The sequence below is a fragment of the Echiichthys vipera genome, assembly GCF_963691815.1.
Source record: "Echiichthys vipera genome assembly, chromosome: 22".
In the NCBI taxonomy this organism is placed as follows: Eukaryota; Metazoa; Chordata; class Actinopteri; order Perciformes; family Trachinidae; genus Echiichthys; species Echiichthys vipera.
In genome coordinates, this window is record NC_139847.1 from 4,443,374 (window position 1) to 4,587,552 (window position 144,179).

The 144,179-nt window shown below is 43.6% G+C and overlaps 3 protein-coding genes across 3 annotated transcripts; 1 reads left to right on the top strand and 2 right to left on the bottom strand.

The window, feature by feature from the left end:
- Positions 1-3,928: 3,928 nt before the first annotated feature.
- tnfsf10l (TNF superfamily member 10, like) lies at positions 3,929-79,053 on the bottom strand. The gene is made up of 7 exons (XM_083937060.1): positions 78,596-79,053; positions 38,178-38,327; positions 7,881-7,917; positions 7,648-7,755; positions 5,526-5,689; positions 5,052-5,162; positions 3,929-4,334 (listed from the first exon to the last, which is right to left on the bottom strand). Exons 1-7 carry the CDS (start codon positions 78,818-78,820, stop codon positions 4,149-4,151), a joined length of 981 nt encoding a protein of 326 aa, XP_083793186.1. The 5' UTR covers positions 78,821-79,053; the 3' UTR covers positions 3,929-4,148.
- Positions 79,054-100,929: 21,876 nt separating this feature from the next.
- ccnb3 (cyclin B3) lies at positions 100,930-109,263 on the top strand. The gene is made up of 12 exons (XM_083936712.1): positions 100,930-101,050; positions 101,293-101,435; positions 101,641-101,724; positions 103,661-103,773; positions 103,894-104,047; positions 104,135-104,233; positions 104,331-104,423; positions 104,663-104,800; positions 105,882-106,037; positions 106,150-106,299; positions 108,454-108,584; positions 108,684-109,263. The coding sequence occupies exons 2-12, from the start codon at positions 101,352-101,354 to the stop codon at positions 108,751-108,753; spliced, it is 1,272 nt and encodes a 423-aa protein (XP_083792838.1). The 5' UTR covers positions 100,930-101,050; positions 101,293-101,351; the 3' UTR covers positions 108,754-109,263.
- A 28,053-nt stretch (positions 109,264-137,316) lies between these two features.
- On the bottom strand, positions 137,317-143,207 carry LOC310964386 (serine protease 27-like). Its single transcript, XM_083937498.1, has 6 exons — positions 143,107-143,207; positions 141,093-141,113; positions 140,705-140,864; positions 139,945-140,210; positions 139,720-139,853; positions 137,317-138,977 (listed from the first exon to the last, which is right to left on the bottom strand). Exons 1-6 carry the CDS (start codon positions 143,162-143,164, stop codon positions 138,315-138,317), a joined length of 1,302 nt encoding a protein of 433 aa, XP_083793624.1. The 5' UTR covers positions 143,165-143,207; the 3' UTR covers positions 137,317-138,314.
- Between the last annotated feature and the right edge of the window lie 972 nt (positions 143,208-144,179).

The following is a 144,179-nucleotide window of genomic DNA, read 5'->3' on the forward strand; positions in this document are numbered from 1 at the left end:
AATGTATTTAAATTTTTAATATATATTTATTAAAGTATTTTAAATTATTAGGACAATTTATACAAAGGCAAATGTGTAGAATAGGAAATTTATTCTCTACCTTTTTACGCATAAAAAGCAAAAATATAAAGATAAAGAAGCAAATTTAAACAGCAATATCAATTTATGTCACATTTTATCACTGAGTTACCGCCGACAATTACTTTAAATATGTTTAAATACATTTAAAGGTTTTTTTATATATTAATTTAATATTTATTGATTTATTGAATCATTAATTTTTTAAGTTTCGGCAGCTTTTTGCCTCCGTACTTAACAACAAAAAGAGCAAAGTTAGAGAAAAATTCGCCCACAAAGATTCAAATGTATTTGTTTGTTCTTGTTTCTTTTTCCATGAATCATCTTGTGACCCATCGGAGGGTCTGACTGACCTGGATCACATAAAAACAATGTTTAAGTGGACGAGTGGCTGTGAAAACTTCTTTGAAACAGTTAAAACTTATCTTATATCTAAAAAAAACACTAACTTTTAAACCAGTTGTACCACAGTTTGTCCCCAGGACCTTCTCCTCGCTCACCGCATCACCACATCACCACATCACCACACCGTAAATCTCCACACACACAGGGAAAGTTCAAATATTTGTTTATTTCCTCAGCAACAATGTGCTACACATGTTCACAGCTACAAAACTGTCCAGCACAAACACGCCTCAGACACATTCAACGCAAAAGATTTCCCAGCTGGCCCCCGGGGAGATCACGCCGCCGTAATAACGAGTGTGTACGCTGCATTCACGCCATCGCTCGACCTGTTTCAGTGATCTGTTTGTGTAGAGTCGGAGTGTGAGGAAGATAAACGCCGCGTGCTTGTTGAAGTTAACCCTGGATAATAAACGCACTTAGGCTCCGGTTTACAGGGAGAGGGCGAGCTCGGTGTGTGAGGTGACGGAGCGTCCGTGAGCCAACGGAAACGCGCCCAGGTGTGTGACACCCGACCGAAAAACACCAACAAACAAAAGCAGCTAAAGCAGCAATCAAACACAAAATGAAATTTGCCTCAATTTTGTGCTTTGCAAAGAAAAATAATCCGTATGTGTCGTTGTGTTTTCATAGCTTCCATAAAAACTGAGAGTATGAACGTAACCTCTCAGAGTTCAGACGCAGGTATGTGAGGAGGCGGTGGGCTCACCTTATTAAAAGTGTGTGTTAGTGTAAAATATCCTTTGTTTTTCTCAGGGAAAACAAATTCAAGGTACACAAAACAAAGAAATGTGTGTTATTTTGACCTCGTTTTATGAATTGTTCATGTGAATCGAGCCTTTTTGAACCAACATGAAAGGTTGAATATGCAGAATCTTTATTAAAAGCTATATTTTAAAACAAATAATACACCCACGGGGTGTTTTGAGCAGTACAGATTGAAATAAAAAATATATTTAGTCTGAATTGCTGGTTGCCAGGGTTGTCTGTTGTTGGGTGCAGCTACTGTAGGCTGGCACTGGGTGAGATGGTTATCCGTCCCAGCAGCTGAGTGAGCGGAGACGGGCAAAACTAGTCACTATAGGCCGAGCATTCACTCCATGGACTGAGAGAAAGGAGAGAAACGCCATTAAAACACACGCCCAAAGGGCTACGTTTCTCCTTGATTTGTACGCTAACTTTCATCTTTACTTAGCTGTAACGGCTAATGCTAACTGTCAGTCAAACTCCTCTGCAATACTTGTTTTTATGGTGCCATTTTGCCAGAGGGGATGGGTTCAAACATACTCAAAAAGAAAGTTAAAGTTTATTCTTGATTGATAACATCACTTTCATCTTTACTTAGCTGTAACTGCTAACGCTAGCGGCTAACGCTAACTGTCAGTCAAACTCCTCTAATCCTTGTTTTTATGGTGCCATTTTGCCAGAGGGGATGGGTTCAAACAGGCTCAAAAAGAAAGTTAAAGTTTCTTTTTGATTGGTAAGCTAACTCTCAGTCATTACTTAGCTCTAACGGCTAATGCTAACTGTCAGTCAAACGCCTCCGCAATACTTTTATGTTGCCATTTTGCCAGAGGGGATTGGCTCAAACAGGCGCAAAAAGAAAGTTAAAGTTTCTTCTCAGACAAGTTAGTTGTATGGTACGTATGTCCGGGCCGGGAAACTTCAAAATAAAGTCCCCCGACCCGGACAGCTGTTTTCTTCAAACACGTCATACCCGGAAGAAAACGGCAGCTCTGAGGAGTACATCCGAAACTGTCAGCTAAGAAAAGGTAAGAGGACGTCCTTACCTTATAACTAACCCGTGTGACAAGAAGAAACTTTAACTTTCAAAATGAATAAAGACGAAATTAGGAATACAATCGATCTAGACTCAAACAGACTCTGGTCTCCTGTTGGCTACTGGGCAACAAACCTGGCAACCCGACTGCTGGAATTATGTTTTGTTGTTGCGACTACGATCTCGAGACACTAGATGGCGGTGTTTTTCTCATTCGCCATATTCAACCTTTAAGTGCACACACTCCTTGCACGCCTCTGACTGTGTGTTATAGTGTGTGTCTTCACAACGTGACTGATGATGTGTGTGTGGTGATGTGTGTATCTCCTTCGTGTGCATGCCAGAAGAATAAAAGCATGGGGTTGAGTCTGTGTTGGTCGGTGTATGGTCTGTGAATATCTCTGTGTGCGCCCGTGTCTCACTTGTTTACTTAAATGTTTATTTTAGGGACTCTATGACACGCACTTTGGTCGTGCGGTAGTTTTTCCAGCTGCCGTATGGCATCAGAAGGGCGTCTGCGTGTGTTTTCATGATTTCAGGGGACAGTATTATACTGATGTTTTAAAAAATCATCCTTCTGCTCCGTCCAACAAGTTCAAACATGGCTCTAAAAATGCAGTGGCAACAAATATAACCTTACACCTTTTACTCTTTCTCTTTCATCTGAACCGTGCAGCTGTGTTTGGTGTTTCGTGTTTGTGCGACCAGCATGCGTCCGTCATCTCGTTCACACACACCGTGGTTGCTCTGTTGTGTTCTGGTTGGTTAACTGATCCTCATAATAGAAGTGAACGCAGCTTCACAGGGTAAACAAGAAAGACGACATACTTTTTATTTTTACAAGAAAAGAAAAAGAGATTTGCGCGGGAAAGCGAAAGAGAGACGGGAGAGATCAACAACACGGACTGGTCGGGCTGCATACCACCCTCAGCCTCTCAGTCTCTCTCTTTCCTTTGATCTTCTTCTTATTGGCCCTTTAAAGAAAGACGTATCCTCCCTGGTTTCACTCCTTTCCTTTCCTCCTTTGCTCCAAAAAAGGCACTTCTCACAGTCTTATTGCTGTATCCAGTACAAAGAAACAATCCTGATCCTCCTCCTCAAAAACGTCTTTGCGTAAAATCCACAGTTCTAGTGTTGTAGAAAGTCCACCGCAAAGTCCGAGTGGTTTTAAGTCCAGTCCAAAAATAACACAGGAATTAACTTTAAAAAATCACCACAGTTCGTCATTCATATGTACAGTACTCTCATGGCACGCTTTAACACAAAAAATCCTTTGGTTTGATCGTTTTGACTTGACTCCCATTGTCCTTCCTCACATCTTGGATGCAGAGGATTGAGTTTTTCTTATCGTGTGTACATTCTTCGGTCTTGGATGCAAAATCCAAGGGGGTCCGATTGCTTTCCCGGGGCTGGTGAAGTGTGAAATATACCGAGATGCATGTGTTGTTTGTGGGTGCAGGCACTAGGGCGGCTTAGCTCTTTGGGGCGGGGGTTATTTTATGTTTTGTCTTTGGTTAACTTCTGTTTTTGACATTTCCTTTTCCCCAGGAATCGACCAAAAAAGTCGATATCCTCACATTTTATTTTGGCGGGATTGCACATGTGTCTTTGTATATCTTGCTCCCCCCCTCCCCCCCCCCCCCACCCCCACCCCCGATGGTTAGGTTTCGCTCGACTGAGAGTAAGGAAGACAAATTCACTCTTTTCTTTCCCCTTTCCACTCAAGCGAAGACTTCAAATCCTTCAGTGTATCCGTCCGAGCAAACTTTTTCAAAGGATCCGAGATCCACGCCAACGTCCCGCGGCTCTGCCTAAATGACACTTTATCAACAGTCAGTTTATCCAGACGTTCTGGTTTATTCTCCCCGTCCGTCTTTTTCCCCTCTCAGAGGTCCAGGCGGAAGGCGCCGAAGTAGCTGGAGGAATCGTCCGCGTTGACCATGGTCGGGGAAGAGACGGAGACGAAGAGCTCGTCGCCGGCCCTCAGCTCAAACAGCCCTCCCTGGTAGACGGAGTGGAGGGCGTACTCGGCGTCGGGAGCCCAGCACTTCGTTCCCACCCCCTTCAGGAGCTGAGCACAAGGAACAACGAAGGTAAGAAAGATATTTGACAGTTGACACAAGCAACATGATCTCAAGTTAAAGTGTAATTACGGCGCAAAATCACCCCATGGTGTTTTTTCGTCACTTACATTCATCAAATAAGCCATCGAGACAGTTTTTTCGTGTAAAAACTAGTAACGGAGAAGTCTGGGAGAGTCACTAACAGCTGGACGTGGCTAACACTGATTAGCTCGGGGCAGTACGGTGAAGGCATTCAAAGGTCTTTTTTAACCACTAATGCTGCTGAAAATAACAGCAAACCTCTGCAGCAGCATGAGAAGAGTCCCTACACACAAAACAAAGCAGCAACAGCGTAGTTAGTGAAGCCAGAGTTTATTAAAGAGTGTTTTAAAGACTTACCTACTGGCCCCTGTACCAGCTCCTCTCATAGTAAAGTCCATTCTAGTGTATTACCAAAGTCAGTCCCAAAGGAAGGAGCCCATTGGTGCTTTGTTGTGTGTGTAGGGACTCTTCTCATGCTGCTGCAGAGGTTTGCTGTTATTTTCAGCAGCATTAGTGGTTAAAAAAGACCTTTGAATGCCTTCACCGTACTGCCACGAGCTAATCAGTGTTAGCCACGTCCGGCCGTTAGCGACTCTCCAAATAAGCCTGTCTCGATGGCTTATTTGATGTATGTAAGTGCCGAAAAAAGACCACTGAATTGCACTTTAAGAGGGGTGGTGTACCTGTATTGGGCTTGGGTAGGAGGTTTTCTTGTAGACGCACTGCACCAGCTGGTGGCTGACGCTGCGCTGGTCTCCGTCACTGGCTGCTGGGGACGGATAACGAAAATACACCTGGAGGCAGCAGAGAGAGTAGAGAAGGGAAAGATGATCAAAATAAAGAAAAAGTGTCCGGATTGTTCCACTCATTGTAATCACAAGAATGTGTCATCAACGGTAGTAGCAAGTTGGCAAGATGACTTTTTAATCAAAGTGCCGTAGGTCCACTTTTCCCTCAGATGCTGTCACATAAAAAAATAAACGCACAGGCATTTAAAATCATAATTTCTCCACTCAATACGATTTCCTGTTTATTTTATTGTGAAAATCGCTGCGTGGAAAGAGAAACAAGTTTGCACCAAATCAAGATAAAATAAAAAACAAACATGTACTTTGTTTCCTCTGAATTAAAAGGCACTGAAAGGACAGTGTGATCACCTGTGAGTACAGGTAGTACCGCCCATCCTGGGGCACTCGCAGCCTCCCGTTGGACAGGGTCATGTTGTGCAGGTGAGCTCCGAAGCTCTGATTGGCCCACGTGCGGACCACGTGGCGACAGGACTGGTGGAGACCCGGCGTGGGGATCGGGTAGGGAGGGAACCCTATGGAGGGGGGAAAAAAAACACACACACATTTGAAAGAAGATTGCGGAAAGGTCTCAGCAGCCAACAAGTCTTTGCACTTCCCTTCCGTATGCAACAAGCATCTTTTCCTGTCTCCCTATTGTGTGTGTGCGTCCATCATCCGTGTGCACGTTTGCGTGTTGTGGGAACTGTTGTTGGTGTTCCTGCTGCAGCACGGTAATGACTTGTACCACGGCAACACCTCTGCCATATGTGGGATTTGAAGGTGTGTGTGTGTGTGTGTGTGTGTGTGTGTGTGTGTGTGTGTGTGTGTGTGTGTGTGTGTGTGTGTGTGTGTGTGTGTGTGTGTGTGTGTGTGTGTGTGTGTGTGTGTGTGTGTGTGTGTGTGTGTGTGTGTGTGTGTGTGTGTTTCCTTTACATTCGTAAGATAATGAAAAAAACATCACGGGTCAAACCCCTCGATGTCTCATGCTGTTGCACTTCCTTATGAGAAATCCAGGCTGAATGTGTGAACCTCACCCTCTCTTCCTTCTTCCCTAGACACACACACACACACACACACACACACACACACACACACACACACACACACACACACAACACCATCCTCGCCCTTTGTCGGCCCAGTGGAAATAACATTAGTCGGCCTTTGCCAGATTGTCAACACCCTTCAGTTTGCACGGCAGGCTCAGATGAAACGATACGAAAGGTCTGGACAACACACACACACACACACACACACATTCTTATCTGTGACGTTATCCTGATAAAGGCCTGTTTTACTGCTGTGTTCATTGAAATACCTTCAGGCTAAATCAAGTTAATGAAAGCCTTTTTCTCTCTCTAGCAGACAGGAAGTGACATTTATTAGAAAAACACATAAATCTTTAAATGTACCGCAAAAACACGTCAGGTTTGAGGTTTAAGGTGGAATGTGCCAGGGAGGAATAACTTTAATGGGCAAAACAACAGATTTTTGGACGTTCAAGCTCTAATGTTACTTCGGCTCCTCATCTTCCCTCTTTTCAAAATGCTATTTTTGGGTCCAAACGAAACAAAAGACCATGGCTGAACATGTGAACCTTTATGTAAGACCACCTCCCTCTTCAGAGACACCTTTTCATCCATAGGAAAGCGGTAAAATGACAGATCTGTTCAAATGACGGGGACCGCAGCACCGAGCGGCACTGTAGAAATATGAGGCTTAGGGCGCACTCACACTGTCCTTCCGCACCGGGCCAAAACAGGTTTTTCGGGTCAAGCCTAGTGCGTTTGACCAGTGTGAGTGCAACCGCTCCGCGCATAACTGCGGCCAGCTGGCCGTCCACGGCCCGTCTGAGAGAGGTAGGCTTTTGTAGAGCGCGTTTGCACATGTACGAGTACGAGCACGAGGCCTACGGCGGTTCGGACTTCATTTATGTGCGCCTGTTCGGACATAGAAAAAAGAAGGAGGGACCATGCGCGGACATTTAACAACAACAACAATGGCGGCGAAAGGTTCACGTTGGTGTGATGCGGAGGTGGAGTGTTTACTGCAGCTTTGGTCGATGAAAAGATTCAAAAACAGTCGACAAGACGCACAAAAACTCCGAGGTCTACGGAAAGATTTGGAAACAAAGCCACGCATCGCCATGACGTCATCAATGCATGTGACGTGTTAAGGCGTGATGACGTATAGGCAGCAAGAAGCATTCTCCGAGGCCCAGGTAGTGTGAGTATAAAGGGGCGTGGGGGGAGAGGGAGGGGGGGACAAGTACCCTAAAGCCCGGGGGCGAGGTGCGGAAGGACAGTGTGAGTGCGCCCTAAGTCTTCCTGCTTCATATGAGACCAAGAACCGACCCACTGTGCAGATTCAAACATGTTTTCAATTCTCATAAACTTCTGTGTGTGATAATAACTGTCCTTTCCTGGCAGCCCTGAAACAAAAGTAACAACCCCTGACATCAACTCAGACGAAAAAGAAAACAGGGCCTCACCTTGAGAGCTGGTGTCTCTGAGGGTCAAGTGGGCCGACGGCCTCTGGGCCACCGAGGTCACGAACTTTGACCCAGAGTTGTTGAAAGAGCGAGGCATGGTTCTGGCCTCTGAGGGAGAGAGGAAATGAAAGAATGTCAGACATGTTGTTTGTTGCATTCTCTGTGTGTGTGTGTGTGTGTGTGTGTGTGTGTGTGTGTGTGTGTGTGTGTGCGTGTGCATGTGAGAGACTCACCTATGAAGGTTTGTTTGGAGATGATGTTCTCCGTCACCTGAAACAAAGTGTGAAAACACGCCGGTCAACAAAAATAGATGCAAAACCATGACGTAAAGATGTAAAATGACTAAAAATAGATCCGAAACCACCACAAAAAGATGCAAAACATCTAAAAATTGATCCGAAACCGCCACAAAAAGATGCAAAATGACTAAAAATAGATGCAAAACCATCATGAAATGATACAAAATGACTAAAAATAGATGCAAAACCAACACATAAAGATGCAAAACCACTACATAAAGATGCAAAATGACTAAAAATGTATGCAAAACCGCCACAAAAAGATGCAAAATGACTAAAAATAGATGCAAAACCATCATGAAATGATACAAAATGACTAAAAATAGATGCAAAACCAACACATAAAGATGCAAAACCACTACATAAAGATGCAAAATGACTAAAAATTTATGCAAAACCGCCACAAAAAGATGCAAAATGACTAAAAATAGATGCAAAACATCATGAAATGATACAAAATGACTTAAAATAGAGGCAAAACCACCACAAAAGATGCAAGATTACTGAGAATTGATGCAGAACTATCACAAAAAGATGCAAAAAGTCTAAAAATTGATGCAAAACCGCCACAAAAAGATGCAAAATGACTAAAAATAGATGCAAAACCACCACGAAAAGGTGCAAAATGACTCAAAATAGGTGCAAAACCACTACGAAAAGACGCAAAATAACTAAAAATAGATGCAAAACCCTCATCCTCCAAACAAGGACGTAATTAAGTTTTTAATTCTACGTCAGTCTGAAGTTAGAGGACGGACGACGTCATCTCCCCCTTCCTCCTTTCTCCTGCCTTCTTTCATCATCATCAGCCGTAATCCACTTAAAGCGTTCTTTGTGTTCTTCGCCGACAGCAGCGGAACAATACATCTCCTCTCCATCCTGTCTCTGTTTTATCTCCTCCTCCTCCTCCTCCTCCTCCTGTGTCATCCCTCGCTCTGTTTCATCTCGCCCAGATGTGGACGCCGCAGCCATGGAAGTATGGACACACACACACACACACACACACACACACACACACACACACACACACACACACACACACACACACACACACACACACACACACACACACACACACACATGCATTTCCTCGCTCTCACACACTCCATAATTCTCACATGTGGGTGCTGTTTTTGTCCTTCTCACTTTGTAAATCAAGTTTCCCTCGCCGCCCCCCTGCCCTCTTTTTAAAGTCTTTTCTTCTTTTATAACATCCTGTTTATTTTCTCGTCCTATTTGAAGCTTCATCACCCTTCAAACACACTCACTCTCTCTGCGTCCTGACTTTTTCTTTGTCTTATCCTCTCCTCTTCCTCCTCTACCTCTTCTCTCACTTCTGAAGCAAAAGGTCGCAGGTTTAATCACCTGTTTCCAGCCATGCTGCCCGTCTAGATCCCCCTTGGCAAGGCGCTGGACCCCCCCGTGGTATAAATATCCTCATTAATTCGCCAAAAAAACGCCAAAAAAATCCTGAATATGATTAATTTCACCCGTGTTTGTTTTTAATGGTCATCCAGCTCGAACCGGTGGTGTTATTCTTGGCAAGCAACCCCTGTTTTCTCCCGCATCCAACACTCAACCCAACCTGCAAATTGGACATGATCGCTGTGGGCTTTGGCGTGTGAGTATGTATGTGTGTGTGTGTGTGTGTGTGTGTGTGGGTGTGTGTGTGTGTGTGTGTGTACCCTATATACTCTAAGGGGGAACCCAATACATGCAGCACAGAGGCGTTCTAGCTCGTCTCGCTCGGCGTGTCGCGCCTCTGCCCTCGCGTTCCTCGAGTCCTAGAAGCAGAAAATTACCCGCTCGCATTCAAAACGAAAAGGGGAGAAAATTGCCAACAGATTGCGTCCGCACAGCGTGTCGCTGTAGTCGGACAAGAAAAGTGAAAAAGCATAACGTGGGCGGATCGTTCAGACACTTAGAGCCGCTGTGAGGCCCCGGCTGTTGGGGGGGGGGGGGGGGCAACACCACAGCAGCATGTTTTCAATATATAAGCTCAACATGTCTGCCGTGTTTAATTCTTAAACGCTCACATGGGAAACTATCGAATGGCTAAAGAGCGAAATCACCTGGAGACGCCTCATGCATAATTTATGTTCCGCGCAGCAGTGGAAGCTTTCTACGGCGTCTTCTGACCAGCTGTATGTTTAAAGGTGAACCACGCTGTCGGGCAGAGTTATAGTCCATTAACACTATGTTTTTTATTCACTCTTTGCATCTGGTTTGTATTTAACGCATTGTATGCCGTTGGATATTAATAGATTGAGAGTAAATGTTGTTAAAGTCTGCCTAGGGCACTTAACTTGAGAAAACCGAGACTTCATATCAAAAGAACGCAGTCACCCGCCGTGAAATTCAGATAAAACAGAAACCGCGCCTGTGCGAAATCTTTCCACGCCGATCCAGAACAAAACAAACGGCCTCTTCTGAAGGGTTAAAAATGGGTCCCGATGTCCCAAACACAACTTATGATCTGACGACACGCTCGTTAAAACGCTGAACACATTTTATCAGCAGCTCATGAATGATGATTCATTTCCCATCAGGTCGAATTATGTAGAAACGATCCAGAATCTCATTTTCAGTGAAATCCTTGAAGGTTCTTGGAACAGTAACAGCATTTTCTCGTGTTTTAATGACAGTTTTTGTTAATAGAAAATTGTCCACGCAATATAACATGACACCAATGTATTCTCTGTAGCTGTTGACGTAACGTAGCTCTAACATCCGTCAATGCGCGCTGTTTTGATGAACAGAGTTTGCATCTGATCTGCAGAAGTGTACATGTAATATTGTGGCTCTGGAGAGTATTTGAGGTACGGCATATTCTCTAAATGACCACAAAGAGATAAAAAATGACGAGAGGGATGCAGAACAACCACGAAGAGATGCTAAATGACTGAAGATAGACGCAAAAGGACCACATAGAGACAAAAAACAATGACAAAATGATTAAAAATAGATGTAAAATCACCAAACAGAGAAAGAAACGGCGACATAGAAATGTAAAACAATGCAAAATGTCTACAAAGAGATGCAAAATCACTGCAAAAAGATGCAAAATGACTATAAATAGATGCAAAACCACCGCAGAAAGATACAAAATGACTATAAATAGATGCAAAACCACCACAAAAAGGTGCAAAATGACTAAAAATAGATGCAAAACCACCGCAGAAAGATACAAAATGACTATAAATAGATGCAAAACCACCACAAAAAGGTGCAAAATGACCTAAAAAAGATGCAAAACCATCACAAAAAGATACAATATGACTACAAATAGATGCAAAACCACCGCAAAAAGATGCAAAACAACTATAAAATGATGCAAAACAACTATGAATAGATGAAAAGGCTTGTACGATCTCTTACGAAATGGCGAGCGGATGTTGTCTGTGTTGCTCAATGTCCATTCCAACGTAAAGGACGCATGCAAGCATTGTGAAAACATACGTCTCTATTTACACACGAAATGTGCCTTTAGGGCATGGTCACACATGCACGACATAAAAAGTCTGTGAAAAGTTTGTTTCCAAACACATGACACACGTCAGAAAACGCCGTCAACATGTGAGAAGAGTGTAATTCATGTAATGCTGAATTATGGAGCTGGAGGATTAAACAGTTTTTCAAACTTTTGAGGGGTTTGGGATTTTTTCTTTCCAACGCCAGAGCCTCTCTCTGCTCTTCAGCGAACACTTCCCCGTCTTAAAACCAAAAACCACGTAGACTCGAAACAGATTTCCGTGAAATGATATGAAATCTATCTGGTGCATTTCAGAAAAACAGAAAAGCAGAACAGAAGTAGTAGTCGTGGTTGTTTTGCATCAATTTTTAGACTTTTTGCATCCAAAAATCTTTTTTTGATAGTTTTGTATCTATTTTAGTCATTTTGCATCTTTTCGTGGTTGTTTTGCATCTATTTTTAGTCATTTTGCATCATTTTGTGGTGGTTTTGCATCTATTTTTAGTCATTTTGCATCTTTTTGTGGTGGTTTTGCATCTATTTTTAGTCATTTTGCATCTTTTTGTGGTGGTTTTGCATCTATTTTTAGTCCAGAATAGCCCTAATTATAGTGAAAGCACCTATGAATACACGCAAGACCAGCGTTAAATTAAGCGTAACCTTCTCTTTTTTCAACAAATATCTGTTCAACATTTGTTTTTTTATTGCGCTAAACGGTAGAAATAACCCGTTTCTGATCAATCAAACAAAAGAGTTAATTATAAGGTTATAATCTTGACATTGGCTTCTCTCAACGCATGCTGTTGTCATTAGCAAACTGCACCAAAGAGCAACAAGTTGAAGCCCTTATTATCTGGGATTATCCCGGGACGATTTAGGCCACAATTGACCTTTCGTTTAAAAAGGGCAGAGTAATGACTCCAAGCTGGGGTCGACCAAACAAAACAAGAGGTTAAAAAGAACCAGTAGGCTTCAAATTGTATCTCTCCAGTGTTGCCCCCGAGAGTTCTGGTACGTATCCGCGAGCTTGCAGGATACGTGCAGAAATACAGAGATCTACGCGGAGTACGGACGGAGCCTTCTGTCAGGCGTCCACAGGCAGCTCTGTGTTGCTGGAGACGCTTTTTTATGTTCAACAAATGTCCTTTTTCTTAAAAAATTGAAGTGAAATGTCATTTTTATGATGTAAATTAAAGGGCGACAAGTTGGTGTAGGGGTTAGCAATGTCGCCTCACAGCGCTGGGCCCCTTCTGTGTGGAGTTTGCGTGTTCTCCCCGTGTCTGCGTGGGTTTTCTTCGGGTTCTCCGGTTTCCTCCCACAGTCCAAAGACGTGCAGGTGTTCGGTTCATTGATGACTCTAAATCACCCGTAGGTGTGAATGGTTGTCTGTCTCTGTTGGTCTCTATGTGTCCTGCGATAGACTGGCGTCCTGTCCAGGGTGGACCCCGCCTCATGGGGGTTGGCTCAAGCGGGACAAGGGACAAGCGGTTGAAGATGAATGAATGCATGAATGATGTAAATTGAGGCAGCACGAGTAGTATCGTCTCAAGAAAACTGGGAGTCCGTATTGGTCATCGGCTAAGGCTGATGAAAAGAAATCTGTATCGGCCCTTAAAGATCCATATCTGTCGATCCCTAGTCCGTATGCGTAGCTCCCGTAGAGCATGAATGAGCCTTTAGAGTCCACAGCCATGCAAGCAGACATGCGTCTCTACTGTTCATCACATTTAAACTTGAGCATGTTAGCATGCTAAGACACACGATGTAAAGTCGAGGGATGATTCACAGATCGACGTGTCAAAGCAACAACTCTCTCTCTTCTTTACACCGGAGCTTTATGTGCGGTTGTTTTACGGGGAAGCCTGGCAGCTGTATACGTTTATGACTGGTTGTCGGACGTCTTAGATGTTTGGAGTACTTTTTTCCCCAATCAAATTCCTCTCCAACTATTCATTCAGGCGTCAGTGTGCTTCTTCCACACACTTCTCCCACCCTTGGGAAAAAGGATCTGTAAAAGCTTTATCTATCCTGTCTTTGCGGTGGACTTCCTTAAAAGAAAAAACAACAATAAACATCTGACTTTGCCCGAGGGGTTCATGTCGACGTGCTCCCACGAGGAGAGAAATGCTTCTGATCCTGTTTTCCTGCCACCAGGAAGTAAGTTATGTTTATGTGTTTTTGAGCCTTCGCCCCCTTAACGAGCATTTTAGCGAGTGTCACGCGGCGGTTATACTGTAAAAGACTTCACTCCTGCCCTCGTTAAGTGGGCCACTTCTCTTTCCAGTATATCAGCGTGCAGCCTCTGATGTGACAAGCCTCGGAGTTAAAGTTCACCGCCGGCGTGACCTTAATAATCACGCAGCGCGGAGGCTAGACAGACACCGGGGCGCTGTCAGCGTGTGCGTGTTCCTCTGTGCTCAGAGCAGCCCGTAATGCCACAGAGCCTTTCAAACGTCTCCAGCTGCAATAACAGCAACAACAAATAAAAAGCCTGAACTCTCCTCTTTCACCCCGTTTACAACAACAGACAGAGACAGAAATAATCGCATTTGCTCATGTCATGCTCCGTCTGGACCAAGGCTAAAATAAAGAAGGCAGGAATAAAAATAGATCCTGACGAGATAGATGGTGCGAGTGGAGCATTTTTTGGCAGGTGTTCCCTTACGTCCTAGTTCAAACTTTAAAATATCTTACAGAGCTATTTTTTTAGTCTGAGCCCAGAGTGAGATGTGAGACGGCAGTGCCAAAAATCAGAAGTCGGTGGGGGGGAAAGAGAGAGAACCAGAGAGCGAAAGATGATGGACAATTATGGGAAACGAGAGAAGAAGAGGAATGAGGGTTAGGGGAATCACAGAGGAGAGTCGGAGTGGACGAGTATGGAGGGGAAAAAAACGAGGACTGAAAGAAAGGATTGAGAAGAGGGACAAGTATGCACATGAAGGAGCGTTTCTCCTGCAGATTAGCAGTAGCTGCAACCCAATACTTTAATATGCTCCTCCAACCCTGACAGGCCTGGACTGGCTGTGTGTGTGCGCGGCTGTGTGTGTGTGTGTGTGTGTGTGTGTGTGTGTGTGTGTGTGTGTGTGTGTGTGCGCCAGTGCGTTATCAACCCTAATCTGCTCTAAGAGGCTGCCTCATTCCTCTCTGTGTGTTGTGCAGTTTTGGTGTGCGTGCAAAATGTGATTTTTTGGGAAACGTAGCGCAGGAAAGCCAGTCGATTACGAAATACCTGCATGTTTGTGCGTCTAATGGCGATGATGCTCCTTTTTCAAAGCCCGGGCGATGATTAATAAGTAACTCAGACTTTGTCTAAAGCCAGATCGGTATGTCGATTTGCAGGAGAAGGAACTCTGCGCTGTTCTTCCCTTTTAAGGCCGAGTCAAAGTGATTCCTGTTCGAGAGTAAAGCGGGAAACCGGTCCAGCGATAACACCACAAATTCAACATTCTACAGTCGTGTGTTTTTCAAAGCGTCCTTGCATATTTGGCTCAATTTAAACCAAACACCTCTCTGCGTCAGCCTTGTTTTTCTCCTTCACAATCTCTTTCCTCTCTCGAAATCTCCCCCCTCGAGCCGCACACGCACCAGTAATTGAAGCTTGACAGGGCGAGCCACGCACACGCCTGCACTGATAAAGTTTGCGGTGTTGAATCCGGGGAGCACAACAAGCCTCCAAAGCATGTTCAGAGTAAGGCTGAAACAAATGGTTTTTCAGTGAATGGCCATGCTTCTGAGCTTTGGAGCTGTTGTTTGTGTTTACACCCCGCTAACAGGGTTTTAAACATGGTGGTTGCCAGTGCTGCGTTAGCTCATGTGCAGGACCAAGCATTGTTTCTATGTGAAATGCAAGATGTATCCCATTACCTCGAGGCAAGGGTGTGCAACCTTTAAGGTATGTGTGGTATTCATTTTCTTGTTTAACAGTGTGCCAGTGTCCAAACCGATCAATGTCTTTAATCAGCGTCGGTGTGCTTTTCTGACGGTGTTGCACTTTGCAGGACATTGTCATCCAACTCATTTGCCTATGCTGCTTGGAAACCTGCAACATGAAGGACAATAAAAACGTGAATCGATAAAGAATCGCCATTGGTATCAATAAAATCTTTATCACTTCCAACCCAAAGTCTTCGCAGAATATGCGGATGGGGAAAAAGTCAATCAAACTACTTTGACTAACCAGGAAAGTGGTCATTTGACATGTGGATGAGCAGGCCCCAGAGCCTGAAATACTGCCGTTTCGTCAAAGCCCTCGGCACTGACGCACCAGGGTGCCTTGTGCATTTGCCTTGGAGCCAAACTCATCGGCGTTAAACCGCAAAATCACCCGTGGTAATAGCAGACGCTTAGAGTAAGTGCTCCATGATCAAGAGCGCCAAACTCTGGGTAAGGAGGCGGCAGGTTGGGCTGGTGACGGGTCAAACAAATGCTTTCACCCAGGAGACCGCGGTTCATGTCCTGTAAACGCATTTATTATAACCCCAACCCACGATCTCTTTCTAACCCGAACCAAGTGGGTTTGTCGCCTACACCTAACCACATAGTTTTAGGTGCGTTCACAATATAACCAATGTGTTCCCCGTGTTTAAAACAGCGACCAGGAGCCGCATGCATTGACGAGTGACGTCAAAGGGTCCTGACAAAACATCCGTGCGTGACAGGTTGGTGTGTAAACGTGTTTCTAAGATAGATCTCATATATTAGGCTTAGGGGAACAGTGCTGTGTATTTAGCACAGTCCTCTGACCAAGCGGCAGTCGCTCATTAGCGGTTTATCGTCGAGGAACAGCGATAAAGGTTTTTATGACGGGTAACGCACCAGTTGCTGACTGGATGCCGGGCGCTGATAACCGACCTGTTTGCTGTGGGAGTTTCCTGCCAGACGAATGTTGTGTGCAGCCGGGGCAGCACTCGGCTTCACACACACATAACACAGATTGATATCAACCCCTTTCACTGCTTTTCTGAGTTCAGTTTCACACGGATGAGACTTTCCTCGACTTCGCCGTACGGGACAAAACACAACAAACAGCGCGTTATTGAGTTGGTTCTCACATTCACCTTCCTACGTGTGTTTGTTTGTGTTTCCGTCCGCATTGTTCTCTCCGGTTCCTCCGCAGGAAGACGCAAACGACTGTAAACCTGCAGTCGGAGGCAGTTTCTACATAACTGGCTGTTGCATTCATTCCCTTTCTTCCTCCTCCCTTCCTGCATCTCTTAATGTCTCTCAATATCTCCGTCTGTCAACCTTAATCTCTTTCACAACATGGCTTTTACTCCTTAGGACACAAACATAATGAAACTAGGCCAAAGGCGGGGTTGTTTTACAGCCTCGGCCTCCTGTTCTTTGGACTCTCTGTGTTTAAAGTTTCGTTTCACACCAGCAAACATTACTAACAATACAAATACCTGTATGGGTACGTCACATTAAAGACAAAGGTGTCTATAGACATGCCTTTATGCCAGATATGATGCAAACTTAGACGGTGAGATATTGAAGCTTGTTGGAGGAACATCTCGTCTTTTTATGGTTGCAGTTTCTATTCCAGACCTTTGTGTTCTTGTAGCAATAATCAAATATAATAGTTGGAAAACAGTATGATTTATGTTGATATGTGGAGTAAATCCCATGCTTAAACCCCCTTAAATCAAATCCGCACTGCAAAATGTGTATCTGCATTTCATATCAGTGCGTTGATACTCCCGCAAAGAAGTAGGTGATTGAGATATCACCTTGGACAAATAACACATACACTCTTCTTGATCTTGTTCCCATAAATATTTGAAACATTTCTGATTTGGCTGTGATAATGGTATAAAAACAAAACCATGTGAGATTCTTGCCTCAGCAGAACACATGCATGTGATCGTCGGCCTCTGTGATTTCCTCATATCCATCCAATCTTAATCTCTTTTTTATTGTTTCGGGAAAGTACTTTGACCTCATCGGTTGGTGCTGACACACCATAAGACAGGCAGCCGTTACAGGAATGTTGTGGGAAAGCAAAACTCTCTCTTTTCTTTTTTTTTACAGGCATGTAGTGCAGGACTTACGTGCTACTACAGCTGCACATGGAAAAGAATACATACACGTGTTGCATTTGCATCGACACGTCGACATGAGTGCCGCGATCGCAGCTGCAGAACCGATGATAAGCATCTTCAGCAATATTCATCTAGTGAGCAAATCAGGTGACAGTAACAGATTTTCCTACTTATTTATTTAAAATGCATTTAACCAGGAAAAAACACTCATTGAGATTAAAAATGTCCTTTACGAGAGTGTCCTGGGCCTCGAACATCAGACTCGGGTCATGTTTTCCTGGATCACATCGGGGAAAACGGCTCAATCGAGGCCTCGAAACAGATCTGAGCCGCTTTCGTACGTGGTCCTCACCGTCTTGTTGTGGCTCACGCTTAGTTACATCCAATCAGCACACAGGCTTCTCTCAGGGGAGAAAAACAGCCGTTCAAGGGGCCACTCGAGCCGCTCACATGCAAATTAGGGGCGTTTCGACCCTAATGGAAACACACCTCATGTGCTTCCCTGCGCTGTGACAGGAGGGTTTGAATGGAGCATTACGTTGCTCATTTACCGGCTAGCTAGCTCGCTGATCCACCGTGCTTTTAAGATGCACCCGTTACAGAAAATGAGCCGGACAGCAGGCTTTTAGTTCCTCCGCCTCCTTTGCTGTCAACGGCTGTTTGCCACTGTTGCTACAGCTGCCACATGCCTGTGACGTTTGTTGTTGTTGTACCAACCAGCAAGTGTGTGGCGTTATTGGTTTGCGCGTGGCGTTATTTAGGGCAGAGACACTTGGGTCACTTCAAACATGAATGTGAACAGCTCTGGGGACATAACCACTTACTCAAACTGAGCATGGAGCCCTGTAATGTGAGCGTAGCCTTCGTGTTTTGGAGGAGCTGATAAACTTGGCTGCTAAAGAGAAATTAGAGATAATTCAACAACGCTCGCCACTGCGGTGACACAGAGCTTGGTTTGAATCGGCGAAGTATCCCTTTAAGTCTTGTTTTTCTACAGTGTATCCGTGGTTTTTCTGCAAATTAACAAGATGAAAGTGATCCAACACAAGGAAAACAACAAAAAACACACTGACTCATCTGCACAGTACATCTCATAAACCTGTTTGAACTTTTTGTATTATCTAATGACTCCACCCATCTGCTGCATCTGGCCGCTCAAAAAAAAACCCTGCTAAAAATCCAGTTTGGCCCAGACCCGCCTGGCTGTGGTTTACACTACATCATCCCTAAAGACCGTGGCTTTCCTTTTTGAAAATAACCTATTTTCTATAAATCTGGAGTCTCTCTCAAAAGCCTACAAGGTGGCGAGCCTCAGGCGCTTATTGTTTAGACTGTCAAAACGAGCCCATTTATCACTGCGTGGTTAAATGACTTCATCGGAGTTATGTGTTTATTCTTTTATCTCAAAGTCGTGCTGATGCAAACTTTTCCATTTTATTTTTCATGCAGACAGCCGAGGCAGACTGGGGTACATGCAGGGAAGGGCTGCAAATAGAAGATAAACGCACCGAGCCAAGGACAGTGTGGTCAAGAGACGATGTTAGTTACCAACACAACTATTTGAGGAGTCACAGAAGCACATTGTGCGGTGAGTGTGTGTACTCTAGGCACTTTATTCACCCCCCAGAATAGAAAGCATTAAAATTCTGATCAACAAAAACATCCTTGATAATGGAAATGGGACCATGACTTCATCAGACGCAACCAAAATGTCCCATTTTCAAGGTTGTGAAAAAACAGGGACAATACGGGGCCTGTTTATCCCAATGGACCCACTGTTGAGTTTTTGATTGAAGCTAGAAGCCAAAATACCAAATGTACCAATATAACAATGTTTGGTCTCGGTTTTTACAGCCTTATAAAGGTTTGTCTGTGTGCCTGTTGAATGAAAGAGTGAAAGATTCTGTGGAAAAAAAACTTATAAAACAAGGTAACCATCTGTGTGTTATCACAGCACAGTTGTCACCTCATTTAGTCTCCACTCGCTAATCTCGTGGTGAAGTGTAAAGAGCGAGAAAGTCTGCGTAGGGAGGAGGACGGGGTGGAAACAGGGGTCAAACAAAGACCTCCACCCACAAAACTGTGTCCAAAGTGAAACCAAAAGTCAACGTTGACTTCTCGTGTACGTAACGAATACGTAAGACCTTTTTACTGAAAATAAGTCTGGAGTGCAGTGTCATAGGGCGCACACACACTGTCCGTCCGCACCGTGCCCCGTGGTTTAGGGTCCTTGTTCCCCCCCTCCAGGCCCGTTTGTACTCACACTACCTGGGCCTCGTGAATGCTTCTTGCTGCCTGTACGTCATCACGCCGTAACACATCACACGCATTGATGACGTCATGGCGATGCGTGGCTTTGTTTCCAGATCTTTCCGTAGACCTCGGAGTTTTTGTGCGTCTTGTCGACTGTTTTTGAATCTTTTCATCGACCAAATCTGCAGTAAACACTCCACCTCCGCATCACACCAACGTGAACCTTTCACCGCCATTGATTTAAATGTCCGTGCATGGTCCCTCCTTTTTTCTATGTCCCAACAGGTGCACAGGAAATGACGTCAGAACCGCCGTAGGCCTCGTGCTCGTACACGTGCGCACGCTCGTGCTGGTACATGTGCAAACGTGCTTTACAAAAGCCCACCTCTCCCAAACGGGCCATGGCCGGCAAGCGTGCTAGTTTCGGTTTGGTTGCACTCACACTGGTCCAAAGAACTAAACTTTAGCCGTGAAACCTGTTTGGGCACAGTACGGACGGACAGTGTGAATGCGCCCGTATTGGGCTACCAAGTGCGTTGAAAAGTGTCTGCAAGCGACCATGAATGGAGCGCGGACTGGTGACTGGAGAGGTGCCAGTTCATCTCCTGGGCACTGCCGAGGTGCTGTTGAGCAAGGCACCAACCCCCAACTGCTCAGGGCGACGGTCTCTTGCAGCCCCCTCGCTCTGACATCTCTCCATTAATTGCATGTATATAGGTCCTGTCTGTGCATGTGTGAGTATTTCGGGCCTGTGTGTGTGTAACATGATTAATAATAGAGTGAGAATTGAATTTCCCCATTGCGGGACTAATAAAGGAATTCTTCTTCTTCTTCTTCCTCTTCTTCTTGAACGCATCCTTGTTTGTGTTTTGACCAGACTTCTCTTACAGTGTGTTGATTGTTCTGAGATTAATAGAAATCGAATCGAATCTCCTTCACGAGGCGTCGCAAATGACAGATATGGTGAATATGACAAAAATAGCGGGTGGATCTAACAGCTGACAGAACCTTTTACATGCTTCTTCTTTGTGTAAACTTCCCTTCATGGTTACAGTTAACCCGTGGGTGTTTCTGTGTTTTTATCATGAGGGAGATCTTTTTTTAATCTCTCTTTTGAGATAGAAACACGGAGAAAACCCCCCCTGTGTGTTTTTAAATTCCTCTCTGACAGAGGAGGCTAAATAGAAGTGGATGGTGGTGCAACAGTGCGAATAAGCAACAACAGCTTGGTCCGTGTTTCCACTCTCTGGCTCTCCGCCCCACCATCAGCACTGTCGAGACAGCTTGGCCTCAAGGAAGTGTGAACTATGAAAGAATAGTAAACCTCTTAACACTCATCCATCACTACGTATGAAACAAAACCGAAGACCTTAAACCTGCACACCCTCAACCCCTGACTGTTTTTGGCACGCTCAGCTCTCTTTGTTGCATCTTTTTCTATCTACTCTTCATCTTATATGTTTTTCTTTTCTAGTGAAATGAATGTACTTATAAGTGCTTTGAGGGGAACGAAGGCAGAAAAGAAAGAAAAGTGAATACGGTCGACGAAAGGTGTAACAAATTTCAATGAAAATGCAAAGCTTTCAGGGCGACGCGGTGAGGTAGTGGTTAGCTCACAGCGAGAAGGTTCAAGGTTCGCGTCCCAGCTGGGGCCCTTCTGTGTGGAGTTTGCATGTTCTCCCCGTGTCTGCGTGGGTTTTCTCCGGGTTCTCCGGTTTCCTCCCACAGTCCAAAGACGTGCAGGTGTTCGGTTCATTGATGACTCTAAATCACCCGTAGGTGTGAATGGTTGTCTGTCTCTGTTTGTCTCTATGTGCCCTGTGATAGACTGGCGTCCTGTCCAGGGTGTACCCCGCCTCACGCCCGATGTCAGCTGGGATCAGCTCCAGCCCCCCCGCGACCCTGACAGGGACAAGCGGTTGAAGATGAATGATGAATGAATGGATGCAAAGCGTTCACGTGTTAAGGTAAGTGTGAATGCCGCGATAAGAACTTGAGAGAACCGAATAAATCCAGCATCTGGCTTCTGTTGGTGCGCTTCCATGTCTCCGGTGCTTTGAGTTGCCGGAGGGGGAGACGTGTTGATGTGTGAGACGCCACTTTGGGCTTTAAACGGGAGGTTAAGCCGTTAAAGATGCACAGGTGACGCAGGAATGCCATATGAGATTTATTGTAGGAGTTGCTTCGTCTGACGGGAGCTGTTCGCTTTGCAGAAATTCCCGACAGATTCCTCACAGATCATGAGTCTGGCATTTAATACGTGCATCGTGAGAACCCAGAAGCTTCTCGTCTTATATATTAAAGGATGCTTAAGGAGCTAAAGAAAGTATATTCGTGAAGGAATTGGGGAAGTGAGGATGGAGACGTAGACGTAGAGTGGTGGTCGCGGGACAGGAACTCGGCCTGAGGAAGGAATGAGGAGAGGGAGGGTGGTCGACGCCGGGCACAGAGGGCTTTTGTGTTTGTGTATCAGCTGAAAATCACTAACAACACTACACCCCTTCACCCTGTGTGTGTGCGTGTGCGTGTGCGTGTGTGTATGACTGACATTTGCTTTTGAACTGTAGAGCAGAATAAGATAAGAAACTGCTTCTCAGAGTCCGACTTGTTTCTTCGGCATGCGCTGGTTACTCTAAATAACCGGTGACTTCATTGCGACGGCTCGCATCCCCTCATCAACGACCCCATCACACTTTTTGGCGTGGTCCTGCATGACGCTTCCTGCTGCTGATATATCACCTTAGCCGTGCTTGTTTCTACTATTCTGCTGTATTAACTGCCATAACATATAAGTCATATTCACATTACTATAGGTATTATTATAGTTACTGCATCTCTGGAAGTGTGTCTGTCTCTGTCTCTCTCTGTCCATCTGTCCGTCTTTTCTCTTTCTCTCCTTCTCTTCCTCTCTCCGGTGCAGACAGATGTCCGTCCTCCACAGAGCTGGGTCTGTCTGACGTTCCTGTCTGTTATAGTGAAGGTTTTCGTCTCCACCGTACTCTACGGGGGAATTGTTGGGTCTCTGTAAATCATGAATAAGTCATATAGAGTGTGGTCTTTACCTACTCTGTAAAGTGTCCTGAGATAACTGACTGACTAAATGTTTCACGCTTGAAGATAACCTGCAAGATCATGTCTACGTTGTTTAATTAGTCTCAAAGCCTGCTTACATTAAATACAGACGCGCGTTGTACGAGCCCAACGCTACGTGCTCCTCATGAGGGAGCATTTCTACCCCCTCATGCACAAAAGTGTCCCCACATCCACAGGGCCGTGACGAGCGCGAGCTCGGTTTTTATGCACCAGCTTCTGAGGCTAATAATTAAACGCCACCCTCGTGTCCCTGACGTTTGTATCGGATCTTTGTGAATTAACAATCTACACTTCAGTGTCTCTGTGTGTGTGTGCCGGGTCATTTCAGTACAAACCATTCGCTCTTCTTTAGTGTGGCAATAATCCTTTGAGTGGTTCATCAATAAAAGAACACTTTAGCATTGATCTATGAATAAAAAGGTCTTTCATATGACAAACAAGAGACAAGCGGAGCGAGAGATGTTAGGAACAGACAGTCCACTCAGATTCGTACTGCGTGACGGTGATGATGGCACAGAAACGACCTTCCTGACTCCGTTTATTACAGAGCCCAGAGTGCATCATTTTGGGTCCTAAAACAATCTAACCCCGAGTCGCATGGTGCACGGCCTTTCTTTAAAGCTTTGTTTATTTGTTTGCATCCCCGTTAACTACTGCTAAGGTAGCAACTACTCTTCCTGGGGTCCACACAAGTCAACATTATATCAGAACATAAAAGAAATATGCAATTAAAATGAATTCAGTTTTATTTATAGGTCCAAATCATAACCAAAGTTATTTCAGGTCACTTTACAGAGTAGGTAAAGACCACACTCTATGACTTAATCATGATTTACACAGACCCAACAATTCCTCCGTAGAGTACGGTGGCAACGAAAACCAGAATCAATTAATTAAAAATAAAAACAAGCAAACTACACAAACGTATCCACACATTATCCAAGCTCCAAAATAGTAAAAACAGCATATATATTACAGTGATTGAGAAAAATATTATAATTATCATAGATATTATGTATGGGTGGACTGTGGCCCAGTGAGAGAGTGGGTCGTCCTCCATTCGAAAGATTGGCGGTTCGATCCCCGCCTACCCCTAGTCCACATGTCGAAGTGTCCTTGGGTAAGACACTGAACCCTGAATTGCTCCCTGTGCTGCGCATGGGTTTGTAAATGTGGTGTGAATGGTTAGATTAGATGGTATGTAGATGTCCACTGCCATCAGTGTGAATGTCTGTGTGAACGGGTGAATGTGACAAACACTGTGAAAGCGCCTTGAGTAGTCAGAAGACTAGAAAGGCGCTCTTCAAGTACAAGTCCATTTACCATGTAGAAAAACGTGGTATTTGGAGAGGTACTTTTTAAAAGGAACTCGGAGTAGAGCCGCTGCTCCTTAGCGTTGAAAGGAGCCAGTTGAGGTGGTTCAGGATCATCTGGTAAGGATGAACCCTGGGCGCCTCCCTAGGGAGGTGTTCCAGGCACGTCCAGCTGGGAGGAGGCCTCGGGGAAGACCCAGGACCAGGTGGAGAGATTGGATCTCCACACTGGCCTGGGAACGCCTCAGGATCCCCCAGTTAGAGCTGGTTAATGTGGCCCGGGAAAGGGAAGTTTGGGGTCCCCTGCTAAAGCTGCTGCCCCCACGACCCGACCCCGGATAAGAGGCTGAAGATGAGATGAGATGAGATGATTTTTAAAGCCACTTCTACTTGTTAAATGTGTCGTGTCTGATGGTTGCATTGCATTAGTTTTTGAAACAGGAAGTAAATGCATGTCTAGTATTTCCGTTCTGATCATTCTCAATCTTCACCAGTGACCGACCCAAATGTTATGTGCACCCTGATGCCCTTAGCTCTGCTGTGATGTCTAACTGTAGTTTTTCCAAGTCTTTATTAGTCGCACTTGACCACACAGCTGCACGGTAATCCAACTGAGTAAGCACCAATGCATGTCTGCCCACACCCCCTACTGTACCAGTGACGTCAAAACAGCTGCTTTGAATCAGCAGGCAAGAGCCAAATACTTTCTATGACATCACCGCTTCGACACGGAGCCGATCTGGAGATATGGCCGACCCTTAAAACAGCTGTGTGAGACAAAAGGGAGGCCCCTGGAGCTTTGAAGAAAGTGACCCATGGCAGGTCGTCATGCTGCAGGATTGTAGGATTCTCCTTAATGAGCTTATTGAGTTGATCATCCAAGTTGTGTTTTTCTCTTTCAACCGTATCACTTGGTCCAAAAACAAGTGGCCAGAGCGTGTTGAGGACAAGATCCAGACCGTGAGGGACTGAAACCAAGTCAAGACCGATTCTTTGCGAGTCCAACACGGCATGACACACATGTTATGACGGTTAAGTTTAAGCAAATGAAGCAAATGGTGATGGTTAAGTTTAGGCACTAAAACGACCTGGGTCAGATTAGAAAATAGGTTGTGGTTTGGCTTTGGCCTTCACCTGACCCATCCCCCAGCCCGACCCTGCGCGCATTACTTTTCGTATATGTACAAACAACGGATGAGAACAGCCTGCACACAAAGTCCTCTTTTGCTGCGTTTACACAGGAGGGCTGCAACCCCTATGTTGGGAAACCTGGACTGTGTCTGGCTGTTCACATTACGTCTTTAAATGTGAACAGCTCACGCTCCTGAAGTGACCCGCATGCGTTAGTTGATCATTGATGACGCCACGCCACAGCAGTGTTTTACGGAAGCAAACATGGCAACGGCAACCGGTATTGTATAGTATGGCTCACCATTCACTCTCCCTCCTCTGGCCGCCATCATTCATCTACAAAACAGTGCAGCGGGTGAAGAATGACGCATTAAATGCAACCTGGCTGTTCAGATTGCGGCCGCACATCCGATACGTATCTGAGTCAGTAGCACATTTAGACGTGGCCTGATTCTGATTCGAAAATGTCAGATTAGATGCGACTTTCGCTGTTCACACGGTAAAAAGCAAATCAGATATGGGTCACAGATGAGCGCTAACATCGGATTCAGGTCACTTGGAACTGCAGTGGGAACGGAGCCCAAGTCTGAGACCGAGTTAAGACAGAGTAGAAATGCAGTTGATTTAAGGTGGTAATATAACGTAACATAAGGTGGCATTGGTCGTCTGCTGGAGCAGCAGCATATCAGCAGCAGACAGGAGGAGACTTGATAAACTTATCAAGAAGGCCAGCTCCATCCTGGGACGCCCTGTGGACTCAGTGCAGGTGGTGGGAGAGAGCAGGATGATGGACAAGCTGTCATCCCTGCTGGTACAGGAGTCCCACCCCCTGCAGGTCACTCTCACAGCACTGGGCAGCTCCTTCAGCAACAGACTGATACACCCTAAGTGTGCGAAGGAGAGGTACCGCAGGTCCTTCCTTCCTGCTGCTGTCTGTCTGTCTCCTGCACTTCTGTTTTTTGCTCAATTTGTCTTATTTTCTCATATTTATTCACTCCATATTATATTATTACAAAACAAACAAAACAAGAACACCTGCACTACATCATGTGAATATGTACATATGTCTATTTCTATTTCTTCCCTTTTTAAATTTAACTTTATTGCTTATTTTTGCTATTTTTTACCTTATTTTGTCATATTCTGTTGCTGCTGTGACAAAAGAATTTCCTCATCTGCGGGACATTAAAGGTTTTCTGATTCTGATTCTTGAAAGCCAAGTCAAAGTATGTGAAAGTGTGTGTGTGTGTGTGTGTCCGTGTGAGAAACCGTTTTGGTCCACTTTCTTTCCCCTAAACTCTTCCAGTACTTCTCGTTCATGTTGGCTCGTGATGATGACGCCGAACAGCCTCTAAATGGACGTAAAGATGCGAGTCTTCTCGTTGTTTCTGAGGCCGGGAATGAACTTTTGAAACTCAGTTGTTCTCGGTTAAATGTTTATGACGTTCGATTGATGAAAGACAGACATTTCAGCATCCTGCAGTCGATCTAATGATCTGTTTTTCATTTTTACAAGACAGACAAGTCTTACTTAAGTCCGTCATGGATGTAAGAGTGGGAGTGGCTTTGGGTTTCAGCTGCTACTCCGAAGCCTCGTCTAAACCGGCCTCCATAAAACAAAAGGTAAATCCCTTTTTTTGACCTTTTGACCTAAACCGGAGGAAGGAAAGACATTCTTCTTCAAACTAAATTACTGCTGTTCACTGTAGCATCTAGCCATCTGAAAACGGGCACTTGTCTGCAGTACATGTGGTAAAATTAAAAAGAATCAAAGAAACTCTTGGACAACAATCAGAGCAGACTGACAGCCATCTCTGCCAAAAACAAGAAAATGTCCCTTCAGTCAGTTAGATACGCATGCACAGTTATTCGCCCATCTGCGTCGCCAGGTCATTAACTTATAATGAATCAGCTTTAATGGAGGGAAGCAACAAACAAAATCTACATCCTCCGACAGGTCTCTTAACTAACTGTGTGTGTGCGTGTGTGTGTGTGTGTGTGTGCGTGTGCGTGTGTGTGTGTGTGTGTCTGTGTGTGCATTTAGCTCCATACATCTTTAACAAGGCAAAAAGGTTGAAACCATGCAAAGGCACATTTGTGGTGGATCACATTTTTTAATATTGAATTTTTGAAGATTGATTTTTTTATCCTTTAATTTTTTACATTGATTTTATTAACGTTGGATTTTTTTAATTTAAATTTTTTGGTTATGAATTTTTTTTAACCTTAATTTTTGGATCATTGAAAAATAAATTGTTTAATTCAGAGTCAAAGCGTTCAAATTTATAGTGTGTGTGTGTGTGTGTGTGTGTGTGTGTGTGTGTGTGTGTGTGTGTGTGTGTGTGTGTGTGTGTGTGTGTGTGTGTGTGTGTGTGTGTGTGTGTGTGTGTGTGTGTGTGTGTGTGTGTGTGTGTGTGTGTGTGTGTGTGTGTGTAATATTGATTTTATTAACGTTATATTTTTTGATCATTGAAAAATAAATTGTTTAATTCAGAGTCAAAGCGTTCAAATATATAAATTCAACGCAGAAAAATTCTGTGCCAGAAATTCAACGGTGTGCGTGTGTGCGTTTTTAAAAAACAACGTATCGATGTCCGGGCTTAGCCATCCAATGTCCTCGAATCCTAGAACGGCCCCGGTTAAGACACACCGCAGCCGAGAGACCCAGGAGAGAACATTTGATCCGGCGATAATACAAATTCCTGCCGTGTGTGCGTTAAGCTGGACCCTTTCCCGGAGCGTCATCCATCACTCCCGTTGAGAAGCTGGGAGCTGATGTATCGCCAATTTGTCCCAGCAGGTGCAGATGTTACAGTGGCGTCTCTGAAACGGAGGGCAGCGGGGTAGAAGAAGGAATGCTACTCTGGTCTCCACAGGGGCTGAAAGCTCCAGCACCTGAGCTTTGTCTCGTTCTTTACCCTCCTCTGCGGCCCCATCTGCGTAAAAGCCAATGTGGACCGGACAAGTGTTCGCAAACATGCAGTAGTAGACGATCCAAAGCCCGCGGAGTCGAATTCTCCAGATGGTAACACAGAAGGAAACCTTTCTTTTCCTCTGCGCCCCATACTGGGGAGACTGTTAACTCTAAGTCATTCATACTTTACATTATTGCGGACTATTTTACAAACCCTATAAAGCATTTCCACCTAAAAAGGAAGTCACGAGTCTCATCTCATCTCATCTTCATCCGCTTATCGGTCGGGTCACGAGTGCAGCACGCAAACATGTACCGTATTATCCGCATTATAAGGCGCACCTTCAATCAACGTCTTATTTTGAAACTTTTTCCATATATAAGGCGCACCGCATTATAAGGAGCATAGAACAGACGCTACAGTCGAGGCTGGGGTTACGTTCTGCATCCATTAGATGAAGCTGCGCTAAAGGGAACGTCAACAAAACAGTCAGGGGAGGTCGTCTTGTTGCTTCCTCCACTTCGGCACCATTGATTGGTTCATGTTAAACTCTCTGGCTGCTGCTCTGTTCCCGTGTTCTCCTGCGTGACTAATGGCCTTGAGTGTAAACTCTGCGTCGTAAGCGTGTCTCTTAACAGGAGCCATTTTGGGCTCTTTACACAAACACACATGGAAATGAAACGGCACGCTTCACGCAGTCGTATATCTCAACATGCACCGCGCGTTACTTCTTCTACGGGGAAAATAGAGTCTGCGGCTGCTCACCGTAGTTGGAGACCTGTTGTGGCTCAATATTGGTCCATATATAAGGATCACCGGATTATAAGGAGCACTGTCGGCTTTTGAGACATTTGAAGGTTTTTAGGTGCAACTTATAGTGTGGGAAATACGGTAATTGCACAGATATTTACATTGTTTTCATGCAGGATGCTACTGAGGGCAGAAAACCTTCTGCACACATGGCGAACTTTACTTTCTGGTGCTGAATGTGATGCAAGAAAGCCTTTTTAAATGACGATGATTAAATGGACCTCGAGCAAAGGTTCAAGTGTCAAGTGGGAGTCGTTTATGCAATAATGAAATAAACTCAAACCATGTTTATGATCAGCAGGAGCTTTCACTCAAACCAGTGTGGTGCTTTTTTAATACTTAGGAAAGTCAGATGCTCGAGACGTTTGCTGGACAGTAAGTTAAATATTTCTTTTTTAACTAAGCCAGAACGTTTTTTGTCTTCCCTGTTTTGCCTCCTCACAATATTCGTATAATCAAAACCTCATTTAATGGTTTTTGCGGTCCCTATCTTGCAGCTCTTTTTTCTTTTCTTATCTCTACTCCGTCTCTGCTTCCTCTCTTTTCCACCATGTGTTTTATATCTCTTATTTTTGAGGCCACGTCAGTCAGCATGAAGGGTTTTTAGGGCTTTTTATTGCCTTTATGACAGAGCAGCTGGAGAATGACAGGAAGGGGGGGGGTGAAAGATAGAGTGGATGACACGCAGCAAAAGTTAGAAGACTCAAACCTGTGCCGCTGCCAAGGAATTGGCCGACATGGGGCGCACGTGCTACCGGGTGAGCTAGAGGACGCCCGCCAATCATGTGAGGTATCTTCTGGAGTCGCAGTGATTTTAGAACCACATCATTCCCTCATCTTTTTGGATAAACGCGTTGAGGTATGATGGTTTTAAGACAGACCCTCAAGAGTCCATCACACTGAACACTGTATGTCTGTTAAATATTATTTCCTATTTCCAAAATAATGAGGTTTGATGGTGTAAAAATAAGCAGAATAACTGATATACCCCAGATTTTCACACATTAAAGTGTAAGTCCGGCAAAAATGGACCCCAAGGTCTTTTTTACGCCATGAAAATACATCAAATAAGCCATGGAGACAGTTTCTTTCGTTGATCGACCACGTGTAGACGCTAAAATTACAGATAAGCTTGGGGTGGTGCGATGAACGAATCAAAACCACTAATACTGCTGAAAATAACACCAAACCTCTGCAGCAGCATGTGAAGAGTCCCTACACAGAAAACAAAGCACCAACAACGTAGTTAGAGAACCTGGAGTTTATTAAAAAAAGACTGTTTTAAGAGTCTGTTCCTTATCAGTAGGTCCATGTTGACAGGTAGATTATTGAATGCAATCCAAAAAGGAGGAGCCCACTGATGATTTGTTCCAGAAAACAGGTGAACTTTGTGGTTTGTGGCAGTTTGCAGATGGTAAAAAGTTTGGAAAAGTCCCAGACAGCAACTTTCTCTGCAGCACTGAAATGTCACGCGAGAGGGTGGGGACGTCTGTTACCGGACGGGGCTACAGGTAGCGGCGTTAGGTCAATATAAGTCAGTGGGGTTGCGTTAGTGTCCAAGCAAGATTGAACACTCAAACATAGGAACTTAAATGGCTGAGTCCAAAGATTTCAATAGGACCGGTAATCGACATGGACCTACTGGTAAGGCACAGACGTGTAAAACAGTCTTTTTCAATCAACTCCAGGTTATCTAACTACGTTGTTGGTGCTTTGTTTTATGTGTAGGGACTCTTCTCATGCTGCTGTAGAGGTTTGGATCTATTTTGATCATGTTAGCGGTTAAAAAATGCCGTTTTGGATGCGTTCACCGCCCTAAGCTAATCTGTGTTAGCCCTTTGGGGCTGTTAGCGTCTCTCCAGGAATCTCCATACATGGTCGATCAACGAAAAACTGTCTCCGTGGCTTATTTGATGTATTTTCATGCCGAAAAAAACACGGAGTCAGGACTTACACTTTAATGAAATGGTCTGAAACTAACGGGGAACAAAATCAGCCTGAGTGCTTATATGATTTGGAAGACACTTAGCAGGCTCAGTATATATGAGAATGTATATTTTGATTTATTAGTAATAAGCTAAAACAGGCGAAATGACCAGTTCAATTTAACGTGAACCTTTGGATATTTATTTGAGCATTTGCTTGGACCAGCCCGGCTTCAGCTCAGCCAATACACTGTTTTTCTTTCCCTTTCTCCACAGCGTTGTATAATTAAAACCTCCTTTCTTCTCCCGCACCACCTCTATTTTCCTCCACGTCTCTCATCTCCTTCTTTTCTATTTGTTCCTGTCCAGCTGGGCTTCTTTCCTTCTCTCTTTCCTCTTTCTTTCTTCTTCCCTCGCACACTGTTTTTACTCCCGTGACTCGGCTTTGTACTGCAAGCGTCTCTCAGTTCACTCCCATCAATCACTCCTGTCTGCATCCTCATCAGCGTCCCCATCATCTCGTGCCGACACCACAAAGATCCTCATTTTTCCCCCATCACCCTCTCACACACACATATTTGTCACATCATTATCGCTGTCACTCACTCACTCACTCACTCACTCACTCCCTCACTGATTAAGTACAGTTTGTGCCTCACAGAGGAATCTACATGCAGAGCCAACATACATTTGATAATAATTTCCAGGGACACAAACAGCCAAAAACTGCACTAACGCTCCTCCTTTTCTTCGTCCGTCTTCTACCGTTTGTCTGTTCTTTTCTCGTCCTCCCTCCCCCCCTCACACACACGCTGCTTGTCATTCCTCGAGGCTGAGCACGTCATTCAAAACCGCATAGTTTAAGTTTATCAGCGAACCAAATAGAAGCATCTGTTTTTGGACTTTGGTGGATGAATCGGATTTGTGCCAGAGCTTAAAGTCACGTACAGTTTGTGTGAGTGAACCCTCAAACTAATCCCTGTCAAGTTATGTACTTTTATTACATTTATGTGGTTAAACTTAATTTTTCACTTAGGACCGGTGATGCATCCATTTACAAACCAGTCCTCTGCAGGCCCTAGCCTCTCCATCCAGTCCCAACTTGTTTGCAAAAGAGCACTGCATCAAATGGCTCCCCGGCACCTGTTAGCTTCAACAGCTGGGACGTCTTACAGACACCCACAGGCTGCAGCAGCAGTGTCTTTGGTCTGACATGACCTATATTTGTCCTCGGGAATGTTGCTTCTGTCATCCGTGACCCTCTAAACTACGTTCTTTCAAACGGGCTTTCAAACAACGCTGATTGATTATCTTTGAGGGAAACCGACGGTTACATATGTGACCCAGTGTAAGTTAATACATGAGAGGCACAAACTGGGGGGCTAGCTAACACCACAGTGTTGTTTATACACTTGGGTTTTTGAATGGATTAACCACAGGACGTTAGCGAGCTTTAAACCCTATTCCCGCTAAAGTGAGACACATTCAACGTCACGGAAAACAGAGTTAACAGTAGAAAGCAGCATGGAGGCATCTGATACTTATTCGTCCTATTTAACGATGTTCAGGCGCTGTTAGCAATGGAACGTACAGAGTTTGTTGGCGATTGGCGTCCTAGCATCGCGCCGGAAAAGGAGCCAAAATTAGCAATTCCAACCAAGTGTCATGTTCCCACACCACTGCGGATCCGAGCTAGATGAACACCTGTGACTGCTGCAGGAATTTGTACCGGGAATGAAGGTCGATTGTAACCACTAAAGATAAAAGCCAGATGTCAGTGTTGTTGTTGTTGTTGACAGATGCCAACCAAGGAACCAGCTAAGTAATGCAAGTTTAAAGCCAGTAAAAAAGACCATTTGATTTACAAGGCTCAGTAAATGGATCATTTAGCATCCAGGAACCAATAAATCACATGATCTTACCAATAAATATACCACCAGCTGATCATTAGCTGGCTGCCCTCTTAGTGGTCAGATTTTGTAGTACGCTGACATCTTGACCTCCTTTTCAGACCTCACAGCTAGTTCTGTCCCATTGTGACTCAAAAATACAAAACAGGTTTCAGATGAGGCTTCTTCTTTCTTCTTTAATTTTGTACGTTTAGGAACATTTTAGTCTGTAAATGCTTTGCATCTGTTTCAGGATAAGGCTTTAGCAAGAGAAAACATCTGCCTTCTTATTTGTCTGCGGAGCTGCGAAGATTAATCGAGTAGTTTGAAACGATTATTTTGATCACCGAATCATCAGTTTGAAGGAAAAAAGTCTAATTTATCTAATTACAGTTTCTTTTCTTTGAGTTGTGGACAAAACAAAAACATTTGAGGATGTCATTTTGGGGCTTGTGGTTTGAGGAACTCGGAGTAGAGCCGCTGCTCCTTTGCGTTGTAAGGAGCCAGTTGAGGTGTTCCAGGCACGTCCAGCTGGGAGGAGGCCTCGGGGAAGACCCAGGACCAGGTGGAGAGATTAGATCTCCACACTGGCCTGGGAACGCCTCAGGATCCCCCAGTTAGAGCTGGTTAATGTGGCCCGGGAAAGGGAAGTTTGGGGTCCCCTGCTAAAGCTGCTGCCCCCGAGACCCGACCCCGGATCAGAGGCTGAAGATGAGATGAGATGAGATTTTGGGGCTTTAGGTGCTATTTTATTTATTTTTCTCTATTTTCTGATATTTTCTGACAATAAATAATCGCCACAGTAACCGGCAATAACAATAGTCGTTAGTTGCAGCACTGTTTGTCTGATAAATGAAAATGGACATAAAAGACAAATGTCCTGTGGCCCTGAATGCTACATAGGTTAAACACAGTTAATTCAAACTGTATAATTGCTTTTTCAGTCTTCATCCGTGTAAAATGTAAACTCTATATAGCTTGCTGCTCCAGTTTAAAATCTCGATCTCCAATAGTTTCAATGAAGCATTTTATAAGGAACGAGACGGCGCCTACTGCCTCTGCCAGCTCCGTCTAACCACCTCCAGTTCCTTTCTTTGAAAACAGTAATCCCCTGATGCAAGCTGAGGAAGAACACTAAATCAGCTTGGAGTGAATCACTAAAAGTGGCTTTTTAAGAAAACCACAATGTTGTTGACGCTCTACTGGCGCTGAAAGGGGTTAAATACCTTGCTCAAGGGTACTTTTAGGCCTTTCCCCCCAGTTAGAGTATCAGTTAGAGAAGGAAGAAAACATACAAAGTGCTGACATTGAAAAACATGGGGTTTGGATGAACCTCATGTGTGAATGTCTGGAGGAAAAACAAGTAATTGGATGTAAATTAGTTTGGACGGTGTGTCACCAGCATTTAGAAGAACTAGACATTCCTGTTCCCGTCCACTGAGGACCACAGGGGCATGCAGCAGCCCTCTCCGATTGTATCACGCAAGTAGAGCAGAGAAAGAGAGGAGGGTGAAGAGGTAAAGAGGCAAAAAGCCAGGAAGAGAGATAGACTTAAAGAAAAAAGGACGAGTGGCTTAAACAAAGACAGACGGTGTAAGCATCCAGACATTCAGACTAAGCGGGAAAAGTCCTCTTGGCTATGTCTGCAAGAAGATGACTTATATCAATGGAGTGTGTGTGTGTGTGTGTGTGTGTGTGTGTGTGTGTGTGTGTGTGTGTGTGTGTGTGTGTGTGTGTGTGTGTGTGTGTGTGTGTGTGTGTGTGTGTGTGTGTGTGTGTGTGTGTGTGTGTGTGTGTGTGTGTGTGTGTGTGTGTGTGTGTGTGTGGGTGGGTGGGTGGGTGGGTGTGTGTGTGTGGGTGTGTGAGAGGAAGACGGCTTCCAGGAGTCATCGGTATTTTCATGCTGATTCAACATATGCACCGAAGGGAGAGTGACCTTAATGTGTGTCGGTCTGTTACTGCAGTGTGTCATGGTAATGTGACTTGTGTTTAAATGTTTGTGTGTGTGTGTGTGTGTGTAAGCAATACGAGCTATGAGCAATAAGAGCCGTTTGTTTTTGTGCATAAATGCGTCTTTTTATGCAATATGGGATACAAATTCCTGTCTTGTCTGATCAGATCCCAGATATCGACGCCAAGTAATCCAAGGCGTTCATAAACCTCAACAGATGGAGAGGCGCCCCCCGGCTGAAGCGCCTCAGCACAAACATATAACATTCAAACTTTTAATGCAAACTGGGTGATGTTATTGTTCCCCAACATGCACACAATTGATTGCAAGCCGGGGGGGTTCAGTGTCTTTCTCAAGGACGCTGTGGTTGTAGTTTGGTTCACTGATTCGGCCCATGGAGCCGACACACAGCTCATGGAGGCAATTAAGGTACATCTGCTACAAAAGGTCACACTGAACGCTGATTTTAGGACTGGGTTCAGCGGCATGTTCAGGGTGACGGCGTACTTCAAGTAATACAATGTATTGTCATCAACAGGTTCGTAGGATATCGTACGAAATATGACGTTCTATTCAATGCTGGAAACGATTACGTTACGTTATGTTTTGTTACATTTACGAAAACAAAAGGTAACAGTTTAGGCAACAACACTACCCTTAAAGCAATTCTTCCCTTTCAGGCATTTTTACACCTTCTTTCGTCATCTATTCAGTCAGAATAAAACGATTTGCAGAGTTTCCTGCCTGTCATCCGTCGCTCTGTTTCACTTGCGCTGCTCATGCTGCTTTCAAGTGCCATCGGAAGTCCGAAGTTTCGGACCTCCAAATCCAGCAAAGTGCACTGTAATGCCTGTCAAAGTGGAACCTCCTACTAGAGAATTTGGGGTAGGTCGATCTCCCTCAAATTCACTAGTAGGAGGTTCACTTTGACAGGCATTCTAGTGCATTTTGCCAAATTCGGAGGTCCGAAAATCCGGACTTACCACGGCACTTGGAACACAGCATTTCTCTCTCAACATGTCAGGGGAGGAGGGACCTTCAGAGGTCAGGCAGGGGGAATAGGGTGGGACTTTGGAGGGAAGCGCTGAGTGCTCTATCTGAGACATGCAAGAAAGGTAAGAATTGTTTTTAGTGACTAAAGATGACGGTTACGGTTAGGCATCAAAGCGATTTGGTTAGGCTAGGCTACTACAGGGACTCTAACACTGGTGAGAACAGGCTGCGTAATCTCGAAACAGCCGTCCGAGCTTGTGCATGCTAACTAAGCTGACGACAGAGCGGAAAAGTACAACAGTATTTTAGATAAAAAACAAAAAATGTATCGTGTCAAGCTTGAAAACAGGACTTGGCACAACTGGTGGACTCAGTGGCATCTGTAAGAAGGGCTTTTTACCTTTATGAGAAGTGTTTTTGACTGAGGTCTGGCACAAGTTCAACAAGCATCAGTTTCCCAGATAAAGCCGGTAAAAGCCAAACAAAACACATTGCATGCATACAACAGCTTGCAAACACACACGCACCCTGAGGGTAAATGCAAATATCGGTCTGCGTGTGCTTCCATGTGCCTAAAGACAGCCAGGTGCACTAAAGTGTCCCGAGCCCAGACTCATGAAACGCACATAAATGCTCTGAGGTCAGCAGTTCTTATTGGTTATTGATTGGTTGTGTGATTTATATTGTTGATGGCCTGAAACAGAAAGTCGTGTTGATACTCGCACACACACACACACCCTCACACGCAGCAACTCAAAGGTCACTAACAGAGCCATAAACGCTTTTATCTCTGCACCATCACTACCAGTAACTACCTCTCAGACAGACACTAGAAATAGAGCGAATGACCCAAATATTTCACTAATGAGCTCTATAGCTAATCATGTTTAAGTCAGTCATTGTTAACGTTAAAGGTTTGTCTAAGTTCAGCAGCTGGTTGAGGCACAAGCTGAGAAAAATTATGTGTCTAATACTAATAATGTTTGTCTTCCACTCAATCCATCTTATATCACAGCTACACAGACTTATTAAGTGTTTTATTGTTGTTTTAAGGAGGCGCTTGCGCTCACGGCCAGATGACTGAGCAGATAAAACCCACCGTAAAGTTCAAACCGAAAGAGTGAGAAACATTATTACTAAGACTGAATACGTGACACCTGCTGTTTTTAATAATAAAATGATACTTTGGGCTGTGGCCGTCCAATTGTCCGCCCTCAGTTTGCTTTACTCCACACGTGTCCCGTGTGTGTGTATATTTATATGATGAGTGTTGCTGAAGGTTTTGCCGTTACGATGACAAATCGGCCCAGCTTGTCCCACCCCAGAGGTTCAGTTCTGCATCAGTCTCCGCACATGTTCCCCGGCTCCCTGTAACCAAGAGGCCTCCATCTGTTCTTTAACCCGGGGTCAGCAGAACCGGCCGCACACACTTCATTTAATACCAAAAATATATAATTTAGGGATTAAATATTATGGTCTGGATTTCGTCCGTTAGCACTGCCAAGATATGAAGTAGATAGTCCGGTGGGAGTGGTTCTTAACCTGGCAACGATGTATTTAGGTGAACTTCTTCCTTATGTGATGTACAAATATTTAACAGTTTGGTCAGGAAATGTTTCTTTTCTGCCAATTTTCCTTATGATATACTGTACTATGGACTGATTCGGATTGGGGATGGGCGTGAATAATTCCTCGATTCTTCGATTTCTCTCCGTTATGAGGATTTAATGAGGGAACTTCCTCTTTTTTCTTCTTTTTATAATGCAGGATTGTGCACAGACACGGGCCATTGACTTTTATTCTATTATGAGTTATTTATTCAACACCACCTCATTTCAAAACTTAAATAATAGTGTTGTTGGAGCTCAGCGTGTTCTCATCATCATTTACGTAATACGAAAACAACAACAACAGTACACATTGTGAGAGTCTGTTGGTGCATGGGAAATATTTTACGCCTGGCTCCACACATTCAGTGCATCTGAATCAATGTGGACAGAGAGCATTGCTTTCTAAGAATAGATTACCCCCTTTGAGGAAACAAGTTATTCATGCGATTACTGGATGTTGGAGAACATTACTCATGCCCATCCCTAATTCTGGGAGGATGTGCTTTGTTTGCTGCTTTCATTTCTTTACAAACGCCTTCATGCACTTACTGCTCTAACTAAATGCTCAACTAAATTGATTTAAAGGCTACAGTAAATCCTCTAAAGCATGTCCACCACTGGAAAACTATCCCAGTCTCCAGACCTACTTGCCTGGAGACTGGACTCATACCAATACAAATACCAATATTATAATATCGTAGAGGTTATGTATCATTAAAACCTATTTATTCTGCAAAACAATAATATTTCAGGGGATTGCATCAAAAATCAAATAGTGATCGGGTTTCTGTCTCCAAAACAAATATAGGAATGCAGAATGAAACTCTTTGCTTACCTTGGAGATGTATGCTTTGATGCCTTCGGCCAGTTTGATGCAGGGCTCTCCGAAGAGTTGGGCCAGCTGGTCGGGGATGTCCTGGTCCTTGTCCAGCGCATTCAGTAAACTCAGACACTTGAGCTCCTCTGTGACTCCCTGGCTACGCACCTACGGAACAAACAAACATGAAACAAAGATTTGTTTTAGTGCCTTGTAGCAAAAAAAATGGGGCCATATGTCTGCAAGATGTGAATGCGCGGAGCTCTCTGGCATCCAATAAAAGCATTTCGTAATCAAGTTTGCATTGTTACAGTGGGGTTGTTGACATGATCCCGTTTCGCCCAATTTGAGACAGCCCACACCAGAGTTTGATTCTGGCGTTCACACCAACCCAAACAAACTACACCAAGAAGTGTCAACTGGTGTATCAGCCTATCAACTCATTTTGCAGTTTCCTCTATTTTCTACGCTTTGTCTTCCAGCTTCCTTTTCATTTTGCACTTTTTCTGTTCATGTTTTTGCCATTTATTTCCCAAAAGGTACTTTCACCCCTTACAGGGGGGTCCAAGTGATCCAGTAAAGGGTCGCTGTGGCTGCAGGTTTTCATTCCAACCATGCAAAAACACACCTGATCCAACAAATCAACTGTGTGAAGACAATTCGGCTGATTGCATGACTCAACTGAGGTGTGTTTTTGCTTGGTTGGAATGAAAACCTGCAGCCACAGCGGCCCTTTACTGAATCACTTTGACACCCCTGCCTTAAGTGAACCCGTCCTTTTGTCTGATTCGTATAAAGGGAAGTGAAAGGATGAAAACACTCCTCAAACTAGGAGTGAAACAACCTGAGACCTAATGTAACCAAATAGTTTTTTGGCACATGGACGTCTGTCTCAGGCAGCTGTAAAACAACTCCTCATGTAACAACACTTGAGTGCATGCATGGTCTTACTGGAGAGCTCCTCTTGGACAAATAGTGCGTCCATATCGAGACATCTAATAAGAGACAATTAGATCAACAATTCCTCTGAGGCGAAGGGGAAATTGTTGCTTTTGCTACGCCTCCTGTTTGGCAGTGACTTCCATCTCAAATAAGACATGTTTTCATGTAATTTCGGGGGGCAGCACGGGTCGAATAAGACGAATAATCTTTGGGAACTGAAACGTAGAGGGAGGCCTTATGAAGCTCAGTTATGTGCTCCCCCTTCAGGGAGGTTGTAAGCGTCACGGTCTGAAAGCCCTGCTAATGACTCTATAACAAGCGCTGATGAGGAGAGGGAGATTACGGAGCTGCACTCCTTCACCCCTGTTCTTTGTTTTTTATTAGTTTCTGAGGCCTGTTTTCTGATGAAACCTGTTCCCTTTATCTCTTTCTCTGCCTTCCCTTTATTTTCTTTGTCCTGGCGATACTCATCATGTTGATGCATGAGTGGATTGCCCTGTTCTTGTTGAAGAGACCGGTGTGTATGTAAATGAGCTCTAACCAAGCAGAGCGGTCAAGGCGCTTACGGGAAAAACTGCGTTTCTTTACAAAAGATCAGGGTCACTCGCACAGTCCTGAAAAGGATGACTCATGTCTTGTATTTGGCTTCTTTATCCTTTCACAGACTAAATATGATGAGTCCAGTTGGATACATGTAATTGTTCTGTTGGTGCACATTCCCGTTACAAACTTGTATCCAGGTCAAGTTTGGGAGGCGTTTAATGTCAAATTAGGTCAAGCATACAAAGTGCCTGCACGAGAGGGAGGTTTTCCTGTCTGAACTTTACTTGCTCTTAAATCTAGAAAAACAATGTGACATGTCAGTACACGATCAAACGGCGTTTGAACGTTTCTTTCAAAACAGATGAGAGAAACAAAAGTCCATTTTTCTTACGGTCTTAACTTTTACATTAATTTCTTCCTGCTGGCAGAGATGTTTCTGCACCTGGGACCTTAAATTTAATTTGGGCGATCATTACAAAAACCTTGTGTGGATGAACCAATGTTCTTTGTCATATACAGAACCAGCAGTTCAAGGTAACTAATGAATTAATCAGCAACTATTTTGATAATAAGTCCTTCGTCCTTCTTCTTAAAGGTGAATTAGTTCTGTTTTATTTCCTCCTCTGTGACAGTGAACTGAAAATCTTTGAGTTGTGAACAAAGAAAGTCGTCATCTTTGGGAATTTGAGAAACAATAATCAACATTTTTCAACTTTTTCTGACATTTTATAGACCAAACAACTAATCAACAGATTAATCGACAATGAAAATGATCCTTAGTTGCTGCCCTCTTTTAATGCAAAAAAGAAAAAGTAGAAAAGTGCAATATTTCCCTTTGTTACTTTCACATCCATGTACTTTTCATTGGGTTAGATTCATTGTGGTCAGAGAAAAGGAGGAACAGTGGGTCATAATAGAACATCTGCATACAATCAGGACACTTCTCAACAAAAAAGTGCTGACGGTGGCGTCTGGGCAGAGACAGTTTGTCTATTGTGTCTATTGTGATGACAGCTACGACTGGCAGAAGTGTTGGGGAGGTGCACACACACACAAACACACACACACACACACACACACACACACACACACACACACACACACACACACACGGATGAGTGGTTCTGAGCCCGTTCACAGCAACAAATGGAGTGAAAGTAGGCTTCCCTTCTTCCCGGCGCCTCTGCCAAAACACACTCCCTGCTCGGTCGGTTCTGGTTGAAGGATTGATTGTAATTGAGGAGTGTCTTTGGTATATGTGGGAATAAAAGGTTAGAATTTATAGTGCATTCATGCGTGTGCGTGCGTGCGTGTGTGTCCATTAAGTTTTGACAGGGCAGTTTAAGACAGGGCCCGTAGTGAGTGTCTCCTCCACGTTAGTGAGGAGATAAAACCTGTGCACATCGCTGCTCTGTGCTAAAACCAGGATTAGGAGGCAACTTTCTTCTCCATTAGTATGTGGAGACGAGGCCAGAGGCTAAACTGAGCGGTGGCGTGAAACATTATCATCACACCGATATGCTTTCCTTTCACTGAGATGATTTAATTCCTGAAAGTTTTAAGTGGGTTTGTTGCTGCTCAGGACGCCTTTTCCTGCCAATGACAATAAATGTCCTTCAAACAAAGCCTTTAATTTCAATTAGGGCATGAGATGGTGTTGCTAAAAAAGCAAACGTATTTAGCAAATGTAGCAAATCCATAACCATTATTAAGCCAGAATGACGTTCAGAGAGCGCCTAAGCCAGTGGTGCCTTCACTCGCTCCACAGATCGCCCAATTTCCTGAGTTGGGAAGTCATTCTTCCAACGTGTTTGTGTTCATGAGCTTTAAGTTGTAATGTGGAGACAACATGAGTGTAAAGAAGATGTGTTTTGTTTTATTGCTTAGAGAGTTTCCAGCAAATGGAACTGTTCCGGTTGAGCCATGAGAATGATCAGGAACTACTTTTTCTGATGATTAAACACCACGTGAGAGCAGCACAAATCTCACAATGTTAACTCAAGTGAAAAAATAATAATTGTGTAACTGCCCCGTGATTTGGATCTACTCCAAAACGATAATGGCATATAATCCCTTTGCCCGTGCAACACTCTTCCACACGACAAGTGTCTGAAAATCCGGCCAGTAGTTTTTCCATCAACCTGCTGACAGACAGACAGATGGACAGACTAGAGCTGATGCAAACATGCTGGGAGTATGATCTTTACCATGTTTGCCACCGTAGATTAGCATTAGCATGCTAGCATTCTCTCATTTACACTAAACTCAAACTACAGCTGATGGAAATATCATCGGTGTTGCAGGTTTTTGGAAGAACTGGACCCAAATATTCAACTAACTGGAAAACAATTTGTTCTTTTGGGTTTCAAAACTGTAGAATAACAGTATCCTTAAAAAATAATGTCTTGAAAGACACGTGTTTCCATTTCAGCTCCATGTCCTCTCCTCACGCTGGGGCTGGGTGCACAGTCAACTAACGTGTTGCTCTGCTAGCAATGTTAGCTGCTCTGTTTCAACAATTTTAGGCTTAAAAAACGTGAATGCCGGCTAAACTTCACCGCGGGGTGCTTAGCAGAGGTCACTGAACTGTTCTTGAACATGTATCTTCAGCAAGACACCACACACACATAGTGGTTAGCTAGTTTAGCTGGTCTCTGTCTATATCTACCCTCCTATAGGTACAGTAAACACTGATGTAATGATACTATCGTAAGGAAAAACGAACACTGCACAATGTTATAAACATGACCTAATGCTAAGTTAGACTGGTGACAGAACTCGTACACATTTATGTATCTGGTACAATGACAAGTGGAAGCATCATTAACCATTTTAAATAAACACTGAAACACTGCAGCGGTGTGCCGTCCATCTCAGCCCAGAATGGAGAAATGTCCGGCTGAGTCAAGTTATAACCGAGCAGTCGACGCGTTTTGACGTCTGTGTGGTAAAACTGTAACAGCCTGCCGTCATTTTTTAGTGGATTTCATGAAGAAAACCCAGAAAAGATGTGTGTTTCTCTGCGTGTACCAGATTTGATGCTGTTCAATCAACAGTTGTTGAGATACTTCAGTCTAGATCAAAGTGACGTCTCTGAAGCCTGTTTGAGTTTTATCATACTGAACATATTTCAGAGGGTTTGGGCGCGCAGAAACACTTTTAATGTCAAAATGCATTTATTATAGTTTCTTCCCTCTGCAGTTATTTATTTATTCAACAGTAGGCTACTTTAAAACCGTCTGGTGTGTGGCTCTAACTGGAAGTCAGCACCACCACAGAGCCAAGATGGCTCTTCCCTTTTTCCACGTTTGCTCTCCCTGCAGGATCTTTTCCTTCATTTTTCATCTACATATCTAATCCTACCAAACCCTGAAAGTCAGCCTCATCTCATGGCTATTCTGTTGCGTCGTCCTGCCATTGAATTGCATCCAACAATATCCAATTCTCCTTTTCGAGGCCAAGGACCGGAGTGAAATTGAAGCGATTATATCAGTTATTTCCTTTGCTCATTGTGTTTTTGGTCCAGCGAAACGGTTGGAAAGCGGAGAGGAAAAAGTGAGAGATCCTGTAGGCCAGTGGAGACATGCAAAGCCTCCAGAGATGGGGGGCCATTATCATGCCCTGGGAGCATGCAACTGGAACTGCTCCACAGGTTTTAAACATGAACAGTGAAAAGACCCTCCCCCCTTCTCTCCCGAGTGCTCCTTCGACAGCAGGTTCTCTCTGCCAGATCCTGACTCCACTCCCCAGATTGCAAAACTGGCCTCTTTGACTATCAGTTCAGGAACAACTTACTTCTTGACTAATACTTTTAATTGTCTTACAAAGCTCTGTAGAGGAATCATAATCGTGCACTTCTCTCTTCACTTCATAAATCCGTTTATTTATCTCTGTCACTCGGTCCCTGAGCGGCGTATTTCCTCAGTGTGTTAACACCGATGACTTGTCCTTCCCTAGGCTCTTAAGCAACAAATCCAGCGGGGTTGGTTCGGCCGCCAAAAGCAGGCTAACACATGCTAAAAGCATTCAGCTTAGCACAAGATCTGATGTAACTCTCCGCTGTGTTGTTAATCGAGGTCGAATGCCAGATTTTGGCTCAGCTCTAAGAAGAAAGAAGGAGTGCGTCTGCAAATATGATTTTTAGTGGATTTCTATTTTCTGATTTACAGTTATTTCTTTTGATTCACTGACAGAAAAGCGGAACTTTCCAGTGATTTATTAGCCCACACTACGAGGCGGCCATGTCGGTGGTCTTTGGGGGGCGAAGCAGCTGGCTAAATGTACGTCTTAGCGGTCTACATCTGTCCTCATACCTGAACGACAAAACAGATTTATTTTCACTGTCTTCCACAACAACCGTACGACCCCTCCAAAGCCTAAACTACGTCTATAACCTGTACACGCTCCCTGGCCTGCTATTGTTAAGGTCAGGGACAGATCGCCTCCATGGTTAAAAGAAACCAGCTCTGGCTTTTGTTAGCAGGCATGACGTGAGCTTTGGTCGCCGTTGTGGAAGTCAAACACATACTAGAGTACACACAACCATATCTATCCTGCCATTAAAGGCTTTTGCGGTAGTCCAATGTTATGCTTGTCTGGGTGCAGACTTTTGAATCCCCCTACTCCACCGATTTGTCTGATGTGTCTGATTAGCTTGGCATCTCGACACAAAGCAGTGGTTTCTCGGTCGCAATAGCAAATTATAAGAACGAAAGATGATGATGGACTTCGTGAGGAAAGTCCACTGTGAGGTGTTTCTTGGGTAACAGACGAAACGCCACCGCTCCTCAAGTTGAAACTCTCTGTTCTTCAGAGAAACCCTTATTTTATGACCATTTAATTGAGCCACAGCTGCAGAAGTCTCACTTTTTCTATATAAACACACAAACATGTTCTGCTTCTTCAGGACAAAGCACACTAATCTCCATATCACCAATTTATTGTGAACACATTTCAAGGTCAACACACAGCGGCCCGGGTTCTACCCCGACCTGTATGTCATCCCCTCTTTCTCGCCCCCATTTCCTGTCAATCTTCAGCTGTACTAAAAAATAAAGGCATAAAAAGATAAAGCCACAAAACGACTAAAAGATAATCTTAAAAACAAAACGAAATTGATGTTTGATGTTATTTATAGGAGTGGGAATTTAACCAAAAATGTTTTAGTGCAGAACCAAATAATTTAGCATTAAAAACTCTGATTCTTGGTCTCTCTAAATCATAGTTAGTTGCTAATTTTACTGTTTCAGTTTTCTACATTATCATTTAGGCAATGTTCTTGTACTGCAACATACAGTAATTTAACGCATGCAATCTTATCACATGCTAAAACAGGGGAAGTAATGAAAACCACATTCATATTCTTCTAGTAGTTTAATATCAGACAAAAAAAAAGGAGTTTGGACACCACCCTTACACCAGACACGAGAGTATTTCTTGCCAGATTGGTGTGTGAGGAAACTGCAGAGCTGCGGAGGCCAAAAAAACAAAAAGATGTGGACACTTTCTTAAACTGACAGAATGTTATTTCTTGCCGTTGAACCTGAACTTTAATCATTCATATCTTATAACTACTGCTGTTAAATACAATAGCTCAGCTAGGATCGTCCCTGTTGGTCTGCTTTTTGGAAATCCTCACGCACACAGACACACACACACACACACACACACACACACACACACACACACACACACACACACACACACACACACACACTCTCCGTGCTGAGTTGGATGACTGGACTCCAGAAAGAGAGGAAGGGTCCAGGCTGACAGAGCTCCTGTGATCCTGATGCTCTCAGGAAGCGCTGAACAATGCTTCACTGTTCCCTCCCTGTGTGCGTGTGTGCGCGTGTGTGTGTGTGTGCATGCGTGCGGATAAGTATAACGTGTGTGTGGCCTACATGCAATAGTGTGTGTGTGTGTGTGTGTGTTTGGCTGGCCCTCACTGGACACCAAAGCCTGAAAAGAATATCTCAGAGGGCCACTTGGAAACCAGGCTACAGTGTGTGTGTCTGTGTGTGTGTGTGTGTCTGTGTGTGATTGTGTGTGTGTGTGTGTGGGGGGGGGGGGTTCTGGAAGTCCAAAACTCTCATTTGAAGGGATTAGGAAGAGGAGAAGGTGGCCACGTAACTCAAATCCAGCAGGCCAAAGGTTTACCGAGTGTGTGTGTGTGTGCGCAAGTGTGTGTGTGTGTGTGTGTGTGTGTGTATGTTGATAACAGTGAGCACAGAGGGGAAAGAGAGGGGGAAAGAGTTGGCTTCATTTCAATATACTTTCTCTCTGCTTTGTGATGAAACAGACAAGACAAGAAGAGCAGGAGTGAAATAACACAGTAGACCTCGCTGGCGGTGGCGTTGCATATAAATCGCCGTTACCCAAACACAGAGGCAGGGAGATACACCAGTGCAGATGTGTTATAAAACACACTAAGCGTACAGCACGGTGGAACCAGCTTCATCATGTTGAGCTACACCCTGCTGTATAACTCACATGCCAAACGTCTGGAGGAGGAAAGCAGCGAGGTAACAGAACGGTATCACAACCGTACTCACAGTCTGGAGTAAATGCTGTCCGGTAATGTGTGCGCTCTTGGACACTCGAGCTACAGTAGGTGCACCGATCTGGTGTTTCCTCCCAAATGTAACGGGGCTCTTACTTTTACACCAACCAGAACCAGACTACCTAGCAACGCAGATCAGTTGATAAAAATTTGCTTTGTTCCCCTTTATTGAGCTTTGTTGCACGCACATCCAAACTAAAGAGGTTGAGAGTTTTTAAAACAACCTCCAGAAGGAAAAAGTGCAGAAAATCACAAAATCTTTGAAAAGGCTACTTCCTTATCTCTGACTTATTAAGGGATTTAAATGGCCCTGGTGCTGTGCTTGTTGATGGATGTTTCACCTGGGTAGAGAAATAACCGACCCTTCAGTTGTTGGAGAAAGAGCGAGATAGAAAAATGGCGCCCAGCATGGATGAGATGGATGAACGAAGCTGTACAGATTGTTGCAAGTCGATATTTATTCGATCGTTGTGACAAAAGTTGACTTCATTAAAGTGTAATCCCGGCGTAAAATCATCCCAAGGTCTTTTTTAGCAATTACATACATCAAATAAGCCATTGAGACTCTTTTTTTTTTTATCATCTATAAACCATTAACGGAGAAATCCGGTAGAGTCGCTAACAGTGGCTAACCGTGATTAGCTTGGGGCAGCACGGTGAAGGCATTAAAACGTCTTTTTTAACCACTAATACTGCTGAAAATAACAACAAACCTCTGCAGCAGCATGAGAAGAGTCCCTACACACACAACAAAGCACCAATGGGCTCCTTCCTTTGGGATTGACTTTGGTAATCCACTTGAATGGACTTTACTATGAGAGGAGCTGGTACAGGGTCCGGTTGGTAAGTCTTCAAAACACTCTTTTAATAAACTCTGGGTTCTCTAACTACGTTGGTGGTGCTTTGTTTTCTGTGTAGGGACTCTTCTCATGCTGCTGCAGAGGTTTGCTGTTATTTTGAGCAGTATTAGTGGTTAAAAAAGACCTTTGAATGCCTTCACCGTACTGCCACGAGCTAACCATTGTTCCAACGGCTCTTGCCATTTGTCCATCAACCCTGGGATATTTTCAGGATAGCGCTCTTTTGGACAAATGCCTTTTTTCAGCTCAAAATGGGACGATTTTTGGACTATCAGGGCTTGAGAACAATGTCCAGTCCCTGTCCCCAAATAGGGCCCACTCCCACACAGTGATCAGTTAACATAAACATGCTGTCAGGGTGTAGTCACATGAGTTATTCAGTCCCATCATTAAGCTCAAAACCATGCAAAAAACAATAAATGCACCACATGTTGCAACTGTAGGTTTTACTAACATGTCGGGGTAGCAATAAGCAATTATGTTTCTGCATGTTATGAGACTTAGTGAAGGTCTTAAAGAGTCATAAACACAGGCACACTGTGTTTATGATAAGGTGGAGGGTGTGCTGATGACTTATGATTTAAGCCGTTTGGCGAATGGTTGCATGAACATACAAGCTTCTGCTAATTGTGTGGTGAGAACTAGTCCATTTAAGTTTTTATTTGACGATGCATGTGCGTCGTTATGTTCTTGTTTTTGCTACATGGGGGTTTTCTGTCCATGATTTGTTCAGGTATTTAATGCAAATGCATGTGTGCCTTTCAAAGTTTATCATCCCTCCAGGGCTTCAGTGTGTCTGGCATGCTGCCAGCGTGGTGCCAACATTGATTTATTTGTTCAAGCTGTCGGATTCATCCCCGCTATACATTTAATGACCAACAGCTTTCTCAGCAATCCATCACATTAAAGAGCGATCGGGCTGGGAGATTTTTGATTGCCAACCATACACAAAGGTATTTACGCGGAAAAAGACGTTTTTTTCTTCACGCAGAGTGGATAAGCTGCGAGTTTCTACCTACTTTAAGGGTGTAAGCCAAGTTTTTGTCTGCAGTGAAAAGACAGAAACTCCCCCGCAGAGGACCTGCCAGAGCCCAGCACATACAGAACAGGGGAGTAGTTTTGAAAAAGCTGAGCCAAAGGCACAACCATTAGAGGATTGGGGGAACAGAAACCACTGTTTTTGACATGTGTTCATGAAACCACATGCGTCCTGGCCTGGCCTCACATGCCAGCATCAGTTTGCTTCAAGGAACCACACTGTAGACGAAGACTGAGACATTATCACATGAAAAATGTGTATTCAGCGAACTACTGTAACGACAGACTATGCTGCAGCTCTTTTTTCTTGATACTCCTCATTATTGATTGCTTGTGACCATGGTTTGGGGAATACAAGCAACAGGATGACGTATTTAAAGACAACATAACTGTAATCTGTTACAGTTTAAATTGGTGGACTGCTTGAAGGGATTACCAAGGAGGTTCAGTTGATTTGTTTGTCTGTCTGTGAGTCAGCTTGATTATACAATAACTACTGGCCTGGCTTTCATGAAACTGGGTGGAAGAATGTAGCATTGGCCACAGATGAACCTGATAAAATGTTGGGGTGGACACAAATATTTTTTCCTCTTTCATCAGCGTTGCAAGAGGACATGGGCCTTGGTGGAGGTCTGTTCTCTGAGTACCCTTCTAGTTTGTTTTCGTTGTATTTGCTCTGACAAAGTGCAAACAGAGTAAATGTGCAAAACATCAACACAGGACAATGCAGTAAACACAGTTAACATCACAAATACGACAAAATTTAGCCCCGTTTTTCTCTAGGGTGGGCCGCAGCAACCTGCCGCGCCGCTATCTTGGTGATGAAGCGCCGTATCTGACGATGGCCGATGGTTCTGAGACTGCATGACAGCCAGTGCGTTGCGCCTCTTTTGCGTGTTCAACTGCATGCAACCGAAGCCCGCTCAAACATGAATGGTGAATACTAGAGTCTCCATTCATGTGCAGAATCTGTTTGTAGAGTTTATCATTTGAGTTATCTGATGAATACGTAAGAAATTTGATTTAAGGGCATGAGTTCAATGACCTGTAGTGAAATACGGTACTGCTTAAATGCAGTCTGTTGTTCTGGAGAGTAAAAATGGATGTATAAAAAATTGTCACTGAATTAAAGGCAGCTTCGGAAATGTATCCTCCCATCGCCGTTCATCGTGAAACATGAGAAGGTCACGGCGCCGGCCCAAAGGTGATTAAAAACCACCAAAACTTCCAGACGTCTTCTTCCCCCTTCTCAATGGCTCACTTGTCTTTCCTTAAAAACACCAGTCATCTGCGGTAATGTCTGTTTGGTCTTTAAAAAAAGGCACCTGCTGCTGTTATCTGGGCAATTTTACAAAGTCTAGAGTTTTCTTTGTCAAGGTCAGGACAACACTTCCAAAGAAACAGTCTTCTGAGTTAAAAGTGCAGTTTGCGTCCGACCTCTTTAGTCTTTTCTGCTTACGTGTCTGCGTGACCGAGCCCCAAAGCCGCCTACGACACAAGACGAGGGGATGGTTGAGATTATGTGATCGCCATGAAATTTACATCACACTGTTGCCAGAAACTTAAACAGATTCTGGGTGTCCTCAGTCCAAAATCTGCCTCTTTGAACTCTGATTTCTGCTCTTTTAACTCAAATAATGACACAACATTCAAAGAGCTGCTCTGATTGCAGCTCTGAAGGTCATTTTAAAATGTCTTTTAATCACCAGACACAATCAAAGAAACACAGATTTTCGTCTCTGTGGAACAAAAACACTGTATAGGAGAGACAGACATGCACAGCAGACAGACAGTGCCTCCTTATGTCTCTTTGCATTTTAAAAAACAGCGTTTTTGTTGCCGCACATTGAAGCAGTTGTTGAATTTGTAGCCGGAGAAGAGCCCTCGTTGGGGGAGTTGTTTGAACTCGTCAGTGTCAAAAAAGAGATGTTCCCTACTGAGTCAACAAAGAACCACTTCAGAACTGAACACATGTTCAGAGATCCTGACCCAGATCTTATCAGCCTGCAGTAAAAAATAAAGATATAGAGAAGAGCAGTATCTAAAATTCAGATACAGACCAACTGAAACCAGAAACACAAACTAAAACCAGAAGGTGCTGCAACAATGAATAGGCTAATCAGTGAGTCGTTCAACAGAAAAACACCAATTATTTTCATGATCGATTCATCATTAAAGTTGTTTTTCATGCAGAAAAGGCAGAAAATGCTCTTTTCAGCCTCCAAAATACATGGATTTCCTGCTATTTTCTCCGTTTCATATCATATTAAACTGAATATTTTTGGGTTTTGGTAAAAACAACACATTTAATAATAGTGAAATGCAGTATTTTTGGATAGGGAAAGTGCACATTAATGAACATTTAAACATCTCTGTAAACATGCCGGATTGTAGCAAAGCTGCTTATCAGCACCTGTATTCCCTAATAAACAAATAAATAAATAGAAAAAATACAAAAAGAATATCAAATACAAATAGAGACATCAATGGTGGACTCGGAGAAACTGGGACGGGAACAATTAATCAAGAAAATATTCAGCTGACTAACAGATCATGAAAATAATCATTAGTCAGCACCATGTACTCCCAAGGCCATGCCCTACTCCACAATGTTAAAGGAAGGGGCGACTGTGGCTCAGTGTGAGAGTGGGTCGTCCTCCATTTAAGAGATTGGCAGTTCGATCCCTTGTCCACATGTCGAAGTGTCCTTGGACAAGACACTGAACCACAAATTGCTCCTCGTGCTGTGCATTGGTGTGTGAATGTGGTGTGAATGGTTACATTAGATGGTCTGTAGATGTCCACTGCCATCAGTGTGAATGTGACAAACACTGTGAAAGAGCCTTTGAGTAGTCAGAAGACTAGAAAGGAGCTATACATGTACAAGTCCATTTACCAAGTAAAAAAAAACATTTGTGAATTTGGATCTAATGTAATGTTGACCAATGTTCCATTCTTGCACCAAGTTTCATGAAAATGGGGCCAACAATCAAACCAACAACATTATCTCCCATCATCCACTCAGAAGACTACACTTAAGTCAGAAGATTTCACAATACTGCGACTTATTGCTTCTTAACGTCTTCAAAGTTCCCCCCTGGAGCCGTAACTAAAGCTCATCTCATAGACATTAGAAAGTATTCAATAACAAGCTTCAGGTAACGATTCTTCTGTCCCAGAAATAGACTTTACATATGGTCCACACATGTGTTGCTTTTTCATCAGTCCAGATGATGCTTAGAGGCAATAATGTCATTACTGGCAAGCAATTACTTCCTCTTTGTCCCCGTTCAGTGTGTGTGTGTGTGTGTGTGTGTGTGTGTGTGTGTGTGTGTGTGTGTGTGTGTGTGTGTGTGTGTGTGTGTGTGTGTGTGTGTGTGTGTGTGTGTGTGTGTGTGTGTGTGTGTGTGTGTGTGTGTGTGTGTGTGTGTGTGTGTGTGTGTGTGTGTGTGTGTGTGTGTGTGTGTGTGTGTGTTAGCTTTCCTCCGTGGTGAGGAATGCTGTCAGTTATCTAACAAGCCTACGGGTTACTGATTCACCTGTGAGCTGAACTGCAAATCTGTGCATGCAACTTGTTTGTGTCGTGCATGATCGCGTTCATGCCCAAGTGTACAGTGCTAATGAGCGCGTACACAACCTCACAGCAAGACGGCAGAGCACCACTCCCTGCCTTCGCGTGTGGAGCTATGACCTCTCTTTGTCAATTTTGCTGTTTTGGACTCCATCCAGTTTAAATAAGGTTTAAAGACATACAAAAACAGGACGGACCTGCCTGCTGATATTCCGGTCATTTCTTTCTTTCTCTTTTACTTCCTCGTCCCGTAAAACAATTGAGCATGTTACTGTTGAGGTATAAAAGAATTAGAGTTGTTAAACTTATCTCGGAGTTTATTGTGACTCTGTTTACGGGAGTGTGAGCCGTGTTATCTGCGTTAGTGGCATTGAGAAATGACGAAACGCCATAAACTTTCGCTCTCGCTCCAAGGGTTAAGTTTCTGGTTCTTGTCATCTGGCTCAGAACGGGGAAAAGGAAAAAAGACAAGAGCAAGAAGAGGTCAGGACTTTCCAGTTTTTCTCAGTCACCTGTGCACACATACCAACAGAAAGGCCCGAGGCGACAGAGTTGATGTGATAGAGACAGAAAGCAAATGTAAAAGGAAGATAAATGAGCTGCGTTCAGAGGCTGGATCTTCGGGATTGTGCGGGCCATGAGAGTTAAGTCTCACCCGCTGAAAGCAAAACTAATGTTGCATTCAGGCGAGTCATTCATTTCAAGGTTTACCAAATGGCTCCCAAAATGTCTGCATCTACTTAGATTAAACACATCATGGACAACTGGCAAATCGCAGACAAAGTTAATCGTAAATACGCCAATATGACTTTATCTGTAACGCAAAGGTGAGCAAACGGTGGTGTTAACACCTCCGTGTTTAGAGCTGAAGGCTTTTCTTTGTGTCGTCCATGTGAAAGATTTACCAATGACTGATGACTGGAGCACAAATACCTGGTAAATATTAACCAGTCACATAATATTTCCCCGACTCTGCGAAGTGATGAGGATGCCATGAATTCTTGTCAACCCTCCAAACAGTATGCCAGTCACACTGTTAGGACTGATTCACATGTTGTGTCGGGCAAATTCAGACAGAAGAAAGCTGCATTTCTCGATCCATTTGGACCCGTTGGTGTGTTATCGTTGGTGATACCTGTCTACATGTTCACTTCTATGCCAAGCAAAAAGGGTTTCTGCAGGAATGAGTCCAAAAAACCTGGAAATTACACTCAGCGGCCACTTTATTAGGTGTACATGGTGCTTAATAAAGTGTCAGTCTGGTCTTCTGCTGCTGTTCCCTCTCTGCAAGAAAGTTGGTGGTGTGTGTTCACAGATGCTCTCCTGCATTCCTCTGTTGGAACCAGTGGATATTTGAGTTACTGTTGCCTTTCTATCAGCTCCAACCAGTCTGGTCATTCTCCTCCGACCTCTGGCATCAACATGTGCGCCCACAGAACTGACGCTCACTGGATCTTTCCTCTTTTTGGGACCATTCTCTGTAAAAACCCTAGAGATGGTTGTGGGTGGAAATCCCAGTAGATCAGCAGTTTGTGAAACACTCAGAGCTCCCGTCTGGCACCAACAACCACGCCACGTTCAAAGTCACTTCAATCACCTTTCTTTCCCGTTCTGATGCTGCTTTGAACTGCAGCACATCCTCTTCACCATGTCTACATGCCTTAATGCATTGAGTTGCTGCCGTGTGATTGGCTGATTAGAAATTTGGGTTAACGGGCAGTTGGACAGGTGCACCTAATAAAGTGGCCGGTGAGTGTACTTTTTCCATTCCAGCTCCTTCATCTTAAAGCCAACGGGTTTTTGATTCTAGGGGACATTAGGAAACCTTATGCCGCGTTCAAACCAGCAACAATGGATGCGTTAGAAGCAGCGCGATGACCTACAAAGTTAATCTACATACGTGATTTCAAGACAGGCGGCGTGTTACTTGCGCGACAAACTTGACAATCGATCTATATTCCCGTCCAACGCCTCCAACATGGGAGTTGAAAATTTTGAACTTTTCAGCCGGATCGCATGACGCTGTGGCACGTCAGTCAATCAGAAGGGTGAAGGTGGTGAGGAGGGGATGCGAGTGTTGTGATTCCCCCACCAGCAGAAGCACTACTTGTCAACGATGGAGGAGAAGATAATAGTACCCGGAGCTGTACGACCCAACGTGTTTATCTCAGCTATGGTTGATCAGAGAAAGGAAACAGTGGGTGAAAATGTTTCTATAGGCGGGATCATCATCGCATGAATGACGCAATTGGCACTTTTTGCGTGACGGTCCAAATATGGTGAAGCGGTACGTTACTCGCTTTTCTTGTGATTTCATCGCATCTATCGCATCCAGTCTTAATGCGCCATTAATGGTGGCAATGTAGAAGTAATGCAACATTACTCTTGTTGAGTTGTTCGTTTGTAAGTATCATAAACTTTCATAATCCAACATTTTTTTTGTTGGGGGAACCCAGCGCGTCGCTAACTTCCAGGTTCGCTCTCAAAAAAACAGCAAACAACATCATTTGAAGTCCTTTAACTTGAAACATCCTCAAATTATCTAGCTGTAGTTGTGGAAAACAACTGTTTACCTTCATCCAATGAAGCCACAAGTCTGCCTCATGCTAGAAATCTAAATTCAAGATTTTATTTTCCTCTACTGGATGATGGCATTTTGGGAAATTAAAGACCAAAGAGCTCATCGTTTAGGTCAGCATGCTGCTGTGGGGTCCTCTGGGTCCCTGTGGGTGGGCAGGTCCAGCATGGGTGGGCAAAAAGTGTCTGCAAATGTGTTTTTGTGTGCAGAGGTGGTGAGCAAGTATGACTCAAGTGGGGCCTTTACAAGTGTTATTGTACTGGCTCAGATTGTAGCTGAATCTCTGTTTTCTCTGGTGGGGTCCAGACGTCTCCACAAGAATAGAACCAAAAAAAGAGAGAGTTGGCATTTGAATGGCTGAAAACGTTATTTTCCAGACGAAGGTTAGATTTATTTTTAGGGTTATTGTTAGAAAAGTAAAAGCTGAACAAGAAGGGGAGTGAAAAGCCCAAACGCTCGCAGTGCATTCTTCTTTTCACATTATGCTCGACACAAAACCAGCAGCCGAGGGTTACAAGAAGAAAGCTTTCGTCTTCTTTAGTTTAGCGGTATGACCTTTTTAAGAAAAAGCTACTTATCTGGAGGTGAAATGACATCACTGCATGCATGATCGCCCATCTGTTATCGCAGATGAGGAGATGATGGTTTGACCTTTTACACAATAACACGCTGCTGACTTTAGTGAACGCTCTTGAAGCTCTTATATAAAGTGAAACAAGATGGGCACTCAGAGAGGGAAGACCTCCACCAAGGCCGCTCCGCTCCAAAATGTGTTGCGTTCTTCCTTGGCCCGTGCTACATCCTTCCACCAAGTTTCATGAGCAGTGGGATACTAGAAAACATAACCTCCTTTACAGAGTTAATAACAGTGTTATACATGTATACTGTAGCAAAATAAAGCCAAATATTTGCCCAAAAACAACCATTTAACGGCTATTTCCTCTCTATCATGAGAAGTTTTCTTTAACAAACCTATTATGAGGATAAATAACACTTATGAACCAGGCAGTTTACCTTCATAATACTCTATTTAATTATATTAATACTACATTTTAATACTACATTCATGTTACACTGCACAATAATTCATTTCCATTGTACATTGTAGCATACATATTTCAAATATTTCCTTCTGCTTGTCTAACATAGTAATATAATTGCATGTGCTTTAATGTTTAACTATTCCTTGCTTCTGTTTACATATACGTGTCGATATGCAGCAGAATGTACATATGCATTCATATTCAATTTTATTCATTATGTCAAACACAACACAAGTTATCTCAGGGCATTTTCCATATGGTCTAAACCCCATAATTTGATGCACAGACTCAACAATTCCCCCATGAGCATATTGTGAGTCATAACAGCATTGCAATGATTTATTCATTTTATTTATCCTTTATACATTTGTTCTGGAGAATGGAGCTATTGTAACAAACCAAACCCCCCTTTGGGGATCAATAAAGTATGTTTATTGTATTCTATGTTCTGCATAAGTAAGGCCATGACACTGGAAAAGAAATCCACCACTGCAGTTTAAACATTTCTTAGAGATATTGCAGACAACTTTCCAAAAACCGCACGAGTCACACGTTCCAACAAGACTTGATACAGAGGTGAAGGGTTATCCAGGGCTGTCTCTCTACCATCACGACTGATCACAATGCTTGAAATCTTCAAAATGGAAGCAGATTAAAGGTTCTGATTGTACCTGAGAACTGAGCTCAGAAAATACTTGTCTCGATGTGCTTATCTGCACGACGCAGAATCAAAACAATGCATTATGCAGAAAAGTAATTTCCTGATGACAGGAATCCAACACGTTTTCTGCAGAATTTAAATTTGCATCAATGTGTTACTCATTTCAGTCGTGACTTGAATCAATCAAGCCTCATTTGGCAAAACTAGATTTATTGCAATTCAAAGCCACGATTGCATAGCATTACATCGCGTAAAGACTTTTTCTGCTGCGGCTTTCTGTTGATCGTCTTTAAATTGAATCCATCATTGTGCATTTGTGTTGGAAAAACATCTTGAACGTCTCACAACAAGCCTCCAATGCTGCCAACTCACACATTTGCCAACTCTTAAAAGGCCAGAGAACCTGTTTGCCATCTAAACGGAGAGTATTCTTTGCCACCATTATGTCGTTTCACCTTTCCGAGAGTCTAAAGAAGGATGTCGAAGTTATTCTTACATCCTTCTTTGTTCTTACCGACATCTAACCTGCTCTTCAAGGTTGTGACTTTTGAGCTCATGGCTGAGAGAATGCTATGCTCTCAAGCATGATATTTTCAAAATACTGAAATAAGTTTGCCATGCTCTGAGGACGACAACAATGGGGTCGGTTGCTCCAACATTTTGGTTCAGACCAAAGAAAATCAGATGGATTACCGTGAAATTCGGTGCAGACGAAGATGAATCGTAATAACATTAACATGGCTGTAGACTGAAGCCTTTAATCCAAGAAATTGTCAGATCATTTGTTGTCTTTAAAAACATTTCAAGAAACACTGAAATGTTAAAGTCGCACTTCACTCAAGAATGTGCTTTTCTTCTGTTTCTGGCCTCTAAAATTTGTGTGCACATTAACACACATTCACTCAAGTCGTTTTCACATTCCTCTCCTGAATTCTGAGAATCAAACGTATTCCAGGCAAGTTTAAGTTGGTACGTCACTAATAAACATATGCTAGTAATGTTGCATTACTTCAACATTACCACCACTGACGGCGCATTAAGACTAGGTGCGATTGATGCGATGAAATCACAAGAAAAACGAGTAACGTACTGCTTCACCATATTTGACCACGCGCAAAAAGAGCCAATCGCGTCATTCATTCGATGGTGATCCCGCCTACACAACTTCTACACAACACCAGCAAAGAAACCAGGAACCTCTAGTGCAGAGAAGAAACATGCTGCCATCATAGTTACAAGCGAACAAGCCAAAAAACACCACAAAAATTAAAAGATGCTAACTACCCTTACCATTCTGATACGTCAGCTAGTCGACCATTTTGGGGGATTCCTAGTCTGAGTCTGGGTCTGACTGACGCCGGGTTCAGGATGCCGAAACTATAACTTATTTGCCCCAAAGCAATTTCAGTCTAAAGCAAATGGACTTGGTTATTTGTCTAGGAAGATGTTTCAGCTCTCATCCAAGAGGCTTCATCAGTTCATGTACGCATCTGACCAGGCTGGGACTGGACCAGGACCAGGACCAGGCTGGGACTGGACCAGGACCAGGACCAGGCTGGGACTGGACCAGGACCAGGACCAGGCTGGGACTGGTCCAACCAACTGATGTGGAGATCCAGGTATTTAACCTCTCACAAGGCCGATGATGTCACTGGAACCCTTTGTGCTCCAAGTGCCACTCTAACAACGGTCGTTTGGGAATAACGATGACCTGGACAAATGAGAACGTTCACAGGCTTATAACTTATTTGCCTATCTACCGGCCATATCGCGAGAAAGCCATTCACCCAAGCGATGTGTTCAGCCACTCTGACGGGTAGTTTGTGCGCCTGCCCGTCTAGGTCAAGTAGAAGCTAGAACGTAGTGTCTCAACATAGCACAAGCAGCGGTGGCAACATCCATAATTTCTTAGTGAGGGAGAAAGAGTAGATGTGCTTCCAAGCCCTTTTTTGAGTTGTTTTACTGTCTGTCTGGGAAAACCATGTTTAACAAAATATCAAACACAGCAGAGTAGCCTTTACATACTTTAAAGAGTGAAAACAAGATTATGATATGGAACGAAGTTAAAAAAGTGCGAGTAAAGGCTAAAAATAGCCTCTTCAACCCTTTAAAACCTCTCACAATCTGGATGTTTCTCAGCTGTCCCTTCCTTACCATAATATTTTGGAAGCAGCCAAGCCTGGGAAACGGACTCCTAGATAGGACACATGTTTTCACAACATCCATGGAAGATTTTTTTTTTTTTATCTCATCCAACAAGAGGCCAAGACATCCAAGTAGCTATTTGTGGCAACAGGACTTCTGTCTTTTTCGTGCAAATGAGTCCAGTGTGTTAGCATTTCTTTGCTGCATCTGGAAAGTCAATTTGATTTAGGCCCTTGCCAACGACAACCGAGCCATGTTTTAAAAGATTGAATTCAAGTCATCTAAGATATTAAGACAAACAAGAGCTGAAGATTGGCTTCGTTTTTAAAACCATGACTCATGCTGATGCAGATCTAAACATCATCAGCGCAACGTCTCGTTCGTCCAAAGTTGAATTTCCTCGAGAACTAAAATGAGGGCGCCGTAATCTAAGCGACCGAGCCAACTCTGAACAGTCAAAACTTCAACCAAATTAGTTAAAAGTCGGCGCCTGAAGGGAAGCTTGACAGGTTCCCGATTTCATCTCATTTCCCAGAGCTTTTTTCTTTGCAAGGTTTCCATTCAGCAGCCGCAGACAAAGCCAAATCATGCTCGGCGGTCGATCCGTCGATGGACGACCTGCGATCGCATATGTCCAAGAACAGAAAGCTCCTAACCAGACAGTGTTATGTTGTGAGACACCGAGCCAGAAATGAGCTGGAGGCTGGAGGTCAGTGGAAAGCTGAGGAAGCAGAACATCAGCGATAATGTTTTTATGGGAGTTTTTTTTTGATCTACCAAAAGAAATGAAAGGTTCAGATGTGCTTAGATTAGAAGTTAAAACCAGTCTTCGCAGTCAATGAGAGACAAAGGGACGGCCAACACCAAGGGTTATGGAGGAGGTTGTTGAAGGGGGACGTGAGTGGGCGGAAAGATAGAAAAGATAATTCGGGAGAGATTAGACGGCAGGGAAGAAAAGAGTTCGCCGGTTGTTTAATTGGTATAGAAATGAGAGCTGACAGGAGGGTCTTGTTACTGAGAGTTCAGAGTCAAAACGCTGATATCAGAGAGAGAACAAGTGTGTGTGTGTGTGTGTGTGTGTCTGAGGTAGGAAATCATTGGAGTAGACAGACTTTCAGCTGACACTAACAAGCCCTCCTTCCTGTGCCAGGACAGAGATGTCTGCCCATTCCCAGGGTTAGATCATGTTGGACCAACTCAGAACTTTCCTTCCAATCAACCACCGGCTAATCAGCTAACACACACACACACACACACACACACACACACACACACACACACACACACACACACACACACACACACACACACACACACACACACACACACACAGACATTCATGCATACACTTCATTTTAGGCCTCAGCAGTACACGACCACATGACTCACTTGAGCTTTTCTTTGTGTCCATTACAGTTTATCCCATAAGCTTTATTATTCAAAGCGCCGCCATGTCGCCAATGCCAATTTTGAAGTCTGAGTCTGAGCAGTGGGGATCAGGTGAGAGAGCCATATCATCCAAGTCCCGTCCATACACCGGTCCGACCAATCACGAGTCGATCACAGCTGTCAATCGTGACGTTTCACCGTATGTTTATAGCATCGTATAACTAATTAAAAACATCTGTGATAAAAAAATAACTATCTAAATGGCTAAATTGGGGTAAACTTGGATTTTGATTGGGGGACGTGGGACATGTACTGAAGCCAGCCACCAGGGGGCGATCCACGTGTTTTGGTTTCACCTTTTAGGCAGCTATCAGTGCAACCACCTTCATATACAGACTGTGGTTTCTAACCTTTACAATCAACACACACACACACATTATGCCTGCAAAAACACACACTCAGCACATTCAGGAGCTTTACAAAACACAACTGAGGTCATAAGGTCACAACTTTACCTCGTCAGTCTGCGCCCAAAATGACTGACAAATGACTGTATTTTTAATTATGGATTACACATTTTTTACTCTCCATTGAGCGATTGTTGCACTGTTTGGTCTTTACGATGTCAAATATAGTGAAAAGTCCAGAAAAAGAAGTCCAAAATCCAACGAGAGGAAATTTACTGTCACTTAAAAAGCAGCAAATCCTTTTTAAAGGAGAGGCTGGAACTTAACAGGATGGTTTGGATATTTAGAAAGTGGGGTTTTATGAGGTACTTATGAGTAATTTCACCTCACAGAACACAGGAGCTGCCAGTCTACCGCTGCCTTGATCGATTAGTTTGTATTATTGTGACTTTGGTGTTAATTCAGATTCACAAAGACTCCATTCCTCTCGAGCGAAAAAGACGCATGACGGACTTGACTTGCCCTCAGTGGAAATCTCATGGGCGGCGGGGCGTCGTCTGATGCAGGTTGTGCTCTAGTTAGTGTATGGGTGAGGGAGAGAGAGTCGGAGTGGTATGTGAAGGGGAGTGGGAGAGGCGAAAGGATACGCCTTTCGAAAGGATATAGAGGCAGCGGTAGACCGGCAACTCCCCGTTTTTTTTTTTGTGAGATCAAATTACTCCATTTGTTTTTAATGCAGTTTCAATATTCTATGCAAAATATTGACTTTTATTGATTATTTTAGTTACTTTTGGTCTTCAAAAGATAATGACTCAGCATGTTAAGATCACATGGCCCCATTTCCTGTGCTTCCCCTTTCAAATGTCTTAATTTCCCCTCTTTTTTCCCTTCTTGTCACCCCCCCCTGCCAAACTCAAAGTCTATCTTTGGTCCGGTTGGACACGTTCCAACTGGGCAACGCCGCTTCTTTTTCCGCCTCTCCTTTGATATGATACAGTACTTGTATAGAAAGTATGGAAAGGATTTGGTTTCCATATGATGGGAGCCATATGGGGCCCTTTACAGTGGAGATCGGAAATGAGGGAAGATTGATGAACGTGAGGAAGGACATTTCGTTGTAGGAGGTGAACCTCCATTCTCCAATTTATACACATCATATCTTTAACCATCTGTTTCCTAGTAACACCGTACATTATAACATCGTTCCTGGGGCCTTGTATTTACTCAAAGTGAATGATTCTGCACAGGCAAGACCTCACATGGGAGTGAAAGCTCATGCACAGTCTCCAAAGTCTTCATCATCGAACCAACACGTTATAAAAAGAAATTAGACTTTTAGCCAGAGCCAAAAAACTCAGTTTCAGGTACATAAAGACCACGTTAATGGGCATTTTCGTCTTTGGAGGAAGCATTTTAACAGCTATTTATTATTTGGATTCCTCCTGTCACGATTCTGGCGAAGTTGTTGAACTGATTTAATATCGTAAAGCTGATAGAATACATGCAAAAGGGATTCCTGACCATAAAACACCTCTAACTTCAAACTGTGACACTTTTAAAACTTCTTTCTTGTTTTGTTTTGTTTGATTTAGACGCTATTGTAAAACTGTCTTTGAGCATCTGGAAAAAATATGATAATGGTTATTATTATTCATTAATCTTCAACCGCTTGTCCCTGTCGGGGTCGCGGGGGGCTGGAGCCGATCCTAGCTGACATCGGGCGTGAGGCGGGGTCCACCCTGGACAGGACGCCAGTCTATCACAGGACACATAGAGACGAACAGAGACAGACAACCATTCACACCTACGGGTGATTTAGAGTCATCAATGAACCGAACACCTGCACGTCTTTGGACTGTGGGAGGAAACCGGAGAACCCGGAGAAAACCCACATGGACACGGGGAGAACATGCAAACTCCACACAGAAGGGCCTCAGCCGGGATTCGAATCAGGAACCCTCTCGTTGTGAGACGACAGTGCTAATCAACACACCACCGTGTCGCCTTTATTATTATCAATTATGCTTTTACTATATGTACAGCGAAATAAGTCATTTCCCTTTCTTTTCTCCTTTTCATGTCACCCTGGTATATTATTTCTTGCTTTTTGAAAGTAAAACTTTTTCTCTAGAGCTGAAAAAAAAATAGTCAAACAACTTATTGATTTATTTTTTAAGGTAAAACTGATCGTAAATAAGACATCTTTCAGATTTTGACTGTTCCTGAGAACCTTTTTCACTATTTCCAGACATTTTATCAATCAAGCAAGTGAAATATTATTTGCTTTCATGGAAAAGATTAAAGATTAAAAAAGGTTTAACTTTTCTCTTGCATAAGAAAAATCTTCTAAACAAAAAAACCCACATGCATTTAGAAGAAGAAGAAGAATTACTTTATTAGAAAATTAGAAAATTGAATTTTTTCGCTCTTATCATTAATCATGTTACACACAGGCCCGAAATACACACATGCACAGACAGGACCTATACATGCAATTAAGGAGAGATGTTAGAGCGAGGGGGCTGCCAGTGACCGGCGCCCCGAGCAGTTGGGAGTTCAGTGCCCTGCTCAACAGCACCTCTGCAGTGCCCAGGAGATGAACTGGCACCTCTCCAGCCACCATTCCACGCTCCATATATGGTCCACACAGGGACTCAAACCAGCAACCCTACGGTTCCCAGCCAAGTCAACTATGGACTGAGCTACTGCTGCCCCAGAAGCGAGCAGGTTCTGTACGACACGACATTCGAACCCTGAAGGGGTCGCTATAGCTTGTCCCTCTCGTTCCGCGGCTACTTACGAAAGAAATCAATCATTTGACTGTAAACAGGACTTTGCTACCAGGTCTAGAGAGGCAGATATCAGTGAGCAGATGTCTATTAGAGCCCTAAATCGTATTTATCAGCCCTTTATAGTCGTGTTGACGGAGCAAACAAAGTGATAATGCACAGCACCAGCTGTTGGCACACACACCGCAGCTGTAGCCACATCCTAATGAGCATTCCAACATGGGAACGCAAATATCCTGTTTTTACGCGTCGAGCTGTTAAACCAAGGTCGTGTGTGCTTTGTGTGCGGTGGGTCTGCGTATCTGTGCTTCATCAGATGACATAATACACAGCAGCAGACCCCTCCCCTGTTCTCTTTGACAGCACGAATGATCTCTCTCTCTCTCTCTCTCTCTCTCTCTCTCTCTCTCTCTCTCTCTCTCTCTCTCTCTCTCTCTCTCTCTCTCTCTCTCTCTCTCTCTCTCTCTCTCTCTCTCTCTCTCTCTCTCTCTCTCTCTCTCTCTCTCTCTCTCTCTCTCTCTCTCTTTGTATCCGCGCTCCATTTTTCATCGTGCTCAGCTTCACTACCGGATGATTTAAGCCACTTCTGAGAGATACTGCGGTGAGGAAACCTGACACGTTCCATAATGAATGAACTGCTTTTATTTGAGGGGTTTTTTATTTGCCGAGGTGTATATCTTGTCCCGGGGGTCCTGAAGTGAAGGTTTAAGAATGCTTTAAGGGGAGAAAAAGGAGAGATTGAGAGCAATGGTGATGAGCCAGAGGTGATAGATATGTCTCAAACACAGAGTAAAGTAACAGCTTTACTAAAAACATGTAAATACACGTATTTTCACTCACTGCTTCCACTTGGGTGTTGTGTGCAGTAGATTATATATTGCTAAAAAGAAGAAAATAACCTTTTTTCCTGAGGCCTGTCTTTTACTGTACTCCACAGATGCATCCTGGCATAAGTGGGAAAAACACTCTGACTTGTTTGCATTTCCTTTAAACCAAAAACAGTCGTCTTGGTTGTCATGCAGCGATGGTAGCTCTGCAAAATAGTGTCGGGAGGGGACTGAAAACTCCACAAAGATATGGAAAAGACCTGTGCTGAGAGTTGAGGCCCGTCCGTCTTCCTGTATCCGCACCACTTTAGTACCGTTTTGGCCGACCATCCACGCCGTTCTGAGCCTGAAAACGTATTTCTGCGTCAGAGTTACAGCGCCACATCCAGGCCTGGCATGTGTACCACAGTGTCTGGAGTCGGTTTCACTGGTCTCGTGTGGACACGTGGGTATTTCTGAACCGTGGCTGTGGGGCCGAAAAACATTTTTTGAGAACCACGGAGAATAAAATGAGTGTTTTTGACAATTTGATGGTCTGTGACCTGGTGACTTTAAGACGGTATAGGTCACAGAGGCTAAAGATGTTAAAAGATATGGCGAATCAACTCCGACTGAAGGTGGTCAGTGCCCGGTTTCACACAGATAGACTTCGGCTTGGATCTAACTGCTAGTCAGACTTTAGATAAACATCTAAATGTAGTTGATTATCTCCAAAGTTAGCTTGGAGGCAGGGTGGCTAACTTTGTGGGCTTAAAACACTATAAAATGTTGAGACTAATCCAGCAGCAAAATTGCTGTAAGACTGGTCTAACACCAAAGACCAGTCAGAAACCTCTTTGTGAAGCCGGCCACAGATGTTTTAGTCCTGAAACTGCAAACTCAACTCAAGTCAATTTACCAAATTCTAGGTTGGTAGCTCAGAGATTGGTGTTGGGTAAATCAGAGACAAAGGCTCGATCTCAGCGTTGTCCTTTCAGAGGCGGTTGTGGCTCAGTGATAGAGTGGGTCTTCCCCCAGTCGAGAGATTGGCAGTTCGTCCCCCAGCCTCCCGGACCACATGTCCAAGTTTCCTTGGGCAAGACACTGAATCCCGAATTGCTCCCCGTGCTGCGCATGGGTGTGTGAATGTGGTGTGAATGGTTAGATTAGATGGTATGTAGATGTCCACCACCATCAGTGTGAATGTGACAAGTAGTGTGAACGTGCCTTGAGTAGTCAGAAGACTAGAAAGGTGCTATAGAAGTCCATCCATTTACCTTTGAGCCAGACTAACTGTTACATCCACACAAAGAAGAGGATTTGCCTTCTTGTTGACACCACTACATTGACACACACTCAAGCTATACGGTTAGTATAAACATGAAACTACCTCCTAGTTTAGCTTAGCATAAACGGTGGAAACGAGGAAACAGCCACCCTGTCTCTTTCCGAAGAACCCACCTCTAAAGCTCACTGTTTAACACACCTTTATATCGCATATATTCTTTTAGTTTGTACAAAAACCAAAGTGTAAACAAACAAGTTGTGGTTTCAAAAACATCTTTTAATAAATTCAACACTGGCTGACACACACACATATATAACTTTTTATTGAAATTAAAATTTATTTGATTTCACACAGTTACACCAAATTGAACCTGACACATTTGTTTTTTTGTAGACTCGGGGGAACTTAGCTATAATTTGAAATATAGTACGGTTTGTGCAGCTGCACAGCAGGACTTTGTAAAGACGATTGTAGTTTTAAGACACTTCACCTCGGACTCACCATGTAAAGGGGCACTCAGTTTACGCTTGAGTTTCAATTTCAACATCCTCTGCTTGTGAAAAACGTTTGCGTTGTGTCTTATTTGGCTTTAAAAGGAGCTTTCCAAGGGTTTTAAAAGACAGAAATATGGGCTCCGGTTTAAGCATTAATCTAACTAAACAAACTCGTCTCCGTGAATCATTCTCATCATCATCATTCCTTCCTGTCGTCCCTCTTCTCATGCCCACTTTCCCCTCTTCCCTCTGTCTTTCCTGTCCTCCCTGCCTTCCTTTTCATCCTCTTCCAACGACCTGGCCGTAAAAACATTGAGCGTGCATCGTGTGTCTCATGAATATGTCTCCAAATGCACATTTCTGTGCCTGTGTGTCTGTGAACATACCCCATCCACGTCAAGTGAAATCAAATAAAGTGGGGTTATGGATTGCATGTATCCTGGATGATCATGGCATTGTCCTAAGACCAAGAAAGAGCCAACAGTTGACAGCTAAATGGCCAGAATGCGTGCGTACACTCGCCAAAACGACTGCTACTCAGCTGACATAATTTTGGCCCTGTCATTTCCATTGAGACATGAAGAGACAAGGGGAAAACACGAGGCCCAATCTGTCTTTTCACCTTCTTCCGTCTTCCATTTAAACCTCGTGAGTCCCCTTTCACGCATAAGATGCAAACCCGAGATTACAGAGACATTACACACAGGAGCGGACCCACTGGACCGGACATGGAACGGACTTTACCCACCCGGCTCCCGAGCAGAAAGTCCGCGTGATGTCGGAGTGAGGGTTAGTGAGCATTGAGCAGTGAGTATTTGCGGTGAGCCAGTGCGTTGATGGCGTTTCTTGCCCCGAAACCAGAAGTAAAAATGTTGATTTACACAAAGACAAGTAAAATGTCTAACCGGAGAGACGCCACGATACAAGAACTTCTGTCGGAAAGTGGCGAAATCATCGAGGAATCAGGGAAGAAAGGCGAAAGACTCGTTCTTTAATGCGTCCTGCACGCTCTTCCCCACCTCGCCTGAACCAAACATTGTATTTCCAGTAAGTGAGAACGCGTCTTGACACGGACGATCCCCTCTTGTTCGTATGGGAAAACAGCTTTGTTATCTCACTCTCCTGATTTTCCTTCTCGTGTGCTACACTCATATAAACACCTCAAGTCATTTTGGAGAAATGCCCAAGGCCTGTTTAGATGCACAGAACACACACACACACACACACACACACACACACACACACACACACACACACACACACTGCCAAAGAATCACTTAACTTCTCATTCCTGCCTCGTAAAAAGAAAAAAGAACTGCTTGTGTCACCCCTGAAAAATTCGTCCGTTCCCCCCTCGAGCCCTAAATCTGACTGTAACTTGATTCGGAGGACTTGAACCATAACACACAGAGACTGCAGGGGGGCAGGAGGTGAAGAGACAGACAGAGAGAGAGAGAGAGAGAGGGAGAGAGGGAAGGAAGGTGTGATAGACAGAGAGAGGGAGTGAGCTGTGTAGTTTGGCGGTGGAGCCTGGTGTGGGAGGTTTTTATTAGTATATTAGCTGCTTTGAATTAAATCCAAATATTTGCAGTGGCGGATTTCGATTGGGTTCTAAATTGGTTTGCGCGTGCACCTGTGTGTTTTCCTATGTGTACGGTCAAAGTTTGAATCTCTCTGCACACACGCACACACAAAAAAACACACACACACTCCCACTCAGTGACACCAAATCCCTTCTGTAACGCACACGTGTTGCACGATCTCTCTCCCTGTACACGCATCACTCACGCACACATTGGGCCGTTCTTGTCGGGGACGTCCATCGATCTTTCCAAAGTTAACCTTCACAAATAAAAACCCGATCCAGTGTGAGAAACTCTCGGAATAAATATACAACCGGCCCGTACTCGTTTTATACTGCGCCATAGGAGGTAGAGCGTCAGAAATGTCTTGGCAACAACAGCTGAGGCCACACAGCACGGCGGCACTGAGAGGTGTGTGTGTGTGTGTGTGTGTGTGTGTGTGTGTGTGTGTGTGTGTGTGTGTGTGTGTGTGTGTGTGTGTGTGTGTGTGTGTGTGTGTGTGTGTGTGTGTGTGTGTGTGTGTGTGTGTGTGTGTGTGTGTGTGTGTGTGTGTGTGTGTGTGTGTGTGTGTGTGGATGGATGGAAATGACTGCTCACACTATTCTCCACCATGTATTCCAGCCTGTGTGCGGTCAGTGAGCGGTTGAGTTCAGCAGCTGCCCTCCAGATCTCGTGGCTCACTTCCACTCACTTAAAGCTCCGTACACTCCTCCTGGCTACACGTTGCGTCACGTGGATTCGGCGGCCAACGGAAACACGTGGGCAGCGTCCCAAACCAGCTCAGGTGATGTCACGGCGACTGCAATTCAACTGTTCAGGATGCGGTTGAGGGCTCATGTCTCCTGTCTGGATCTTCATCTGTCACTGTTAAAGCTATTTTTATAAGTGATCAAATTTGTATTATCATGCATAAAATCCCCCACTTTCTTTATTTTGTATCTTATTTTATGTTATTTGTGTTGTTTTTCCACTATTATTGTGATGTAATGTTTTTGCAGACTTTCTGTTTTACTGCCCAGATGTTCGTGTACGTGTGTGCGAATAGTTGGTTTGTTAAAATGCTGTGTATTTTGTACTAAAATCAATAAAAACTTTGGTTCGATTAAATCAGTTTGAGTCATTTTTTTAAAGAAGAAAATGTCCGAATTCTCTGGTTCCAGCTTCTTAAATGTGAATATTTCCGTGGTTATTTCCTCCTCTGTGACAGTGAGCTGAGTATCTCTGAGGACGTCAAACTGGGCTTTGGGAAACACTTTATTTCACCACTTTCAAACATTTTTTATACGTTTAATGTAGGAAATAAATGACAGATTAGAAGACGATGAAAATATTCATTAGTTGAAGCTGTAGTCACGATCCAATAAAAGTTACCGGACAAAAGATTTCAGTAATGTTTGTTTACAGACATTATCGACATGGGTACAGGTTGGTTTTCTACTTTCAAATCAAGGTCTTTGTCCAGTAAAAAAGAGGAAACACACACATGTGTATATATATATATATATATATATATGTGTGTGTGTGTGTGTGTGTGTGTGTGTGTGTGTGTGTGTGTGTGTGCCCTGTCGGGGTCACTGGAGCCAATCCCAATTCACACCTACGGGCAATTTAGAGTCATCAATGAACCGAACACCTGCACGTCTTTGGACTGTGGGAGGAAACCGGAGAACCCGGAGAAAACCCACGCAGACACGGGGAGAACATGCAAACTCCACACAGAAGGGCCCCAGCCGGGATTCAAACCAGGAACCCTCTTGCTGTGAGGCGACAGTGCTAACCACCACACTACTGTGTAGCCCCAAACAATTTTATCGCCGTGTCATTCGGCTCCATTTATCGTTGCAGTTCGGCCTTTATCTTAGCTCGGCAGCGACAGTTGATCCAAACTAGGGCTGCAGGCGATAACTCGATGTGATGATTTATTCTCTTACAATAGAATTGTATCGCGATTAATCCACGTATTGTGATACATAATAACGTCGTCTTACTTAATAACAACCACAAATGTTTCAAGAAATCTTATGTGATAAATTTGTTATATTTTGCGGTAAAGTCGTTAATAAAAAGAGAAAACACTCGATATTTTACATTCAGATGTTGACAAAAACAGGTGTAATCGTGGTTATTTCACACAGACTATGTATTTATTGATTCACCAGAGAACGTGCATATATCGTGATTATATCGTGATATGAAACGATCTATTACAGGGTAGAGTTTTTTAATCCTAAACAGAAAACGGAGGGCATTAGCAGATGTACAACTCTCTGCTGAAAGAAAACTGATGATCAACGAGTTCAGTCCTGTTCGGCTTTGTAAATTGAAGTCTACGGTTGTCAGAGCCCTGAGGCCCTTAAATACGGCCGGTAGGAGGGAGCCGCATCACTCCGATGACCCTGATCCACTTCAAAGTGTTGTAACTTTGACCTTTAAACGACTGCATCCTGACTCTGGCAGCTAATCCCGCAGCAAATCTATGCCCTCTCGTCTGTAAGGAGGATTTTCCCCTCATCCTTCTGTGCTCGGAGGTCATCTGGTCATCACACATAAAACAGCATGAGATAATCTGCGTAAACACACACACTTAAATCACACACACACGGGTAGAAAAACCAGAAAAGTGGGGATGAACGGACCACACACACACACACACACACACACACATCTGCACGCACCCTAAAAAAAGCTCCATGTTAATCTACTAACTTCTTCTGTGAATTAGACCACACACACACACACGCATGCACGCACGCACACACACACACACACACACACACACATACACACCGGTTGCATTGTTGCATGTAAGGGTGAGTCAGAGCCTAGCAAGAACCCAAACAACAATAAAGTGGACCAGAGAAATGGGAGGAATGTAGTGCCACTCGTGCACGCACACGCACACACACACACACACACACACACACACACACACACACACACACAAACCCTGAAAATCCCCAAATTTCACACAAATCAAATTACTGTCATGAGAAACAAAAAAGTCTGACAGCCACACTTCCAAATGCACAAATGCAGACAACCACTGTACCTACAAACACACAGACTAGTGGCTTAATAGTTTGTGTGTGTGTGTGTGTGTGTGTGTTTGTGTGTGTGTGTGTGTTCTTGTGACATCAAAGGCTTGTACACAGATTATAGTTTTATATAAAACTAACTGTTACAGATCCGTGACCCTCACGTGACCCAGATCAAGGAAGAACATAAAACCCAGTTTAAGTGCAGACAAACCAAGAAGGCCGAGCTGCTGAACTCTTCTTCTACTTTATTCTATTTTTTCAGTCCATCTTTTAATCCACAGAGTTAGACGACAGATAACAGACTTAGAGAAGTGCTAAATAGGACTTCAACCTGTTGAGGTTTTCATTGATTTATCGATCCATTGTCTCGTCTATAAAATCTTAAAATGTGGCTAAACCCATGGTTTTATTTATGCCTCTAAGAAATACGTCTCCATTTCCAATCTGTCTGACATTCAAAGTGTATTCATGCCTAAAGTAAATGACCGGTTCGCACATTCAGCAGCAAATGACACAAAACCAGCATCAGAGGACATGAGGCTTCTGTGTTTACGTGTGTGTTTACGTGTGTGTGTGTGTGAATGCCGCAGCACTGAGGCAACACTGGAGGCTTCCTCATTGTGCTGCCGCTCTTTGTTCCCAGCGTCTTTTGTCTTAACCAGGCACGGGCACTGGGGTGTGACTCCTGCTGCTGATTCAAAGAGGGGCAGTGTTTCCAGATCAAAAATAGCTGGCCTTCGCATGAGAACCGGGGGATTCCCCACATACTCTACTGTGTTCGGTCCCTGTCCAGTGTCATCTCGAAACTATTTCAGTGTGTGATTTCCTGCCACCTCTGACGTGCTGCGAAAGAGGGTCTGGAGTCAACCCGGAGCCTTTTTAACACGGGGGGGCTGTAATGGTTCGTGTATTCGTTGATGTAGTTACCAGCTTTGTCCGTTTGCATTTGTGTGCTTGTGTGGACCATGTTTCAGGCGTAAGACAAGGACGGTGTGTCGCCATTTTAAAGTACACTGGAGATCAAAATTAGAGAACAAGTTTAATATTTGATTTATTCTGATTTGGATTAATGTTGAGAATTTGATAGATTATCCCCTGTGGCTATACCACAGCATGTTTTTCTCAAATAACCAAAGAACTTCAACAAGTTTGTGAAAGAAACCCCATAGAGAATCTCTGGAAAATCCTCAGCAACACGGTAATGTCTGAGAAACCCACTACAGTTACCGAAGAACGGACCGAGATCAAACCAGAGCAGTGTGAGAAACTAGTGATGTCCTGTGGGCGCAGATGTGCTGAAGTCATTCAAAGCTGTGGCCTCTACACTTCCTGTTCATCTTTGAATCCTAGAGAAGAAAACACTGTTGAAATCTTCTCTTCTGACACAATCAACACTGTTCTCTCATTTCGATCACTGATTTCCGGTTCCGGGTCGCTGCTCGTGTGGTCGACCGGACGGAGCACAGAGCAACTTTTAGCGTTATTTAGCATTTATTACGTTTTTCTACTATTTTATTTATACGTACTGTCACTTTTTAGTTTACCCTCTGCATGCCACACACGCCGAGTGTGTTTTTCCAACTTTTTAACTACGTTACAAAGACGTAGCGGACTTTTCCTTCCTGCCCGTCCCCTCGTGACGCTCTCTTTGTTTACCTTCCTGTTAACCCCGTGACTGCCGGACAACGCGGAAGTTATTCTCCTGTTTTTCTTTCCTTTTCACCCGGGACTTATTCTCCGCTCGGCATGGATATACCCGTGTTTTTCATGGCCATTCTTCACGTGTGGTTTCTCCTGGAGTTTGTGACGGCGAGCAGAAACAACGACCAGAAGAACACGTACTCCAGAGAGACCCTACTACAGCTCGGACTCCATCCTCTACACGCCTTCGCCGTAGACTCGCTACCGAAGGAATTACTGCGGAGTAACTCAACCAGCCATGACAAGTCCACACACAAGAACAATAAGGTAACCAGAAGGGGCAAGAGAAAGAGCGGAATCAGGGCCAGGCTCAAACGGGAGACTTGTAAACAACGGCCGCTTCCATCTATCGTCCTAGCTAATGTTAGATCCCTCCGGAACAAAACGGACGAGCTACAAGCTAACGTTAACCACATGCATGAGTACAGGACTGCCTCGGTTCTTGCTTTCACTGAGACGTGGTTAAATAAGAACGACGATGACCATGCCCTGCACGTTGATGGCTTCGGCCCCCCTCTAAGACTTGATCGAGACAGTAAGCTCACCGGTAAACAACATGGCGGCGGCGTGTGTCTGTATGTAAACACACGCTGGTGCTCAACGATCGTCGTGAGGGAGAAACTGTGCACCCCGGACATTGAGCTTCTGGCTGTCTCCCTTCGCCCTTTCTACCTACCCAGAGAGTTTCCTCAGCTCTTTGTCATCCTGGTTTACATCCACCCCAGAGCCAACGCAGTCACAGCCACTGAACACATCACAGACTCCTTAAACAAACTGGACCACATTTCACCGGACTCTCCCAAATTCATCTTGGGTGATTTCAACCACTGCTCCCTGGACAAATCATTAAAAGGTTATCAACAGTATATCACATGCCACACACGCCAGGAGAAGACACTGGACAAGTGCTATGGTTCAGTACCCGACGCATACAGATCTGTCGCCCTCCCCCCTCTGGGCTCTGCTGATCACCATGCCATCCTGCTTGCTCCGGCTTACATCTCTGTCATGAGAAGGGTGAAGAAAGTTGTCAAGAACATCAAGCAGTGGACCAACGAAAGCATCATCACACTCCAAGGATGCTTTGAATCCACTGACTGGGACAACCTCCTGGCCCCCTCTGATGACATTAATGAACATGTGGACACTGTGTCATCGTACATTTCCTTCTGTGTGGACAACATCATCCCCTCCAAAACGGTCACTATCTACCCCAACAACAAACCCTGGATCACCAAAGAGCTCAAGGAGATCCTCAACAAGAAGAAAAGGGTCTTCTTCACCGGCTCTGAAATGGAGAAAAAGGAGGTCAACAGAGAGGTCAAGCATGCTATAAAAACTGCCAAGCTGGAGTACAAGAACAAAGTGGAGGAGTGCTTCGCGCAGGGTAACCTCCGCTCAGCCTGGCAGGGACTTAAGAACATGGCTGCTGTGAACACTGCTGCCAGCAACACAAAAACCATCCAGGTTTCAGGCAGCAGCTCTTCATCTCTCCCCAATGACCTTAACTCTTTCTACACAAGGTTCGAGCAGGACAACACCACCCAGCTGGAAGAAGTGATGTCCAAGCTCAAGCCCAGTGACTCAGCAGCCTTCACCTTCAGTGAAGAGGACGTGGTGAAAGCCCTCAGGAAGACAAGGGAGAACAGCTCACCTGGCCCAGACAACATCAGCGGCCGCGTCCTGAAGCACTGTGCTGAGCAGCTAGGGGGCGTGTTTCAGACCCTGTTCCAAAGATCCATGGACAGCAGCATAGTCCCCCAGCAATGGAAACACTCAACAGTTATCCCCATCCCCAAGAAAAGCGCCGTTAAATGTCTGAATGACCTCCGGCCGGTGGCCCTCACCTCTCTTGTGATGAAGGCCATGGAGAGGATCATAAAACAACGCATCATCAGGGAAACCCACTCCCAGATGGACCCGCTCCAATTCGCCTATCGAGCTGGCAGGGGCGTCGATGATGCAAAAACATTCATTATAGACACTGTTCACAAACACCTGGAGCGCCCCAACACCGCAGCCAGACTCCTGTTTGCAGACTTCTCCTCTGCATTTAATACCATGCAGCCCCACATCCTGGCTGACAAACTCTCAGCCCTCTTTCACCTGGACCAACTGCTAATCCTGTGGATACTGGACTTCCTGACCAACCGTTCACAGAGAGTCCTGGTCAACAGCACCTTCTCCGACCTCCAACACACCTCAACCGGCTCCCCTCAGGGCTGTGTGCTCTCACCTCTGCTCTTCATCCTCTACACCGATGACTGCAGAACCACACAGCCTAACTGTCACCTGGTGAAGTACGCTGACGACACCGTCCTCCTGTCTCTGCTGTCAGGCCCATCTCTGCACCACGGACCAGCTCTTCAGGAGTTTGTGGAGTGGTGTGACAGCTCCTGCCTGGAACTGAATGTCAACAAAACCAAAGACATGGTGGTGACCTTCTCCAACAAGCAGAGGGAACTGGCTGCATCAGCAAACACTGTGATCCACGGGAAGCCTGTTGAAGCAGTTGAAGAGTACAGGTACCTGGGCACCATCTTCGACAGCCTGCTGAAATTCTCCTCCAACACAGAGGAGATTCTCAGGAAATGTCAGCAGCGGAAATACCTCCTTAGGAAGCTCAATTCCTTTGGAGTCAGCAAGAACATCCTCCTGACCTTTTACTACTCCTTCATCGAGAGCATCATCACGTTCTCCATCACATGCTGGTTCTACTCCACCAGCCTCCAGAACAGAAACCGCCTGCAGAGCGTCGCCACTGTCTGTTCTAAGATCATTGGACTTCCTGTTAGAACTCTATCGACCATCCACGAGCAGCAGACACTCAGGTTAGCTGGTCAGATCATGCAGGACCCCTCTCACGCTCTCTTCTCAGCGTTTGAGTGGCTCCCCTCAGGACGCCGTCTTCGCTGTCCCTGCTGCAGGACACAGAGGAGAAGAGCAACCTTCATCCCCAGGGCTGTCCAGCTCCTCAACTCCTGACCCCTCTGATCATCCCCCTCCCCACTCCTGACACCCTCCCCTGGACACTTCACCCCCCCCCCCCCCCACTCCAGACACCCTCCCTGGACACCGCACCCCCCTCTCCCCCCCGGACACCCCTCCCTTCACCCCTCCTCCTCCCCTCTCCAGACATCCTCCCTGGACACCATCACCATCACCCCCCCTCCCCACCCCTGACACCTTCCCTGGACACCTTCACCCCCTGGACACCCCCCCGGACACTCACCGGACATGTGAACTGGCTATCTACCTCCACTCCTGTCCTCATAGCTGTGAACTACTGGTTGATTCACAATTCCACTTATTCTGTTCACTCTGTTTATAATGATACTGGACTGTTGCACTACGCCACTTATTTATTCTGTTATTATGTTCACACTTATTCTGTTACTCTGTTCTTACTGGTCCACTTGATTGATTCTGTTAGTTATGTTAATTTATGGTATTAATGCACTGCTCCACTTTTTTGTGTTATCAGGTCTTATATTGTATCCATGACAGCACTATGGTCACTTTATTTTTCAGTATTCATCTGTTACACAGAGCTAGCATATACTTAGACTGCTGTTTTCCTGCCATGCACCACCATCACTTTATTATTCACTTTATTATTTAGCTTATAGTTATATATTATATTTATACTCTATTACTGCACTATAGTTCTGTTACGTCTGCTCATTACACACATGTATCATGTCTGACCTCATCTGGATCTGATCACTGTCCACTTATATCTTCTCTGCACTACAGTTCTGTTTATACCTGTTTCAACAGTCTACTGCATGTTTACATTGTTTACATCATAAACACCCGTTCACATGTCTGCTTACATCATATACACACATGTCTTTCTACATCTCACGCCGACGATGTTCTCTGTATCTAACCTGTACTAACACACTAACATCCTGACACTTATCCTACCTGTACTAACACACTAACATCCTGACACTTACTCTTCTTTTACACTTTATTCTTGTGTTAGGTTAAAATGTTTTTTGTATAATTGCACTGTCGTGATTTGCTGCTCTGTGTGCCTTGAATTGCCCCCCGGGGACAAATAAAGTTTTTTTGAATTGAATTGAATTGAATTGAATGTCTGAGAAACCCACTACAGTTACCGAAGAACGGACCGAGATCAAACCAGAGCAGTGTGAGAAACTAGTGATGTCCTGTGGGCGCAGATGTGCTGAAGTCATTCAAAGCTGTGGCCTCTACACTTCCTGTTCATCTTTGAATCCTAGAGAAGAAAACACTGTTGAAATCTTCTCTTCTGACACAATCAACACTGTTCTCTCATTTCGATCACTGCTTTTCTACCCCACAAAATCAGGGTTTTTATCAGAGTGTCTTGGTTATTTAAAAAAACATGCTAGCACAGCAGTGGTACAGCCACAGAGGATATTCTACAGCCTGTGAATGTTCTCATTTGTCCAGGTCATCGTTGTCCCCGAAGCAATTTCAGTCAAAAGCAACGAAGTCGAAACCAACTTCCCACCAACGACTGTCTCTCTAACAACGGTCGTTGGCACTTGGAGCACAAAGGGTTCCAGTGACATCATCGGCCTTGTGAGAGGTTAAATACCTGGATCTCCACACCAGTTAGTTGGACCAGTCCCAGCCTGGTCCTGGTCCTGGTCCAGTCCCAGCCTGGTGAGATGCGTACATGAACTGATGAAGCCTCTTGGATGAGAGGTGAAACGTCCAGTTGCTTTTGACTGAAATTGCTTCGGGGACACATATTCTACATAATAAAATGAACAATATTGTAAAGTCCGACCGGACGTCAGAAGAATGACAAGGAGTTGGTCTCACCTTTCTTTACTAACAGAACGCTACAGTTACTGTCGGTCGTAACTACGCCAAAACAGCGTTGAGCTTCTCTTACAGCGCTCGCTCCTTCACATGCAGTCACACACTCACTTCCTGCACTCACCCCGCCCCCTCGCTTACTCGTCCAACCACATACCTGTCTACCTTAAACATCACTGACAGTCAGAAATCACAGAACGCATTATAACAGTAACGTTACTGCAGGGTCGCTACAATACGTGTAATTTGTCCTCTATTCCTGACCCCCAGAGTGTGTGGATGGAAACACATCCAACATGTGAACACCAGTTTGAGGTTTAAAGCCTGTTGTGTGACGGTTCAGTGTTCGAAACGTCCTCATATTATTATGAAAATAGCAACGTTGCCAGTGGAGACGAGCTCTGTGTAGTCTTTGATACTTGCTCTCTACGGTCTGTTCCAATACCTCCTCAGATAAATGTATGTATTGACGTAATCAATAAAGTGTATGAAGACATTTCCACAGCTGACTCTGCTGACTCAGGACTTTTACGCCAGTGAGTGAATTGGAAGCAGACCCAGACGCGCTCTGATATATTTGCGTTTACATCATGTTCCTCTCGTGGCAGGAGGGGCGTAAATCATAAAGATCAAATGGTATCGAAATGAAAATCTGTACAATTTGTGCCGTTTTCCCCCCAGATGATCCAAGACAGGTGCTCTCCTGGTTATTGCTCAACTTCAAAAAGCAGCAAACGGACAAATCACTTCATTGGCAAAGGCGAAGCGTGTGTTTCAGTAATATATTTAAGACAGTGTGTCATAGTGTTTCCCTTGCCTGGGAATTCCCCATCTCCTTTTTTAACACTACAGCATCTATGCTGGAGCTTTTCAAACCCCATGATAACCACATCTGCACTGGCACACAGACACCTAGACTGGTGTTTCTCGTTTAACTCCACTCTCTGAACTCCTGACTCCGAATAATAGGAAAAAAAAAGCTGCCAAAGCGTTAAGAAAACACCACATCTTCCTCCTGATCCTCAGGAAATGTTGCGTTTCTGCAGCCAGAAAGTGTCAGGGAGACGCTCGCATGGAGGTGGATGCACAGTACGCCACCTAAAGCCTGTTTCCTCTCCCTGAGCCGTGGAGGAGTAGCGTTACAGTTTAAACCGACCTCTTGCTGGGATTCAGACATCACTTTCAAACTTCATCCCTGCAGATTTCTTTCAAAAGAACAATATATACTCTTCCCATGAAGTGTATCCGAAACCACATATGACACCTTTTGCAGCTGACCTCACCTGTGTGTGTGTGTGTGTGTGTGTGTGTGTGTGTGTGTGTGTGTGTGCGTGTGTGTGTGTGTCTTTAAAGCTGGGTTAACTACTCTTTATGTGCTTCCTCCTGCTGGGACTCACTGAACAACATCTCAGTGACTTTCTGGAGCCTTTCTATCCGCAGCCGCACTCACACAACCAATAATCACCCCTGCCCACTCTCCACTCACTGGGACTGGGACAGCAGCAGCTCTAATTGATTTCTGGAGTGAGGAACCCAAACCTCAGATGTGTAAATATTGCAGCAAATGCCTCTTAATTAAAAGATGGCAGGAATATTCCAACATTTAAACTCCCTGTTATAATTATAAGGGTAAAGCACAGTTGTATTGTCTGTTTATGATTATTCCAGGGGATAAAATGTCTTGAATGAAGCCTCAGGGGGTTGAGCCCACCTCCATCACTGACCTGCATATTTCACCTCTGCGCGCTCACATCTGTAACGCGCTTACGAGCAATCTCCAGCCTCTTAACCGGCACAAATGGCTCCAATGTGTTTATAAAAGCACGCAGTTTGACCCGTTCGCTTCCACAACCGCTGCCGGACATAAACACTCTTTATTCCCCTCTCTGCCTCGATTTCTTGTAAAATTCCAGATTGCATTGTTTAACAAGCCCAGTCAGGCAAAAGTCTGTTTAACGAGAGCGGGGGCGAACCTCGCCAAACCTCTTCCAGTAATCAATTACACCCCAAAACCAAAAGTTTCTCCCAATATTTCTGCTGTAATTTGCTGTTTTCCCCTCCAGCATCACTCCAAAAGTAAAAGTGCAACTCTTTTCATGCCAGATCGGTGCGCAACTGCGACTTTTGCGCAGTATTTCCAGCGTATTAGCTCTTAAAGGGAGTTGAAAACCAGCTCTTACCTGAGATATGGACATGTTCAGGTAGAGGAAGAGCCCCGTGGTGGAGGCAATCTGCAGCACAACCACCACTATCACCACCATGGCCACCCACATCTTGGACGGCGCTTCCCGGCGCCTCGTCCCGCTCGGCCCTCCGCCGGCCGGGACCATCATGTAGGTGGTGGACTCGCTGCTCACCGATCTGAAATAATCCTGGTGCTGCTGCTGTGCGCTCGGAGTGGCCATGGCATTCCCGACGCATGAGCAGACCACAAAAACCAAGGGAACAAGCAAAAACAAACAACAGCCTCCGACAACAACAACCTCCGCACAATGGACCCGAGCGAAAATTAGATCTCCATGCGTCCGCGGCCAATGGGGCTTCTCGTGCGGGAGAAGCGAGGGGAGGAGAGAGGCGAGCTGGGAGTTAAAGTTGGGCTCTTCCCGGGTTTGTTCAGCCGGCTGCTGCTGCTGCGTAAAAGGGGGACTGGAAGTGGTGGAGGAGGCAGCGGAGGACTGATGGGCTGCAACCGAAAATAGAGAGAGAGAGAGAGAGAGCAGCAAGGAGGGGGCTGGGTTAACCTTTTCATCACCCTGGAGCTGTGGAGGAATGCTCTCTCTCTCTCTCTCTCTCTCTCTCTCTCTCTCTCTCTCTCTCTCTCTCTCTCTCTCTCTCTCTCTCTCTCTCTCTCTCTCTCTCTCTCCAGGAACTGTGCATTTTAATAAACATTTGCAGGTAAATATGCACGACTGTAGCCAGTAGCTTCTTTCCACCTGAGTCCCTTTGGCAGGTTGGTGCTCAGTAAACTAGGTAAACACTTTATGACACAATCAATGAGAAAAACAGAACAGTTTAAATAAAAGAGAACCACAAACACAGTCAATCACTCAATCAATCAATAAGGAAATGAACAAAACTAAAAAACAAAACAAACAGTAAGAATAAAAATGGGAGAGTAACAATAAAAGAATATCACTCATTGGGCAACACAAGAGTCTCAGCTTTCCAGTTAAACCCAGATTGTGCAACTCAACACTGTTTATGGGCCCTGAAATATTCAAATATACCATTTTAGAAAAGGTCAGCGTAGCACATTTGTACTGCATGAGAAAAACTGCATGGTTATTGTCTCAATTCAATTCAATTCAATTTTATTTACAGTGTCAAATCATAACCAAAGTTATCTCAGGACACTTTACAGAGTAGGTAAAGACCACACTCTATGACTTATTTATGATTTACATAGACCCAACAATTCCCCCGTAGAGTACGGTGGCGTTGAAAACCTTCACTATAACAGACAGGAACGTCAGACAGACCCAGCTCTGTGGAGGACGCACATCTGTCTGCACCGGAGAGAGGAAGAGAAGGAGAGAGAGAGAGAGAGAAAAGACAGACAGATGGACAGAGAGAGACAAAGACAGACACACAGACAGAGACAGACACAGACACTTCCAGTAACTATAATAATATCTGTAGTAAAGTGAATATGACTCATTTGTTATGGTAGTTAATACAGCAGAACAGTAGAAACAAGCACAGCTAAGGTTATAAATTATAATAGTAGCAGGAAGCGTCACGCAGGACCACGGCAAAAACGAGCCATAGATTATTTTAGACTCTTTTAGGGGTATAATAACGACTTAATAATGCATCTTTAGGGGTGCTGAGATGCAACTTAGAGTCTGTAATCCCTTATGTATGGGACCCTAATGACATACATGCCCAAAGACACACAATAGCAGATAGACATGTTTAAATAAAGGCTACATTGTTTACTACAGTTTATAATTCACCCACATCACACTGGAAAGTGACTCAAATTTCTATATTTTGCAGATCATATCCGACTTTTTCTATTTATACTATTTTTTTGTTTGTTTTTAGAACAAGATATTTCACAACGTGTTGCATCTTTCCTTTCAAAATGAGTCAAAAGTTTAGAGCTCTTCTGTCTAAGTCTTCATTAAACTTCCTCCCCGTAGACGCCGATAATGTTCTCCTGTGCCTGGTTTGGTTGCGGTGGTTTGTTTCTTGTCCTGAGCTTCAGTTTCAGGACGAGCAGACAGAGGGCGCTCTCTGGTCTTTAAAGCAGAAAGGATGCAGATTCCCCCATTTTGGCTTCTTAAATTTGAATATTTATGTGTTTTCTTCGTCCTCAATAACAATAAAGTGACTTTTGTGGTATTGTATGGAAGCCCTGAGAGGCACAAGAGTCGAATATGGTGAATACCTGGAATGAGGCGGGTCTATCTCGCCGAAACGCCCCTGACTTGCATGAGAGTCACTCGTGTGGCTGTTTTTTGGACCTGTGGGAGAGCAGGTCCAAAACACAGCCACTCAAACCCCTGAGAGAAGCTTGATTGCTGATTGGCTGTAGCTCTCAGTGGGATGTGACACGTGGTCGTACAGAGGCCACAACAACAAGGTGAAGGAGAGTAGACACTTTTATCCAGTGTTGTAAAAGAACTCAGCACAGAAAATGATCTGTGCACAAGCTTGCGACAGACACACACACACACACAACCCGTACTGCAAGCAGGGTGCAAGCCTGAAAACAAACACTTTTACAGTGCAAATAATTTTAAGGTGGAGTGTTTTCTTTCATGTTACTTGTACATAAGTTGATGTTGTGAATCATACGGGCCACCTTAAAGCAAACTACAGCTATTCTGTATTTCTCACTTTGAGACTGATCACTGATCAGCTGATCACCGGCGATCGAAACCCATTCAGAGTGATACGTCCCCTCTGGAGTCTGGTAAATCCCTCTCGGGCCTTTTTTTTGTAATGGAAACACGGGGAGTGAACGGCCATTTCAGAGGGCGTGGCCTGAAACTTTCCAAGTGGCCACATTTTACCCTGATGGAAACACGCCTAATGCTGTGGATCCATTTTTCTCAATATGATCTTAATTGTTTTCTCTCCCATGGTGTCAATTCAAGAACAGGTGAAAAGAAATTGTGTGAAACAGGTGAAAAAAAAACTATTTTGCTAGGATTATTTTTCCAAGTTGCTTTGTTTTCATCCGTGGAAACCTCTTTTAATTGACGCTTGTGGCTGAAATAAGTATAAAATGATCAAAACATTTTGTTAAATGGCAAAAGATTATCCCGGAAAAACCTCTTTTTGTTCTTAAGACATAAACACAGGAGAGGAAACAAGTCAGATCAGAACTTAAAACTGGATTTCAGAATTTCTTTTTTCACGTGCATCTCATGGCTTCCACAGAATGGACTGGTAGTTGAGTAAAACCAGCAGTTGTCCCAGTTTTATGACATTTTATATCAAATATTAAAGAGATAGTTGTGTAGGGTTATCTGAGGTCCTTATACAGAATTCCCCCCTCTCTCTCTCTTCCAGCCGCTCAGTCTTTCTCTGTGAAAGTTCTTCTTCTGCTCATGAAGGGATCCTCTTGTCTGCACAGGAAACAGCACGTCTTTGCTGTTATCATTTTTAATTTTTTGTATTAGTTTATTCCATAAACTGCAGAATGTTTGACTCAAACAGCTTGTCTGCAGTGTAATACAGAGTCATTATAGTTACACTTAAATAGGTTAGGATAGGAATACCTCGAGAACATGTAGTGCCAAACTGTTTCTTTTCCAAGGTGACTAAAGTACGTTTTGCTGCAGCAGTAAAACCAAACTATCCCTTTAATGGGTTAAATAATAGCCAGATGAATCAACAGATTACCCATGTGTTGCAGCACTGGATCAAATATGTTTTTAATAATGGAAATAATGGCCAAAAAATCTCTTTCCAACCCTCGCTCTCTTTACTCTTTGTTGTCTGAGCTGCACCCTCCAGTGTGTGCGTGCATGTCTGTGGTCGAATTTACAGCTTCACACTGTTGGAGAGCAAATATTTGCCCAGTGCCCTCCAGTTCCACTTTATTTTTTATGAAACAAGTGGAGCCATAAATAAATATTCAATATTATATATTATTAAAGCTATAAGCTTTATATAAAAGGCCTCGAAAAGATGCACACGGGCAGACTTCATTGTGAGATGACGTAAGACATCATGGATCATCTAGATTTTACTGCTCCATAAAGCCTCCATCCTGTCTTATATCATAGAGCAGTTAGTCTTTGGACGCAGAATCATATTTCCCCAGGGAGGCTCTGCAGATTCAAGGGCAAACAAGCAAATCAAGAAAAGAGAAAGGTTGAAGCATAGACTGTAAAAAAAAATAGACGTAGCCTCTCTGTCGAGGTCCGTTCTCTCAACTTGATCCAATCGTCCTCTCCTACGGGAGTCGCCATCTTGTCAGACTTTGACTCCACCTCATTTCCTCTTACCAAAAATTGGTATGTATGTGACGTTGGGGGGAGGGAGATACGTCCATCTGGCTGACGTTTACCTCCGAGGAGAAGTGAGGGCCAGAGGCTAGCTGTCACTCAAGAGGCCACGCCCCTAATTATTCATAACCTTTAACCTCCAATAAAATAAAAACTAGCCTGGTACAAAAAAAATCCACCCCCCTCAGTGTTGTCATGGAGATTTGACCTAAACATACAGACTAGAATGTTTTTTGTACCAGGCCTTAAACGGGTTTAATGATGCTGTGAAAACCTGGCTTACATGGGGGTCAATGAGAAACTGCTCCATTATGAAACCTGCCCCTAGTGGACACTCGGACAACTGCAATTTTTGTCACTTCCTTATTGGATCAACCAGGAAGTTGCTGTGGTGGGGGCTTTGGTTGTAGCCATTTTTATAAAACTTCCAAGCAGGACTTTTGCGGCAGAACCCCACCTCAACCATGTCACTTTACGCATTTCCCATAAACAGCCACCTTACTGAACTAGTACAAATATGAGTAAGTCACCAATCAAGGTGGCGGTGCTTGGGGGGTATGACATATGCGCAGAAAAATCTCATCTGCAATTGCCATGATGCTCAATAGGTGGCAAACTATCATAGAAAGAGGACAGCGCTGCTCCAATTCCACTGCGCATGTGTCATACCCCCAAAGCACCTCCAGCTTTGATTGGTGTCCTTGCTTCTTTTCATAGCCTTGGTTCAGCCTCGGGTCCTGAGGGGGTTTCTCGCGCCCGGGTGCTACAGCCAATTCCCCGTCGAAGCTTCCCCACAACTCATTTGGCAACAAGCTGTTCAAGCTGCGCACACCAATATTGCTTTTTCTTTCAGAAATGATTAAACCCATCTTGTTGATGGGGTGGTCCTTGCTGGTGAATGGGACATGTGGTTGATGTAGGGAGAGCATCAACCGCAGGTCTGTCTGGCAGTTTCCTCTCTTGTTTTCATTAGTGATGTGATGTTGGCAAAGAAACGGTTCTTTTGAAACGGCTCTCATGGTGCGATCGAAGGGAACCAGGTTGTACTGTGCCCAAATTACACCGCCTCCTCTAGATCGACAGCTTGCACGAACCTCCTCCTGTAAACACACCAAACATGCTTATAATGACACTTTTATCCAACATACGTGACAGGCAAGCGTGCATACAATATTCATTATTGACATTTACGGATAAATAACCCTAACTCCTTAAAAAAGTACCTCAAAGAGAACTGCTCTAGGGTAGGAACAGACCCATGGGATTCAGCTCCGATCAAAGAGTCTTAATTCCCATCACTGGTTTCCATGTTTACCGTCGTTACATATGATGTCAGTTAACGAGGACCACCACAGTCTCCCATAAACACCCAACACCTTTCCATTCAGCCGTAAGCCGAGTTCTGTTGGGTCAGATTTTAGTTTGTTGATTGATTCACATTTTTAAAAACACACAGGAAATAAATATTTCTTGCTGTAGCACCCTTGGCCCATCCTCAAGGCACCCACTTTATGAACCACCGGGCCAAACAGCCTTTCCTTTGTTTCCCTTACATCACCACAAACAGCCGAAGAGTGCTCAGAGTGTGCGCAGCAGTCAGAGCTGTTCATCAAACCATGGTCCATGAGAGGACTTTTCTTCTGTACAGACTTCCCTGTTAGAAAGGATCAGATTCAAGACTGAGACGATGAGAAAACCAAGTCCAATTAATCAGAATAAGTGACACTTGATCGGTTTAAAACTTCTCTTTCTCTGAACCTGAGCCCACTTACCTTGAAAATCTCAAACCCTTTTTGATCCATTAAAGCTGTTGTCGTCCAGAATAATGGTCCTAGGCATACATCGATAAATTCCACCTGGGGCCGGCACCAGATATGAAAACCATCTGTTCCACCGACTGGGACTTGACGTGCCCCTGCTCATAATTCAGATCTTTGGGACCAGAAAGGTGGATGCAGTGGAGATGGGATTACATTTGGAGTGGAATAAGAATCAAGGTAGAATGACACCTGGAGAGAGCGGACCTCCCTCGAGGCCAAACGCCCTACCTCGTATTGTTAACAAACATAATCCGTATATCTACCACAGGATTGGGATCCATTCAAAAATTCTTCTTCTTCGTTGGCCTATGCTTTACCCCACCACCAAGGTTCATGATAATCAGACAATTAGTTTTTCCGTAGCTGAACCGCAAAACTTCCCTAGTGGAGGTAAAAACAGTTAAATCCACAGCAGGTGGAAGGAGAGTCAAATACTTTCCACTTGACAATATTTGGGGTTTGAAGTCAACTCCTTGAGGGCAGATTCTGCCACAACTGTGGAAGCTCTTTGTCTTGATGGTATTAACACCTCGAGGTCATAGCGCGCCAAATCTGTGACTTGCTGAGTTTACAAGATAATGATACTTAGCACCTGCGCTGATGCCTCAGGCCAAATGCTTGCATGTACAAGTATCCCAGGGAAGTAATTATTGTATTTGGTAATAAAGTGGTGAGGGCTTTTTTTCTCAGAGAAGAAACTGTTTCCTCACTTTTGTTAGAGAGAAGTTGACCACATGCAACATCCTCTGGGAAGACCTCCAAAACAGAGATGCCAATGCCAGAAAGGAGTTTTTCTGATTTAAATTTGGACTCCTTAAAATATTCATCTATTTAATTGTCTTTAAAGTTCCAATCTTAGTTAAAACAATGGTGACTGATCATATGACCCACTAATATGACATTTCTGTTCCCAACAGGATGAGTTCTAACGACTTTGGTGATGTTCTTATGCTCTCTCATCTAGCACCATCATCAGATCAAAAATCCAACTAGTCTAAAACTGAGGTCAATGACCAAATTTCCATCAGCCTCGGCTGTACTTTGTGTGCAGTGCTAATTAGCATGCTAACACAGTCTTTCCCAAAGTGAGGGTTTGGACCCAAAATAGGTCACAGACCCATTTTTATTGTGGTGCCAATCAGCAGAGGAATAATGCTTTGATATCTGAATTAATTTTCCTAATTAAAGTAGAAGAAGAGCGTTCTCTTTTGGTTCACTGGTCTGTTCAGCTCAGATGCTGTGTGGACGACTGTTTAACCCCCATTTCTCTGTCTTTCTCATGACCCTTGACCTGAAAAACGCTCTCTGGCTGAGCTCATGTTGAGAGTGTCTATCGACCGTTTGAGTTAATGTTGTATTTTTGTAAGTCCGGGTCCCGGGGAGAAGCCAAATTTCTCTTTTGGGTCTTGAGCTGAAAACAGTTAGTGGACTCTTGCCAACACTAAATTAGGACGGTAAAACTGATAAATATGGCTACTGCGAGCACACTGACTGCTTAGCTACTGTACGAATGCTACACATTCTGTAAAAGAACATATAATGATTCTTCTTTACTATCAGGGACCAAGGTAGAGAAATAAAGCACAGCCTCCTGTGGCTCATTCCTTAAATAAGACCTCTGCAGATGAGTTTATCCCGCCTCGGTCAGATTTATGAATTTAGAGCAAGTAGCCAATGGTAGCCTCATAAAATAGTCTGTCTGTTTCTTTGGCTCTTTTAATATGTATGAATATTTGGGCAACAACATATGTTTTTTTTCTGGCAGTATCTCCCTAAATATTCAAAACTGGAAGCTGCAATTGGACATGTTGGTAGAAGGCACAAGAGTACGGCAAGTTCAAAGATTGGCTCCATTTTTCCCAGACAGGTCGAAGCATTGTAGCTACAGGCCAATTTGTTTACTGCTACTCTGAGATCCCATCAATCACATAGTATCTCTTAAATGTTAAAACTCAGTGAACATCAATCTAACCCAGAGGCTATTCGTCAATCAAACTCATCTGAAAAAGTGATTGGAAACAAATGTTTTGAACCCAAAACTTTGTGTTGGCATGAAAAAGTACACATTCGCATGCCTGTGCGATCATGGCGCAGCACTGAGAGGCAGTCAGAGAATATACAGTGGTGAAAAATGGCCACAGACACCAGCAGCCCTTCAGTGATGCAAGAAATACTTCAATCCTCTGAGGGAACATTGTGAAAGTAAATGTCCTGCCATCAAAATGTGTTTGGTCTTTTTTTGGAGTGGAAAAATTCTTTAAAGCAGCTTGAATCAACATTTTTATTGTAGCAATGGATCAACAAAAAGGTTCACCTTAGCTCTTGGGATCAATTTTTAGCACTTTATGATGTTTAGTTTTTTGGTCCATAACTTTATCCCCAGGCCAGCACCAAGGCAGACTAGTTCATTCAATTCAATTCAATTCAATTCAGTTCAATCTAGTTTTTTGGTCCCCAGGCCCCTTTGTCCCCAGGCCAGCACCAAACAGCAGGCAGACTAGCCTCCTCTGTACCTCAGGTCTCGCTGCCCGGCCATGTCTCTGTAGTGACAGCTAGTGTTTGTGTAGGTGTGAGTGTGTGTGTCAGTGTGGCTGTGTGTGTTTGTGTGAATGTATGAATGAACATATATATATATATTTGTGTGGGTCTCTGTGCATGAAGGGTTGGGTTCTTTAAACTTTCTTCTCCTGATTTTATTTGATGTTTCTCTTTTTCTGTACTTCTCTGTGAGGCACTTTGCGATACGTTTCTATATGAAAAGCGCCGTATAAATAAAGGTTGATTTGATTTGATTTGATTAGTTAACTAGCCAACGTAGTGTAGCATTTAGCCGCTAAAGAGCCAGATATTCCCTCAGGAGTTGGTTGAGACCAAAACAAAGCAACAAGAAGCAGCACTTTTAGGAAATGCTAATATTGCTTTGTGTCATTATGCTAACAGCTTCACTTACAACACACAAAGTGGCCAAAAAACAAACAGATGAATGCATGAAGAATAAAACAAAGAGCTAATGAAAAGCTAAATCGTCATCAGACAAAACGCTACCCAAAAGGACCGTTTACATGCATGCAACCAATACTACTTGGACCAGTTGCAATATTTTGCAAACATGCATCCATGAATGAAAAGTTCGCTTCATATTTGGTGTTTATTTTCGAGGTTGAAGATAATGTTAGCATGTTAGCAGCTAACGGGGCTAGCTTCCATATAGACGGTGTTTTCAGCTGCTGAGGTCACTGATTCCGTATATGGTAACAACAATACTCCTTACTTCCTGTTTACGTGAATTTACCGTGCAGCGCGTTTGCAAAGGCAACACAAAGACGCAAATAGACGTCGACTTGTGTCTAAGCAAAACAAATTCCGCGACTTGAATATGCGAAATTTGTATCTTTGCGTGACGCTGTGGTGCAAAATCCTATTATCGGTACATGCCGTGAATAAGCATGTTGTTTGGATGCAGTCCCAGTTTTTGCTCCTATAAGATTGTATTTGTGCACCATAATTGAGTGAAAACTAAAAATGACTTTTAACTCGTGCAAACTGTAAAAAGAAAAGGTGTAATATCCAAATCCAAACGTGTACGGTGTAAATTTAGATATACGCTTTACTGTTTCCTGTGCATGAAAGGTGAATGCATACATCGAAGGGGCTCCTGGCAAATCTGGAAAACAGTTTCCCAGCTGTTGTGTTGTCCTGGAAAATGATTTAAACATTCTCCAATATTCTTTGAGCTGAGAATGAACTTCATGCCTATTTGGTGATGAGTCATGTTTAGGATCATATTAACGTTCAAATGGTAACGTTTAAGCTTATGGACAAGCATACTGTATTTTGAAGATGTTGTTGAGGAGGTTCAGGATCATCTAGTAAGGATGAACCCTGGGTGACTCCCTAGGGAGGTGTTCCAGGCACGTCCAGCTGGGAGGAGGCCTCGGGGAAGACCCAGGACCAGGTGGAGAGATTAGATCTCCACACTGGCCTGGGAACGCCTCAGGATCCCCCAGTTAGAGCTGGTTAATGTGGCCCGGGAAAGGGAAGTTTGGGGTCCCCTGCTAAAGCTGCTGCCCCCGCGACCCGACCCCGGATAAGAGGCTGAAGATGAGATGAGATGAGATGTTCTGTTGTGTAAAAGTGCTGTTGTTTGGGGGTAAACTGCCATTTTATCCAAGTGAAACTACTTTAAACTAAATGTTTTTCGGTGCTAAATTAGGTGTTATTGAATAGTTGCATAGATTTGTGTCTTCGCAGATGGCTGATCCTGCATTTAAGGCAACAGCTCCAGCCAAAACACACTGCTGCCGAACGGCGCGCATAAAAAGAAAGCTAGATTTTACTTTTACTGTTTTAGTAAGGCCTTAGCTACAGAGAAAGTCCTGGAAAAGTCCTGGAAAATGAAAAGAGTGGGAACCCTGACTAAAGCAGACAAAGAGATAAAGTACGGCTGACATTTATTTCCCGTTATAGTCTATAGAAACCCTTCTGCTATACATCCTCTGTGTGTCATCACGCCTCCTCCCTCAGTATCCCTCTCTTTCTGGCAGGCAACCACCTGACAACACAACAAGCATTTCTCCAGATGTGTGTGTGTGTGTGTGTGTGTGTGTATATCCCCTCTGACTCCGCAGCTGTCCACCCAGCCCTGCAGCTTATCTGGGTGCACGTGTGTGACTGCGTGCATGTGTGTGTGCGTCAGCCAGTTAGTGTCCTGTGGGGAGAAAAAATAATGGTGATCAGCGGTGGGAGTTAGAAGTTCAGACTGCAGCATTCCATGACATATTATGTATCACACACTGCAGCCAGGTCAGTGTGTGTGTGTGTGTGTGTGTGTGTGTGTGTGTGTGTGTGTGTGTGTGTGTGTGTGTGTGTGTGTGTGTGTGTGTGTGTGTGTGTGTGTGTGTGTGTGTGTGTGTGTGTGTGTGTGTGCATTTAGCTCCATAAATCTTTAAAAACTAACAAGGCAAAAAGGTTAAAACCATGCAAAGGCACATTTGTGGTGGATCACATTTTTTTAATATTGAATTTTTGAAGATTGATTTTTTTATCCTTGAATTTTTTTACATAGATTTAATGTTGGATTTTTTTTATTTTCATTTTTTAGACTTGAATTATTTAGCGTTGATTTTCTTTAACTTGAATTCTTTAACCTGGAATTTTTTTTACAATTAATGTTTTTTAAATTTGCATTTTTTGGCCTTTGAATTTTTTAACCTTAATTTTTGGATGATTGAAAAATAAATTGTTAAATTCAGAGTCAAAGCATTCAAATATATAATTTCAATGCATAAATATTCCGCTGGGAGGAGGCCTCGGGGAAGACCCAGGACCAGGTGGAGAGATTAGATCTCCACACTGGCCTGGGAACGCCTCAGGATCCCCCAGTTAGAGCTGGTTAATGTGGTCCGGGAAAGGGAAGTTTGGGGTCCCCTGCTAAAGCTGCTGCCCCCGCGACCCGACCCTGGATAAGAGGCTGAAGATGAGATGAAGATTTTGAATTTCAAAATCCGGTGACACAGGTTTACTTCCATACCCCCTGCATTGTTTACAGACCTCCTCCAATCAGAGTCAAGTTTTAAACCTTGTTGACACGTTTATATGGTGTTTTTATGTCGTATGATGAGTAAAAATGGGCCGTAAACACAACAACTGAGCATTTACGCCTTGAAACTGCAGTGCACCAAGTGACACGCTTCTATATTCCCATTAGCACTGAACACCAAATACAGCTGAGGACGATGAGAATGTCGTTAGCTTTGCAGGCATTTAGTCAGAAACCATCAATTTTTGATCCGCTTATGGAGCTGGATGCAAAGTCACCGACGTTATTACACATCATAAATGTCTGCGTCAGATTTACCAAGGCACTCCACCCTAGAGTCGTTGAGACATTTCACTTAAGAAACCACAAATGTGAACCTCGCGGTGGTTCTGGAGGAAAAGTTAAAGGGTCGCCAACGGCGGTGGGATTCATCGTCTCGGGACTTTGAATGTTTACATCAAATTTTTATGGATTTCCATTCAAAAGGATATGAGACGTTTTCAGTAAGGACCCAATTATCGGACCGTTCTTAGTCCATCATCGTAAATCTAAATGGAATGGGGCCTTTACGTGTTATTAATGCGTGCTGAAACTTCTTGCTGGTAATTTTCTGTCCCACCCAGATTAAGTTGTCAACGATAACACACACACACACACACACACACAGGCCTCCGCTGATGATACACTCTGATGTCGAAACACTAGTTTGCACCATTAAGGGCTGAAAATGAGTCAACGTGCTCCATTCCTCTCTTGTTTATGTGCACCTCCTGACCTACTCTTTTTTCCTCCCGCTCGTCCCATCTGTGTTGGCAAGTGATGGAAAAAAGTGTTGTTCATGCACACTTAAACGCGAGAGAGCCAATATTATTATCTGTGTTAACCCAGATTGTAAACACATTGTCTTCCATCTAAGTAGTGTGTGTGTGTGTGTGTGTGTGTGTGCAATAACGGATGACTAAGAACAATAAAAGGCTTTATTCAAAACTCCTTGTTCCTGGTGCCCTGAAGCCTTTCTTTCATTGAATTTGGCTTTCTCCGATTGTTATTTCAGTGGCAAACTTTAAGTGAATAAAAAAAAGAAAAGGGAGGAAAGTAAAAGGTCTTTTTTATTCTTCCGCAGGATCACGCCGCTGTTTTTGGTTAGGCACCATGGCCCCCGTCTTCTCCGGGATCTGACTTGAGTGAGTAAGTGAATATGAAAATGAGTTTCTTTGGAGCCAGACTTCCAATCCCCAAATGCCACTATTCAGCTCAGTCCAGGGGACGATGAATGAATCACTGCATCTTGAGAGATTTTTTTCACGGCTATTACAAGGGGAAATAACCCGGTGACTTCCCAGCAGTGCACTCGGTTATAAAGCGGTGTAGGGCACCAAATCCTTGTGGTGGGATAAAAGTTCGTCAGCCATTTACAATGCTATTGAATCCTTTTTATGACATTCTTATAAAGGTGATAGGGTGTAAGGTTTCACTCAGAGGAGCACATAGGTGAAGCGAATATCCAGAAATACAGTCTTCATTTTTACCAATATGGGTATTGATTATTAAAGCAAAATCAAGACAACAATGCACAAACAAAGCTTCAACAATCTGATGTATATTTATAGAATAATATCTTTTTTTTTACCCAAAATGGAAAAGTGATTCAATTCCAGTTGTAGTCAATCACGTTCACTTCACTGGCCTTCACTGCTTAAGGTGCTCATTGCTCCTGTGATGCCATCTACAGGTCATTTATGGTTATTGCAGTTGGATTCCAGTCAAAATTACATTCAAAGCCATTAGTTTTCCTGCCAATATACTTTTTTTTAAACCCACCTTGGACTAAAACCATTACCACAGGTTCACTGTTCAACATTCACAGGATATGGGTTTTCATTAAAAGTGCCAGATTTCGTTTTAACTTCGAGTGAACCATCTTTTTGTTGGATCACTGGTCTGCTGCAATAAATAGGTAATAATTCGGAATACAATTTTCATCTGGACGAGCTTGAACTGAACTTTATCGGGCGATAAACTGTCAAATATCTGCGTGTGATTACAGTGAAGCACATTTAAGTGAGAATGTCAGCCTGGAGGAGTTTATTTTGACATTTCAGTCATCACAAATATGCTTTATCCCATTAAGATACTACACAAGCATTTTAGCTTCATCAAGGGAGGAGGTGATGATGGTTTCAGCCAGTTGGTGGGCTAATAGGTGAAGATCTCTATCGTTGGCTACCTGCTCTCTGTTTTTATCATTTAAGACCCAGTCAATGATGTCACTTGAAAGAGCCTCCGCAAACGCCTCCGTCTTGGCTCCGTGGTGAGGTCCCACTTTGAAATAGTCTCGTGCCAAATCATGTGTGGACAACGAGTGCATCAGATGCTCCATGAACTCCGACCGGGGTTCGTTGTCAGCTTTGTACGAGTCGTCCTCTTTGTCCTTGGGTGTTGACGGAGGTGGTGAAGGCAGGAAAACCTTCGCCAAGCCTCCTTTTAGCTTCCTGGCGAAACTGTTTCTGCTCCTCTCGAGCTCAGGGAGGAGAGGCGTGGTTGGCGGGGCATCGGGATAGTCGAGAGACCCCACAACCGGGAGCCCGGACTGGGACAGAGGCGGGTGACAGGGCTGGGTGTCTTTGGAGGTCTTGACTTCTTTGCCTAGATCCATCCCTGCTGATCTTTCACTGTCAGATTCATCCGCAGAAAGCAGATTTCTAGCCTTTCCAACAGACTCCATCTTAACCCCAGCTGAACTTGGACCCTCAAGATGATCCTTAAAACTTTGACTTCTACACGCTTCCCTAAGAGCAATCTGTACCACTTCTGAGGCTATCTCTTCAGCTAACATCTCTTCGTCTTGATTAAATCTAGACGCCTGGCAGTCTACCTCAGGTTCCACCATTTCCATTTGGCTTATAAGTGACTGGATTATGTTCTCTGCCATATTTTGGGCGAACTCCTCAAGAACCCCAACGTTGAAGTGGCTTCTCTTGAGGCCTTCCGGTGTGGGCTCTGGCACCCTGGGATCTTCACTCAGTTCCTGCATTGGCTCCTGTGAAGATTAAAGCAATCATTTTGGTAAAAGTGAAGGAAATATTGCCTTTCCTGGAGCCTCCTTCTTTGCAACAAGAATATGGTCAAGGCCAGTACCAGGCACCAGCACAGAAAAGAGTCCAAAGATGGTTTGAACCGCTGCCTTGTTCCTATAATTAGTTCTTTTTTGTATTTTTATTAGAACGTTTCTTGCCAACATTCTGTTAAAGCCCAGAAGGACATAAATATTTCCCCTTCATGGTGCAACATTTCCCTTTTTATCCCTGCTCAACAACTATTCCTACATTCCTCGCCTGTTTAGCATTAGAGAATACATAGATAAGCTACAAACGCAAGGAATGTCGCTGTAAAGAAACAGCAAAGGAGAAAGTAATCATAACTGATGTAGAAAAAATAGGGGGAGAAAACACAGGCACAGCAGAACAGAAAGTACCCTCCGAAGCTTCAGATGGAAAGTAAGATTGAGGCCTCGACCACAGCCTGTCACCACATGAGCTGTCAGCCAGCTAGGATGTGACACGCAGGAAGTGCTCGGTATTAGATTCGCACACAAAACCGTACTGTTGCATCCACAGCAGCAACAGTAAACTCTTTTTGTATCGAGTAGGCTATTTGATATGACATAACATAGAAACTCATACTTCATTGCTCTCCAGGGCACGATTCACAAAGCTATATTTTACTGCTGTTTGAGTTCTTTTGAATAAAGTCCAGAAATAATGATTCAACATGTTGTATATTCTCTTCTTTGCCTCCTTGCTGGGAGTTGGATGAGAAGATCGATACCACTCTCCGGCCTTTGCGGTTAATATGACTAGCTTAGCATAGCACACTGAATGGAAACTGGGGGGGGGGGGGTGGGGGGGACTGGTTTCAGTAAAAAGAGAAAGGTTGTAGCAAAGTAAGATGTAGTTTAATTTACTGCATTGTAGTTCAACTTCTGCTAGCTTACAAGTTAAAGCACAGCTACATTTGGCTAACGTAAAAGGGGGTCATCCCTATGTTCCCTGGTCGCATAAGCCTATGCCTTTATTGATTTAATTCAGCATTTTGTTATGGTGAGGGGGATTGTCAGCCTATTTGCCGGGGAATTCGGCACTGCTTGTGGATAAAACAACAGACTGGGAATCATAGGACCTTTATTGGGAAAAGCAGGGAACATCTGTCCTTTTTTTTTCAAAAAAACAAAACAGGGTCCTATGTTCTCCGGTCACATACAAAGCAGTGAACATAGGCCCCGGGGAACATAGGTAAACTCCCAGTAATAGATGTTAGCACTACCTAATAACATTTCTAATGTTGACCTTTTTGTCTTCAAGGTTGCTCAAGTTGCAAAACTATGTCTAGCCAACAGACTAATGCATTAATGTCCTCGAATATATTTATTTAAACTACTGAAGTGCACACCCTCAGATTTGCTTAAAGACAGTTTTCTCAACTTTAGACATTGATATATGGCCGTTGCTAAACAGATTTTTATGTCCCCCTCTATTCGTCTTTTATAATTTGAACTGTGAGAATAGCCCTTAAAAATATCTCACACTGAGGACCCTGTGAACACTTAAATAACAGGTGCTAAGTATCCTGATGTCGATGAGCCGAACTGTGAGAAAGTAATTTGAAACTGAACTTAATGCCCATAAAAGCTTCCTTATCTTCTTTGGTTCTATTACAACAACTGTACAACTATCATTACTGCTGTTAACGGACTTGGAAGTACAGTATTTGATGGATATATGATATAAATTGAAAAACAGTACTTATCAAATCAGGTTGAGAACAGTTTTCTGGATGTACTCCATGTAACGGAGTCTCAGAGTTTCTATTTCCTCTCTATGCTCCTTCTTGGTGCAGCCTAAAGCCAAAGATATTTTGAGCGATACCAGAGGCCTAACTTTACCAAACGACTGTGGTCTCATGGTGTCCGTGATACGAACTTTACACCGTGTGTCACATTATTATCCTGCCATTACTCACACCGTGGACCACAGCCCAGTTGAATGTGGATAGAGCACAGAGAGGACAAGATAGAGAATGGAGTGCAGATGTGGAACAAATTACAGCTCAAACAAAGAATTTTTTTTTCTTGGCAGTCTGACCTCGACATCCTGATGGGCAAACTCTTGAGATGGGGATGCTACCGGGCGTCCTTTTGTTACAACCCTGTTTAAACAAAGTCTTCATCTCCATGCTGCTCACTGAAACCAGCACAAAGACCCTCTGTTTGTAATGCAATGCCTCTGTTGACCTGACTATGAAAATCTGGGTTTCTTCCAAACTAATTTTCATTGTTTTTATGTAAAAGAGAGAGCTCTCTTTAAGGGAGTGTTTAAAGCTTTAGAAACCACATTTGCTGATAAATTACCAAATCACACTGTTTTGTCTTTTGCTTCCAATGTTTCAAGTTAACCTTTGTTAGCCCAAGAAAAACTGTACAGATAAGACCTGAGATTGAGCACAATAAGTAGATAAAACAAGAAAATATTTCAGTATTCCGCCCAAAAGGAGGCAAATAAACTTTCTTTACTTGTTAAAACTTTAAGATGTCTTAAGTATCGCAGGTGAAAAGGGCAACTCCTGATTAACTGAGAAACTTGGCAAAGTGCAGATTGCATCTTGAGAGGCCGTTGAAGCCAAAAGTTACATAAATGTGCCACTTAACAATAAAACAGGAGTAGATACAGGAAACACCAGGCGGGCTATGCTGCCTGAAGACCAACTTACCAGTTAGAAACGAGGGGGATTGTTCGCTGTTTGGTGTCTCTGGTGCAAATGAGTTTACACGGAAATGATTTGACAAATGAGTCCCCAGGTTTCACCCACTTCCTGTGTATGTATGGGAGAGAGAGAGAGACTGTGTGTGAGTGTTGCAGAAATGTACCTCACTGACAACGTGGATAAATGACAAATGCATCGCAGTGTATGTACATCGTAATGCATTAGGTTTATAGAAGATCCTTCAGGGTCAGGGTCAGGTCTAGATGGTAACGCTAGATTTGTGAAAAGTCAGGAGACAATCTATACTTGCTATACATGCTATACTTAGACATTGACCTTGTTAGAAGATCAATGTCTAACCTCAACCATCTACCTTTAACCATTCAAGGCCAATGTCTAACCTCAACCATCTAACTTTAACCATTCAAGATCAATGCCCAACCTCAACCATCTAACGTTAACCATTCAAGGTCAATGTCTAACCTCAACCATCTTGGTTTCCATCTGGACAGGACCCCATTTGATTATTTTACTTTGTTCTTGAGATCAAAGTGAAGAAAAGATGATCACGAGATGAAGAAGAGGAGATCAACGGCTGAGGTAAGGAACTGATTCAGACCAGGAAGTATTGAACTGCTGTTCTTTTACTCCAGTTTGATGCACCACAGCCCGACAGTCGCACAAACTGATCATGTGCGTTTAATTTTCTGCCATGCATTACGTCCAAAACCCCACCCAACACAGATTTCATAATCCGAATTTTTAAAGCTATTCTTCGCAGCCCTGATGAAGACACGAGCAATCTGGACAGAAAACGCTCTCGTGTGAAAGTCTTTTTGTCTTGGATGACGATAACAGGGAGGGGAGATGAAATAAAAGCAGCGTTGTGAGATGATATCCCTCTGTGGACTTCATTAGACGCCAGATTGCACTGCGTGAACTGCAGGCCTTGAAGTGGCATCATTAAGAGTATCCCGTTCAAATGAAGTGAATGTGGGCTGAACAAATGGGTCGGGTCTAGGGACTTGTTTGGTTTTTGGTCGAACCTGTTCAACCTGAACCTGTGAAAAATAAGGGACTTTTGTTCATTTTGGAGTTTAATGAAACTCGATAGTGCGTTTAAAAGGCACGGTCAGAGATGACATAGCTGTATGTGGCATTAATAGTCGTGCTCTTCAGGGTCAGAAGAGGATAACAATGAATTCATCGATGGTTGGCTGCCAATGTCCATCATGGAGCTGCCCTCCGGGTGCACCAATGTGATGTTATGACCCTCTATTATCCAAACTGTTGCTGCAGTTACTGTGTTGTTTGACCACAATAGTCCCACTGCGTGCCGTTTCTGCTCCAATTCAGGAAATACTTATCAGTGTGTCAGTGAGCTCATTGCTCAACATGATCATTTATATAGATTTTAGGGGCCGTTTCGGTCTCGTTTGACTCCCTCAAGGGGGGATTATTAGGCTACATACCAGGCCGGCATTACTCAAGCACGTAAGAAACAATTCTGCATTTTTGTGAGGACTTTATGCCGCATTCATGTCATGTCTCATATATCTTCACTATGAGAGGGGAGAACGGTTCATATCAAACCATCAGTGCTAACTAAAATAGGACGCCGACTGTGGAATTCACAAATAATCACAAGATGGGTATGAGTGTATTTAAATCCTGTATTGTGGAGGTTGTTAATGCAAATTAGCAAATGTCACCATGCAGCAATAAGAAATAAAGAGTACAACAGTAATGCAATCAAGTTAAATGAGATATAATTTTGTAAAAACTGCTTTGGGAAAATCTTGCCCAAAGGTTAATTTACTAGCTCTTTTGCAGTTTCATGGTCTTTAGATGTAATCGTTCGACTCATGAGTCATGACTGATGAATATCATGTTTTAAATAGCGGTAAACCCCCACATTTTTGCGCTCAAGGCAGTATAAGACCTTAAGTTTAGATACAATCATTTCAGTTATTTTTCAAATTAATGATATTGGCAAATGGACCGAACCTTTTATGGTTTCTTTTGAATTACTAAATACCTTTCTATCCGGCTCTTAAGTCTGATGTAACACCCTTTCAAAATACGATTTCCGGGTCCAAACGCTCCGTTGAAACAAAACAGACACAACGGCCTAACATGTGAACAGTTACGATCACCTCTTTCATCAGTTAAACATCTTTCTCATCGATAACAAAGAGGTAAAATGGCGATTACGTTGTTTTTTAAAACCTACGATCTGTTCAAACAACGGGGAACACGGCACCCCGGCGTTGTAGAAATACACGAAGTTCAGACCCCGAAAGCCTTTTTTGAAAGGGTGTTAGGTCACGTCTTAAAAGCCGGATAATCTATGACATGATCCATTGCCATGCTCTAATTGGAGTATGATTTCTTGATTTTGTATGTAATTGATGTTTGTTTTTCGTCCCATTTTTAAAAAAATGAAATCTTGTTAATTTCTTTGTTAAATGTTTTGTCTTATTGTGCTCGTTTCGTTGGCGTTGAGGACCCCCATAAAAACAAGACAGTACATATTAAGTCGTTGTTCTCAATAAGGAGTTTCCAACTTAATGGAAATTGGATATGGGTCTACATCATACTGTAGGTCTATGAGTATTTCCAATTAGGCTGAAAGCAGCATTAACAGAGTGTGTATTGTGTGTCCGCACCTGTGCAGATTGAATAGACTTCATGCATAGTAAATGTTTTATGCAGTATGTAATATATTCTGTGTACATAGGCTACATTCATTCATCTCCCCCTGGTCGGGGAAGGAACAGTGGCGACACTGTGTCCTGAGAAAATGTCACTTTCTATCACTTTATATCATCACTGCATCACTTTATATCACTTTATATCATCACTGCATCACTTTATATCATCACTGCATCACTTTATATCATCACTGCATCACTTTATATCATCACTGCATCACTTTATATCATCACTGCATCACTTTATACCACTTTATATCACTTTATATCATCACTGCATCACTTTATATCACTTTATATCATCACTGCATCACTTTATATCATCACTGCATCACTTTATATCACTTTATATCATCACTGCATCACTTTATATCATCACTGCATCACTTTATATCACTTTATATCATCACTGCATCACTTTATATAATCACTGCATCACTTTATATCACTTTATATCATCACTGCATCACTTTATATCATTACTGCATCACTTTATATCACTTTATATCACTTTATATCATCACTGCATCACTTTATATCATTACTGCATCACTTTATATCACTTTATATCATCACTGCATCACTTTATATCATCACTGCATCCCTTTATATCACTTTACATCAACACTGCATCACTTTATATAACTTTATATCATCACTGCATCACTTTATATCATCACTGCATCACTTTATATCATCACTGCATCACTTTATATCACTTTATATCATCACTGCATCACTTTATATCATCACTGCATCACTTTATATCATCACTGCATCACTTTATATCATCACTGCATCACTTTATATCATCACTGCATCACTTTATATCATCACTGCATCACTTTATATCACTTTATATCATCACTACATCACTTTATATCACTTTATATCATCACTGCATCACTTTATATCATCACTGCATCACTTTATATCATCACTGCATCACTTCATATCATCACTGCATCACTTTATATCATCACTGCATCACTTTATATCATCACTGCATCACTTTATATCATCACTGCATCACTTTATATCATCACTGCATCACTTCATATCATCACTGCATCACTTTATATCATCACTGCATCACTTTATATCATCACTGCATCACTTTATTTAGTCTTACTGTAACTAAGTTTAGTAAGAAATGCTGCACACTGTATACATACACTATGTATATATTGGATTCTATTTATGTTATGTACAAAGTGTTTATTTGCTGACCCACTACTGCTGTTCCAAAATAATTTCCCAGTCTGGGATCATTATAGTAATTCTATTCTATTCTACACTTTTAACACTGTTATCACTGATCGCTCCTTATCACTTATTTAGTTTGTACTTATTTTATTTCAACTTGCTGCTAAACTGCACGTTGCGTATTGTTGTATATTGTATAAACCTACATTTAACCACAATGTCTGTTGCACTCTGTCACACTTAGTTATTGTTTGATTTATTTGATGTTAGCTTTATTTTGATTTGATTTATGTTTATTGTCACTCTGATCCTTTCACACCTTTGTATTGAAACTGATGCACAATCATTTCCCTCAGGATAAATAAATAAAGCTTCTTGAATCTTGAATGGTTATGAATATGCATAAATAGTCTAAATAAAGGTACAGAACCTGTAAACAAGCATGTAAATATAGGTATGAGTGTGGAGGGATATGTGTGTGTGTGTGTGTGTGTGTGTGTGTTTGATCCTATGCACTAACATAATCCATGTCACGTGTGTGTCACTCCTGGAATAATTCAAATGTTTTTAGGGTCAAAGAGGAAAACGTGAGTAAAAGCCTTGCCGTTTAAACTGCTGCTGGTTGTTACAATGTTTGAAATTCATACACGCTCCTCCTCCAGGGTGCGTTGGGTTTACGTCCAATGAATCCAGCCGGGCGGGGTTTAATTATAAATTCGCCTTATTTTAATTTAATGTATTTTTTTTAATTAATTAATTCAAAATGTCTCAATTAAATAATATATCAAAATTAAAATAAGTAACAATAAAAAAAAAAATCGTATTTAATTAGTTATATACCGCTACTGCTGTGTTGAAAAATACACCGGGCGGAGCCGTTGCTATGAAACGAACGCACCTTGGCAACGGCATCCCTAGCGACGCCCTGATTGGTCCACGCGGCTTCGATTCCAGCCAATCAGAGCGAAGCGCAGCAGATTTGTATTCGTAGCTGAGACACTTTTGTTTGAACTCTCGTCCGCGACGCAGCGCATCAAACCTGGACGTTTACAGCTGTTCAACGAGCTGAGTGCGGTGTTTATCGGTCCTGAACAACGCTACGGAATCAAACCCACGGACTTTAGAAAACACGGTAAGTTAAACTATAGTTTGGACGGTTTTTAACTTGATATGTGAACACGGGACGGCTTCACGTGTCGAATCCCCACCCGGAAAACACAAAGATGCAGAAGCCGTGTTTGGGCACTTACTCGCTTTTGCGTCTTGATATCTGCAGCTAGTTTAAAACTGTTGGACCTTGAACGCCTCTGCAACACGCGCCTTTTAAAAAAATATATATATGTAAAAATGAACCCGCCGTTTTTCTGTTTGTAGCATATCAAAGTGCACCCGCTGCAGAGTTTGATTTCGGGGGATAAAGGAGCCAAACAGCCATGCCTCTACCCAGGGGGAAGAAAGCCACAGTCACCGCCGGGAGCAAGATCCCCAAGCCCAATGCAACAACCAGTGAGAACCAGGTAAAAGATGCCTTCACGGTCGGTGAAATAACTCGCATGTTTGCAGAGGAGATGCTGTAAACAAAGCGGACATGTTTCATGAAGCCCAGGGGCAACGCTGGGAAGGAACAGCAAGACTTTGAATGCAAATATCTTTTCTTTTTGTAGTCTTAAGCATGCAAACACGTGTTATGTGAGTGATTTAAAGTGTGTTTTTCTGTTGCAGGAGGAAGGCCCACAGGTGAAGAGGTCCTCCTCCCCTCCCCGTGGAGCCCCCAAGAAGAGGACTGCCTTCATCGACATCACCAATGTAAGTCTGCTCTCACAGCCTTGTGCTTTTGTTAGAGTGACGTGAACAGGGTTCAAATTCAGGGGGGAAGTAAACATTAGAGGATGCACTTTGCTTCAATGAGCCCTTTAAAACAGCCTGGTGTGCAGAGGAGACATTTTGCACTAAAACCCAAACATGTGAGTTTTCTTCCTGTGGGAACCTCCCTCCATTAATTACAGCTCAATGTTCTCTGACTGAGATCGGTTAAACATGATCACAACGTGTGGATTATATTGAGGCGGTTCGGGATCATCTAGTGAAGAAGAAGCAGAATTACTTTATTTATCCCGTAACGGGGAAATTTTTTCACTCTTATTATTAATCATGTTACACACACATGCCCGAAATACACACAGGCACAGACAGGACCTATACATGCAATTAAGGAGAGATATTAGAGCGAGGGGGCTGCCCAGGAGATGAACTGGCACCTCTCCAGCCACCAGTCCACGCTCCATACATGGTCCACACGACCCTACGGTTCCCAGCCAAGTCACCTATGGACTGAGCTACTGCCGCCCCTAAGGATAAGGATGCCCCTGGGCGCCTCCCTAGGGAGGTGTTCGAGGCACGTCCAGGTGGAGAGATTAGATCTCCACACTGGCCTGGGAATGCCTCGGGATCCCCCAGTTAGAGCTGGTTAATGTGGCCCGGGAAAGGGAAGTTTGGGGTCCCCTGCTGGAGCTGCTGCCCCCGAGACTTGACCCCGGAGAAGAGGCTGAAGATGTGATGTCGTCCTCGGCTGCGTGTTGAGGCAGCACAGGTCGATGAAAGCGTTTGTCGGCCTGGTGCAAACATTTCCTCCTATTTTAGTCGTCTTGCTCCTTATTTTAAAGCCTTTCTACATTGAGTTTTCTATGGTTATGACCATAAATAATAGACTGGTTCGTTACATTAAAGTATTTCTGATTTATAAATGTCATTTTATATTTGTTTTACACAGAAAAGGGCTTTTAATTGTTAAATGCTTACATGTGACATAATCTACATGTTTACACTTAAACTGTTGTGAAAGTGCCGTTATGTCAAAAGATCATTTCCCCAACAAAGTCAAAATTCAATTAATCAAGTTTTAAACTCGTCAACATGTCTGTGTGTTTTATATCTAAATCTAAATTCCCGGGTTCAGACAGCCTGGGTCTCTTACGTCACACACGGAAGGAACCAAACCAGTCGTCCTGTGGCTCGGTTGTTCCGTAGCGTAACCACGGCAGCAAGTTGTAGTCGGGGACGTAGAATTTCTCAACAAGGAAGAAGAGTGCAAAGGAGCCTGGAGGAGGACTTTGAGTTGTGTGTGTGTGTGTGAGTGACGCGCTTCACCCCTGGTTGTTGGTGTGAAGGTGTCACTGCGGTGTGAATGGATGCGCCCTGCTTCCTCACCAGCCTGTGAAACGAGCGCCATGTCGGCGTGTTTGGCACCACGTCGCTGGTTTCACAGCAGCAGTTTTGGCGCCTGTGACGAGTTGAGACACACGTCAGTTTTCTACCTTTTTTTTAAAACTGGTTTTATTAGTTTAGTTTAGTTTCTGTAGTTTATTGACTTGGCTCTTCTTTTAAAGTGTCTTTTAGTTTGGATTCTTTTCTTTTCATCGGCGCCCACATGCCCTTTTTTCTTATTTCCTTTTTTATTTATGTATTTTTTTATTTTAAATCACTTTAACTCCTTGTTAAAATACAGGACTTTTACCTAAAACAGCTGGTTTTAAGTTGCTTCCCTTTATTCTCACAATCTGGGTCGTAACAGACGGTTTTTCCACACACAAAAAATTGACCCTGATCCGAAATATCATCACGTATGAATGATGATAATTCGTAAAACAAGATTTAGGACTTTGCCATCTCGTCCCCCTCACTTCCAACTACTAAATGTTTATTATTGTGGAAATCTAAATTGGGTGAATGTCACCGTTTACAGGCTCATAAGGTCCAGATCAGCCTTCCAGGGAAGAGGAAGAACGCGGCGAAGAAGCAGGCGACGAAAACGAGCTCCACCTCGGTGTCTGCGAAGAATCAAGCCAACCTCAAAAAGTAATGCTCTTTACCTTCTTTATAGATTCCAATTGTTGCTCTTTCTCTCCTCCGCAGCAGATGTTTCTTTTTTATTGTCTTTTTTGTGTGTTTAATTTGCATCCTCGCTCCTTTCTGCAGGTCTTTGTCGGAGAGCTCGGAGGGAGGGACGCCCGTCCTTAAGGACGAGAGCGATACAGAGGAGGAGAGGGACGCCGCAGCTCCGGTAGACGAGCCGGCGGCTGCTGCGCCCCCCGCTGCCCGTGATGTTCTGGCACACCTTCAGAAACAACAAGTAAGTGAATGTCCAGACTGTAGAAACGTCCCTCTCTAGATCTCGGTGGTCTCCTCGTGTTTACTCGTGTCTCCTCCGCCCCCGTAGATCCCGCAGGAGTTTGACATCGACTCGGAGAACTCTGAGGACTGTTACTTGTGTCCGGAGTACGCAAAGGACATCTTTGACTACCTCAAACAGAGAGAGGTGAGCCGAGAGTTGACCAAACCGTAAGAGGAGTTTGAACCACGTAGCTGAATGCGTTTTCATCCCGTCTCTCTGCTGTTTTCCTCTCGTCTCGCAGGAGAAGTTCGTCCTCTGTAACTACATGCCCAAGCAGCCCAGTCTCAACCCAGAGATGAGGGCCATCCTGATCGACTGGCTGGTGGAAGTACAGGCAAGTTGTTCTTCTGGCAGCCTGTTGTGTGCGTGCGTGCGTGTGTGACATATACATGTATTTGCGTAGTGAGTGAGGTCATCTTTTTTGTAAGTTAAGAGTAAAGTCGTTGCTTATTTAAACTCCAGAAATGAAATAAGATGGAAACAAAGTTGAGTATGTTTGTTGCCAGCTAAAAGCTCACCCTGCTCCTCCAGCATGCTGACTGAATTCAGTTTATTTCTTTTTTTGTTGTTCAGGAGAACTTCGAGCTGTACCACGAGACCCTGTACCTGGCTGTGAAGATAACGGACCACTACCTCGCCCAGACGCCGGTCCACCGGGAGCTGCTGCAGCTCGTCGGCTCCACCACCATGCTCATAGCCTCCAAATTTGAGGTAAACTCGCACGGATGGAACTAAAGGCTGACGAGTCGAAAAAATATAAATCCTGTTTTCTTTTGGGGGCGGTGGTTGGATTTGGTTCTTTTGGCTCTGGCTTTGTTAAAGTTCTCACAGCACGGTCCTGACGTTTTGCTCATTCAGCAAACATGAGCTGAGACAGCAGAACATGACCCGACTTATCCTCTTAACCCTCGTATTGTCTTCACTTTTGGGGCCCTCTGGTGAAATTTGGGTGTTTTTTAAAAACAAGTCTGAAATTAAGTTTTAGTTCATAAACCATTAACATATGTTTTTTAACTCAATTTCAAACTATAGACACAACATATATGTTTAAGAAGTGCAATCAGTCTCTACCACAACATGGTTAACAAAGGAAGTGTGGTGGTGGACACATGACAGAGGGTAAAGAGTTAGGGACAGTGAAAGCAAACGGCTTCTCTACATTATAATAATGTAGCATTACAGTTTTTCTGTGCATGAGGTCAAACTGACCTAAGACCATATAAAGCAGGGATGGGGAATTCTCCTCCTGGAGGGCCGCTGACCTGCACGTTTTAGGTTTCTCCCCGCTCAAACACACCTGAGTCTAACAATTATCAAACTGTGACGAGCATCAGCTGCTTGATAACGAGCAAATCATTAGAATCAGGTGTGCATCAGGTGTGTTGGAGCAGGGAGAAACCTAAAACACGCAGGGCAGTGGCCCTCCAGGACCGGAGCCGCCCACCCCTGATGTAAAGGATGTAAATGTGTGGGGTATAGTAGCATGGGTGCTACTGTTTTTGTTTGTTTGTACATGTTTATCACATAAAATAAGCTGTGGCCATTGAGTTTTCAGATAGAAAAATGTATACGGAAAGCTTGTAGCAGGTTTTTAGGGGTGAGGATGGGAACCGGAAGATTAATTTGCTGTATTACGTCTCATACGTTGTAGCAGTTCCTTTGGTTGATTCCATTTGTTTCACAGATTTTGTGCTAACTTTAACACATTTTTACGACTCCAACTGATAAAAATGGTCAAAAATCCCTCCAATACCACATTAAGACACCATGTTTTGTTTTGGCGGTCCTGCAGGAGCGCAGTCCACCCTGTGTCGACGACTTTCTTTATATCTGCGACGACGCGTACAAGAGGGAGGAGCTCATCTCCATGGAGGCCAACATCCTGCAGGCGCTGTCCTTCGACATCAGCATCCCCATCCCCTATCGCTTCCTCAGACGCTACGCCAAGGTGCATGAAGCTGACACTCTGCTGGTTTTTCCTTTTTAAAATCCAGTGGCCTTTCACAGTCTCTCTGAGCTCTGCCTTGGCTCACCTGCCTGTGTCCTTGTGCTCTCTGCAGTGTGTGAGTGCGGGCATGGACACGCTGACTCTGGCCCGATACTTCTGCGAGCTGAGCCTCATGGAGATGGAGTTGGTGGCCGAGAGAGGCTCGCTGCTCGCCTCAGCCTGCCTGCTGTTGGCGCTGGTCACCAAAGACCTGGGAGGATGGGTAGGTTCTCCTTCAACACGTCTTTATGCTGCAGCTAATAGACATTCACCTCCCCGTTAAGATGTTTTCTGCCAAAGTTGGCGTCAACCTTGTTTGATGTCAAGATCAGTTTTCCTGTTTTAAACCATAAGAAACATCAGAAATGTCAGTCACAACTTGCCTTATTGCACCTGAGGTGGGGTTTTAATGTTAGTCCGGTGTCTATGACTTTGTCAGGAGGTCATACGTAAAAACTGCCTCAATGTTTGGAATCAGGTGCGGACGCTGTGTCTGAAGTTTCCTCTCCTCACATGTAGCGCACAACAGGAGGTTGTCTGTTCTCACTCGCTGGTAATGCTCCGTTTGTTGTAGGCGAAGGTGGCGCCTGGGTAGAGTGTGCAGGAGGCAGGACGTGATTACACTGAGGTCAATTAGACTGTTTGTAATTTGGTCATAAACAATAGAGTCTGCCGCTGTTCCTTGACTTTGGCGGACCACTTCGTCGTTGGTCCTTGCACACAGATGTTCCCGATTCTCGTCCTCCCTCCGGTTAGACATTAATGTTGTAGCCCGGCATCACCGGACTAATTGTGTATCAGTCCGGCCCGCTCCTCATTTTATTTTTGATTTCCAGGGTGCGTTATTAACAGTGTCTAGTTTGACTGTTTGTTCCATGCGCCTGGAAAAACTGCGCTGAACAGACCAGCAGACTGGACATTGACACTGTCCGACGTCGTCTTAACGCGCCCCACATGAGAAACGCTTGTGATCGTTCCGCACAATGTCAAGATCTGCCAGAAGAAATTAAACATGGATTTCCAGGCTATTTTCATTGTGTTCTTGGTGTAAATGGCGCTTCTTCTTCACCCCTTTGGTTGTTTTCCTCCCGTTTTGTGGCAGCCGCATGATAGAAATGCATCAACACGCCCACCAGCCGCTCTATTCCCACCTGGGCTCAATCTGACATCATACACACTTGGTACTCTGGAGCTGGTGGGGGTGAAGTCGGTTTGATGTCCGGTCCAACTGATTCGGACACTTGCGTTCTCACAAAGCTCCTCCGGGTGACGTCCCGATAATTCCAGCTTTGTTGTGTATGTTTGAAAGGGGCGTACAACTTTCCTTCCAGCATGGCTTCATCACCACAAACGGGAATGCTGGAAAGCTGCTTGATCTGTTGTCGTTTGCCTAATATTTGCTTTCGTATCAGTGTGGTAGAAACCCAAACCCGGGGCACCAAAGGAACTTAACTTAACTTGGGCCCTGTGACCGTGTTCGTTTGCTGTGCAAGTGAAATACTTCCTGCTGTCCAACTCATCGACTAGGATGGATTTTCAGAACAGACTGCTGCTCCGTCTACAAATCCTTCCTCCTTTTTCAATTTAAATGCAAATAGTTTTCCCATGCATGTGTGAGTTATTACAGCAGCAGTAGTGGTGCATTTCATTCTTGTTCCTGGGCTCAAACTTAGAAATCACAATGTTTATGTAACATACTGAAAACAGCAGAGTAATGCAACAAGTTTGTGCTGTATTTGTGTAGCTTTTTAAGATTCAACGTGGCGACAGTTTTGCATATAAGGGCGCACTCACACTGTCCATCCGTACGCTCCCCGAGCACATTTCACGGCTAAAGTCTAGTTTGTTTCACCCGTGTGAGACCGGCCACGGCCCGTTTGGGAGAGGTGGGCTTTAGTAAAGCCTGTTGCACATGCAGGAGCGTGCGCAGGTGTACGAGGCCTACGGCGGCTCTGAGGTCATTTCCTGTGCGCCTGTGAGGACATAGAAAAAAGGGGGGGGCCATGCGCGGACATATAAAACAATGGCGGCGAAAGGTTCACGTTGGTGTGATGCGGAGGTGGAGTGTTTACTGCAGATTTGGTCGATGAAAAGATTCAAAAACAGTCGACAAGACGCACAAAAACTCCGAGGTCTATGGAAAGATTTGTACACAAAGCCACGCATAGCGATGACGTCATTAATGCGTGTGACGTGTTACGGCGTGATGACGTATAGGCAGCAAGAAGCATTCGCCAAGGCCCAGGTAGTGTGAGTACAAACAGGCCTGGGCCGCGGGGGGAGACGGAGGGGGTGACAAGTACCCTAAAGCACAGGACAGACAGACAGACGGACAGTGGGAGTGCGCCCTAAATGTGTCTCTCTGTCGTTTCCGCAGAGTCCCATCCTCCAGTTCCACTCCGGCTATCAGACGTCCGATTTGGCGCCCGTCGTCAGAAAGCTCTACGAGATGCTTTTAGCTCCTCCCGATGACAAACTGAGAGCCATCAGGAACAAATACTCCCACAAGTAAGTCCATAGACGAAGTTTTAACGTGGATGACACGCACGCAGCTTAACATCTGCTACATTTCAGAGCATTAATCAATTCTGTTGATTTTTCTTTCAGGGTGTTTTTTGAAGTTGCATCCCTGCCGCTGGTCAGCGTCGACGTTTTGGACCAAGTCTTATCTCAGTGAGATATAAAAAAGAAAAATCCCTCAAACGTGTACATAATCTGTTAATATGTTTTAATATTTATACGTGTCGTTTAGCCTGTCGTCTTCTACAATATTGGAAATAAACCTTTAATTCCAGGTTGTGATGGAAAAGAGTTTTAATGTGGGCATTTGTTTATGAAGTTTTGCCAGTTTATTATGTTACGGTTGTTAATAATAATTGTTTTTATAGCGTTGCAGACGTTTAACTCTCTTTGGCATTCATTTTTATAACTGAAGAGGATAAAAAAGGAAAATCTTAATTCAATAGTCATTCTTCAGCCTCTTCTTTGCGTGTATAACTGAAGTTTCCCTGTTGAATTATGCAACCCACCAGTGTTTTATAGGTATTCATGCTGTTGACGTTAGCAGGTGTGCATGTGTGTATTTCTATGTGTTGTACAGTGTCTATCATGTTAATATCACTATGCTAATTATTTGTATAAAAGATGACCTGGATGATGCTGTGCTATTTTTTTAAATGGCTCTTAAGCGTACCCTCAAAATAAAGATGTTTTTTTTTATGTTCGATAAAATGGCTGAATCTTTCATTCACTTTAATCTCCATGAATGATGTCAGGAGCATTTTCCACAGCTCATATATGCAGGATGTGAGTGTGTTGAACGGCCACCAGAGGTCAGTAACGCACCACTGTGAGTCCTCCCCGGGTTAGATGGTTCCCCGGGCTCAGATGCTCCTCTGCAGGTGTCTCTCTAGATTATTATTCTGCAGCCGTGTTGATGGTGATTCTACCACCTGATGTACATGTTATTTTCAACAGAATCTGGTGTTTCAATGTAAACCACATGTCACCGTAGTTGTTTTGCCTCTATGGTAGTTTTGTCTTTTGTAGTTGTTGGTTGTTTGGTGTCTCTTTGTGGTGGGTTTGTCATTTTATAGTTGTTTTGTGTCTTTATGGTAGTCTTATGTCTCTTTGTAGTCTTGTGTCTCTAGTTGTTTTGCATAATTTTGTAGTTGTTTGTCTCTTTATGGTAGTCTTATGTCTGTGTAGTTGTCTCTTTGTAGTTGTTTTGTGTCTCTTTGTGGTTGTTTTGCATCATTTTGTAGTAGTTTGTGTCTATGGTAGTCTTATGTCTCTGTAGTGTCTCTGTAGTTGTTTGGTGTCTCTTTATGGTAGTCTTATGTCTCAGTTGTCTCTTTGTGGTTGTTTTGCATCATTTTGTAGTTTGGTGTCTCTTTATGGTAGTCTTATGTCTCTGTAGTTGTTTGGTGTCTCTTTGTAGTTGTTTTGCATCATTTTGTAGTTGTCTCTTTATGATGGTCTTATGTCTCTCTGTAGTCCTCTTGCATCTCTTAAGATATATTTGAAATGCAACAGTTCAGATGTGATTATTAAAGCTTTGAGAGTCTGGTATTTTCTGTTTTCGGCAGCTTCAACGTGCTTGAATCTGACTCTTAAATACTTCAGAAACACAGATGCTCTAATTAATGTTTGAATTGTTGGTGTTTGTTTTCCTCTGGACAGTATAAAGGCCTAGTACAAGCGACTCTTTATCAGTGTCTGTCTGCATAAACAGTCTTTCATGAATGTTTTTCATGATAGTTCAGTCATATTCAGTTTGAAGCTCAAACGCACGTCTGACTGTGCAGCACGTCTTTAAGTCTGGGCTTGTAGCCAAACTCTGACTCCTAGCAGCAGTCAAACTGTCTCATGAAGTTTCCCTCCAAACCCTCAGACGAGCATCACCGGCGTAGCAGTTGTTCAGCTCCCGATCTGCAGAGTTTTGCACAGATCGATAAATTGACCAGATGACAGCTCTGATTCTTAAAACCCCTCCTTTTTTTTTTTTTTTGCCGCCTCGTTCATTTCACAGAAACCTGCAGCGGCTGTAAGTGTCCGCCTGAGAGACGAAGGTAAAGGTGTGGAAATTGATTTTGTGTCCTCAGAAGGAACCGGGACACTCTGCTCAAAGTTTCACACTTGACCTCCACGCGTTTGAAAACTTTCTCATGTCCAGAGAGCAGTCGTGCTAAATACCACATTTCCCAGACAGACTTTTAACAGTGAGCTTGGCGCTTGAATGGTATTTTTACGGTTGATCGAGTTTTTCCAGTCGATTAAACAATGAGTCTCGATCCTTGCTCAACGGCATCCCGGCGTCTCATTGCAACACAGTGCTCTGCTCAATGATGGTTTAAGCTCAAGTGCACAGTAGGGACTCTGGGAAGGACTTGAAGGGATGGTTTGGGTATTTTTGACGCCATTTTGTATGCAGTACTTATCCATAGTCAGGGTAGATGGCGATCGGACCACCCCCAGTTTGGAGAAACGGACAGGAGCACTGGTGCAGAAGCTACGAAATGTCCTGTTTTGGACGAGGGCAGCGTCTAAACATATTTTAGACCCATTACATCTCATCTCATCTCATCTTCAGCCTCTTATCCGGGGTCGGGTCTTTGGGGCAGCAGCTTCGTTCAAGGACGCCGACTTATTTATCTGCACGGATTTTCAATAAACCAGCGAGCATCTGGACCACGCACTTCTCAAACTTTAACGTGTTCTCCTTTTTAAAAGTGACTGATGAGGAAACAGGGATGATAATAGGTGGTCAGAGGAAGGATGGTGACCCTGAGTCTGGGATTGGGCCGGCCTTAGTCATAAACACACTGTTGTTACCACACACACACACACACACGCACACAAATCCAGCTCATGGATCCCTGCCCATTAAATTGAGTGGCCCTCCTCTCTCACAAACACACCTCGCTGCTGCACCTGCCCCTGGAGACTTCTGAGCCCATTCTTTCCTCTGTTATTCACTCGATCAATTAAAGTGATTGATTGGTCCGCTGCATCGTGTATGTATGTGTGTGTGTGTGTGTATGTCATTCCCTCCACTTCGCTCTGAGTCACAGATCCCAATAACTCAGTCTGATTAAAGTGTAAGGGTGCAGATAGTGCCCATTCGGGCCCGGGCAGATACACATCTGAACTGCATAGGAGCTATTGATCAGCGGTCTGCTGGGAACCGCGCTCTCCTACTCGGTTAGCTCTGCACAGTCAGAAGGAGCCGGCACTTCTTCAGTTTTCACTTCTGAGGTGCAGCCGCTGTTCAAAAACGTCTGAGCTGCAGGGGTAAAGGGATCGTTTGTTTATTTTGGGGGGGTATTTTCCATTTTCTTGAAGTCTTGAACGTCTTTCCAAGTCTCTGTGATGCAGTTGGAAGCTTAAAGCAGTAACTTGATCCCTTAGATATCCCAAGAAAATTGAGCTAAGATAAGTAACCGTTATCAAAACCATCCAACTGCATGCAGGGTGATGAGTTTGCAGCATGGCAGCCCGGTTCCACACAAACCACCCGTCCAATTTGTCCACAGATTCTAATGATGTTGTGCCCACTGGTGGCTCTTTCTGCTTTCCAGTCAGAAAATAGCGACAAACATGTTTGTTTTAAGTGGATTTTGCATTAAAAAAAAGAGTTAATTACTTGTACTAACATGGACAGTCTCAAGTTAGATAAGATACGCTTTAATTGATCAGAAATCCAGATGTTGGAGCGGCACAAACACAGAAATAATTAGAAAATTAAATAAGATGAACTACACACAAGCATTAAAGACACAGTTACAGCGTCAGACAGGGACAGTGGACACCAGGATAATACTGTGATTAGGTAATGATACTTAGTGTTGTACAGTGTTTGGTTTCGTTAACAACGGTTGTGTGTCCTGATTTATTTCACTAACAGTAGTAAGCTTGCATGGAACTAGTCTTCTCGTGAGTAATGTTTGTTGGTAATTGCAGTTTGCAGTTAGGTTCGCCGGTTCGAGTCCCTGTGTGGACCATTAATGGAGCGTGGACTGGTGGCTGGAGAGATGCCAGTTCATCTCCTGGGCACTGCTGATGTGCTATGCAGCAAGGCACCAAACCCCCCACTGCTCAGGGCGCCGATCCATTGGCAGCCCCCTCGCTCTGACATCTCTCTATTAAATGCATGTATGTGTATTTTGGGCCTGTGTGTGTGTGTGTGTGTATGTGTGTGTGTAACCTGTATAATATTAATAACGGAGTGAAAAAAATAAAAAATAAAAGGACACTTTATAGTGCACAACTTATGCGCGCGCACACACACACACACATACACACACACACACACACACACACACACACACACACACACACACACACACACGCACGTTCCTTACACTTCTGCCTTCACTACAAGCCTTACTCAAGTTGGAAGTTCCTGATTTCCGATTACAAGTGAACGCAGCATCGCATGGCAGGCAAACCAACATGGCGGCTTATTTACATCTAGAGAGGGAATGTCTCCACAGACACGAACAACTGGCAAAAAGGCAAGTAGAAGTGCTTCGATTTCACTCTTTGATGGATAGGAACTTAAAAGACCATTAAATAGATGCAAATGTTACGGAGTACAACTTTAATTAACCAGTCATTTCATGCTCCTCCCAGCGGCCACAGGAAGTGACCCGATTCAAACCCAACCAGGAAGCAGCAGCCAGGTGAACTCTTACCTTCAGTGAGGTGTGTGAGGACTCTGTGGGGAAACTTTGAGGACCGCAGCGGGACCAGAGAGAGGCCCAGGGGACTGGTTGTGTATTACACGGAGAAGGCGCGGAGAAGTTGAACATTTGGAGCATTTTGCGGAGGACTAATTGCTGCTCCAGACTCAAAATGGCCGCCAAACCGGTGAGTGCAATTAACAAACTGTTGATATACCTCATGTTACTCTCTTTGAAGTCTCTCTTTGATGTTGCAAAGTGTGTTTGTGGAGTTATTATGAATTACTACTGGGCTATATGGAGAATATCAAGATATTTTCGATCCAATACGTCAATATCCACACTGCAACCACAGTGTAGGGTTGATTAATTGGTGCTTTCACTGAATATTAAACGTTACATAATGAGATTTTTTAATAAATAACCATCTGTAATGTGATTTATAATGAATAAGTGATGGAAATAAAATATTAGAGATTGAATAATATAGTAAATTCATCACAAATCCATCACTTTACTGTAATGCAGCCTTTAAATTCAGGGAAAGACAACACACATATTTCATATTACAATCAAAAATCTAAGACAATATCAATATTATACTGATAAATTGCTTTGCCCTTATATGAATATACATGTTTGTGCTGCAGGTTATTCATTTTATGTGTCAATGTTATTTATTGTTGGTAATTTTTGCTTAATTGTCTGAGTTTTGCTTTTTTCTTTAACTTTTTCCTGGTTAGTGAAGCTACACTGAAAAAGGTGGTTATATTATTAATGATCAGTTGTATTTCTTATTGACAAAGAAATGATTTACCAACCATATATTTGAAGCTTTTGTTGATAACAAGGCTTTTTGTGTAGTTTTTGTTCATCGTCCGTGTTTATATTTTGCCTGTTGGTACGATTTCCCACTGGAATCATCATTTAATGAGATGTGTAACATTATACGCAGTCATGATAATGTATTTCATGCCGTAGCATAAATGTAGGCTGCTCTTATGTCTGTCATATAACGTTATCATCATATACAACGTTTTCCTTTTTAATAATGTAACACGGTAACTCAGAGAAGAGTTTCAACTGACCTACTTTTAACTTCTATCTATTTTCTTTCCAATTTTACTTTTACTTGAGTAAAATTCTTTAAAGTAACAGTGCTTCTGGGCGACACGGTAGGATGGTGGTTAGTACTGCCTCATAGCGAGAGGTTTGAATCCCTGCTGGGGCCCTTCTGTGTAAGTTTGCATGTTCTCCCTGTGTCTGCGTGGGTTTTCTCCGGGTTCTCCGGTTTCCTCCCACAGTCCAAAGACGTGCAGGTGTTATGGATCGTGACTATCAAAACCCAAATTAGTCACTGTGAGGGGAACACAGTGTTCTGTCCGACGCGCTTTATCCAAAGAGGAAACCAGGAGCCGTAACTGCAGTTTGTGAGTGTTTTATTTATCCTTTCAATTAAAAGTGCTTTGTACAAACCGTTTAAGGATAAACTTGCAGCAATTGACTAAATGATTGTAAGAAGTTTTAGCGGTCAACAGAAATGTAAGCAACCTGCCTCTCCACTCTCTGCATCAAGCAAACAATTTCATCAGCTCCGGTGACACACACACACACACACACACACACACACACACACCCTTGACTCCGCCCCCACATAGACACACCTCCAGACACATAACCTTCTAGTGACAAGCAACATATCAATGCCACTACATGTTCGGTTCATTGATGACTCTAAATCACCCGTAGGTGTGAATGGTTGTCTGTCTCTGTTCGTCTCTATGTGTCCTGTGATAGACTGGCGTCCTGTCCAGGGTGGACCCCGCCTCACGCCCGATGTCAGCTGGGATCGGCTCCAGCCCCTTTGCGACCCCGACAGGGACAAACGGTTGAAGATGAACGAATGAATGAATGAATGAATGAATGAATGAATGAACAGTGCTTCTACCTGGCTGTTCTATAACGTTCTCTAACCGTGCTGTGTCTGGATATATTGAGAAAGCTCTATGTTGTGTTCAGGCATGTTTTTGGCCCATAGAGAATGACCGTTAATGACTTTCCTGTCCGTAAACGGTGTGAAAAGAATTTACTGATGCAGCTCTTCAAGCCTTTTCAACTTGAATTGTATTCAGAGAGCGATAACTGTTTTGTTTAATCTCCATGCCTACCTGTTAGTCTCTCACTTGGCCCGCCGAAGACCTTGATTGATGAGTTAGATTGAGGCGGACTCTTATCTGTAAAGACCTTAGAGGCACGTTTGTTATAAATCTTGAATGGGGTCGAGCTCGGCCAATTAGAAAGATGCCTGGAGGGGATTTTTGGCTGCGTGCAGGTCACGATGAAGCTGCTCGGCTGGGGTTCGACCAGTTGTTTAATATTTACAGCTAAAATTGATCAGCGCAAAGTGAAATAATATAAGGCTTTTTTTTATTTGCATAAAAGGTTTGTCCTAAATAAACATAAAGGGAAACTCTTTAAAAGACCAATATTCTGCCCATTTCCAGGTTCATACAGGTACAGTACTTCTATCTGTCTATTGGCGATACATAATGCTGATATCAAGCTGCTGTTTTTGCATTTGAGATGATGCAACTATTTAATAATGATAAGAAACAAGACGCACAATTGCTGAACTTAAATGAACATTTATTGTCTGCATAGTCACGGTTTAGTCTGGGTTTAGTTGAAGGCTATAACTTGCACCATACTTAATAATATACTGTTGTTGTGTGGACGTTCCCTAATAAGCTTCACACTTACGCTTGCTTATCGTCCCACAACCGCCCGAATGACAAATCTGATACACGCTCTACTGTTCAGTAGACGCTCATGCAATAGTCTTTTGAGCTCTGTAAGCTATTTTAGCTGGTGGAAGGCTTCCTACATGATGCTGAAGTCTACACGTAGAGAGATACTTTACCTATGTTGATCTGTATTGTGGCAGTGTGGGCAGTTTGTCCAGATGAACCGTGTTGAACAGGACGTCCAACATTGTTCATCTCAACGCACACATGAAGACAACGACCTGGATTAAAATGGGTATAGTAGCTCTAGAACTGGCCTTGTAGGTGCAGGCATTGTCAGCCGCCCATTATCTCAAAATGGCATTAAGCGGCCAAAGGATATGTCGGTCTATCGCCAATTGCTGATGCTGCATAGAGTGGCGAAGTCCCGCATTTGTATTTCCGGTACATGGGACCTCAATAGGAATTTCTGATGCATGTATTCCGTGTCTGCGTGGGTTTTCCCGGGTTCTTCCTCCAACAGTCCAAGGACATGCACGTGTTCATTGGTGACTCTAAATTGCCCGTAGGTGTGAATGGTTGTCTGTCTCTGTTCGTCTCTGTGTCCTGTGATAGACTGGCGTCCGATCCTGGGTGTACCCCGCCTCACGCCCGATGTCAGCTGGGATTGACTCCAGCCCCCCACCCCCAACCCCGATAGGGACAAGCGGTTGAAGATGGACGGGACATAAAACGTCCCTCAAAACAGCTTTCTAAGAACTACAATCGTTCCTGGTTCTTGCGTTGAGGATGCAATACTAGCGGGGTTCTTAGTACTATGAAAAAGTTCCTCTGGTCCGTAAAATGCTTATTAGTAGGGCCTTTAACCTTCCTGAAACATTCCAACACATTGCAGTTGTAGTCGCTACGGCCAACCAGTCATTCTCCCATAGGAGACTTTTGGGTTACAACGTTAAGTACCCATTGTAACGTGTCTTGAACGCTGCAGTCGTCCCTTCAACCATCGCTGCTTAAAGTCCCTATCATGAGTGGGTTTGGTGGTCGATATGTACATGCATAGAGGATGGTGTCATGATCCTCGTTCCATCCTAAGCATGAATCATGATTTCTTTTCATTCAATAAGGTCCACAGTCTGTAGCAGTGACTCAGTCCCCCCTCTCTCTTCCTCTCTCTGTCTCCAGCACCACTTATTTTTTTGCTGCCACTCTGTTTCTTGGACCGAACTGCAGGTTAACAAAACAAAAGCTCCACACCAGCAATTGCCTCTCATTGTGCGTTTCCTGTTGCTCACTGACACACACACAGTTGTAGTTTCTGGTCTTCTGCAGCGCTCGCCTGCTCGCATTGTGTGTGTGTGTAGCTAATTGTCTTGGCCTCGCCACGTTTGCCATTAGCATTCCCCCAGTTGGACGGAGAGGAAAGGGCAACCTCACCCTGTCGGAGAAAAGAGGGATCGAGGAGAGGAAAAGATGGAGCGGGAGGAAAGAAAATAGATGAGCCAAAACAATAGAGCTGCTCGGATTTGGCCGCCGTCGCTCCCGGTGATTGTGTTTCATGTGTGTGCGCGTTAGACGTTAGAGAATAGGAACGAGCAGCATGAATATGGATGCAGCGGCCGGGGCTGCAGAGCCAGTGATGCATCATTAGAGACACCGCAGTGTGACCGTTTGAAAAATTAACAATATCTTTAAAAGGTCACGTTAATGCTGCTTAGTGGGTGAAACAAAGACCGCTGAGAGCCTAAAGGGATAAGGAATAGAATAATAACAATGAAAACATCTCCGTTTTTGATCTTTTCACCCAGATCTTTAGCCCGTGATGGAACAACCAAAACAAAAACAGCATTTAAATGCTTTATATTAAGTTATGTCTTTGCGGAGGTTGTGAACCTAAGCGCTTAAATATGTTCTCTGCACTTTGAACTGCTATATTATTGAAGACGAAAGCAGCTGGAGCTTGCTGTTAACCCTTTACATCATCTGTTCCACACTCCAGACGAAACACTGTGCTGTTGTTTGAAGGCGTATGCGCTATTGTTGCAAACAGAGTTAATATTCAAACCGTAATGAGCCGTTCAGTGTCAAATTTTACAGTCCTTTGAGCGCAGTGGGACGTTTGAAGTAGTTTGTCTTGTTATCCAGCAGAGGGCGCTCTAAACATCCCTCTCATCCTGACCTATTGATCTCAGTAAACTAAGCTTGTGATGTAATGTTTGTGTTGAAGATGGAGGAGCATCATTCAACGTTTAACGACATTTTTGATTGCTTTATTTCATCTGTTTGTGTTTATCCTCAAAATATCTGACACTAAAAACGTGCTAATTTATAATAAAATGATCTTTAATTTCTGTTGTTCATTTCATAAGAAGTGTCATTAGTGTCTTTTCTGGTTGATTCTTCTAAAGGAAGGTTGTTGCGTATTGATAATTGATAATAAGTTGTCTGCACAATAAAGAAATTGTTGCTTTGGACGTCAGGGCTCACGTTACTGGTGTTTACGTTGACATGCAATTCATTTTGGAGCCTAAATATTTGATTTTAATGAAAGTACCCTAAATCATCATACAGTTTTACAACAAGATTAGATATAAGATATAATATTAATATGGTTAGCACTGTCGACTTACAGCGAGAGGGTTGCTGGTTCGAATCCTGGCTGGGGCCCTTCTGTGTGGAGTTTGCATGTTGTCCCAGTGTCTGCGTGGGTTTTCTCCGGGTTCTCCGGCTTCCTCCCACAGTCCAAAGACGTGCAGGTGTTCGGTTCATTGATGACTCTAAATCACCCGTAGGTGTGAATGGTTCTCTGTCTCTGTTCGTCTCTATGTGTCCTGTGATAGACTGGCGTCCTGTCCAGGGTGGACCCCGCCTCACGCCCAATGTCAGCTGGGATCAGCTCCAGCCCCCCGCGACCCCGACAGGGACAAGAGGCTGAAGATGAATGAATGAATGAATGAATGAATGAATGAATATTCAAGTTCTCTTTCCAACCCTGCTCGTCAGGTCCTATCAGCTGCCACTGTAATGTCTCTCAGCGCTTCAGTTTTAATTTATTAAAGTGCTTCATCTTGAGCTTTTTCTGTCATAAAAGCTCCCAAGAATAATTATCTTAACACATTTTAACTGTACAAAATGTCTCAATAGGGGCGGCTATCACGTTACGTTTCCCTCAGACAATTTAGCCCTTGAATCTATTTTATCTTGAATGTCTTTATTTAGTGAAAAACACTTTTTTTTTTACTAATTAAGACACAAAATTGTGTTGAATGCTCCAAAGCACAGAACAGATAAAAAATGTTTCAGACAGAGAGGTGGTTTCCATGGCAGTAAAGAGGTTTTGGCAGGCGTGAGAGAATAGCTCTAAGCTCTTCATAAGTTTCCGTTGAGCTCAAATGGACAGTTTGTTCCTCTGAAATCACGAAACCAATCACACTTTGGGAACAACCATTTTCAAAATGGAGTCGACCCCGAACCTGCTTGGATGATCGTGCAGTTAATCACGCTGATGGATAGACTGCAGGGTCACGGGATGACACTGGGAACTAAGGTTAGCTTGTTGGCGATCACTTTTTTCTGAGCATTGCCGGAAGAAATTGCTTCAGTTTTTCTTTTAATTAGATTTAATCTCTCTGCTCATTTTATTGCTTTTATTAAATGGATTTTCTCAAAGTGTTTGAGCAACACACCCTGCCCCTGAAGAGAGGTTACTCTTCACTTTTTGCTCTTCTCATCCCTCTGAAGTGAATTGGACATTAATCAACTCAAACCAGGGTTCTCCATCTCATTTTCTCGCCATTTCCCGGGTTGGCTGTGGTTCAGTGGTAGAGTGGGTCATCCTCCATTCGAGAGATCAGCGGTTTGAGCCCCAGCTCCCCTGGTCCACAAGTCGAAGTGTCCTTGGGCAAGACACCGAACCCCGAATTGCTCCCCGCGCTGCGCATGGGTGTGTAAATGTGGTGTGAATGGTTAGATTAGATGGTCTGTAGATGTCCACTGCCATCAGTGTGAATGTCTGTGTGAATGGGTGAATGTGACAAACACTGTGCAAGCGCCTTGAGTAGTCAGAAGACTAGAAAACAACTCCATTCACCATTTATTGTTACGACCCCTGAAAGGTTATTTCAGCTGTGCAGCCGAACAAATCCCTTTTACTGTCATTACTCCTCAGTTTGCTTTGTTAGATGCAGTCTCATATTCAATACAGCGCAGTCTCATTCCCTCCGATACGGTTTGTTCTCCAAACTCTGCCACAGAATCACCTTTTTTCTCACACGATTCTGTGCTTTTTGGAGTCACTCATAAGCAGAAATGATTGAGATTTGCCTCGCTTAGTTCTCCCATCCCTCTCACACGCTGCCATTTTAAAATGTCCTCTTCTCTTGGCAGCTGATTCATATCCAGTTCTTCACGCTGTTGACCTCCACATCAATATCCCCCCGATGCTTTACTTTGCTTTACTCCAGCAGCTCCTTAAACGCTTCCCGCAGACTGCCTTTTAAGTGCTAATCCAGCGGCCTGACCTCCTCGCGCTGTTCCCGTATCCGTAACGCCCCTCCGACTGAATGAGTTCTGCGTGCACCTCCTTCACAAACTAATACTTCCCCTTCCCATCAATTAACCCCCGAACCCTGCAATCCCCGCAGCGCCTGTTTGGACAAATCTGAAGATATTTTCCTTCATGATTTTTTCTTTTTTTCCTCTACTGGCAAATTTATTCAACTACATTTTATTTATATAACGACAGAGAGACAGTTTTTTTATACAGCAGAAGCATGGTGTGATAACGGCACATAAAGTGAATTGAAGTGAAAAATGTACCTTTTCTGTGTGGATTGTGCACAGACTCTGCAAAAGTACTAAGAAGGCAAACTTCATTTAAGCATATTTGACTTTTGTACAATGTATGCCATTCAGGGCTTATAGACCTTTGTGATGTGTCAGTGTATTGAATTAAATGCATTGAATTAGGCTATTATTATTTAAAGCTGCTCTATACTTCCTGAAATAAAGCGTGGTGCCTTTATTCCCTGTTGTCATCATTGTCAACCAGTTCTCGAAATGAACACTGATAAAATAAAGAATAATAAAAAAAAGCTGAATAAACATCATGTTCAGTATCAGTCGACTGCTGACCTGACATTAACCAGCTCTAACTGGGGGATCCTGAGGCGTTCCCAGGCCAGTGTGGAGATCTAATCTCTCCAACTGGTCCTGGGTCTTCTCCGAGGCCTCCTCCCAGCTGGACGTGCCTGGAACACCTCCCTAGGGAGGCGCCCAGGGTTCATCCTTACTAGATGATCCTGAACCACCTCAACTGGCTCCTTTCAACGCAAAGGAGCAGCGGCTCTACTCCGAGTTCCTCACGGATGCTGAACTTCTCCCCCTCTCTCTAAGGGAGACTCCAGCCCCCCTCCTGAGAAAACACATTTCAGACGCTTGTACCCGCCACCTCGTTCTTTGGGTCCTGACCCAGCTTTCATGACCATAGGTGAGGGTAGGAACCAGGACTGAGCGGTAGATCCAGAGCTTTGCCTTCCTCAGCTCTCTTTTGGTCACAACGGTGCGGTAGAGCGACTGCAGCTCCCCCCCCGCTGCTCCGATTCTCCGGCCAAACTCACGCTCCATCGTCCCCTCACTCGTGAACATGATCCCGAGGTACTTGAACTCCTTCACTTGGGGTAAGGACTCAGTCCCTACCCGAAGAAAGTAAGCAATCCGTTTTCGAACGAACGTTATTATTTAGTATCAGATATTATTTGTCAAGCCTGAGAGAGAAGTAAGAATATTTAGTTTAAGACCAAACTGTAAAGAAGTGAAACGTAATCAAATATTTGAACACTGCGACAGAAATGTTGGTGTCAATATAGACCTCAATAAATTTAAGGAACAATAACATTCACTAATTTATTATTTTGCTTTAAACAACCTGGCCAGCGGGCTTCTCCTCTTATTTGTGAGAGTTTTGTCGGGGTCTATCTTCGCCATGGACACCATTTCATCCATCTGGGCTAAGAGGTAGCGTTCCTTTAGAGCAAACGTCTCCTCTGTACTCTGCAGAGTCTCTTGAAGTGCGGCCTTCTGCTCCTCTGCTCTTTTCAGTGCAGCCGCCATCTTGGAGTTCTCCTCCTGTTGCTGCTCCATCTCTTCAAGGTGGGAGACTCTGGTTTTTTCAACCTCCTCTCTCAAGTCCAGGAGGTCTTTGAAGGCATTCAGGAAGAAGAAATTGGGGTCCGTCTGGGAAGCCGTTGTAGCTGTGTTGGACTTGTCCTGTTTAGAATTCTGGCTCGCGGCGATCTTATCCGCAAGAATCAGCCTGTTGGCGGAGTTGATTCGCAAAACAGCAGCCTCGTTCAGCTCAAATTGGAGCTTGTGAATCTCCTCCAGGTAAAACTTGATCTCATCGCTGCGAGCCCATTCCAGCTGGACTTTGAGGTCCTTGATGGTCCGCGCAGCGTCCGCAGTAGAGTAGCGGTACTTGTTGCTAACCTCGTCCAGCTCGGTCTTTAAAGTCCAGCACTTTCGATCCAAATCCAACCATTTGCAATAATACAAGTGCTGCTGGAACTGGGAGTCTTGCAGGCTGGCTGTGAGAGCGTTGATCTCGTCCGTCGGATAATGTCCTCCCCTGAAGTTGTTGTGTTTATAATTGTAATTGCCCTGGTGAGTCCCAGCAAAGTTCCAGTTGTTCCAGTTGTTTTGCCAGCCGCCGTTCACCTCTTGATAATGCCTCGGGGCCGCATGTGCTCTCTTTGGTCTGCCGGTGTTGTAGCTTTGTGTTGGATCCATCTTGGCTGCAAAATGTCTGACTGAGGACACTGAACGTCTCTGCTCCAGCTGGAATCTGCGCATTCCATACGCAACATGTTTTTATTCAAATTTCAAAATAAATTCAAACCAAAACCTGATCTAAGAAAGAAACATTCCTTTCTATGGTTTGCAGTGTGCTAAGTATTGTATTGTATGTCTTCTACAAACAAGGTCAACTTTTTAATCACAAAAAAATGTTTTTCCAGGTCGTACCCTTATTTTAGTGTCCTTCATTCCCAAACACACATTATCAACATAATTTGTGCCTTATATTGACGCGGAATTGACAAGAATACTGTCGACATGCAGTATGACGTCTCTTTTCCAAGCCCCAACAACAGCAACTTCCTGGTTGATCCAATCAGGAAGTGCCAAAAATGTCAGTTCTCCGAGTGTCCACTAGGGGCGGGTTTCATAATAGAGCAGTTTCTCATTGACCCCCATGTTAAACAGGCCGTTTCTACAGCATCATTAAACCTGTTTAAGGCCTGGTACAAAAAAACATTATAGTCTGTAGTTAAATTCATTCTGTCCATGTTAAAGTTTATGAATAATTAGGGGCGTGGCCTCTTGAGTGACAGCTAGCCACTGACCCTCACTTCTCCTCGGAGGTAAACGTCAGCCAGATGGACGTACGCCCCTCCCCCCAACGTCACATATATGCCCTTTTTTGGTAAGAGGAAATGAGGCGGAGTCAAAGTCTGACAAGATGGCGACTCCTGTAGGCGAGGGCGACTGGATCAAGTTGAGAGAACGGACCTTGATGGAGATGCTACGTCCATTTTTTAATATAGTCTATGGCCTTATCTTGTGTTTTTAGAGTCATGTCTTTTGCCCACACGTAAGGAATTATTAACATTTATATTTATATATTTCTTAAAGGGAGTTTGGCAGAATGCTTTCCACCTGGAGCAGGATGGGAAATAATCTCAAGTCTCTGCAAAAACGTATACCCTGACTAAAAACTCCCATGGTCTTTAGATGTGAGATTTTTTTCAAAGTCTTTTCAAAAGTCCTCCAGTGTTTGAAAGGCATTGGATGAGGTGAGAAGAAGGTTAGAGTTTGGTCTTAAAGAGATGGAAATTGAAATTCTGCTTAAAAGATGCTTTTTAAAGGAGCAAATAATTTTAGTGGTTAGCACTGTCGCCTCTCAGCGAGAAGGTTACAGGTTCGCATCCCGGCTGGGTCCCTTCTGTGTGGAGTTTGCATGTTGTCCCCGTGTCTGCGTGGGTTTTCTCCGGGTTCTCCGGTTTCCTCCCACAGTCCAAAGACGTGCAGGTATTCGGTTCATTGATGACTCTAAATCACCCGTAGGTGTGAATGGTTGTGTGTCTCTGTTCGTCTCTATGTGTCCTGTGATAGACTGGCGTCCTGTCCAGGGTGTACCCCGCCTCACGCCCGATGTCAGCTGGGATCGGCTCCAGCCCCCCCGCGACCCCGACCACGGGATAAGCGGTTGAAGATGAATGAATGAACTTCCAGGGTATCCAAAAATGATATATTCTTCTTATAAAACATTGCATGCATCAACCACTGCAGTTTACATTTTCTCGGTTCTTGTTTTCTGTAAATAGACATAGACAAAAGTAAAAAATAGTGTGTTGTTAATCACGTTTGTAATCAAAATGAACACAGATGCATTCCCAGATTCAACTTTCAAAGAGATTTCTTCAATATGAAAGCAACAAAACTGCTGATGTATGATTTACTGAATTTCCCAGAAGGCTTTTCATCAACCCACACTGCGATCACATTAAATGCATCGTTTTCAATCACAATTGTGTGTATGGCCGACCGCGTAACAAAGCCCATCTCCTCTCAGTTCATGATCATTTGGCCGTTTGTGTGATTGCAGCTGTGCCCCTGTCTTGTGGCTGAATTGCATTCTGGTCTATTTTCTGCCGCTGCAGGTGGAGAAATTGGTGTCTCTGCTTCTACTGTGATGAATTTCAAAAACCCTGTGTGAGTGTTGGATGACACTGAAAGAAACCGAGGGTGTGTGATACTGAAGCTATTACCTCTTAAGTCTACTTTCGGCCCGTTAGTGATAAGAAAATGATGCCATTAGAGGACAAATCGGCTCACCAAGACAACAGACTCTTGTGTGGGCGCTTTTCAATGTTAGAAGGCGTCTTCTTTGGTTTTTTAGAGACTTCAATGAGCTTGTGACAGTATGCATATGTGTGTGAATCAACTGATGCTGCCTTTCCAAGAAAAAGAAGTTAGTAAAAGTCTTTATTTCCATGCATTATTAGGCAACAGGGCCGTGTGCCAAATAGCTTCCATATCCATTATAAGTCCTTTAAGTGAGAGCTGAGCCTTAGAGCAGCCCTCTCAATTTACCCGCCCTCCTTCATGCTGACTCTTGCTGATGGTAAGCGGCCGGGAGAATAAGATCGCACATACGGGAATGAGGTGAAACGAGGTTTCTCTGGGTGGCTGGTCTCGCTCTTCCTTTCTGGGGCAAAGAGCTCACAGATTCAAGACGACCTCTACTGCTCCTTCACATCGAGAGGGGCCACTAGAGGTCGTCCGGGCTGTAATGATGTTAGAAGGTGAAGGGAGACCTCTGGGATTGTGGCTGGGAGAGAAACCAAAGAGAGAAACCAAAAGGTCACGTTCCCACAGTGATCTGGCATGGTTGAACCTTTACCAAAGTGTAAAAAAAAACATTTATTTCGTAAGATCCCTGTGTGATTTGGATACCAAGACCCAGAGGGGAACACTAATGATGGGAGTCCAGTCCCGGCTTTACCATAGGCTTCACTTAAGTGCCCAAATTAAGGTTCATTCATACATTAACTCGTCCCTCCAGAGTGGAAATGCCACATCGGATACATCCATGTGTTACTCCAGTCTATGAGCAATACATTCAGTTATAAAATGGGTAGCTGAGATCAAGAAGTATGATGGGTTCATAGACACATACAACGGCTATGACAATTAACACCTTTGCACAGTAAGTATCACTCAGCACCTGAGAAAAAAAACATTACCTTTACCGTCAGACAGTCCTTTCTGACATGGAGCTGGAGCCGTTGTCTATGCTCTCTTCAAAGCCACCAGACTCCTTTGACAACTTCAGCAACTTCAGCTGCTGAATCCACAACTGAACCAGCGATTTACAAGATCAGAGACTCAAAGTTGGGGTCTGAGAACAAGGAGAAGCCGAGCCCTCTGTCTGCTGCGTTTTCTGCTTCACTCAGAGACTAAATGGCTTCCAGATCAGAGGAAGATCTCTGCTGTCCGGACTGTTGAGAGGTCTTTTAAGATCCTGTTCTTCTTGACAGAGAAACAAAGATACTTGCGTCTGTGGGTCTTTTCTTACCATGAGCTTTAAACATTTGATACCTGCTTGTTTTCCTTTTGATGGTCAGCGCAACTTATTTCATCCTCTTCTGCCTTTCCTACTAGCCTGGCTATTGCCAAACAAGGTTCAATCTACGCTTGCACGTTAGTCTGGGAAGGCTGCTGTCATTTTCCTCTGCACAAGAGGCGGGCGTAGTTCAAATGGCTGCACGCAGTTGGACAGTCCTTCAACTCATCAGACCAACGATCAGGATGACGTGCTCCATTGGTTTGGCCTCCAGTGGGGCAATTGGTAGATTCAACTTTTACGAAAACCAGCCGGCAGTAAAGCAAATGCATCCTTTCTATGAAGGAATTAAGCAAGTTTCAGTTTTCAAAGTAAACTTGACACTGAAATCATTTAAAACTGAAACGACAGCTTCATCAACGGGTAGCGCTCGCTGCGCTTCGGTGTCCACCGCGTTGAATGTAAATTAAAACACTAAACTGCTTGCGACGCCTCTCTGTTGTCATCGGGTTTAACCAGCCAGCTAGGAGATTGGATCCAGAAAAAGAGGGATATGAAACAGGAGGAATAGACCTGCTCTTTTCCAGAGCCGTGTGCAGAGCGAATTCAAATGGCCGGCAGAAGGGGGTGAGGATACCTGGTGTGTTTTCCTACCTGAGCTGCTCTCAAAACTACAGAAGCGTATCGACACCAAACATATGAATAAATCATGTTGGTCTGTTTCAAACAGCAGGATGTTTATCCATTGTTTTGCTTTTGGTGTGTGTCTGAAGTCAACTGCATCAAAAATTCATATGAACTCATTAAGTTGGAGTTAAAGTGGATGATTTGATTGACGGCAGCTGATGCACAACAAACCTTTTACCCTTAAACACATTAAAGAAAGAAACTCACTCTGAAGCAGTTGTTGCCTCAGCGTGTGTTTGTGTGTGTTTGTGTTCATTCATTAAGTGAGACAATTGATGCAAGAAGAAACGAGTGTAAAGCGATGTACGTGCATTAGCTGGAACACACACACACACACTCGCAGAGGAAAGAGACACGGAAACCATCGCAAGTGCTCAGCTTTGTCTAATGAGCCACAGACAAACACAGAGAGTCAGTGTGATTAGATGTGTAAAGAGCTGCGAGGGAACAAACCGAGAGCTGACAGAAGCCGGCGTTGTGCTGACGCCACCGTTCTGTCTTCTGAGCTTAACCACAGACAGTGAAGCTAATGAGTGCGGGAATACAGCGAGCAGAGTTTACAATGTGCAGCTGGACTTATTCTCCAAGTGCAGGTGTGCCTTTTAAAAATACAGGTAGAATAAGGAGAGACATCAGAGTACATTTACCACATAGGTATATAGATTTTCATAGGAGATAGGACATGATCCGTCCACGATGTGCACTTTTTAAATGATGAAATCTTGTGGTTTGAATCTCACGATGTGATCTGACAGTTATGGTGGTGACGGCTGCAACAGGGAGAAATATTACCAAAAATATTACAGTCTGGAGAAGAAAGAGACGGTAGAAAGTCAAAGTAGGGAAACGTGTAATGTGCAATTTCATGTGATAATTTTGCACGTTAAAAAGACACTAAAAGACTAATTACACTGTCAAAAATTGTTATTCATCAATTTCCCCTATAGTTATAATTAATACCAAATGATATGTCCTTTACAGTGAGCTTTCTACACATTTACAGTTTCATAGCAGTTACTTTCTTAACCCTCCTGTTCTCCTAAGGGTCAATTTGACCCCATTTAATGTTTAACATCTCTAAATAACGAATTTTTTTTTTGTTTTTTTGCTTTATATTTATGACTTTTCCTCATTTTATGGGGACGACTCATGAAAAACCTAAAGTTGTCATGATTATATATATTTTTTATTGTTCTTATCGTACATGTACTTGTGGCATCGGTGTTCCTTTGGGTCACTTTGATCATCCGGATGATTTAATCATTATTATTATTGTTTATTTTACAATTCAAATATTATGAGGTTAAATTCATGCTGCTGTCCTTGATAACGGGCGTTACTTTCATTCCAGATGTTACAAATAACACAATATAGTACTTAAAATAACAGACTTACTTTAAAACACACAGAAATCCCTCCATGCAGTTTAACATCAGTGATACTTTTCATTCATTCATTCATCTTCAACCGCTTATCCCGGGGTCGGGGTTGCGGGGGATGCTGGAGCCGATCCCAGCTGACTTCGCGCGTGAGGCGGGGTCCACCCTGGACAGGACGCCAGTCTATCACAGGACACATAGAGACGAACAGAGACAGACAACCATTCACACCTACGGGCTATTTTTTTAGAGTCATCAACTTTGTTAAATAAAAACATAAAGTACCCGACTTAACTTGAGTCACAAATTGATTTTGATCATTTTCCAGATGTTTAACGGTCAAATTGACCCCTAGAATAAAAGGTGTTAGTAAAATTTGAGGGCAACAGGAGGGTTAAAGATGCTGTTCTCAAAATACTGAAAAAGTAGGCTGGGATGCCTCCACACGGTTCTCTGTTCCCCCTCATGAGTTTGTTCATTCACTGAACCTAATTTCATTTTACTCTATATGTTCTCAATGTTCATTTGATTCGTTGAAAGTGAAATATTTATAGTTTTAATTATACTTTCATAAAATTATTTGTTTAGGAAAGCAGCTTTGCAGAGTCATGCCTGAGCACAATCCATCCAATGTTTGTTTACACAGACGTTTAAAAGTGAAGTCAAATAACACATTTGGATACTTATATGTGTTCAGAACACGTCCGAGCTGAGACACCTCGCTGTTAGCTGTCCTGCTCCCAAGTAAACTGACATTTCAATGAAGTGTTCTCCGTGACTTGGCTGACAAAACCATTTTTACAGCAGTGCATGAATACTTATAATCCCACCTCGCAAACTTAGTTGCACACTAACTTGGCATAGAGCAACATCATTTGCATCCCATTAGTAGTAGCTCAGTATGAACAACAGGAACTCTGCTCTCATCTGTGGTTTTATGATTAATAACGACATTTATCTCTATCAACATCTACATGCACAATTTCCATTTTACCAAACAATAGACTTCTTTATTTCCCTTCACACTTAAGAAGTTAACGTAATTCAGAACATAATTACCCCGACTGACAACACAATCTTTTATTTCCCATTGACTTATCCACTATTAATAATCTTCTGGGGCTTTCCTATTCACATGCAGCCATGTTTCATCCCTTGTGTGTACTGAACTTGCTTCAATAGGAAGACATTCCCTAATTTTAGGGTGTAAGAAGCGAAGACGTGTTAATAACATTGTAGATATTTTAGGGAATAATAGAGAGATTATCGAGCAAAGTCGCTGTAATTGTGTGCGAGATCCTTACAAAGTGAGAATGATTTGAAGGCTGAAAGCAGAAGGAAGAGACGAGTGTGACAGTTTTATGAAAAGCTAAATCTGACGGGAAGAACGACCCGGAAAGGAATGGGAGGATTTCAGCAATCTGGTCCGGAGAAGGAGAAGACGATTACGGCATAAAGACGAGGGATGGATGAAGGAGTAGAAGGGGACTTAATCCCTAATCCAGAATTTAATTTCCCCATTTAAAGTGATATGCATGTAGATATATTCACGCAGATGCCAGGCGCTTAGCGGACATGTCAAACCTTTGTTATGTGGGAGTACAACGTGGTCTCATGGGAGGGCGTATAAATAGCACGCCACTTTTCATGACTTGCATGACTTTTGGCGTGCATGTCTACGCATATTAGGCTTTTCGCGTGTCATTTAACGCCCGTTGTTCCCCAGGGTTAGGGTTAGGGTTAGGGTTAGGGCATTTCACGCCCGTTATTTCAGCCATCCTTCACATGAAATATTGATTTAAAAACAACCCTCTGACTGAAAGCTCCACCACTTCGTATTTCTCTGGAAAGTAGCGGAGAAATACGAACACGTGGGTTTTCCCTCAATGACATTTCTGCGTAAAATGACAACGCCATCTCTGCACTATACAAGTCAATTGAGACTACATGGCGTGAAATGACACGCAAAAAACAGGACATGCGTTGTAATTATACGCGAGAAATAGCGTGTCATTCACACGCCTTTTAGTGAGACCAGGCTGGGGAGTAAGTGAGCAGCCTGCAACGAGTGGAAAATCTGCAGTTAAGAGGTAATTTAATCGTGTTAAAGGGGGAACTTGCTTTATATTTGACAAACAAACACATCACACACACACATAAACACAACCGCCTTGAAAAAGTACATCACAAAATGCCAATAAAAGTGATGTGGAGGTTAGGAAATAAAGGACAATACCAGTATGTAAACTTTAAACCCCAGAAAATTATTAATATAGGTAATATGATCTGGCATGTGACAATGCAAAATGAGGGGAAACTCGGTGATATCTGACTTGAGGGGAATATAAATGTTTGTTTCATTATTGGAAGATAATTACTGTTACTGATATCTAATTACAGCCTGTAGCAGCCTCTTCCTCTGTTGATGCAATAAACCCTTCTAGTGTTAGTCGACTTAATGAGACACAGGTGGGGGGTCAAAGAATATCCACTCATCTACATTTCACAGATCACATTCAGAGGACATTTCCACATGAGCCAATTTGTTTCGAATCCCCCGAATCATCCCTGCAGCTGCCTCGTCTCGTATGAAATGGATCTTCCAGGAACACGCGATAAAATTCCAGCGAAACGTGGAATTAAATTATATCCGTCTCATCTTTTCTTCACGCTCGGTCGAAACCGACCCCTCCGGCGTCCTTTTTCGACGCGGCTCCGTTGTAAAACCGAGATGATTTCTCGTTGAATGACGTGCGTCAGGTTGTTTTCAATGCACAGGGGGGAGATATCGATGAATTTAGCGGTATGACCCATTAATAGGAAATCGGAAAAAGACAAGATATAGGAAGAAGGCGACACAAATCAAACCCTACGATGGTGCAGTTGCAAAGAAAATAGTGCTTTATGTCTTGGGAACGCGTCATAAATCAATGCAGAGGTGCAAAGTGTGCTGGAATTGACTTTTTCCTTCGGACGAGAGAAGAGGAGGATTACAGTTGGACAGGGGAAGAATTGATGGGGAGATAAAGTGGGGAAGCGTTAAGGGAAATGTGGTGATAAAACTATGATATAAAAGTGGAAAGAAACATAAAAGTGGGAGGAGGAAGAAGGGTGAGAAAAAGGGGTAATAAAGGAAATCAAACTTGTAAGAAAGGAAACGGATAGAGAGAAAGAGAGTAATGACGATTACCAGGTGAGGGGGAGAGGAGACGACCATCAACTGAGGATTTATTCTTGTTTTACTTCCACACCCGCTCTCCAACTTCATTCAAAGGAACAAAAGCCTTTATTTTTTACATTTTCCTCACCCCCGCGGGCTCCTTCCCCTCTCCCGTACCTTGTAAAGAATTGTGTCAATATCTCGCTCAGCGGAGGGGAAAGCCTCGAATGATCACACCTCCTCCCCGCGCAATAACTATCATCCTGTTTTTATCTTCCAGGCTGCTTCTCTGTTTTATTTAGGTAATTTGATACTCTCTCAGTGCCTTCTTAGCTTTTTTTTTGTTTTTTTTGTTTTCTTAACCTCCTAGATAAGGGGGTGGTATGGTGGTGTGTGTGGTTAGCACTATCGCCTCACAGCAAGAGGCTTCCTGGTTCGAATCCGGGCAGGGGCCATTCTGTGTGGAGTTTGCATGTTCTCCCCGTGTCTGCGTGGGTTTTCTCCGGGTTCTCCGGTTTCCTCCCACAGTCCAAAGACGTGCAGGTGTTAGGTTCATTGATGCCCTGCGATAGACTGGCATCCTGTCCAGGGTGTACCGCGCTTTACCCCCTGCGACCCTGATAGGGGGTAAGCGGTTGAAGATGGATGGATGGATGGACCTCCTAGATAAGGAGATGTTTGTAAGCATAGGCTAAAACTTTGTCCTGCTGGTGGTGCTCAAAGAAAAGTCAACGGCTGCATCTCAGGTCGCTTAATTGATATTTCCCTCTCAATCCTCACTTGAACCCGAAGTTGTCCACACCATCCTACAGTGCATTCATAGAAATATACAGGTAAACATGCAGCCCAACTGCAACAAGACTTTTCTCATACTGCCCCCCCCCTACATTAAAGGCGAAAAATACATTATACCCAGTACATTCTTACACTATTAATTATTTTTTATTGCACTGAACGTGTGGAAATAAACCCTCCTAACAGACAACGCGTGTCAGACAGAGAGTTACTGAGTGATGTGATTTCTGATAGAAGCAGCTTATTAAAAGTATTTTATTGTTCTAACATAAATGTGTTTTGTTTTGTATCTTTTGTTTGACAGTAGCTGATGGTATTTTATTAAGAACTGTTTGACTTTCACGGCGCTGTGTCAGACTATGTTGGATTGAATGTCAACTGTTGAAAGAACAACAACTAATGGGCAAATATTCAAATGAAATAAGGTTGATGGTGAAACAGTAGCAGACAGTAGTTTTTCTGGTGATTAAAGGAAAACACGAGAACATGAAACCCTTTGAAAAGTCTCATTAATGAGTCATATTAAAAGGATATTAAGCTGGGGACCATAGGACCCGTCGGACATGGATGCGATTGCGTCTTGATGGTAACCCAAGATTTGTGAAAGTGTTGCGAGACGGTTCAGGGGTTGGGGGTTGGGGTTGGTTAAAGGGATACTTTACTCTTTTTAATCCAGGTATTGGTCATGGCAATGTAGGCGTTCAGATGAACTGTCTTTGGCCCGTCTCAGTGGTGGAAGTCCACGCGTAACGGAGCACAGGAGATCTGCCAAAAATCCTGACATTGACACAGAACACGGCAAATTTCCAACGTCTTGTACAGAACATTTTAAGGTTGGGCATTGATCTCGAATTTTAAGGTAGTATATCTTGTTGGGAAGCAAGACTCGCAAGAGATTTTCGGAGTTTTGGCAAATCAATTACCGTCTATACACAATGCAGCATGACATCAATATGCACATTCAAGATGGTGGCGCGTTGAGGCGCAGCGGCTGAGTGCTCTTCCTTTCTGCACTTGAAGGGGTTGTACTGAAAATTTCATTGTACTGGTACAATGACAATAAAGACAATTCATTCATTCATTCATTCATATATAGGCTCCCCACCCATCGGCCGTGCACAGAGATTTCAATGTCATTCCTGATTATGCGTTGGTCAACACGACAAACATTACTGTCAGTCTTTCTTGTGTGACCACTTGTTCCAAAAAGGCAAGAAATATGTTGAAGAAGATGTCATTTTGTCGACTTTTGGCCAACTTTTTAGGAAACCAGACGATAATATCCTTTTATTCAATCAATCACAAAGACATTAATCAGAACAGTCTGCTCAGATAGAAGTGAAGGGCAACCAGCATTGAAGGGTAACAATGCAAAGCCTGATGCATACAAATATCCATGGCTGATAAATGAAGCTGTCAATCACACATCAAAGGCAAAGCCCAGGAAAGAGCACTGTTGAGAGCTGCAGTGAAACTGGGAACGGGACGTTTGAAGGGGGGTCATGGCGCTTCATTAATATTCTGAACGTTTTGGCTGTCGGATGCTCAGATTCTGTTTTTAGGTCGGCTATCTTTCAGTTTAAGCGGTTCCACGGTCGTATTTCCCTCTGGGCTGCTGTCAAACCCCTGCTGTAAACTGTATTGATCTTGTTTTAATATCACTGGAATAGTGTTTCACATGTTTTGGCCAGAACTTTATTCTTGAGCCTGCTGTGATATAAAACTTTGCTGCAGAACAGAAGAACCAAATAGTCTGTTTATTCCAACTGTGCCTCCATATTTTCTTTTATTGCTTTACGTTCCTCAAAGTTGAGATACTTGATTTACTGCACATTTCACCTTTTTTTAAAAACATAGATGCAAGAAAGTAAATGAGAGCACGCCGGATCATTATTCCCATTGTTTCTGGCGGTGCCACCAAGTTAGTCAGACTAATTAACAAATGCGTATTAGTCTGGAACCTCTCCGTTCATTTTTGATTTCCTAGGGGCTCTATCAACGGTGCAGAGCAGCGCAAAATGCCTCTGGACGCAATTGGACAGACTGACAACCAGTCAACGAACCCACCAAGGAAAATGAGGTTGGCAGGATGTTCTGGTTTCCAGGCAAAGAGAAAATAAAAGTCCAGTGAGATAAAGTTGTGTCAAGTGAGCATGGACGTGCAGAGCTGATTATCGGCCTGCACTGTCGTCGTCCCTTTACTTCACTCCAGAGGCTTTCCTGTGCATAAAGAGTTCAGTGAAGGGAGAGAAAGGGAAGTAAAGGGGTGAAGAGGCTGTGGAGTGCGAGTGTGTGTGTATGAAAGCCTCATCCTGAATACACATGAGTGTTTGCTTAAAGGTTACCGAGTCGGCTTGCATACCTAAGAACTTTGCCTCGCTCACTGCACTGCTAAGACAATATATGCATCAGTATGATTTATAACAAAGCAGCTTTTGTGTGTGTGTGTGCGTGTGAGAGGGAGAGAGAGAGAGTGTGTGTGTGTGTGTGTGTGTGTGTGTGTGAGTGAGACGCATATGGCTACTGAAGCAAACAACATCCAGTTCAGGACTGTAGCCGAGGCTGCAAAGAGGAAGATTAAAACAATTTGCTCTGGTGTCTCTTACGCACACACACACACACACACGCACGCACGCACGCACGCACGCACGCACGCACGCACGCACGCACGCACGCACGCACGCACGCACGCACGCACGCACGCACACACACAAACACAAACACTTGCTCAGAAATCAACAGATGCTGACTTCAGTGATTTTTCATTTTGAGGTGAGCTCAGAGCGAGAGACCGAGGACAAAGGAAACCAAGATAGTGGAAGAGTTTAGAGAAAAGAAAGCAGACACACAGTTGAAGCTCACACACCTGCACGCTTGCAGATTTACTTTTTCAGTGCACACACACAAAACGCACAGGCACGCACACACACACACGTGCACTCGCGCACACGCACGTGCAAGCACACAAATGCACGCACACACGCAACAGGCCAGAACAGTGACTCAGTGCTTAGTCACATTATGCACCAAGGATACATTTAATTAATGCCCAGAAGAAAAGCAGAAAACCCAGAGGAACCGAGAAAAGCAAAGCTGCCTGTATTCAAAGCTCATGAGACGCTTCTGGAGGAATAATTGTAAGGAATAGGAAGTGAACCACGACTGCATGATTTAACTGCTCCTGTGCCGTTATGATTGACTGACCTGCAAAAGCCTGCTACTCTCACCGATATTTAACTGCTGCCGCTGTCACTCTGGGTCTTTCACAAATGATAGATCTCTGGGTCTTCAGAAAGGATGCTTTTTAAAAATTATTTATTTATTCCCGTACTTTCTTTTTTATGTTATTTTCCTCTTTTTTTTTATTGTTTCACTCGGCACCAAACAGCAGACGGACACAGTTAGCTACTCGCTGGTGCACAAAGTGGAGCATTTAGCATTTAAAGAGGCTGTTATTGCCCTCAGAAGGTGGTAGAGGCCGAAGAGTGAGCTAAAAGAGAGTGAATATGGGCCGTACATGGGGGGAAGTCCATAGGTGACTTGGCTGGGAACTGGAGGGTCGCCGGTTTGAGTCCCTGTGTGGACCATGAATGGAGCATGGACTGGTGGCTGGAGAGGTGCCAGTTCATCTACTGGGCACTGCCGAGGTGCTCGTGTGCAACGGACCGAACCCCCAACTGCTCGGGGCGCCGATCAATGGCAGCCCCCTCGCTCTGACATCTCTCCTTTAATTGCATGTATATAGTTCCTGTTTGTGCATGTGTGTGTGCGTGCGTCCGTGTGTGTGTGTGTGTGTGCGTGTGTGTGTGTGTGTAACATGAATAACAATAATAGAGTCCCTCGTTGCGGGACTCATAAAGGAATTCTTCTTCTTCTTCTTCTTCTTCATTTATCTTTATCTCTGTTTAACTCAATATTCTGTACTATTACTATGGCACTGATGCTATGAGTAGGTCTAATCAAACCACCACTTTAAGGATAAAAAGCCACACAGATTGATGATGATGACTCTTTTCACATTAGGTTGTGTAACAGTGATGAGGTGGAGAAGTTCAACGACGACGGCAGTCTTAACTTCACCATGAGTCATTACACAGAAACAATGACTCAGCACTGACACAGAGCTGCAGTGTGCTCTCCTTTTATAAAGCTCAAAGTGAGGTGTTATTGGTATCTGTCTGTCCCGTGTGCTGCACCGACAGTTCTTATTCACGTATGTTTCAGCTCTGGTGTGGTGCAATATTAACTGGTGTATCAGCTCGGTTTGGTCCAGTACTAACTAGTGTATCAGGTCTGGTTTGGTCCAATATTAACTGGTGTTGCAGCCCTGGTTTGGTCAAATACTAACTGGTGTATCAGTCCTGGTTTGGTCCTAAATTTACTGGTGTTTTATTGCAGTACTACCTAGTGTATCAGGCCTGGTTTGGTCCAATATTTACTGGTGTTGCAGCCCTGGTTTGGTCCCATATTTACTGGTGTGTCAGCCCTGGTTTGGTCCAATATTCACTGGTGTTCTTGTTCTGGTTTGGTCCATTGCTGACTTGTGATTAAGCCCATGTTTGGGTCTAAAAATCACTGGTGTTCTGGTGTTCTGGTGTTTTGGTGCTGGCTCATTTTATTCCAGTGTGACCACACTAGACTAGGCTTCTTTAATTTATTGTGCATGCATCTGAACCGGCGTTATTCACTGCTGCAATGATTGTCTGCCACTCTACATACGCCACAAGATTCCCTCTCTATTAAGGACTTCTTCCCTTAAAGGTTTATTTTCCAGTGCTCCTGACAGTCTGCATATTCTTTGACCCATTTTCTCTCCTTTGAGCTTCGTTTTTCTCTTTGATCCGTCAAAGAGGGACCAAATTACGTCGTATAAAGCACACATATCAAAAGAGATATATTATATAATAAAAGGGCACTCAAAAGTAATGAAAACGGACACAATAACGGACATTTTCTTCTTCTATTTCTCACAGAGAAAGAGGCGAAATGAAGTGACGCACAGAAACAAAGTGCTTCTACATCAGGAGAAGAAATCAATTTTATTTTCACCCCCAAGTCAGAATTTTTTTTTTGTTTTGTCATCTTTGTGTTGTTCTCTTTGGGGAAAGTCTACAAACCACTGAGACTAAAATAATAATACACCATCACAGTCGCAGAATAACAATGAGGCTGTTGCTTCAGGCTGCTTACTAGTTAAGTTTTTCGGATCAGCCACCCAGAACATATTGGAGTGCAGGTTTGTCACAAATGATCCGCTGTGGCCTGCTGGGGGAGAGTAGTCACATTCGTCGGTGAATATGTGAAAATGAACGTTTAAAAAAAAAGGAAATTAGATGAAAATAAGGCACATTTAGCCAAATTAGGTGTAACTTCATAGGAGGTTTGTGAACCTTTAAGGGTACTTAAGGACAATGTAGGTACACATACACAAACGTGACAAACACACACACTTGGAATCAGTGCATGTAATTTCTCACCCGATTGATCCTGCAGGCCAGGGGAGATGAGTTGCACTTCCCTGCCAGGTTAACAGGTGTGTGTGTGTGTGTGTGTGTGTGTTTCCATGAGTAATCCTCTCTGAGGAGCTCCAATGACAGCAGTAACGAAAACCAGAACTCCCACTGTTTCAGCTTCAGACAGCCATCTTATGAGGAAATTTTCATGTTGCATAAAAGCTTAGTGCTAAATGTTTTTATTTTAGCAAACTGTGAGTTATCAGGCATCCAACTGTGATCCTCGTTTAATTTATTTTAGCTGCATTAATCAAAATATTTCTATCAAAACAATGATCAAATGATTGGGCATTATTTTTCAGGAATTGCTTGCAGTGACTCCGCAGAGAATTAGCACCAAATCAACCGTTTCCCTCGGCGCCACACAGCTTTCAGCTCATTGGGCCTCATGCAAGAACACTTTTATTTTCTTATCTGGACTTTCTCTTATTGCCTTGGTGGGCTGCTACGAGTATGCAATGACAGATAACGCTCCCAACCTCAGATAACTTTTATTATGTTTTGTTATGTTGTTGTATGGCCGGGCTCAGCTTAAACCCTTTGTAAAACATGAACAAATGCATACAGACAGTGAATGCCGTACAATGTTCTCTTATAATCGAGTTTGACATCAGTCACAACTGAAAAGGCACAGAAACAAACAGATATTTGCACACTTAAAATGTGAATAGTTTCTCAGCCAGTACATAGAGCGAAAGAAATAGAAGACAAAGTGAGACGGAGCGAGTGAATTTGGAGAAATGAATCAAGTTTCCACCACTGTCAAACACACTGTCACCATCGGTAGGAGTTGTGGTGGTATGGGGAATTTGGGTGGTTTCCATGTTAGTGGGTGTTGCAGGGGTTGTGGTGGTTACGACGGTTGCAAAGGTATTGGGCATTGTGGGGGTTTCAGTGTAAGTGGGGGTTACAGTGGTTGCAGTAGTTGCAGTGAGTGCTTTTGGTGGCGTGGTTGCGATGGTATTGGGCATTGTGTGGGTTTCTGTGTTAGTGGGGGTAGCATAGGTTGCGGTGGTAACGGGCATTGTGGGGGTTTCTGTGTGAGTGAGGGTTGCAGTGGTTGTGGTGCTTGTGGCAGTGGCACCTAATCGCAGCTTTGAACAGTCAAAGTTTAAGTCGCTGTCAACCCCTGAGGAGGTGTAGGTAACAAAGCCTGGTTTGCTGCTGCCAATAGTGCTGCTGATCCACTTCTGGTACTGGGACACACGGGTGTAAACTCCAGGAGTCATGACAGCACCACAGCCATCACCAAAACTCACTATTCCACTCTGGATCCACATACTACCCTTTTTGGTCACCAGTGCACCCCCTGAGTCTCTCTGTTGAGAGAAAAAGAATACACATAAAAATGGGACAATGCAAACTATAGACAAGTGAAGCCAAAATATCCCGTATATGGGCGCCACCATGTAGTAATTTTGCAGCCAGAGCCACACCATTAAAGTTACTTGCAGCTGTCAATCATGACGTTTCACTTTGTTTTTATAACATTAGATTAACAAATTTAAACCAAACATATTAAGAAAAATACACTTTTAGTGTGCCGGCCACCAGGGGGCGGTCAAGATATTGTTGCGTCTCTTAGGGAGCTGTCAAAAATACCAATTTTATTGAAAATATATAATAATTAACATACATATGTGGTGATAAAACTAAAGTACACTGATAAACACATTCATTTATCCATCTTCAACCGCTTGTCCCTGTCGGGGTCGTGGGGGGTGCTGGAGCCGATCCCAGCTTAATAGACATTTTTGCCAATAGACTAAAACTAAATTAAAATCAGCTGCCAAAATGTACAATGATTTTCAGGCAGACAAAAGACAAGCTAGCAACTAAACTAGTAAACATATGCATAATCTGCAGCCTATGTATGCAAATTTGCAAATTCTTATTTTAACTTTGGCAACCAACCCACTGGATAAACCTGCCCTGTAACTGAAAGTAGAAGACAAAGTATTCCTAGGATGCCATTCTGCAGCTTACTCTGCTCTCACCTCCCTGTAAAATACATTTCTCAACAAGGCATTACATAAAAGATGCACAGGAAGTGTTGGTCACCTGACATGCATCCTTCCCTCCAGCTCTGAGCCCAGCACACATCATGTTCTCTGTGAGATCACTGTAGGTGCATTTGCACTCGTTGTTTCCAACCACCGGTAGATTCACCTCCTGCAGGGTGCTGGTATATGAATCTGAACGATAAATATTTATAAGGTAAGCTTCAAGTTGGCGTAAAAATATGCGTATGTATCATTGTTTGATGAAGACAGTCTTTGAGCTTACGAGTCTTATTAGCACCAAAACCAGCGGCCCAGCTACTCACTCCGGTGTGGAAAGTGCTGTCCGCTGAGGCCAAGCACACTGGTTGAATGTAGTTTGTGAAAGTCACAGGCGCAGACAGCTTCAGAAGACCTATGTCGTTGTCAATAGTCCGGGAGTCGTATCCAGGATGGGATTCGATCCTTTCAAGTCCACGAGACACTTCGTGGAAGTTTGGACCTGACTGGCTGTTGCGGCCCAGAAAAACCGTTGCGTTTGTGAGGTACTCTCTTGAAGACAGAAGTAAAATTTTAGTGAATTTAAGTACATTTTTCACTGTTCCATTAGAGTTTTACAAGTCACTTCTTGGTAACTAATGCAATACTACAAAATGTCCATAAAGATATGCAAATAGCCGTCATTCCATTGCCGCCAAGCCAATGATTTTCCATTGACACTTCCAGTCTAAAATCGTTCTGCGGTGAGGCTGTGTTGGAGCCAATTTCCAGGTGAATATGACCCAACATTTGCCCATGTTATGGGCGGGTTTAAGAGAAATACGGCTTGGCTATCGGCTCGTTAACAGAAAACCTCAAACATAGTCCTAGCTCACGTTAGCGTAGTAGTGGAAAGACGGCCAATGATGTGATGGTGTGTGTTCTGGTTGTGGATACATAAACATACAATGTTCAATGTTTCTAGACTCATGTTACAAATTGCTTGTCTCTATTAAGAAGAGCTAACTAACCAAAAGCATAGATAAAAGAAAACGGAGACCCCTCACCCTAGGCAGTGAGCAGCTGTCAGCACCCATTGATTGGTAATAAGGGACCCTGCACACACTGGTTCGCCATTAAAGTTTAAACTTGCCATCCAGGGCCAAGCTCCTGGATCTGCATCTTCACCTCCCACAATTCTGGTGTTGAATGAAGCCCGGCCACATACTGACAGAGAAAAGATAAGAGTTAAACATGGAGTATACGTCAACAGATACTCTATAACATGGGTGTCAAACTGATCCAGTAAAGGGCCGTGTGTTCTTGCTTGGTTGGAATGAAAACCTGCAGCCACACGGCCCTTTACTGGATCAGTTTGACACCCGTGCTCTATACTGTAAAGCTGATAGGAGGAAACTAAACCTGAAAGTTGAAATGTTGCTCTTGGGTGCTTACCTGGCCGCTGTGAATTACATCCTGAAATTTAGAAGACAGAAAGATAATGTTCAAGATGGCATTTGTGAACACATACCAAAAAAAAGAACGTGTGAAAGTCTAGAACAATAACTGTTGATAATCGTTTTAAAAAAGCGCTTTAACTCAAGTGGATTGAGCGAATGACTCAACACTACAACTATAATGATGGCGAAGGATATCATTGGGATCACTTTCAGAGACATTCGATGAGCCATAAAAAGACACAGACAATCAAATATACAGATGCAACATTTCTGAAGCACAGCCTTACAATAACAATTAGGAAGGTAGCTGCTGCTGTGCGTTGAGGAGGGAGAGAGATGCTGTTCAGTCCACTTTATTGCTTCATAGAAAATATGTTCAAAGACTATTTTGCTAATCCTCTTCCCTGGAATAAATACAGCTTTGTATTCCTGATTGCTACAGTTCATACATCAGTCAGCTTTTTTATCTTCTGTTTTACCGAAGCGAGAAGGAAAATCAAACCCCGTAAATGTGTATTCAAAAGAAAACATCTCTCGTAACAGTGTTGGATCCTGTTAACTCATCCCACTCATCAAGTCAAACATGTTTGTCTCGATGCTTTTGTTCATTAAACCACAGCTCACTTGCACCTGCATATTCTTTACACCACAAAAATGCATTTACTGCAAGGCTGAGTAAGAGGTGAAACTTCCCACAACATAATCATGGTTGGTGCAGCAACAGTTAGCCTAATGTGCTATATCATCTATAAGTGTTATGGTATTATTACATCTTCTTAAAGCTGCGGTCGGCAACATTCTTTTGATCATATTCACTGAAACCGACACTATTCTCTGATATAACAAAAAACATAATTCTGTTTTATACAAAAACGCGCTTCTACGTGCATCTAGAGCCTGTTGTTTGTTTTGTTTGTTTTCGCGCCGGTATCACCCTTTCCACTGAGGGCTGTGTTTGTGCCCACGCCAAAGACCCCCCCTGCCCCCTCTCGCATGTTACAATATCGTATGCACACGCCTCAAGCTAGGCATACGCTAAATGCACTCCATGCCGTTTATTGATAAGAGAAGAGACAGGCACGTTCACAGGAATCTGGGGCACATGCACTGACGAGCACTCGATGGGGGGGAGCTGAGTAGCTGGTTGAAATTTGACAACTCGATCTGCCAGAGTTGCCGACTGCAGCTTTAATTGTTAATAACAAGCACCTTTACTTAAATTTCTCAGAAACTCTGATGTGAATCTTTTTGAGGGAGTATCCATTTGATACTTACATGTCACGAGCATGCATGTTTTCCTCGATAATTGCACTTGAAACGTTCTTGCAAAAATACTAGTGCAGCTTATTCTCTCTCATAACAGCATTGGATTTTCCTAACTCCTCTCGTCTTTGAAGACTTCCATGAACCCGTACACCCCTTTTGGTTCTCTTTCTCTACGCATCGTACAGCAGGAATTGATTCAATATTAATTTTGGGGCTACGACTGACTGACTCACATATGTGATGGTATGGTGTTGTGGTGCTCTACGGATGCTCCACATGCAGGTAACAGCAAGCAACTGATTACAAGCACTGTACAAACACTCCAGTGACTCTTTATCGGCTTTTACATACACTTAAGCTTTTTTATTAAATTTTAAAATCAGTCGTTTAGCGGTTATTAGTAGATGAAACATTTGCTCTGGAAACTAAAGATTAGCTGTTCAATTCCTGCTATTTTGATTAAGCCAGCAGGGTCATGTAGGTTTTCATACAGCAAACTCTGATAAAGCGTCTTGATATTTTAAAGATCACTTTGTAGAATATCATTGAACTGCAGAGTGACTTGTTGGGGTAGTTATGTATAAAGTGAAACAGTTAGAGGCAGGATGCCACAAAACAAACCTTACATAAGAGTAGCCTTTAAAGAAGTCTTTTAAATCCTCCACACATCTACTAAAGTAAAGTAGCATGAGAGGCTTGTCCACCATTGATATGAGCCAAGTAAGGAGGAAAAAAAGTCTTACCTCTGCATAAGAGAATAATCATTACGGTTGAACCACACATAAACTGGTAGAGAGCCATTTTAACTGTGCCCCCTTACCAATAAATATCCCATTTCTCATACTCAGCTCCACCCAACGGGTCACACCTTCCATTATCATTAGTTCCTCCCCACACAACACAAGTTGTACTTTAAGAAGCTCTGCATGAAGCCATGGGCAAAAGCATCAAGTCAAACATGTTTGTCTTGATTAATCTGACTCGAACTCACATGCTCCTTCACAATCATTACACCGCAAGAATGCATTTACTGCAGTACTGCGTAGGAGATGTGATTTACCACAAACATAATCACTGTTAATCACAGTTAGCAGTTAATGTAATATATCATAATATATATTGTATTGTATTTTGTCATCACGATATATTGTCTTTCAAGGGAATCTTATTATAACATCTTAATTTCTAGAAGAAGAAGAATTACATTATTTATCCCGCAATGGGGAAATTTAATTTTTTCACTCTTATTATTAATCATGTTACACACACAGGCCCGAAATACACACACATGCACAAACAGGACCTATACACATGCTATTAATGGAGAGATGTCAGAGCGAGGGGGCTGCCAGTGACCGGCGCCCCGAGCAGTTGGGGGTTCAGTGTCTTGAACCAACCAGCGACCCTACAGTTCCCGGCCAAGTCACCTATGGACTGAGCTACTGCCGCCCTAAAGAAGCACAATTACGCAAAAAAAATTACATCTTTTTCTCCCTCTACAATTTCACTTGAAACGTTTTTAATAAGATGTCAGTCTATACAATCAGCACTGCTCCCAATAGACTATTGGCCTCATCCTGTACCCTGCCCTGTGCAACATGCCTGTACTTAGGTCACTTATGTTTTTGCACTATTTGGTCATATTTATTTATTCCATACTATATTATTACAAAACAAGAATCACTGCACTATATCATGTGAATATGTATATATGTAAATTTCTTCCCTTTTTAAATAGAATTTTATTGCTTATTTTATCTTATTTTGTAATATTCTGTTGCTGCTGTGACAAACAAATTTCTCCCTCTGCGGGACA

What these genes read in the sequence shown, in the direction of transcription:
- tnfsf10l (XM_083937060.1), bottom strand. Translation starts at nt 78,820, where the DNA reads ATGGCCACTCCGAGCGCACAGCAGCAGCACCAGGATTATTTCAGATCG. An exon ending in TGAACATGTCCATATCTCAG is followed by an intron (nt 38,328 to 78,595) that starts GTAAGAGCTGGT and finishes TTTGTTCCGTAG; the next exon opens with GTGCGTAGCCAGGGAGTCAC. An exon ending in TCAAAGCATACATCTCCAAG is followed by an intron (nt 7,918 to 38,177) that starts GTAAGCAAAGAG and finishes ACTTTGTTTCAG; the next exon opens with GTGACGGAGAACATCATCTC.
- ccnb3 (XM_083936712.1), top strand. Translation starts at nt 101,352, where the DNA reads ATGCCTCTACCCAGGGGGAAGAAAGCCACAGTCACCGCCGGGAGCAAG. An exon ending in CCAAAGACCTGGGAGGATGG is followed by an intron (nt 106,300 to 108,453) that starts GTAGGTTCTCCT and finishes TCGTTTCCGCAG; the next exon opens with AGTCCCATCCTCCAGTTCCA. An exon ending in AGGAACAAATACTCCCACAA is followed by an intron (nt 108,585 to 108,683) that starts GTAAGTCCATAG and finishes TTTTTCTTTCAG; the next exon opens with GGTGTTTTTTGAAGTTGCAT.
- LOC310964386 (XM_083937498.1), bottom strand. Translation starts at nt 143,164, where the DNA reads ATGGCTCTCTACCAGTTTATGTGTGGTTCAACCGTAATGATTATTCTC. An exon ending in GATTATTCTCTTATGCAGAG is followed by an intron (nt 141,114 to 143,106) that starts GTAAGACTTTTT and finishes TCTAAATTTCAG; the next exon opens with GATGTAATTCACAGCGGCCA. An exon ending in TTTTGGTGCTAATAAGACTC is followed by an intron (nt 139,854 to 139,944) that starts GTAAGCTCAAAG and finishes TTTATCGTTCAG; the next exon opens with ATTCATATACCAGCACCCTG.